At 52.0% G+C, this 121,896-nt stretch overlaps 1 protein-coding gene and 1 long non-coding RNA gene across 3 annotated transcripts; one reads left to right on the forward strand and one right to left on the reverse strand.

Annotated features, from left to right (window-relative positions):
• Positions 1-18,290: 18,290 nt before the first annotated feature.
• Positions 18,291-25,686, forward strand: LOC309640974. Its single transcript, XR_014252471.1, has 2 exons — positions 18,291-18,415; positions 19,513-25,686. It is a non-coding gene; the product is annotated as an uncharacterized lncRNA (long non-coding RNA).
• Positions 25,687-40,740: 15,054 nt separating this feature from the next.
• FBLN1 (fibulin 1) lies at positions 40,741-121,627 on the reverse strand. 2 transcript variants are annotated; one of them, XM_082421621.1, is made up of 17 exons: positions 121,398-121,626; positions 106,495-106,597; positions 99,693-99,828; positions 97,417-97,588; positions 92,617-92,676; positions 90,933-91,034; positions 90,169-90,306; positions 88,907-89,044; positions 84,193-84,336; positions 83,219-83,347; positions 82,300-82,425; positions 79,730-79,849; positions 78,970-79,101; positions 77,061-77,184; positions 62,178-62,320; positions 60,007-60,138; positions 40,741-41,448 (listed from the first exon to the last, which is right to left on the reverse strand). In XM_082421621.1, exons 1-17 carry the CDS (start codon positions 121,474-121,476, stop codon positions 41,309-41,311), a joined length of 2,118 nt encoding a protein of 705 aa, XP_082277747.1. In that variant the 5' UTR covers positions 121,477-121,626; the 3' UTR covers positions 40,741-41,308. The 2 variants fall into 2 exon arrangements, with proteins under 2 accessions (XP_082277747.1, XP_082277748.1); XM_082421622.1 differs by lacking the exons at positions 40,741-41,448; positions 60,007-60,138; positions 62,178-62,320 and adding an exon at positions 69,418-69,871 and having other exon boundaries at positions 121,398-121,627.
• Between the last annotated feature and the right edge of the window lie 269 nt (positions 121,628-121,896).

Consider the following 121,896-nt stretch of genomic DNA (forward strand, 5'->3'; position numbering starts at 1 on the left):
TGGTCAGTGCCACCTTTCTCCCTACCGTGGAGGAAGGCAGCTGAGGCCCCCATCCAAGGATAGCGAGCCAAGCCTCCTAGGACCCATTTCTTTCCTAGATGATTGATTGACCCCAGAAATCCCCCACTACCTTCTCACCTGCGGGCCTCGGTCATTCAGCCCCCTGAGCTCACCACCTCCACAGAGCATAGCTGCTCCTGGGGCAGGTGACTGTTTTGCTAACAGCGGTATCCAGAGTGCACCACCCTTGAACAGGTGGAGGTGTCTCTTTTGGGACAGGTGGGTAGTGAGCGAGGGCAGGAGCTGTCAGCACACCTTGCTTCCCGAGACCTCCACTCTCCCCCTTATCTTAGCCAGTCTGCTCTGCGTTCTCGGTCGCTGAACTCTGCATCTCCCTTTGCTGGCACTGACACAGTCTACAACTATTTAACGTAGTCATTCATTTACTTATGTATTGTCTGTCCTTCTAAAACGTGAGCTTCATGAGGGTAAGAAACTTGCCTGTCTTGTTTACCGTTATTCCCTTAGCATCTGGCACAGCGCCTAGCTCTGTGGATTAAGAGCACACATTTGAGGGAATTCCCTGGTGCTCCAGTGGTTAGGACTCAGCGCTTTCACTGCCAGGGTCCTGGGTTCCATCTGTGGTTGGGGAACTAAGATCCCGCAAGCTGGGCAGCGTGGCCAAAAAAAAAAAAAAAAAAAGCACACATTTGAAGACACAGCCTCCTTTCACCACTTAACTGAACTGCTGGTTCCTTATCTGTGAAATGAGAGTAAGGGAAGGTCACCGTGAGGATAAAGGAGATAATGCAGTAATGAAGCACTTAGCGTGGTGCATACAGGTAGAAATAGGCACGCACGGGCAGGGGAGCGCTGAGCGGCTGGCATCCCGGCCGAGCTCCTCTCTCTCCTCTCTGAACCAGAAGGCGGAGCCATCTGCTGGGGGACGATGTTGGCGGTTTGGAAGGGATGCCGAGAAGAGGAGGAGGTGGAGCCGTGCGGACTGGGCAGCTGACTCTGGGTACCATGGCTTCGCGGGCACCAAACATCCTTGGTGTGGGATTTCCTCCATCAGGGCGGAGGAGACAGGTGCTGGTGCAAATCCCTGGCTCAAGCTTGGCCGGATGAGCAGGGCGGAAGGACAAAGGGGCCAAGCAGTTGAGGGTACTGGCAAGAGAATGGCTGTGATGGTGCCCTGTGCGGTCTGGAGGTCTGGAGCCGGGGAGCCGGGAGGCGCTGGTCCACGTGGGAAAGTCCGGGGAGTGGAGATCAGGATGAGGTCAGCGGGGGGGTGTGGTGGCATGGAGGCGTGAGAGGACGGCCAGCGTCGGAAGCTGTGGTCAGGGAGTGGGCTCCCGGAGTGATGACAGGGCCCAGGGTGTGGGCGGCCAGAGGGGAGCGGAGGTGAAGGTCGCGGGGCGGGAGGGGGTGAGGCGGGCAGGGAGGCCCAGAGCCGGCGGCCCCTCCCGTCTGCCTCCTTCTCTCGCTGACCCCCCTCCTGTCTGGGGCCGGTTCCTGGGGCTCTGCCATCCTCCCGATGACTCAGGAGATGCTTCTCTGCCCCACCGCTTACCCTCAGTCCTGTCTTTTCTGCCTTGCCCTTTACCTACCACGTGTATGTGGTGTCGCCAGCACTTGCGACTAAACATTTCTCAAGCAGAACTTATTTTCTTTACCCCAAACCCTTCCCTTTCTCACCCACCCTATCATTGGCTTCCCAATCCCCCAATTTTTATGTCATTCACTTCCTCTCCTTCTTTGCTGGTTTTGCCCCCACCATCGAGCCTATTACAGATCCTTGTGAATTATTTTGTCCGTAACAATTTTAAGTTAAGCCCCTTCTTCCAATTTTCAGAGCTCAAATCCTACCCATGAGCTGGCAGCACAGCTCCACAAAGTGAGGGTTGAGAAACGGGCTGATCCATGGTGGGCGGCGGTGCAGAGGAGGAAACGGGTGGAAAGAAGCCCTCAGACGGGGTCAAAATAGCACAGCTTTGTAGTCAGACAGATGCGGGTTCTGGGCCTGGTTCTTCCAGCCTCGTGGGGGACCTCAGGCAAGTCACTTCTCTCAGCCTCAGTAAATCGAGGAGAACGGTACCTAACGGGGTGTATGGTGAATGTTAGCTGAAATTAGCTCTTAACATACCAAACACATAGTAGGCACCTGCTGTTTGCTAGTTCCCTTCCAGTAAAACAACTGCAGCTGCAGCCTTATCCACAGCGCACTGGATGGTGGATTAGACTCTGGGCCAGAGTCAAGCCCGGCTCCACCTCTGACGAGCCGCCCAACTAGCCTCCGAGTCTCAGTTTCCTCATCTGTAAGGTGGGGTCACTAATATTTGCTTCATACTCTGCACAAGGCCGTCGGGAGAACCACATACGGTTATGGATGTGAAGATACTTTGAAAGTGACAATGTTTTACTTATATTTATTTTTATTATTTTTTTGCACAAATAAAGCAATTGGTCTTTAATTGTTATAATGGTATATCTTTTTAAACAATTGTTCTGTTTAGTTTTTTAAAATTAATTTTTATTGGAGTATCGTGGACTTAAAATGTTGTGTTAGTTTCAGGTGTTCCAGCAAAGTAAATCAGTTATACATATACATATAGCCACTCTTTTTTTAAATTCTTTTCCCATATAGAGTAACAATGTTTTAGCCTCAAGTAAGTCAGCAAACTATTGTCCCCAGCTTGCTAATATGTACCTGCCTACTGCCAACATGGGCCCCTTCAGTCTGGGTCCAATGAGAAGACTCTCCCTGAAACATTGTATTCATAACATTCAGAACCTTCGTGGCTGGTCGATGTAGACTGGCTGAGAGGAGAGTTCAGGTGTCAAGCAGCCTGTGCCCAAACCCCTGCCTGTAGCACCCTCAGCTGTGTGCCCTGGGCACGTAACATAACCTCCGTGTGACTCAGTTTCCACAGCTGAAAGGTGGGGATGGCCAGTGGTGACAGGCCTGCCTCACTGGGCAACAGTGAGCATTTAATTCGAGGGCGTGGGGAGCTCTTAGAACTGTGTCTGCACATAGTAAGTGCTCTATATGATATATACATATATATATGAGCTCTTATTATCAAACCTTTTACGAGTTCACCCCACTATCTAAAAATGTCCACATGTTCTCCCCAATGCATGGAGCCCCGTCATCTGCCCCCCTAGGGTGGTCACACTACTTAATGTCCTGGCCTGGACACCTCCCAGGCCCGACACTCATCCAGAGAATGACCGCCCTCCCCTTCCTCGGTGGTTCCCAACTTTGTTTTCTGCTGCTTTTACGCCACATACAAACCCCACCAGCACATGCAGTACCGCCCAGAAGAAAATGTTAAGTCATTGATGGTTTGGCCATTTTTTAACCTAGGCTTCTGGCAGAGGAGACGTTTGTACACGATCTGGAACGGGAAGTGAGACCCAGGCTGGGAAGGGGTTTGGAGCAGCTCTCTGAACTTACAGGAATTCCCGGCTATCCCTCGGTGGCCGGAAGACGCTGTGTCCTCCGTAGAGGCACCCCTCGTTTCTGTCTCTGAGCATAGTACACGCCTTTCCCGCCCCTGGGATGCTCCCCAAGCCCTCCGCGCCCTGCCATCCCCACCAGAGCTTTCCAAGCCAACTCCTTGCCACCCCAAATTTATCCTCTATGTGGACACACATCTCCCTGCGTTCTCCACCTTTATGATTAGAACTGGTTTGGTTTTTAATGTGTTTCCTTGTCCCAGTTTTCTATTTTTAAAATGTTTCTTTTTTGACGTTTTGTCAATGAGGTCCACCCCAAATACTCCACATTCTACCATATGCTTTGCTACGTAATGTGGGTATAGAAGGGTGGAAGAGGGAATTCCTTGGCGGTCCCACGGTTAGGACTCTGTGCTCTCATTGCCAACGGCCCGGGTTCCATCCCTGGTTGGGGAACTGGGAACTAAAATCCTACAAGCTGCACAGTGCAGCCAAAAAAAAAAAAAAGAAAGGTGGGAGATGTTCAGGGCTCACAATCTAGAAGGCGAAACAGACCAAAGAGGCAGGCGTTTACAGAAGTCGCAGAAGGACAAGCAACGTGCATGGGAGGACATGGGGCTGGACACACTCATTCCTGGGGAGGTAGCTGGTGGTTGGGGGGATGCCCAGGAGGCTCTCGAGGCCAGGGTGGCCTCTCCTGCTCTTGCGGGCACTCACAGAGTCGCTTTTATGGGGACCTCCTATGCTGCTTTCACCCCAGGAGCCACACCACCGCATGGTGGGCACCCTGGTGGGACACTGCCAGCAAAAGGGGCTGCAAAGGGGGGAGGAAGATCGTCAAGGAGGCAGGGGCAGAGAGAAAAGAGGGAAGCCCATTTAGCAGAAAAGGAAAATATCTGCCATGGAGAATTTTGGAATGTTTATGCTGAAGGCAGAGAGGAGAGAAATGTAAAAGTCTGAAAAAAGCCGCTCTCTGACTGGGGCCCCAGTAAGCTGTCATTTGAGACTATAGGGTGACACCTAGTGGACACGCTGGGAAGTGCGCCCTGCGGAGGAGGCCGGTTCCAGAGAACTCAGGACGCTAAGGTGAGGGGTGGGGGCGGGAGACCCGGGGCCAGGTGCTGACCTCCGGAGCTCGCCCGGCTCTGCTCTGGGAGGACGCCTGGAAAGAGCAGTGCGTGAAGACTCTGGATTCCGGTCCTGGCTCAGACACCAGCCGGGAGACCTCAGACCAGAAACTCCGAGCGTTGGGAAGGCTCTTGTTCTGCCCCCGCGTTCTGGGATTCCCATCCTCCGCCAGCCCCCAGCCCCGCCATGCACAGCCCCTGCCTCCGCCGTCCTGCCCACCCTCCCTGTGGAACTGGAGTGAGCTTGGTGGAAGGGAAGACTCCTCAGGCCACGAGGCCCCCCTTCTGCTGCTTCTGCTGCTGCCCCAAACAGAAGACTAGCTCCGATCATGGGTGCCCAGCGATGGGCACAGCACTCTGCTGGCCGTAAGTGCTCCAAGAAAGATCTGTCGGAGGAAAGAGCCCTGCATCTTGAGTCAGGATTCTGGCCCCAGCTAAACATAAGCACTGCGGGAATGGGAGCTGAGCAGTTCTTCTAGAAGGTTCTCCCTGTTCCTTAGTCAACATTAGCCTCTGTAATTGTACCCCATTTATTCTTATTCAGCCTTCTGAAGCCATTCCAAGTCATTTGGTTTTTATGCGATGCCTGCAAACAGCTTTCATGTTCCCTGTAAACATTGTCATCTGGGGCTAGATATGCCCAACTTCCTTCATTCTTTAGAGCAGGGAGTCTCAACCACAGACGACTTTGCCCCTCAGGCAGCATTTGGCAGCGTCCTGGAGACTTCTAGGCTGGAACACCTGGAGGAGGGAGGCTGCTACTGACATCTAGTGGTCAGAGGCCGAGATGCTGTAACCTCCTGCAGGGTACAGGACCGCGCCCCCCTGACCCACCACACACACAAAGAATTATCCATCCGGAGAGGCTTTAGTGCTGCGGTTGTGGAACCCTGCTTCCGAGTGCCGAGACATCTCAACACCCCAGTCCCTTCAAGGGACACTCTTCATACCGCGATGTGGTACAGAACTCCAGACCAGCTCCAACCAGCCTGGGCATCTTGGGGTCTGGTCTGCACACTGGACGTCTCTCAGTGGAGCCTAAAGATTACATCACCCCCTTAGCAATCCTTTGCTCATGTGGTCAGTATGTCCTTAGTCAATGTTTCCAACAAAGAACTTACAAACCCAAATGTGCCTACAATTAAATAAAAGATTACCTAGAAAAAGTAGTATTCTCTTCACACACAAAAATACTGAGTAAAACGCACATTCCTATCAGATGCATTCAACTTTAAACAATTACTATTATACAAATGTGTCTTTTAAAACCATTCCTCTTAACAAAGAAATGGCAAAGCCCTACTGAAGGTCTCCAGAGCAGGCGGAACAAAGGCAGAAGATGCTTGTCAAGTAAAATATGAAAGGCGCTCGGAGCTCCCCTAATTACCTCTTGGAAGGGAAGCTTTGTCCTATTGACATTCGGGATCATTTTTCACAAGCTCAGGTTACCCCCTTGAAGTTTTTTAGGAAGTTTCATGATATGGAGACTGTTGAAAAATTGGCTGGATGACTTCTGCTAAGCAATCAGATACAGAGATCAAATCCATTTCTGCCCACTTAGACAACTTAGGGCAGTTCTGGTTATCTTGGGCAAAATGAGTTTGCAACTTTAACTTCGACTTTTAAGAAGTCAGATGGTTTACGCTGCTTTTGTGTGTGTGGTTTTTACAAAGAATCTCTGAGGTAGCTTGGCTGAAGGTGGGGATTGATCTCTGGTATCTGACACACCTGTATTCATAAATATCAGAGTATTTAGGGAACAACAAATACTGTTTTTATCTTTATAAACTGGAAGCAGAGGAAATAAAATTTCTTTCACCAGACCCTTAGATCTTTTCTTCAGTATGTAAAATTCGAAAGCAAATTGTAGGTTACTTCTGCTGGGTCCTGAATTTTAAGTGACTGCTTAAACTATCATGAAAACTTAATGAAATTAAGCTTACTCGGTGCTGTGGGATCTTGATTTATGCACATCTGTTTACATGCTCACGGAGACACTGGTGGAGTATATTTTTATGTGGAGGCAAGATAGTAAGTAGACCTCCTGTTTTTGCGCTAGGCCTTCATTCCTGGGAACATGAGTGTCTAGCAAATAGGAATATATTATAAATCACATTTTTAGTGAGAATGACAAAGCTTAGTAACCCTTGCCTTAGGGAACTGTCCAATTTGTCAGTTAAAATTCAGCCTTCTGATATAAAACGAGCCCGTTCATGTCGTGTGAGGGCTGATTCCCCACGGAAAGAATCTGTTGGGAGCGGTAGGGACACAGAGTGGAATGTAGGGACCCCTGCGGAAAGCTTTGTGCTGCTTCCTCGGTTCAGCACCCTGCCCCTCAATCGCTCACCCATGGGGCCTTTCTCAGGCCCCAAAGCAGCACTTGGATGAGCCTCTGAAAACTCAGGGCTCCCATACAGGGGAGTTTTTGCTCTGAAAAATTAGAACACAGATTGGAATCTGTAACTGATATGAACAAGACAGTGGAAATATCAAATCTAAACACAATAGCCGAAGTAAAAGTGCTTCACTGAAAGGAGAGGGTGAAGACAGACCCATTTCCACCCACAGTTGGGTCTAGACTAGACAGGTCTTTCTGGAACAGGAGGAAGGAGTGGGGTTTGATTTTGAACCCTATTATTTGATGATTCTGAAGCGTCTATAGCTCCAGGAATGCGCCATGGACAGATTCAACAAAGGGCCTAGTAGGGAGTCAATGAAAGGGGACTTTATTCTTGATAATGACTACCAAATGCTTTGTTCCCTCATGTGGTCTCCACACCCAACCCAGGGCAAGTCCAGTCCCATCAGCCCTGGGCTCCCAGGGCTTCGCAGCTCTCAGCCAACCCAGCCACCACCGGGCCCGGTACCATTCCCGGACCAAGGCCTGGAGTGCCACCTGCAGACCACCTGCTTTAGGAGCCATCCATCACTAACAGGGGTTGGCTAAAATCACACCTTATAGGGCCCCATCCTGGTCCTTCTGAGTCTGGATCTCCGTCATCTCTGAGATTTGGCCACTCACTAAATCAAAACCCACAGAGCAAGCGCTGGTGGAAGGTCCAGTCTTTCCTTCCGTGCCTTGGCTTTGCCCAGGGGTGGACATCCAACATGGCCGTGCCTCACACTGTGGGGCTCCGCCCACTGCTATGCAAAATTAGAAAAGAGATTGGAATCTGTAACCGATATGAACAGGATGATGGAAATACTGAATCTAAAATGCCACCTGTGCCAAGGTTCTACCCCACCCCCTGCCACGTTTGCAAGGAGCTTTGCACACCCACCCTGTGTGTCTGGTTAAACCCCACAGGCCGGCAGCATCATGTTACAGACGGGCCCGGAGGCTCCAGCTCGAGTCAAAGCTCATACTTATTGGAGCCAGGATTCCAGGGCCCCATCCCTCGGCCTCACCCAGTGCCCAGCACAGAGGCGCTTCAGACTTTTCTGCCTCTTGGGGAGGAGGTCTGCAGGACTGTACATGAGCTAAGCTGGGAGCAAAAGGGAGAGGAGCACAGGGCATCGGAGGAGCTTGGTTCTGGGCCCACCGGGCTGCTCCCTGGCAGTGCAGCTTCTGGAATGTCAGCTAGCCTCTCTGAAACTCAGCCGCTCCATCTACACAGCAGGCAAATGAAGCACCTCTGCCCCTTCTCAGGGGAGAAGGTGCTCTGAACGTGCAGGGCCATGGGCGGGAAGGGGGCTGCCCCCTCTCTCCTCTTCCGCCCCCATCCTTTGAGCAGGGGGAGAGGGTGGATGCTATTCTAGTATTTGGTCCCCAGCCCTTGGTTGCCCGCAAAGCTGAGCATGGCTGCCATGAAGACAAAGCACCCAGCAGACCCCCGGGCCACCTGCTGTCCGCACTCTGGGACTCCCCGGCTGCAGCCCCCTCCCTTCCTGCGTGTGCCTCAGAACCAGAGCCAGCGAACTCAGGAGGAAATTCGGGCACTACTTTCAACCAGCACCCCCGGGCCCCCTTCCTCTGGGATGCAGGGAATCTTCCCAAAGTCCCCCCTGCCCCGCTGCAGCCCCCAGGACCCACCCCACACCGAGGTGAACCGCTGGCCTGGGACAGACCCCTACGTAGCCCCAGTGTGGCCTCCTGACCAGGGGCTGCCAGGTCTGCGGGTCTGCATCACCGACTGACCCTGATGGGCGGGCACTGCTGCCCCCAGCCCCTGGGGTTTAAGGAGAGTTAGGGTGGCTTTGCCTTCAGAGACCTCAGGATCTGACAGGAAGCTTCCTTCTCGCCTGCCAAGCTCCCCCTCCCCGCTCCCCACCCCACCCCCACCCCCGAACCAAGGACAACCAGCTCCCTGCACACCACGCCTCCATGAGTTGCTCCCTGGCTTCTTGAGCCTCTGCAAGTTTTTCTTCATTCTTCAAGACCCACCTCAAAAGCCACCTCCTCCAGGAAGCTTTCCCTGTCCCCCCCCCCACCTTGTGCCCCATCAGCATGAACTGCCTGCGCCTCTGCTCCCCCCGGGGGCTTCAGCTACCTCTGGCTCACACGTGCCGGGAGCTGTGGCTTTCCTGTCTGCCTTCATAGCAGCACCTTCCTGCGCGGAGCGTGTTTATTGGATTGATAAACACTCGTGCCACTCTCCTCCTGGCCGGCGTTTCACTGTCCCCAGCTTGGCTGTGCAGGCTCGGCCCCCAGAGCCCAGGAACTGCACTGTGAGGTGTCCCTCCAACCTGCTGGGTGACATGAGACCGTTTCTCCTCCTTGGCCTAAAGTGAAGGCGTGGACGGGAGGCCCGAGGCACCTCCTCATTTAATGTTCCACGGAGGCTCTGCAGGCGCCCAGGACCTAGAGTGGGGCCAGGAGGTGGATGAGTGCCAACCGAGCTGAAATTCTGTGGGTTCCTGCTCCCCTCGTTGTTGTAACGCTGGCAATGCACACAAGCCCCCCAGGTGACGTTTTCAACCGCCCTTCGAGGTAAGTGCTCTGACCGAGCCTGGTTTACAGAGGAGGAAACCAAGGCACAGAGAGGTGAAGCAACTTGCTCAGGTCACACAGCTCCGAAGGCGCAGAGCCCCCCCCACACACACGTGCTCTTGGCCGGCACCCCAGGCTTGGCCCTGCAGTAAAGGGCTCAGCCCCAACCTCACGCTCCCTGGTGGCAGTGATCATGACGTTTCAGGCTGGGCATCTGTACTCCTGAGCGAACGAGGATGCAGTAGTGAAGGGAGGGTTTCTATGAAGGCGGTCTGGATGGATGAGGGGTGAGGAGGGCCGGAGGCAAAGCCCAGCTGGGACGGTTCACCTCTCGCTCACCTCCGCCGTGACCCCCAGGCCTGGTGGGCGCCAGGGGAGAAAATGCTGACTCACTCGACCACCGGAAATAATAGGAAGCCAGGACACTCCTTCGTGTTGTAACCTCAGCCTCACAGGGGTTCTGGCCTTGCCCGGCCGCCAGGCCCCTCATCCTTCCCGGGTCTGCATCAACGCACAGAGACCGTTCCATACCTGCAGCTGGGGCCCCTCACGGCCTCCTGCCAGCACCCCTCCCCGTGCCACGAAATCCGGCCACGAAAAAGTCACCATGAAAACGGACCTAATCGTGGGTGAAATAGTGTGACTTTGCCCCTACTCACATCTGTTTGTCAAACCAAAAGGTGCTTTGTGTTTAAGTCAAACTATCCTTAATGCATTTTTCCATTCTCTACAAAACCCAGAGCCGCCAATTAAAAAAAGAAAAAAACGACGAAGCACACTTTTCTTGACTGGTTTACCATTCTCTTTGATCCATTAAAATCCGAGAGCGAGTCCTCCTTCGACTCAAGAGTGAGGCCAAGAGGGAATAAAGATCCATGAAGTGGCCACCCGAGTGTTTGTCTTGTGATGAAAGAAAACTTTCGAGAACTTGGAATAAAGAAGGAATATGTCAGTCTCTCCAGATCCCATCAATAATAATATTAATGAATTAATGATTTACTCAAGTGTTACATGTCTATTTGCTTTGCTGTTCATAAGCCTACATCGTTTCCTTAGTAACCTTGACATCAGCCCAAACTCCATCTCTCTGAGAACTAAAGGGCACCTCTCAAGGAAAGGCATACAGCTTCTCTTGCTTTTTTCAATGTTTGCAAAGGGGGAAATGATGAATTGATATATTCTAAAGGAGCCATTTTTCTTCTTTCCTTTCCTTCCCATTACCATTGAAATCTGACATTTGAAACACCTACTGTATCAACATCTAATTCCACCACTTTCCTTCCCAACAAAGCCTTCGGTCTTAACCAAATAACGTTGCTTTCACCAATGTGTGTCATTTATTTAGATACGCGTATGTGCACGCACACATGCACACACATATACATACATATATGCCATCAACTTCTTACTGACAAACAAAAATGTTGATTTATTTTCTTTGTTGACTTTAAAAGCTTTACTAATCTCATTGCTTGTGTTCAGGACCATCAGGCCTTAATATGTGCTCACAAACACTTGGTGGATGAGGATGGAAGGTTCTGGATTTGCCAAGTAAAAAGCCCAGTTAGCCATAATAGCTCAAAAGGCAGCAAGTCAGATTTCCTTGGTGCAAATACTTGTAAAGGAATTTGGTCAGATGGACGGATACAGACGGCTAAGAACTGAATGAATATAGATTCAGATTCACACCCAACACAATAACATTTTTTTTTTTGATCTGCCACTGCTGCTGAGAATATTCTTATAAGAGGATTTTGTAATTTTCCTTTTGAGGGACAAGTTATACAAGAAATGGAAGAGATGGGAAGGGAAATCTGCTTGCTAGGGAAAAGCGAAAGGGGAAAGTCGATGTTTTCCAGCGAGCAGAAACCTAGGAGTTCAGGACAGTCTCCCTTTATATCAATGAACGGCTTTGCATTCTTACAGGTTTCTCCTTTTCTGCAGTAGCTGCCTTATCTTGGGTCTGAGAAGCACAGGTCACAGTCAAGGTGATCCTTAGCGGTGAGGGTGGCTCAAGCAGGGGGCCGCTTGTCTAGTCCTTCAACCAAATGAGGGTGTCCTAGGGGATGACCTTGGGAAGCCCTCGGTCTAGTTGGCTGGAATGGGTGCCGTGATAGACAAGGGAGCGCCAAGGGGCAGGGTTCATTTGGCCTGAAGGCGTTGGAAAAGCATTACCTGGACACAGGTTGAGTGAGGCCTTGGCAGGTGCACAGGTCAGGGGAGAAGACATTATTTAATGGCAAATTTCAGATTCCAAAACTATCACTTCCCTTCCCACGTGAGCAAAATCCACCAGGAGCAGACAACCGGCCAGTGTTAACTCCTCTGCCACACCAGCCTGTTTGCTCCTGATGTTGTAACAGCCAATGAGGTTTCACTTCTTCAATATGCATCTGTCAGCTAGTCCTAACTATTTGGAATGTAAACTTAGGGTGAGTGGCCCCAGTCCTCATGACTCACAGGTTTAATATCGTTGGAGTCACACAGCGGGAGAAAGGAAAGCTAAGTTTGAAATGACCCATTTCGCTGACAACCAAGTGTCCTGTTTTCTCTGAAACAAACGGGGCATCTGAAGTTTTAGGCTGGGAATGTTAGAACCTTCGGAGTGGAAGCCGGTTGGCCCGCGGCCCAAGCCATGAGAAACCACTAAAAATTTCCACTGTTTTTCCCAAACTTGGCCCTTGCTTCTCTACCACCTGACCCTAGTCTCGAGCGAGTGAGGCCAGCTTGCTTGAATGTTAGTAGGGGAACCTGCAACCAACTTGTTCTGTCTCCTGCCAGCTCAGGTTTTCCAGTAAAAATGAGACCGACACTTCTTATAAACTGTTCCCATGCCAGGGCCACCTTCCTGCAGTGAGGTGCCTGGCAAGTGAGCAGTGGGTGATCATTGGCTGTTATTCTACAGAAGCAGGGAAGCTGGAATACCACCACCCACTCTCACCAAACCTCACCCAGACTTCCCCATCTGACCTGCAGCCACGACGCAAAGAAGCGAGGCCTTGGGAGGCTCTGGAAGCTCCTGCAGGCAACTACTGTCTTGGCTTCTAACTGAACTTTGTGACTCTGCAGAATTTTCCTCCCACCTCTGTGTCATCTCTGAAGTGGCTGGGTTAACTTGATCATACTCCTAAGGGCTTATAAAGGAGAGTCAAAATCAGCTGCTTAAAATCCCTCAGTAAATGGAATAGTCCTTGCCCTGCTGCTGTTCATCTGATTGGGTTAAATTCACACAGAGAAGGGATCTTCAACATTTCCACCTAGCTATAGTGACACTTGCATGAGGGGTGGGGGGGTGGTCCCTGGTCTTCTTTGCAGCTTATGATTGTCTCTTGCGCTGGCCTCAGTGCCACTTGGGACCTAGCTCCAGAGTTTTCTTGAAAGCACAGTGGAAGTCTGGCTTGGAGATCTCTGCCCAGTCCCCTGCCAACCTTTGTGAGTTCCACCGTCTTCTACCGGTGGTTTTCCTTGGGGAGTCTGTCTTTTTTTCCTTAAAGACCCAATTATGCAAACTTCAACCAGACATTAAAAGAAAGAAAGAGCCAATGCAAACAAAGCAGGTGGGTTGAGAATATACTGTCCTGATTAAACCCCATCTGCAAACATATATTTTTAAAAGTTTTGAGAGGCCCTAGAGCATAGGGCAGAGTCTGGCCCTGGTCCACCCCAGACACATGCTGGCGCTGCTGCTGCTGCTGCTGTGTGACCTCAGGTCCACTACGCAACCTCTCTGTTCCTCAGTTTCCCCATCAGCTATCTGTGTTGTAGGATTTCCGCTTTCCGCCCGGCTCTCCCCAACTTCACACCAGTGACCTGGGCCAGGTTGGGCCAGGCTGGTCCTACTGTGAGCACTTCTGCAGGATAGCCTGACGCATTGGGGGTCAGGGGCCTCGCTCCTGGGAAGCAGTGACTAGCTGGCTACTTCTCGGGTCCGAGGCTTTTAATCATCCCAGTCCCTCATCGAGTCTTAGTTTCCATGACTAACATTTCCCAGGGTCGACCCTGAACTACACACGCTAAGGTGGCTTCTTGAGACAGAACAATGGAAGCACGTTCTTGCTTGGGTGGTTTGAAGTTAGGTCATAATCCCAGGCTATCAGGTAGGAAAATAAACACTGGCGACCCCGTGCACCCCACCCCTTGCCCCGCTGGAAGGGAGGGCAGGCTACGAACTTGAATACAATGTCCTTCTTTTTCCATCACCTGTTCTGGGGGATAAAGAATCACTTTCCAGGTGGGGGTTAGTCGGAGGAAAATGAGACAACTTGTCCCTTGACCCGTGCGGAAGAGGACAGGTTGGGCACTTTTCGGAGGGTTGGGGAGGTGATGCTGCAGGACTGGGTCAGGTCTGGTCTGAGGCGCCCTTGGCCGGTAGGTGGCCAAGGACCTAGTGGCAGCGTGCAGAAACCCTGCTTGCGGCGCCTTCCTCTGCTGGGAACAAACTTCTCCCCGCGCCTCCCTTCTCCTCTCCCTCTTCTGCCTCCTTTTTGCTTCATTTCTTGCTCTCTTAATTTCCGGAGACATTCTCCCGTGCTTGGACAGTCCTTTCTCAATGTTTTCTCTTCTAGTTTTACGAACGCAGCATCTTCTCCAATCTCTCTAAGGATCCTAATTAGAGGTTTTTGTGGTGCTTTCTGTTGTTGTTTTTGCTCTTGCCCATTCCCTTAATTCTCTGTTGACTTTGGTCTCCAGTGTCAGAGGCTTTCCTTGAAGTCTGTGTTCCTCATCTGAGGCAGAAAATGAGCGGATCAGAGCCCTGGACAGGGAGACAGGCCGCGCTGGTGGGTTTCAGTTTGGACTGACCAGGTGGGTAGCAGCTCGCTAAATGTCCGAATACAGGAGGTTGGTCTTTAGAGAAGGATTTTGGTGGGGGAGGATATGGCCTAACCCCCGGGGTTTTCAGGAATAGGTGGCTGACTGTTCTAGAAACCCACTTTTGAATTTATCTCGGGGAGACCTAGCGTTCCAATGTGCTGCCACCTCGGATAGCTTGGGTAAGGCGCTCTATCTTTCTAAGCCTCTTTTTTTGTCATCTGGGAGAAGGAGAGAATTCTAGTTGCTGAGATGCTGACTCCGCCCCTCTGGTCCATGGAGCCTCACAGGGTCCCACACCGCGATGTGCACCGTTCATCTGACTGCCGCAAAGTTAAGGGGAGTTACAGCAGGACTGCAGGGCACCCCAGGCCTGGTGTGTGGCTCTTACACAATGCCGAGTTCTTCCTTTCTCGCTCTTGTTCTTTGTCTGCAGCGCAAATCCCTCCCAGGCATCCCCGCCTTCCCCCCAGTACTTCCTCAAGGACAGACCTTACATGGTTCCTCCTCACGACAATTTACCTCATTTGCATGTGACTTTTTCATAATAATTCCCTGAACCTAAACCCCCGTGTTGCCAGGACAACTGAGAGACAGCTGGTTTCACTCTCTCACTCATGGGCTGTCAGGAAGACCCTGGCATTTCCCGGTCCAGCTCCAGCTGGGCTCTCGGCCCCCTGAGAAGGCACCATCTGCAGATTCCTCCTGTTTCCCCCCAGGGTCTTGGCGACCTTTACCCCTGCCCCAGGCTCCCTCGATCCCTCCTGTTGACCTTGGAGATGTGCATCCCTCCCCCCGACACAGTGAACTCTGTCCTTATTAACCTCCTCCCACCAGCTGTGCTGGCCTCTGGGTTCTGGCGATGCTAAACGAGATGATGAATAGCAAGTACTGAGCAAGCGTAATCCCCAGGACCAGGTACATCAGTCACCTGTCTTTATGCTCTGGGGGCCCTGTTCCACACCAGACCCTCAACACGCATTTGCTGAATCACGAGCCCTGTGGTCTCCACCTCCTGCGTGGGTCTCAGGCAGGTGCTTCTCAGATTGGCTCTCCATCCCGCTCTCACCAGCCTCCCGTGCTTCTCATGCCATCCCTCTTCTTCCTCTCTTTAAAACATCTTTTAAATGGGAAACTCCGGTGAATCTCATTGAGCCGTGGCTCAGTCACAGCCCTTGGCTTGTGACATGACATGCACGGTTGAATGAACCCACCACGCTCACCCGCCTGCAATCTATGCCAGAGATGTGAATTTTTCAGCTATTTCACAGCTTAATTGGGAAAACCAGTGATGAAGGGCAGGCAAGGACAAAACGCGGTTAACAAGCCCACAAATGAACCTCTGTCCCCTTTGAGCCGAGAGTGTCACACTTTTCCCTGTAGTTATTAAGTACCCCAAACGGCTTAACTTTCCCCGGAGACCCTCGGAGAAAGGGTGAGAATGTTATGAAACTAACAGAGTGTGGACAGAGGAGATCACTCTATGAGGGAGTAATTTGAGGTTAAGTGTATAAACTCAAACGCACCCTTACCTGGCCAGACTCGTTTGATGTGGCCTGCCTGGCCATAGAGTGTGGACATGTGGACGTCTCCAGAATTTCTGCATCATCCTGACCCCTGACAGAGGAGAAGTGAGGGGAGGGGAGAATGGGGAGAAAAGCCCTTACAATAATTTTTCATTTGACAATTTGAGTAGAAAAGTTCGCATTTCAAAAAGCTGAACTCGGGACTTCCCTGGCGGTCCAGTGTTTAGGACTCGGCACTTTCATTGCTGGGGGCCCAGGTTCGACCCCCGGTCGGGAAAATAAGATCCTGCAAGCTGCGTGGCCAACAAAACCGAAGAGGCTGAACTCATTGACACTTTGGGGGGGGGGGACTTAAACAACAAAAAAAGAAGGAAAAAAGAATGTCTACCTTTAATTCCAGCTCAGCTTCTTACTAGCTTTGTGACCTCAGTCAAGTCATTTGATTTCCCTATAATGTCATGTTCTCGCACCTTTCCCAGAATCTATAGGTTCTCTGTAAAATTACATTCAGACCCACATCCATAGTTCAAACAGGGAGAGTATAGACTAAAGTATAACAACAGCTGTGGTTGCACATAAAGACAGCCAGCTCACATTTAGGAAGCCCCGACTCGGTGCTAGGCTAGGTACTGTCCACAATGTAAGGCACGCTCCTACCCCGTTATTATTCCCACTTCCTCGACCAGGAAATGGACTCAGGGAGATAAAATGACTCATCCAGACCCTCAGGACCATCAAGTCAGTGGCCACTCCCCTCTGGTAGGTTACGTGCTTGGAGTCATTTTTAAATGACAGATGCTCTATCTCCCTAAAGAGAGGTTGTGAATTTTTTCTCACGTGCCTCTAATAGCTATACTAGTGTCTCCAAAAAAAAAAAAAAGAAAAGAAAGGAATCTTTTAAGGATGCACAAAGAAGTCCCCATCAGGGTGTGCTGAGTGGAGCCCAGAATGCTGTTGCTGCAGCAGTTAATGCCGCCACAAATTCTGTTTTTCTCGTTCTTTTTTTGCATAGGCTATTACTCCTGCCGTAAAGGATGATTACCGAATTGAAGCAGCCACAACATAATCGCCACAAATCTGTTTTGCTGACCTGAGTTCATTCACCTCTGCATCTTTCTCGCGTGTCTTCCGAGCGATTGTCAGGCTGGCTCTAGCGAGGAGACAAATCCTTAGTGCCCCGCCATGCAGCACACCATCATTCGGATCAGGCACTGCTTGGGTTTCTGGAAATATTTTACAGAAGCAAACATCCCTGACTGCAGTATCTTCATTGATTTGTTATATTCCATTTCATTTGAGGTTTGGGGGTTTGTCTTGTTTTACCCAGTCCCTGGAAAGGAATTCAAGGGTGAGACCCACCTGGGTAAGCAAAACCTGTATGCCCCTCCCTCCCCACGAAACCAGGGCCGGTGATGCACTTGCAGATAAGCAAGGGCCGCCGGACTGCTGGGCTGGGCAGCCCACACAGCGCAAACTCGGCTGCCAACTCATCCTACCAGCAAGCCTGGGGTTTTGCAAGGAAGAGTACAGAGTTTAAACATTTTACATTTCAATATCTTCAGTAATTGTTTTCAATGCCATTAGAGGTTTTGGGGGTTTCTTTATTTTATTTTGTTTTTTCCCTATTTATACCTCTACCCAGAGTCAAGAGGCCAGGTCAGCATTTGGAATCCTTTTCTTACTAAACGTGTGAATGCAGCAAGGCCTGGGCCTCAGTTTTCTCATTTATCAAAGAGAAATAAAGAAATCAGGACTTTGCCGTGGGGATGAGAGATCACGTACGTGATATTGGCAATGCCTGGCTCAAAGCGGCTGCCATTGCTCCTACGATCACCCTCACTGGAAACCCTCAGGGTGTGCTAAAGCCCTGCCTGCTGGGCACTTGCTGGCCCGGCACTGGGCTGGAGGTTTGTGGGGGACAAAAGAAAAGGGTAACAGAATCCTTGCTCCGAGGGAGCCGAATCCAGTTGTGACGACACGGCCTCATACAAATAAAACAGGGCCAAAGGTGGCTAAGGTATTCTAACCTGAACGGGGTTTTTGTCCCAGCTTCTTGAAAATGAAACCTATTCCTTATTTGGCGCATAAATTCCTCATCCCTAGTAACCTCAAGACTTCTTTACCTGGTGGCCACGCCCGCCCTTGTCTAAAGAGGGGTGGGCGTCCCGCAGAAAAGGCGTTCCTCACACACATGTTCCATCCTGGAGCCGGCAACCTCTGCCAACGATGACTCAGGTAAACATGCCAACAAGCCGCCCGCCGCCCTGCTGTGCTCCAGCCAGTACAGTCACGCCAGTGATCACCTCCGCTCACCTGTGCGGCTCCCAGAAAACTCGCTGGCTTGTCTCCACTAGAATCAGGACCAAGAGAAGGAGGGAAACAAGTGGGAGTAGAATGAGGAAAGTTGTGAAGAGGACGCAGGAGGAGGAGGATGGGGGCAAATACCCGCGCCTGGTGCTGGGCTGCAGGCTGGGAGGATGGCCACCAACCAAGGAGATGGGCCCCTGCCTTCGAGGAGCTTCGGGTCTAAAGGAGGCAACATCTATCAACGACAGAATTACGTAAATAACAAGACTCATACGATTACAAACTGTGGCAAGTTCTAGAAAGAAAAAACTGAAAGGAGGTGATAAAAGGTTATAAAGGGGACCTGATTTAAATCGGGGGAGGGGTTAAAACGGACAACTTTTTTTTTTTTTCTTTTTCTTTCTTTGGCCACCTGCACGGCCTGCAGGATCCTAGTTCCCCCGACCAGGGATGGAACCTGGGCCCTGGAAGTGAAAGCACTGAGTCCTAACCACTGGGCAGCCAGGGAATTCCCAAAACAGACAACTTTAAAAGGAACATTTACATGAAGACCCACAGGAGTGGGACTTAGCCAGGTGAAGGGGGCCAGGACAAGCATATTAACCAAGGGAACAGCATGCAGGACTCCAAGGTGGGAAAGAGTTTGGAGTGTTTAGGGAACTGAAAAGGCCAATGTAGCCAGAGTACTGTGAACAAGGGAGGGGGTGGCTTGATGCCATTATTTCATAAACAGAAGTGTATAACATATTCTACTCTGTTTAATAAATCTGCGATGTGAGGCACTATGCTGCAAACTGAGACCCCATCCCACTTTTAAAGCCTTATTCAGTTGTGACTAGCAAGGGTTTGAATCCTGCTTATAAGACTGGTGGGAAGTTTGCTTAATTCTTAGAACTTTGGTCTCCTGTCTATTTGGTGGAATTATTAACACTTGCTTCAGAGGATGGGCCTCTGAGTGGGCTGAGAAAATGTGTGGGGTGTGTCCATTGAGGTTTTGGGCATATGGTGGCCCTCATACAATGGGAACTACTGTCCCTGTCCTAAATACCCACCTCCGCCCTCGACTTGGGATCCTGTGTCCAAAATAAAAGGGATATTTAGCTCTGCAACGGCCACTCCTTGTTTTTCTTCTTAGCTTCCTCAGAACCTGAGTGAAGGAAGAGGGTATTATTTATAAAGGCTCTTTTGGATCCCCCCTCCAAAAAAGAACACACCCAGAGGGTGTGGGAGACTCTGTCTGCTTCCTCAGTGAGAGGAGGGAACCAGCAGAGAAGCTGGAAGGAAAGTTTTTTTTTTTTTTAAGGACAGGTATAAATATTTGAAAAACTATGTTATGTGCTTATGTTGGCAGCGCCTACACTAATTTTAGACTGACTCGTGGAAGATGGCACGGCCCCCAAGGGTGACATGCAGGTTCGTGAAGCATTTCACATTTTTGGAATCCAGGAGATGGTGGATTAACATCTTTAAATTGCTGAAAGAAAAAGAACCCCAAAACCTGCCAACCTTTTTGAAGAAAGATACTCCGCAGAGGTGCAGGCCAAACAAAAATGCCTTCAAACAACAGCTACGAGAAATATTTACCAGCAAATCGGCACTTCAAGAACCTCCACAGGAAGTTCTTCAGGCTGAAGGAAAGGGACCCCAGAATGGAGCACCGAACTTCAGGAAGGAATGAGGAACACTGGAAACGGTAAAGATACAAAAACATTAACTATTTAAAGTAATAATAAATTATTAAATGCTAAAAGACATAATATTAATGGCACTGGGGTGGGGAAGGAATAAATGCAGCCATGGAACATTTACCAAAATAGACCATATGCTGGGCCCTAGAGCAAGTCTTAACAGATTTCAAAGAGCTGAAATCACACAGAGTGTGTTCTGTGACCACAGTGCAATTAAACAAGAAATTAATAACAGAAAGGTAATTGGAGAATTCCCAAGTGTTTGGAAATTAAACAACACATTTCTGAATAACTCATGGGTCAGGAAAGAAATCACAATGGAAATTAGAAAATACTTTTAACTTTTAACTGAATGATAATGAAAACAAACACATTGAAACTTGTGGGAAGCAGCTAAAGAAATACCCAAGTGGAAATTTTTAGTTTTAAATGCATCAATTAGAAAATAAGAAGGTTGAAAAAGAATGATCTAAGCTTCTGTCTCATGAAACTAGAAAAAAAATTAGTAAGTTAAATACAAGGAAAGTGGAAGGAAGACTGAACAAGATAAGAGTAGGAATCAATTAACTAGAGAACAAAAATGCAATAGAAAAAATTAACAAAGCCAAATTAGGTGTTTGGAAAGATGTATACAATTTGACAATTCCATCAAGACAGATCAAGGAAAAAATAGGAAAAGAATAACACCCCTTTTTTTTCATCCCAATAACAGAAATTAGAAGGGGCTATCACTGCAGATCCCAATGACATGTTAAATGTAATAACAAGATATTATGAACAACTTCATGCCAATAAAAGTGACAACCTGGATGAAAAGGACACATTCTTTAAAAATCACAATTTAGCAAAACTAATACAAGAAAAAATAGAAAATCCAAAGAATCCTATACTGTTAAAAACAGTAAAGTCTATAATTTAAAACCTCTCACAAAGAAAACTTTAGACTCAGGTGGTTTCACTATTAATTTTCCAAACATTTAAGGAAGAAATAATACTAATCTTACACAAAATCTTATAGTGAACAGAAAAAGGGAACACTTCCCAACTCATTTTATGAGGCCAGCAAAACCCTGATATTAAAACTTGACAAGGATATTACAATAAAAGAAATGTACAGGCTTATATCTCTCATGAACACAGATGAAAAATCCTAAACAAAACATTAGTAAATCAAATTCAGAGATCTATTAAAAGGTTAATACTTCATGACAAGTAGAGTTTATTCCAGAAATGTAAGGTTGGTTTAACATTTGAAAATCAATCAATGTCATTTGCCATAGTAACAGAATAAGGAGAGAAAACATACGATCATGCCCATTGATGCAGAAAAATATTTGATAAAATTCAACACTTATTCATGATAAAAACTGTCCATCAATTAAGAATTTTTTAAAGCTTTCTTAGCCTAATAAAGGCTGTATATTTAAGACCCTACTGTTAATGTAAATAAAACTATTAAGCACTTTCCTCTTGTCCACTATCACCACTTCTGTTGAGTATGGTACTGGAAATCTAAGCCAGTGTAATAAAGCAAGAAAAAGGAATAAAGATGGGAAAGGACGAAAGTATAACTGTTTTTATTTTCAGATGACATAATTATGTACATAGAAAATCCAAAAGAATGTACAACTATTAGAATTAATAAATGAATTTAGCAAGATCACTGGATAAAGTGTCAGTATATGAAATTAAATTTATTTCTATATACTAACAACAAACAACTAGAAAATGAAATTTAAAACAATTTATACTAGCATAAAAACTTAAAATAATTAGGAGTAAATCTTTTGAAAGATGTGTAAGACCTACACTGAAAACTATGGAACATTTTAAAGAGAGATTAAAGAAGATCTAAATAAATAGAGCAATATACCACGTTCATGAATTGGAAAGTTCAATACTGTTATACTGTCAAGTCTCCCAAATAGATTTATAGATTCAATGTAACCTCAATCAAAATTCCAGCAGTGGTTTTGTAATGGATCATGACAATCTGATTGAAATGAAATTTCAAAGAACGTAGAAAGCCAGGAAAATTTTGAAGCGGAAAAACAAAGTTGGGAGACTCACTCTAGTAAATATTGAGACCCATTATAAAGCAAACATAATTAAGCAATGGCAATTAAACAGTGTGATATTGCTATTAGAATAGACATACCAATGGAGTAGAAAGAGACCCACACATATATGGCCACTTAATTTACAATAAAGCACTTAAGCAAGACAATAGAGGAAAAGATGCTGTCATCAATCAATGATGCTGAATTGGATATTTATTTGGAAAAAAGTGAATCTTGACCCCTACCACATAGCATGCACAAATATCAATTCAAGATGAACTATATTCCTAATGAGAAAGGTAAAACAATAAAGCTTCCAGAAGAAATCAGAAGAATATCTTCACGATTTTCAGATAAGCAAAGATTTCTTAAAAAGGACATAAAAGCCATTAACTGTAAAAGAACAGGTTGAGAAATTGGACTTTACCAATACTAAGAACTTCTGTTTACCAAAAGAAACTAATAAGTGAGTAAAAATATAAGTTCCAGACTGGGAGAAGATGTTTACATTACCTATATCCAATAAAGGACTCATCCATAATATATAAAGAAACATTACAAATCAATAAAAAAAGACAAGTAACCACATTAAAAATGAACAAAAGACTTGAAGAGGCAGCTCACAAAAGAGAATATCCAAATTACCACAAAGTATAATAAAAGGAGCTCAGCACCATGAGACATCAAAAAAAAAAAATTCAAGTTAAAACCACAATGAGATCAGCTCATTGAAGTTAAGAAAGTACTCAAAATGATATAGCCAACTAGAATGACTAAAACGAAAATGACCACAATACCAGTGTTTGTAAGGATGTAGAATAAATGAACTCTTGTACAGAACTGAGAACTGGTACAACCATTTTGGCCCACACCGTGAACCAACAATCCCCCTCCTAAATTTATTCCCAACAGAAATGAGTACATGTGTCCACCCAAAGACATGGACAGGGAAGCACGTAGCTGTTAGATGATCAAGAAATTGTAGTTTATTCATACAATGGAACACTACACAGCGATAAAAAAGACGAACTCCTGATATACCAGTAACATGGATGAATCTCACAGAAATAATATTGAATAAAAGAAGCCAGATACAGGACAGGAATAAAAATGCAGATGCAGAGAATGGACTTGAGGACACGGGGAGGGGGAGGGTAAGCTGGGACAAAGCGAGAGAGTGACATGGACATATATACACTGCCAGATGTAAAATAGATAGCTGGTGGGAAGCAGCTTCATAGCACAGGGAGATCAGCTTGGTGCTTTGTGACCACCTAGAGGGGTGGGAAAGGGAGGGTGGGAGGGAGACGCAAGAGGGAGGAGATATGGGAATGTATGTATATGTATAGCTGGTTCGCTTTGTGGTAAAGCAGAAACTAACACACCATTGTAAAGCAATTATACTCCAATAAAGATGTTAAAAAAATACTTTGTAATAACCTATATGGGAAATAGAATCTCCAAAAAGAATAGATATATGTGCGTGTATAACTAAATCACTTAGCTGTACACCTGAAACTAACACAACATTGTGAATCAACTATACTCCAATATAAAATAAAATTTTTTTGAATTTTTTTATGGCAAAATAAAATAAAATAAATGTTATTCTATAGTAAAAAAAAGTACATGTCCTATATTCATTTTTTTAAGGTAAACAAAAACTTCTGCTTTCCATTTTTATAGTGCTAATTTTTTTTATTGTAGTGTGGTTGCTTTACAGTGTTGTGTTAGTTTCTGCTGTACGATGAAGTGGATAAGCTATATGTATACATATATCCTCTCCCTCTTGGACTTCCCTTCCCCGCATCCCACCCACCTAGGTCATCGCGGAGCGCTGAGCTGAGCTCCCTGTGCTCTACAGCAGGTGCCCACTAGCTATCTATTTTGCATATGGTAGTGTATTTACGTCTAATTTTAAAATCCTTTGTCCTGCTTGACTCTCACCAATAAGATTCCAGAGCTTGGATTCCACAGTTCTATCCCCTCTATTACAACAGGTAGTAAAAATAAACCCAGAAGAATTAAAAAGTAGAAAGTGATCTGTATTATGCTACTGCTACTGTTGCAAAAAGGCAGGCGATGTTTATCATAATCATACTTATTCTGAGGAAATGGCAGATGGTGACTTTCATAAAAATATCAATCTTATTCTCCATTTTAATGTGAACATATATAATCTGCTGTTTTCTATTTTTTATAATTGTTGTTATATTGTTCTCCAGGACTTGGATTTTCATCTTATTAATGATCCCTTTCAATGACCTAAAGTCTAATGTGTTAATTATTTCTTTTCTATTGTTGTTCATATTTTTTTGTATTCCATCAAAGGAACTTATGCCCACCCCAAGTTTACCAAGATTTTCTCCTAGGTATTTTAGAGTTTCAGCCATTACATGTAGATATTTTCTCAAGATTTAGTTAATTTCTGTGCATAGCCTCTGTTAAGGATCAAGGTATTTCTCTCTATTAAAAACTATAGCTGTTTCAGAGCCATTTGTTGAAAAGACTTTTATTCCTCACTGCATGACATCAGTACCTTTGTCAAAGTCAATCTATCGTATATGCATGATTTGATTTTGAACTCTTATTATTTCATTGATTTTTGTATGTTCTTAAGGTAAGCCGTGAAGTCAGATAGTGAAATCTTACATCTTTTTCTTCTTTATCAATGTTGTTTCAACTATTACAGGTTACTTACATTTTCATAAATATTTTTGAGTCAGTTATCTATTTCTACATGTCCCTCGTGGAATTTGATCGGGAATATGTTGAATCAACAAATCAAGTGTAAAAACTTGGTATCTTAGTCATATTGAGTTTTCTGTTCTTTGAAAATTACATATCTCTATTTATCTGGATCGTCTGTAATTTCAACCTGAATGTTGTAGTTTTAGTATTCAGCTCTTAAACATATTTTGTTCAATTTATCCTTAAATTTAAACATTATCATTTTTAGAACTTCATATTCCAAGCATCTATTGCTTATTTATAGATTTAATTAATTTCGGTAAATTGGCCTTGTATCCTGTGATGATGTTAATTTAAAATATTAGTTGACGGAGTTTTCTTGAAGTCTTTTTGGATTTTTCCTTTACCCATAATTATATGACCTGTGAATTAAAACATATTCTTCTTTCCAATCTATATACGCTTTATTTGTTGCTTTTGTCTTATTGCAATGGCAAAGAATTCCACAAAATGTTGAACAGAAGTGAAGAGAGTGGAAATGCATAGCTTAATCACTATCTTAGAGGGAACATCTAAGTAACTTTTTTAAGCATGATAGAAGGAATAGGCATATTCAATAATTTTATTTATTGGGATGAGGAAGATTTTTTTTCTAACTGTAATATGCTTTTGGCATCATATCTAAGAACTTTTTGCATAATTCAAGTTTAAGAAGATTTTCTTCTACGTTTTCTTCCAAAAGTTTCATAGTTACACCTTTTCCACTTAGGTCTATAATAAATCTTAAATGAATTTTTATGTATGTATGTTTTTGTATGTATGTATACAATCATTAAATGTATTTGTTTAAAATACTAAAAAAAAAAAAAAAAAAGCCAGACACAGAAGAGTACATAAAACATAATTCCATTTATATGAAGCTCAAGAGTAAGCAAAATTATGACAGGGGGTCAAGATAGTGGTTACCTCTGGTGGGCTGAGTGAGCACTGACAGGGAAGGGTCACACGGGAGTTTTCTGGGTACTGGAAATATTCTATATCTGGGTGGTGATTACGTGGGTGTATACAAATATAAGTGTTCTTTAAGCTGTAAACTTAAGATCTATGCACTTCATTGTATATATGTTAAACCTCACTTTAAAAAAAACAACAAACTGAGAGCCAACAAACTGTAGACCCACCTTTTTAAGAAATTATTGTGGTTGAAAAAAGGTCTTCTATGAGCCCAATCAAGTATTTTATTAGTAATATTGCTTATATTCTTGTAGGGAAACAGCTATGTTCTGGCCCCTGCTTGTACCCAACAGAGGTCTCACGGGCAAGGTTTGAAACACAGCTGGTCTGAGTCTCAGTCTTGTGGTCCTCCTGGGCCATGGGATCGTGGTAGGCTTGTGAGGAGCTGCTACAAGACCATTTCTCATTCTCTTCCGTGACCGCCAAGGAGGCTGTCGTGAGACAGTTTGTGAAGCAATTGGATATTCAGTTTCCCACCACCTCCTGGGCTCTGACGAGCTCTGAGACTTTCTGTCTCTCCCCCTCAGGATATAGCTGCAAACTATCCAAGTCAAGCCCGTATAATTAGCCCTTCTGACTCTGCAGGACACCAGCCAGAGCAGTTCTGAGAAGGGGACCGTGATCACCATCCCTTAGAGGCTGTCCTCTCCACGAACGGAAGGAAGTGCAGGGACAGCCTGAGCACACAGGATGGGGGTGGTGTCTGGGGTCTTGTTACCAAAACCAACAGGACCGTATTTCTCCCCGTGTGCTGATGGGGAGGAGGATGGGGGAAGGGGACCGGGTGTCAGGGACCGCACTAGGAGCTTTCACAAGTAGCATCATGGTCGGTCCCCATATCAGCCTCAGAGAGGTTTAGCAACTTGCCCACATCACACAGCTTGTCAGTGGCAGAGCCAGGACTCACAGCCAGGCCATCCAGCTCCACAGTCTGAGCTCTTCCCCACTGCAGTTTGGCTATTGTTAAGAGTCGGTTGCCAAGGAAACTGTGTCCCTGCCGTGCCTCCTCCTGGCCTAGGTCACCTTTGGCTCAGAAGGCAGCAAGACCTGGGACTTCCCTGGCCGTCCAGTGGTTAAGACTCTGAGCTCCCACTGCAGGGGTTGCAGGTTCGTTCCCTGGTCGGGGAACTAAGATCCCACATGCCACGCAGAGTGGCCAAAAATAAAAAATAAAATAAGTAAATAAAATGCAAAAAAGAAAAAAAAGACGGCAGCAAGACCCAAGTCAGGCACAAGCACCGCCAGGCCTCCAAGGGCACCAGCCAACAAGATGGCCTGGCCTCTGTCCACCTCTAGTAGAACTGGCCTCGAGGGCTCCCGAAGATGACAGCCTTTCCCTGGGCCCCCATCTGTCACCAGCCGCCGTTGAAGCACCAGGCATACGGTCACCCCCGCCTGGCTTCCTCTTTTCCCAGAGAGAGACAGCTTCTTTTTCTTTGCTCAGTGCTCCCGTGTTATAATGGTACCTCCCTCCCCCAACTGGTTGACAAGCAAAATTGTAGATGATGATATAATAGGACTAATAACCGGGAAGCAGTGTGAATCCCCGGAGGCCAGAGATAAAATAAAACGGTGATGACAGTCGCGGCTGCTGCTGAAAGGCCACATTTACCGTGTTCCTTCCTGACGAGGCCTGTGGGCTGACCGGCGGGGGATGGGGGTTGGGGGGAGGGGGAGGCAGCGTTGCTCTGCTGCTCTAGGCATGGCCTGTGTCCCGCTGCCTAACAGAACCCCACCTGCTCTGGGGACAGGGAGTTGCATCAAATTACAGCCGGACTGTATTAGCTGCGCTGGTGGCAAGTCAGCATTTGTACCACGGATGCCTCCTTGGAGAGGCCTAGAACAAATCAACTTTGGTAGGAGGATAGATACATCTATGTGGAAGCTACTGTATTATCCTTCTCCTAAGAAAAAACTAGCAGAAATTGGCCTAGGACATTTTCTATAGGACAAAATTTTATAGTGTTCATTTTCGGGTGATTTCTTATTTTTAAGCTGGTTTTTTTTTGTGTGTGTGGTAAAATACACATAATATAAAATTTAATTTTAATCCTTTTTAAGTGTACCATTCAGTGGCATTAAGTACATTCACATTGTTGTACCACCTTCACCATTGTCCATCTCCAGAACTTGTTCATCTTGCGAAACTGAAACTCTGTCCCCATCAAACACCAACTCTGTATCTCCCCTCCCCCAGCCCCCGGCACCCACCATCCTACCTTCTGTCTCTATGAATCTGACTCCTCCACGTCCTTCAGAAAAGTGGAATCACACAGTATTTGTCTTTTTGTGACTGACTTATTTCACTCAACATAATGTCCTCAAGGTTCATTTGTGGAGTAGCACATGTCAGAATTTCCTTCTTTTTTTAAGGCTGAATAATATTCCATTGTACGCATAGACCACATTTTGTTTACCCATTTACCTACTGATGGACACTTGGGTTGTTTCCACATTTTGATTACTGTGTCAGGTGATTTCTGTTATAACACTCTCTTCATTTTTATAAAATTATTTATAATTTATGCCTCATTAAAAAAAAATGAATATGAGATGACTTCCTGTAAAAACCATGCTTTATCACAGAATAGAGGAAGAAAATGGAGATCAGAAACAAAGTGGAAGGTAAAATTAAATTTTAAATGTCAGATAGGGTATTATTCAATTGGATATCACATTTAGATTTGAGCTTCCCAGTAGCCAAAGTAAAAAGGGATATGTTGGTTCTTAGGATTCTAAAAGCATATGGTACTTTTATTAGCAAAGTTAGTTAAGTTAAATTATGACTAATTCATTGCCTCTTTCTTTGAGACTTTATTTCTCTAAATATTTTTGAAAATGAAATGAGTTTGTCTTAAACATCTTGCTGCATAGAGAGAAAACTAATAAAATAAAAGTGCTGAGATATGGGGATATATGTATATGTATAGCTGATTCACCTTGTTATAAAGCAGAAACTAATACACCACTGTAAAGCAATTATACTCCAATAAAGATGTTAAAAAAAAAAGTGCTGAAAACAAAACTTAGTCCAGCATGTTTGCAAGAGACAAAGACACCGACTTCTTCCGGACCTAAAAGACCACCCCCCCGCCCACCATTCTCCACATTCTCCGCTGGCCACTGTGTCTTGTTCAGTATATCTCTGGGCCTTGCTTCATACCTGTGATACAGAAGATGTGCAGTAAAAATTTGCTTAAAAAAAAAAAAAAAAAAGGATGAAGAGTGAAGTGCTGTTTACCAAGAGCCCATGAAAGCAAGTCCCCAGGAACAGGTATTTTCTGAGCTTCTCCTCCAGGCCAGGCTCTGCACACTGTGTTTCATATCCACAGTCTTGCTTTCTTCTACCAAAAGCACTGCCAGGTAGTAATTAGTAGGCCCATTTTTCAGATGAGAAAACTGATACAGTTGAAGAAAACCCTTAGAAGGATCTTGAAATGAGTTGGAGAAAAGCACTGGACATTGTGTTCAGTCCTACAGGGAGAAGTGAGGGAAGGACTCCTTTTCCAGTGATTTAATGCCAGACTTGCTCCCTTTGGATTCCCTGGAGCAGCCTCACCAGCTATGCTGATTCAGGGCACATGTGCCACGGAGGAGCTTGTCCTGGACCCTGTGTCCATGCCTGCTGGCTTGGTTATGACTGTGCCGTTGTTTTAATTTCAGGCGTATTTGGACACAAGGATTTGCACATAATAAACAATCGATATTCATCAAATTGAAAGGAATGTTGTTTACAAGGAGGAAAGATTGGCTCCAAAGTTTATCAAGACGGAAGGTAGGCTCTCCTTTCTATGGGAAGAGCGTCGGAGGGCCCCAGCGGAGGAAGCAGCTTGATCGAGTGCTAGTCTGGGTGAGTCCCTCAATTTCTGAGGCTCAGGTTCATCTTCTGCAAAATGGTAATCATGATAAAGACCTCCCGGTGTTGTCTGGAGGTGACATATGCCAAGCTAGTGATATTTCTCTAGAGGAAGTCATCCTGGTCCAGCTGGAGGTGTCTTTGACTTTTCTTTTCCAACCTCTATTAGAAACAGACTGAACACTAGATGGCTTCCATCTCTGAGCTCCGCCTGCCTGTCTCCCGTCACACCCAACCCGCCTCTCCCTAGACACTCTGGTAGCACTGAGGACCCAGCGTGCTCACCCACCAAGCCGGCCTTACCTCCAGCTGCATCCGTCTCCTGTCGTATAATAAACAGAAAGGTTGGCAGAAAAGCCACAGACCGACCAAATAAGCTTTCTCATGTTACCCTAGGTTAGTATGTTCTGCCAAATTTTTGTGGCACAGAAAGAAAAAAATATAGCCCTTTTTTCCCCCATGGAACCTAAGAAGTCTGGAATGTGGAAAATGCTCCTAAATCCCGATTGGATTAATTATGCTGGAATGGATTTCTTCTTGTTCACCAAAAACACGAATGTTATCAGCAGTAAGTCACCAGCAGCACAGGACAGAGGGGGTTCTCCTGTGACCTCAGTGCCACTAGCAGGCAGTCCAGGGATGCCAAAAGCTTTCTCTGTTGCGATTTGGGTTTGGGGGCAGATGTGCTCACGTTTCCAGGGCAACGCTGCTGGAAGGGTTCTGTTAGTTCCTAACAGTAAAGGCTCGGGAGAAGTGATTTTAACCAGGGAAATTTGCTAATCTAGGGAGACAATGTGGAAATAGCTCTTTTGTGCAAACCCACACTCTTCATGCTGGGGCAGGCAGGCTCTGCGGTCTAGAGCAAGAAGTAAGCGTCTGCTGTGTGCACAGCAGAATACTAGTCAGAGAGGAAAGGATGTCGGGGAGCGTGCTTTCTTGGCAATCTGAAGATGTTTCCTGGGATCTACCTGATTCTGACCACAAGAAATGCAGAATAGAAATCGATTCTGCTTTCTGTTTCTACGAATTTGCCTGTGCCAGGTATCTCATATGGAATCATACAGTATTTGGTCTTTTTTGTCTGCCTTATTTCACTTAGTCTAATGTTTAAGTTTCATCCATGTAGTAGCACGGATTAGCAGGATTAATGTTCCATTGTATGGATACACTGCATTTTGTTTGTCTATTCGTTCATCAGTGGACATTTGGGTTGTTTCTACCTTTTGGCTATTGTGAACACTGCTATGAACCTTTGGTGTACAAATATTGGAGTCTCTGCTTTTAACTTTTTCTGGCTGCATTTTGTTTTTATACTAGTGCTTAGCACAATGCTTAGTTCAATAATTACTAAATAAATGAAGGAATGATTTACTGAAAAAAAAAAAAGATATTCAGAATAGGCTTTCGCCTCTTAGGAATGATCCCGTATCACTGGCCACTCCACAGACCAACTGGAATAATTTACCCTGAAATGTGCAGGAAGTAGGGCAAGGTGCTGCAGGTGAGGGTCTCATGCAGTAATACAATGTCAAGGTCAAAGCTGTTGCCTGATGTTGCCAAGCATGGCAACTGGTTGGCTCCAGTAACTACTTAGATTTTCCACTGAGGATGTTGGAACTTGGCCACTTCCCCAAGACGTCTGCAAGCAGGGGTGTTAGATGGCCACCTCTGGTCTGTGACACTTCAATAGCTTTTGGGTCCTACCCTCCAGGTGACCCCCCCCCTTTCTCAGTTCTACAAGGGGCACCCACCTCTCTCCCTACCTTCCACCCCTGACTGGCCCTCTTCTTAATAGTCTTGCCCAAAGCTAGGGTTCCAGGTCCATGTAGGGGCCTGTGTGGAGGGAGAGGTGCTGGAAGGGGTCTTCAGGCTTCCCTGCATCTTGGGCTTCTGCACTGCATGCTATGGTTATCCCGGGCTCATGGGCAAATGGTCACAAGCTGATCATATACAGAGACCATGTGCTTGGTCCCCAGATTTTCTGCAGAGGGAGAGAGAAAGTAAGAGGGAGGGAGAATGGAGGTCTGCAGGGCAATGACGTATGTAGTTATGCCACCGGCCCCTTGACAACAACTCCAGGCCGACCTCCTTTACCCCTGCACCACCCCTGCCCCTCCAGCACCGGCAGCTGTGTCTGCCCAGGCCATGGGACAGCACAGTGGGGAGAGGCTTTTGGAAATGTGTGACTGGCAGATGAGGCAGCAGAAGCCAAGAATGGGGGGGATGGGGGCTAATTTAAAGAATCGAGTCTGTCTGGGGACCATTTCCCTGACCCCAGCGCCCAAAGCATTTGGTCCAGCGGGGCCAGGGCACACTCGCCAGGTGACAGCCCTCTGAGCGATGGTCGGGCTCCCCGAAGGCTGAGAGCCTGCAGGGTGGGGCTGCAGTGGTTCCCCAGCATCGTGACTTGGCTGGGGCTCAGGGAGCCAGTCTGGGCGTGGAGGCACCAGACCCCTGGGTGAATGCATGGCTATGTGGATCATGGTGTGGGCGTGGTGTAGGGGGAAGAAAGTGGAGGCTGGCTTTCCAGAGCCTCTCAGAAAACTCCAGGGGGCAATGGGCCAAACCCCCAGGGAAACCCCTGACTCTTTCCAGCCTCAAGGAGGGGAGACTGCTTCACCTCAACCATCCTGGCCGGGCCTCGGCTCCAGGAACAGCTTCTGACTTGACCTGACCGAGCCAACAGGCAGCGGCAGGGCTGCCGGGTTCTGGGGCCAAGCTGCTCCTTGGATCAGACGGAGCACAGCAGCCCCGTACCCGGGCAGGCACTCCCCCACCCAGGACCTGGCGCGGAGGCGAGCCTGGCCACTTTCCATGGGAGTGGGCGTCGGGCTCCCCGCTCCTAATAACCACCTTCTCTGGGTGAGTTACCTGCCTGCAATTAATTATGCAATTATCTAGGCTGGGCTGAGAAGAGCAACCATCAAGTTGTCAAGCTAGGCCGTGGGGTAAGAGTGTTTCCCTCCGCAGAGCAGAAAACATTCCTTTCTGATTTCTGAGTCCCACAAGGCCAGCTGCACTTAAAGCAACACCCAGCACTTTGGGGTTAGCCCAGCTTACGCATGTATTTATCATTTTGAAAACCTAAACTGTAGCTACGGAGGTATCGGTCATGCAAGCACTGCTATGCTGCCCCCCCCCCCCCACCAGAGTTGGCAGTATTAACACGATACGGCAGCGTGGAATTTGAAGGGAACGTGGTGGTCCTTGGGTCAGGTTGGAGTTCGGAGATCAGGAAGCGGGGCAGGTGGAGGAAGCTGAGATGGTTCCTGGTCTTTTCCAGCCCTGCCTGCTGAACAGACTTTACCTGGAGAGGACAACGGTTAAGGGCACAAGGATCCTGGGGAGGGGAGACCAGTGCTTCAGGCCTGGTTTGGGGCAGATTTGAGGTTGAGTCTTGGGCCTTTTCAATGGACTCTTTTCTGGAAAGGCTAAAAGTTCTATTTCGGGAGAGAAGAGGAGGATGAGGAGGGGTGGATTTAGATTAGATCTCAGAAAGAACTTCTCACGCCATGAGACCCTATTATACCTGAATTCTGGAGAAATGGAGAAGCCCCCTAGAACCCTTTGCCCTTCTTCAGCTCCCTTCACTGCCACCTGCTCACACAGGCTCCACACTGATATTACCGGTCATCAAATGGCTTGATGGTCCTGTGTTAGTGAGCGTCCATTCCTGTCTGTTTGCCACATTCGTCAGCTTGGGCCACCATCACAAAATACCAAAGACTGGGGGGCTTAAATAACAGACATCTATTTCTCACAGTTCTGGAGTCTGGGCAGTCCAAGATCAAGGTGCAGGAAAATTCAGGTCATGGGGAGGGCCCTCTTCCTGGCTTGTGAACAGCTACCTTCTCGCTGTGTCCTCACATGTTGGAGAGAGACAAAGCTCTGGGGTCTCTTCCTATTCCTGCAAGGACGCTGACCCTATTGGATCAGGGCCCCACCCTTATGACCTCCTTTAACCTTAATTACTTCCATAAAGGACCCGTCTCCAAATACAGTCACATTGGAGGTTAAGGTTTCAACGTATGAATCTGGGGGGAATACAATTCAGTCCAGAACACAGTGTTTTTATATTTTCCACCTAATAAACATTTCCTGAGAGCCTATTCTGTGACCTGCCCTCCAGGTGCTCCACATCTGGCAGGGGACAGACACATAAATGGACACCCCCTCCCATTTAAAGTACAGTTCAGGGACTTCCCTGGAGGTCCAGTGGTTAGGACTCCGCACTTCCACTGCAAGGGGGCACAAGTTCCATCCCTGGTCAGGGAACTAAGATCCCGCAAGCTGCGTGGTGCAGCCAAAAAATTAAAAATAAAAAAATGAATAAAGTACAGTTCAGCAAGCAAGTACCATAGAAAGATTCCGAAAGTACAGCAGAGAAGGGAAGAACTGATCATAGCTGGGAAATTAAAGGAGATGTCTCAGAGCAATTGGCTTTTCTTTTTTAGAGTTTAAAAAAAATTATGGTAAAATATTCATAGCATAATATTTATCATTTTAACCATTGGTAATTGTACAATTCAGTGACACTAAACACACTCACAGTGTGTTGTATCTATACTATCTTTACCCCAAATTTTTCATCCTTCCCAGCAAAAACCCTGTGCCCATTAAACACTGACTTGCCTCCCCCAGCCCTTGGAAACCTCTATTTTACTTTCTTTCTCTATGAATTTGCCTATTTTAGGTACTTGTTATAAGTAGAATCATATAATATTTGTCCCATGTCTGGCTTATTTCATTAAGCACACTGTTTATGAGGTCCATCCATGTTGTAGCATATATCAAAATTTCATTCTTTGTCATGGATAAATAATATTCCACTGTACGGATAGAACACATTTTGTTTACCCATTCAGCTGTTAATGGACACTTGGGTTGTTTCCACCTTTTGGCGACTATGAGAAATGCTGCTCTGAACACGTGTGTACAAGTATCTGTTTGTGTCCCTGCTTTCGATTCTTCTGGATACATACCTAGGGCAGCTGGCATCTTATGCTGGGTCGTGTAGGGTCAGGAGAAGTTCACCAGGCAGAGAAGGTGGAAGCGGTATCATTCCAGGCGGATGGATTCCTGTGTGCAAAGGCTCAGAGGCCTGCGTGTCCGAGGCTAATGAGTTCTGCGTGTCTGAACCCTGTGTAGAGTGGATGGTGGAAGTGTTGGGCAGTAAGGTTCTGGCCCAAACGTGGAGGGTCCTGTAGCCACACCATCAGGTTGGTGTGGAGGCCCTGAAGGATCTGAAACCAGGAGGAGCTCCATCCAATCTGAGTTTTGGAAAGATGACTTGGCAGCTGTGGGGAGGCTTGAATATAGAGGGGAGTAGACTCAGGTGAAATAATTCACCAGTGGGACGGGGTGAAAGGAGGTAATGGAATGAATGAATAAGTAAACTAAAGAGAGTAGATGCAAGGAATGGGACCAGATGATCCAGGGTCTTGCAAAGGAGGTGGAGGAGTTGGGGTCAAGTGCGTCTTATTCTAAAGGAGCAAATTACCAGGAAGAAGCAGGACCTGGAGGTCAGGGAAGTTGGAGTGAGAGCAGTTAGGATGGCCCGTCGACCAGCTCCAACTGGGAAGAGACCTGTATTCACTTCATGTGGCACCAAATACACCACCCAGAAGGCAGCTCATAGAATCATAGCACTGGACTCCTGAGTGTCTGCAGAAAATCAACAGGGAACAAGCCAGAGTGATATTTATCTGCAGGGAGACCAAGTCCAGGAGGTTTTAAGGATTCAAAGTAATTACTCCAGTCTGACTTGTGCCGTTGACCGCTTCCCATGCATAATTTCACGCGTAACTATATAGTACCATTGCTTAGTTACATGACACTGATTCATGCAGGAGCTGCCACAAACATTAATAAACCAGCTGTGTTAAAGACGGATCACTCATCACCGTGTGCCAAAGCCTCTGAATGCCCCATAATGTTAGTAATTGAAAGGTGACACCTCGAACTTGCAGTGGACACAATTCACAGTGAATCACAGTTGAATTGTCCAAATGGAATGCAGCTGCACTTCAGTCTTCTGTGCCACTTGCTGTCTCTTAGGATGCTTGGTTCCACCGGACCAGTCGTGTCGAGGTGGGTGATTCCCTGTGCCCTGTGTCTCCCTCCTGGCAGCAGTTCCCAGGGAAGCAGGTGGCCTGGACGGAACTGCTCTGCTCAAGACTGAGACCAAGGGGACACCTAAGGCACACGCATCCACACTCAAGCGGGCCGTATTTTTGAAAAACTTGAGAAAAGCTGTACACCTGAAACTAATACAACATTGTAAATAAACTGTACTCCAATAAATTTTTTTTTAAGTGAGAAAATAACAGCATTCATTCACTATCTATGCTCTCCAAGAAATCGATAAACCAAGAGATATATTATTGAGTGGGAATTTTAAAAATATATACATATACATATATGTATACACACACACACACACACACACACACACGATATCAGTTTCCTAGGGCTGCTGTAACAAATTATCATAGACAGTGGCTAAAAACAACAAATATCTATCGTCTCACAGCCTGGAGGCCAATAGTCAGAAATCAAGGTGTGGGCAGGGCTGGGTTCTTCTGGAGGTTCTGAGGGACACTTCTTCCCCGGCTTTGGTGGTCGTAGACAGTTTCTGGCCTGGCGACACCTCGCTCCAATCTCCGCCCCCATTTTCACATGGCCTTCCCCTGTGGGTCTCACTTTCCTTTCCTTATAACATCACCAGTTGTTGGATTTAAAGCCCTCCCCAAATCCAGGATGATCTTATCCCAAGAGCCTCAACTTGACACACCTTCGAAGACTCTATTTCCAAGTAAGTTCACATTCACAGGGACCTGGGGTTAGGACTTGGGCATATCTTTGTGGGGGACACTATTCAATTGCCTACCCATAGATAAGTGGTACCTTCTAACTTTAAATTTCATTCACCAGAGTCGGGGTGGAGGTGGGGAGTTGTCCTTCCTGCCAGCTCGCCTTCGCTCAGCCCCCTCCCTGCCCCACTCCAAGCAGCCTTGGGGCCGGTGCACAGGAGCTCTCGCTCATGCCATTCCCCTTCCCTCGTCCTGCCCGGCCTCTCATTCCCGGCTCTGACCACCTGGCCTAGGAGTGGCCCAGAGCCCTGCCTGGAACCAGCTCACCACATCCCGCAGCCCCAGGTCAGGCGGCCCTGGGATCATCTAGGGTATGCACTTGAAACACGTGTTGTGGGAGAGAGGTCTGCGCCCTGGGCGGTAGGAGTCCAGGAGAAGCCTCGACTCTGGGAGGCATGTTTGGGCTGAGACTTGAAGGATGAGGAGGGACAAGTCCATTCTGGATAAGCCATGAACACAAACTGGAGGCCGGACTTGGAAAACAGTCCCAAGGTGAACCCTTTGGTAAGGAAAAGTTCCTTTTGTTAGGGAAATAACTGCCTTCTATTTTGCCCCCCATCCCAGGGAGCAGGGACTGCTTCTTCTTTATCTTTGTATCTCTCCTGGGGTCCTTATACCCATCTTACTAAATGCTTGTTGAGCTGGATTAGAAATATAAGCCACTTATTAGAAAATACGAAGGAATCATTGTTAATATGGTTATGTGTAACGGGTGTGGTGGTTGTGTTTTAAGACATCCTTATCATTAGAAATGTATACTTAAAAAGTATTTAAGGTTTTGAAATATGAAGTGACAAGATGTCTGGGATTTGCTTTAAAATATTCCAGTACTCTGCCCTCAGGATGCTGGAGAGTAACTGCTTAAGGATGGGCTGGCACAGTGACTTCCTCCCAAAGAGTCCAGAATTGACGGGGGTGAGGTGGTGGGGCGGGGAGAGTGACCTTACCGTGGGGAAGCGCGACAAACACAGGTCAGCCAGGTGACCAAGGTCAATATCACAGTGATCAGTCATGTTGACGGCACATGCTCTGGTGTGATGGGATGAGGGCACTTCACCTCTGTGGTCTCCCTCCTCAAGCCCATAGCCCCAGGCTAATCACGAGAAAAACATCATACAAAACCTAATGGAGGGCCATCTGACAAAACACCTTCCCACTCCCCCTCAAAACTGCCAAGGTCATCAGAAACAAGGAAAGTCAGAAACCATCACAGCCCGGAGGAGCTGGGATCCTGGGTGGGGTCCTGGGACAGCAAAAGGGTGTTAGGTACAAACTAAGGAAACCAGAATAACGTATGTATTTTAGTTAATAATAATGTATCAGTATGGGTTCATTAATTGCAACAAATGTACCATACTAATGTAAAATATTAAAATGGAGAAACTGGTGGCTGGGTATACAGTAACTCTGTACTATCTTCACAATTTTTCTGTCAATCTAAAACTGCTCTAAAAAATAAAGTTTATTTAAAAAAAAATACTCCTGCAAAATAAAAGGAGTCGGCGGGGGAGACGGGCAGTGGAGATGAAAAAAGATGGGCAGAGAGTTGATAATTGTTGAGGCTGAGTAACGGGGATGAGAGGCTTTATATACTCTTTTCTATACTCTAATGCATTTTTAAAAATTATATACTGACAAGTTTTTTAAAAAGTGCAAGTCACAGATCTAGTATGTTGGGGGAAGAAAGCTTTTCATGCAGAGTTGTGGATACATGCTGTGGATACAGGAAAGAGCACAGGACAGGAGATCATACTGTAAGTTCTGCAGTGATGGGAGCAGAGGACCAGCCCAGTGGGTGAGACAGGCAGGAGGCCTCTTGGGAGAAGATGGCCCTGAGCTGGCCCAGCAGAGGGGCTGAGAGTGAAGTGTGTGTGTGTGTGTGTGTATTGGGGAACCATTACAGAGGTGTTCCTGGTCCATAATAGATCTTCAACAAAGTATAATGTGATTATTAGGAGTCACAATGACGGTCACCATGCTTCCCTAGGCCATATTATAAAAGTACTGCAATGGCTCTATTTCTCCCTGGAGACTTCAGAAGTCATCCAAGAGTCAGTTTCCATCTCATTCCACTTCCAGGATGAAGAGGATCAACCTTAACCCTGGTCACTCCAGGATGCCAGGTGACCCAGGCCCTCCCGCCACAATGCTACGGCGCTGCTCTGAACATTAGAGTGGGTTCCCTTCATTCAAAGCAGACATGGCTTTCTGGTAGAATATTACAGCACAAGACCTTCTGGAACCTAATGCAGCTGACACTGAGCTCTGACAGTAATTACTTTGCGAGAATAATGGGATATGTACTGTCCATCAGGTGCCCAACCCGGAGCGTGATGTGAAGTATGAAAAATTAGGCTCGTGTGTAATATACACGACTGTCTGTCCCGAATCTCTCACAGATGATTAAGAAAAGGAAATGCAGAATTAAAAAGATGCCTGGCTTCCGGAGGACATTCGTGTGGCTTGACAGTGGCAACCGTTATCATCGTCACCATCGTTACCTTTAACAATGAACAATGATAAGATCTCACGCAAGGACGCAGCACTTTACAGTTGCAAAGCCCTCTTGCCCTCATCACCTCCAGTGCTGCTCACTGCCATCGGGAAGCAAGGCAGCTGAGCAGGGATTCCTGGCTCCATTTTGCAGATGCAGAAACTGAGGCTTGGCGGATGGCAGTGACTCACGTGGCTAGCTCCTGCCAAGGTGAGGTTCGGACCCGGCCCCTCTGGCTCTCTGAATCAGGCAGGAATAGGACTCCGTTCCCTTTTCCTCTCTGCTTTTCTACCCCGCAGCTCCCTGACCTCACCACCTCTCCTCTGCCTTCTCCCATGCCCGGCCGCCCTTCGTCAGGAAGGTCTGATTGGCCAGCTTGGGTCATGTGCTCATCTGTGAGCCAATCAATGGCGGGAGGCTTGGCCCTGTCCACCAATGGCACCTCTCACCTTAACTCTTGTTGAGAGTGTGGGAAAGGCCATTTCCCAGGAGGAGCCAGCGCCTCTGTCTTCCCACCCCACTCCACCCAGGCCTCAGGAAGGACGAGGCTCCCAGAAACCTTCCTCTCCAAGGGCCTGCGCTCAGAACTGCCTGGCTTCTGCAGACTTGCCCCACAGGCTGCAGGTGGAAAACCAGAACCCTATGTGGCCTCCGCACTTCCTGCCCCTTTACTGAGGCTTCCACTCCTGTGATCAGACCCCAGGCACCCTCCCCTTCCCTGCCAAGACCCCAGTTCACTGGCACTGAGAGCTGCTCAGATGTCCCCTGCACTCGCCTCATCCCTGGACCTGACTCCCAGGACAGTCCAGCCCCACATTGACTCTTCCCCTCCCCACCAGCTCAAGATGTGACAGGCTGGCCCAGGTCTGGCTTTGATGGACAAGTGCCCCAAATGAGTGACCTCAGAAATGCTGGGAGTTCCCAAAGGTTCTACAGAGTTGGAGCAGGACAGGCTTGAATGACCAGAACACCGCCAGGCTGAAATCCCATGCGGGGCTGAGAGCTCAGCTAGTGCCAGGGACCAGGCTGCTGAGATGAGCTGGGCACGAATGAGATGCCTAAAAAGATGGGATAAACCCAGGGCAGGATTCGGAGAACACACGTGTGTGGAAACGAAGGGCGTGGATGCTGAATTCCTGCGGATCCCAGCGGGCCTCTGGGCGTAGGCTGCTCTTGGCTCCACCATCCATGCTGAAGGTGGTGTCAGGATACCCCATAAATCCAGTCTGTCCACGTCTCTTCTGACCCAGGGTTTTACAGAGGAATGGAGTTTGGAGTCTGATAGACTGAATTTGAATCCCTTCTTTGTCTCTAAAAAGTTGTGTGACTTTTTGGCAGTTGAGTTCCTCTCTCTGAGCCCAGTTTGTGTGTCTCTAAATCAGGCAAGATCACACCCCCTGGCTGGGTTCCCAGGAGGAATAAATGAAGCACCAGCTTCAGAATGCATGGGGCGTCAGTGCATCTGGTGGTCTCTCCTTCCCACTGAAGAGAATCCTTATTTCTCCCCAGCAACTTCTAGAGGGGATCAGAATGCCCACGAGGGACACCATCAGCAGAGCTCCGGGACGTGCCCGCTGGGCTGAGCGTGGGGCGTGGGGCGTCGGGGGTGCTTGAGCCCCGCTTCCTAGGGGGCGGGCAAGCCGTCAGAAATGATGTGAGTTGGAAGCTTTTCCAACACACGTGCTGGACCCCACCCCAGAACCCTGGGAGGCAGGAGGGTTTTGAGAAGGCCTTGGGGAATATTCGCAGGCTCTTTGCTAGTCGGGATCCCCCCTCTTGAAAGACTCCCCTGCCCAGGCCATCAGGAGGATCACAGAGCCGTTTATTTTCCCACCTGTGATGGATGCAGGGTGCAGAAAACCCAGAGATTCCTTTGGTGAACATACTGGAGCCACACACAAACCTAGCTGGCTCTGTCTTTACTGAGGGATTTTTCTGTTTCCACAGAACTGTAATTTACCTTAGAAGTGCTCCCCAAGGCATTGTGGCATGCTGCTTCTGGGCAGAATTGATCATACCTGCTATTCTTTGGCAGCTGCCTCCTTAGAATTGGACATACAAAATCTGATCGGCAAAAAAAGTACCAAATGTCAAATTTCATAAAATCAGGGCGAGAACTGGTCTTCTCTTAGCATTTGGACTAGCTGCCCCCTGAAAAATGTCTTGTTTTCCCTTGGTCCTTAGCAATGCCCAGCCCAGAGGCAGAAAAAGGGAGCAAAATTTAACTTTCGCATTAAAAAATAAGCAAGGTTTTCAACCAAACAGTTAGGTAATTGGACTCATTATTTAAACACCAAAATACAACGGATGGACTTATTCATCTGGCCCAGCTTAATACATGTCGGCCTAACACTACAAACAAATACATAAAATCAAGATATGTCTGGGTGGTACAAACAGGGACAGGGCGTTGTCATCGTCAGCAATGACTTGGCCTGGAGGCACAGGCTTGGCTGCGCTGTGAGCCGGCCCTCAGAACCAGTACTCAGAGACGAAGATATGGACGTTGACGACATTTCGGTGGGACACCACGCCCCCGACCACGTAGTTCATCTCTAGCTTCAGGACAGCGTGAAATGGACCCACAACGGGCCGCACCTGGCGCACGACACCTGGGGAGAGAGCAGAAGGTGTTCTGGGAGTTAGCAGGGACCGAAGCCACGCGGAGATCTGGGAAATGATTTCCCTCCAGGAATTTCACAGCTAGAGGAGGCCTTAGGCCTCATCAAGTCCCACCTGAACCAGATGCTTAGCATCTCCCTCCAAGTGGTCACTCCCGGGCTCTGCTGCCACCTCTAGGGACGAGTGACAGTGAGTTCGCTACAACCTCTCCATTGTGTGCGGCTCAGAGTGTGAGGGAATCTGTGCGTGTGGGCTTTGGAGTCAGATGCCTTAGGGTCAACACCAGCTCCTGTTCTCTCTGAGCCCAGGTTCCCTCCTCTACCACCATCTACGTGACGGAGGATTTAAGAGTCTAGATAAAGGGCCTGGCATGGAGTAGATGCCCAGTAGACACCTGTCCCACTCCCTTCTACCCACTGTGCCCAGTTGTGACCCTTGGGAAGAAACAAAGCAGGTATGATCCTCTTCCCTCAATCCCTCCCATTGAGGATTGCAGTGGGGTCCCAGAAACGCTTTATCTGAGCAGAGAAGTCCCGATTCCCCATGGGACATACTCCTGGATCCCTCGCTCTCCACACTTCTTTTTTGGAGGGTGACACCTAAGTTCATTGTTCCGTGTTCATGGTAACAGGTAAGCAAGAGGCGGCTCAGGTCCAGCCCGAGCAGGGCAAGCAGAAATGGGACAGGTGGCAGAGTGGAGACAGGTATCCGTTCTGGGGAAGCAGAAACCTGTGTGAAGCTGCTGGGGGTGGCGGGGAGTTGTGCCTGGACCAGATAGGGACCAGGCAAAGGTCATGATCTTAGGCCTCCCCTGCCGAGGCTCAGAGTACAGGGCAGACAAGCTCAGCTCAGTCACGGTGGAAGAAGGAACAACCCCAGGCGTTCTGCAGACTTGCAGGGGAGCGGGGTTGGGTGGTAAGAGTGGATTCCGTAACTCTCCCCAGACCTGTGCCTGGAAGTTCCACGTCTTCAGGCCGGACCCTGCTGCCACTGCCTGGCCATGCAGGGCAACCCCAAGGCTCACGGAGAGAATGCTCCTGCGCTCTGGGACCAGACAGATGGGGCTAAGGTGAGTGTTATCCACCTGGATGGACTTGGAGAGACCACCGTTCTCTCTGGGCCTCAGATTCCTCAGCGAGCATATGATGCCACCTGACCCTGTGCTTCTTCACTGTGTGATCCAGACACCCCAGCACAGCGTCTGCCAAGGTGTGAGCTCCAGGTGTGCAGGGTTACCTCCCCGCCAGACCAGCGGGCTCAGTGCTTCATTTCCACTTGAGTTCATGCATTTCCTCAACTGGTACCAGACACTGTTCTCGGTGACACCGAGAAAACGAATAGAATCCTGGTTTCAAAGCTGGTGGCAGATCTAGATGAGTGCCGTGCTCTGATAGAAGTCTGCACATTGTCCAGCAGGGGCAAGGATGGAGGTGAGGAAGGCTAGGGGATCAGGAAAGTCTTCCTGGAGGAGGTGGCCCTCCCTGCAGATCTCCAGTGCCTGGCACAGAGCAGGTGCCACCCATAGCTGTTGACATTTAGGAAAGGTCACTCCTCCATCATACCTGCTCTGATATTAGGACTTCCCCAAAGTCATGTGGTGCAGGGGTGTGCTAGAGCGGCCGACTCTCAGCTTGTGCCACGTGACAATCTCCATGGCCGATCTCAAGCTACCGACGTGACGTCACAGAAGGCAGGGTGGGAAAGAGCGCTCAGTGCCCGTACGCCACTGCAGGGATGCCCGCAAGGAACGCCCTAGAGGCTGCAGCTCCTCAACCACATGCTGAGAAACAGCCACTGATTGTTTGCTGCATCCAACCGCTGATTCCAAGCTGGTCTCTACAAACAGCCCTGCCACAGACTTGGGAAATGTGCACACGGGGCAGAGCAGTCAGGCCCCTGACACCCGTCCCGCGAGGAGCGAAGGCTCCAGGGTGACCGAAGGGTCCCAAAGGCCTTTTGCACCAGCGGTCAGTTCCCAGTCAGGACCACCAAGTTCATGCTCAGAAGGGGAATTTGGGCACGCCATCCCCCCTTTCACTCCCTGAGCTTGAGTTTCAAAAGTGAAATGCCCAGCAGCAGGGCGGAATTCCAGGCTATTCTAAGCAAACAAGGGCTTTAGCTCTGATGGAGAGATAAGCACAGGCTTCTGCGGGCTGTCAGCACCCTTTCTCTGCCCCTACTTGGCGATGACATGGCAGCTCTGTCCTGTTTGAACGCCCATGAACATCTTCAACTCCCGGCTAAAGATGCGGGCTTGTCACCACCCTCAGTATGACCGGGCCACTCCCACTTGCCCCTCCCTGGGCACCGTCTGGGCCGGGGTGCCCCGTGGGGGGCACGGCTCCAAGCTCTCCTGCCTCCTCAGTACCCCCATCAGCGTCACCCTCTCCTCTCCCCAGGCCTGAGACCACCACGGGCGCCCACCAGCCTCCGTGGCCTGGGTTACCTGCCGACGGCACCCATCCCAGGGGCGGTGCTCAGAGTGGCTCGGGGGGCTTGAAGGAGAGGGGTGAGAGGCTACGTGAGCCTGACAACTATTTTAGGACAGAGAGCAACGGAGGTGGAGGGAACGCTTCTGCAAGCTACGATCAGATACATATTTATTTCTATATATTATTATTATATTAAATATCATATAATTAATATATGATATAGAAATATATAGTTTGATTATGATAAATACAAAATATATATTATAACCATATATAAAAAATATAAGTGAGCTTATTTAAAATAGATCAAAATCTAATTTATATATAAATACTATTACAATGTATAGTATTTATTTTATATTTATATAAACTTCTGCATATATCCACATATTTTATATAGATGTTTATATAATTTATATTACTATTATATAAAATATAATTTATATATTAATATATAAATATGTATTATAAATGTATATATAAAATGTAAATATTACAAAATAATTATATCACGCACATGCACATTTAAATAAAGATTCCTGGCTGCATGTGGGAGCTTTGGCAGCATCAACAGTTCAGACCCACAGAAGTTTCTGGGCCCACCTGTGTGTGCCGGGCACCGGGCTAAGGAACTAGTGTAGAGAAAATGAGGGGCTGTCCTTGGTGGGCTCAGCCTGGGGACAGAGAGGAAAGAGAAGGTGCTGATGCAGGGGGCTGGGCTCGAGGACAGGGTCATTCTAGCTGGACCAGGAGACTGCAGTTCTTCAGGACAAAGGGTTGGAGTCCAACCGACCTCGGTCAGTAGCACGACCCCAGGTTAGTTATCCAACCTTTCTCAGTCCTCATTTCCTCTCTTGTGAAACAAGGATTAAACACAGCAACCTTCAGGGACTTCCCCGGCAGTCCAGTGGTTAGGACTCCGCACTTCCACTGCAGGGGCCGCGGGTTCGATCCCTGGTTGGGGAACTAAGAACCCCCATGCTGGGTGGTACGGCCAAAAAAAACAAAAAACAATAGCAAACTTCAGAATCAGAAACAAAACCATCCCAAGGCCATCCTGCTCCTTCTCCCTCAGAAGTGACTGCTGGATGTCACAAAGCTTCCCAACGTTCAAATGTGATCTGATTTTCAGTTAAAATAGAGCTGAATTCTTACATGATTGAACAATACAGCAAGAGTTGAATATTTTTATTGGATTGACTTAAAAATTTATGAGAAAGGAAAGCTCTGAATGTGTAGAGAATGTACCTAAGTATGTTGTGTTAGGGCACTTCACGAGGTTTAGTTTCTACGATGGCCAAAGACCAGAACTGCATGCTGTTGGCTGATTGTTCCGACTGTAAACAGCTAAAAGACAAATGAAACACTGAAGGAAGCAAAGGGCTGCTTTAATGAAAAGGGTGTTGAGAAGGGGCTGAATTTCAGATACAGGTCACATTCAGGGCCTGGATTTTCTCAGGATCTTTGCATTTAACAAAAAAAATGTTTAAGGTGGAAGAAATAGGTGTGCCGCAAGGGTTAAAGGAATCGTCGTAGAAGTGTACACAGCAGGTGCTGAGGAATGTGCCTCCCTTCCCACCCCTCCAGAGTCAGCTTCTCTCTCCCTCTCCTCTGACCTGAGGTCCACATTGAATCTCCAACTCTATCTATAACCCTAGTCAGCCCAGGGTTCCTTTCCCAGGCTACCCACGCCCACTCAGTAGACCTGACCACTTCTTCTTCAGCCTAGCCACACTTCCTGGGGGCTCTGATTTGGGTGAACATGCTCCCTTCATTCCCAGGTTACTTCAAGCGTGAGTTTCACCTCCTTGTCCTCACCTTCACTGAACCTAGACTTTCTCCTGATATCACTTCTTTCTTCACAGCTTTCCTACACATCCATCCATCCACCCATCCATCCACCCATCCAATCATCCATCCATCCATCCATCCATCATCCATCCACCCATCCATCCATCCATCCATCCATCCATCCATCCATCCATCCATCCATCCATTCAATAGAGGCCATTCTGCACAGGGGAGGCTTAAGGAAGATTCTACAGAGGAGCTGACTTCAAATCAGATTTTGAAGACTAAGTAGGAGCTAAGGAGGCAAGTATGACATGTGCAAAGGCCAAAAGTATGAAGGTTCGGGTCAGTTCTGGGAACAGTGTTAATCTTAGGGAAGATAGATGGATGAGGCTGAGAAGGTGGTAAAGGGCTTCTCCAGGGACCTCACACCTCGTCAGGCTCACAGAACCCGGAACCCAGGTCAGCAGTTTCCTGGCTTCCTCCCCAACGCTGATTCTAGACCAGTGTTCTTTCAGAACTACCAACAACATTCCCAGTGCAGGGAAACAAGAGAGGGAAGAAGAGAAACGCTTGCTGCCCATATGTGGCATCACAAACATTAGAAACTGGACCTCCACCAGGGGTCCGATTCCATCATCCACTTGATCCTACAGAGGTATAGTTGGCATCTGCTATGTGCCAGGCACTGGGAACCAGCTAGACTGCCTATGTCCTCTTTCATGAAGCCTCCCCAGCCCCACTCTGTGTCTCCCTCGGCTGTACCGCTGCATCTGCCCAGTGCAGGGAATATTCACAGTTGGCTCCCCCTTCAAGGGCAGGGTCTGCCTCATGCTCATCTCTATCCCACTGTCCCCAGCCCAAGGCCTGGGGCAGGACACAGCAGGAGCACCATTAAGATTACTGAGTGAGATGAAGGCAGAGGAAGAAAGAAGGAGAGAGAAAAGAGAAGGAGAGAGGAAAGAAGGGACACCAGTCCTTGAGGGCCCCTCAAAACTTTGTCCTGAAGGAAAGGGGGCCGCTGAAGGCTCCGAGTGAGAGCCGCTTTATGTGGAATGACCATTCCAGCAGCAAAATGCAGGACAAAGGGAGAGGTGCATTTCCATCACGCCTGCCTTGTCCATCTTACCTGCTGGAGTGTTTACCTCCCTACCTTTCAAGAGCCCCAGGAAAAAAAAAGGCCATGATGCGGAGTTCAACTGTGTTAATCTTCCAAATCCTCATCCTTGGCATTTCTGCTTCGGGTCTCAGACACTGCTGGTATTCCTCGGCGTGTCTGTGCCTCTTAAAGATATAATTAAGCCTTTTTTTCCCTTTGAAAAATGTAGGTCCCCTCAGGCACTTCATCTTCATGTCTCGTCTCTGCTTTGTAAATTGCAGCTGATGTGCCGGGGATGCAGGAGCCTGAACACGGAGCATGAGGGTCCAGTGGGAGACCTCCGTCACCTCCTGGGGACTGTGGTCTGGATTCCAGGCCCCTGAAGCCATCTCCAAGCTTCTGCTGCTGGACTGAGGTTGCAACTGATTGTCTCCCGGTTGTTTATAGGGAGGAAGACCAGCCACGGGGCCGACTGCATGAGACACTGATCTATAAAGAGACCTGGAGTCACAGCTTAGGTTCCTATGCTGGTCCCTTAGCGACCAGCCGTGTGACCTTGTACGAGTCACCGTCTTTCTGAAGTTCAGCCTCCAACTCACAAGTCCTGTGGTTCCAACCGACCAAGTGAAATGGCGGGAACAGAGCTGTCAAAGAGTATCTTAACAAAAAAGATGATCAATCTAGAGATTGCATGATATCTCATGCCAGTGGAAATTGTGCTTTTCAAAAGACAGAGATTCAAGTTAGAAAAGGAAGAGGTAAGAAAGCCACATGTCGGGCCTTCCCTGGTGGCGCAGTGGTTAAGAATCCACCTGCCAATGCAGGGGACACGGGTTCAAGCCCTGGTCCCGGAAGATCCCACATGCCACGGAGCAACTAAGCCCGTGAGCCACAACTACTGAGCCTGTGCTCTAGAGCCCATAAGCCACAACTACTGAAGCCCCCGTGCCTAGAGCCCAGCTCCGCAACAAGAGAAGCCACCGCGATGAGAAGCCCATGCACCGCCACGAAGAGTAGCCCCCGCTCGCCACAACTAGAGAAAGCCCGCGTGCAGCAACGAAGACCCAAAGCAGCCAATAAATAAATAAATTTATTTAAAAAAAAAAAGAAAGCCACATGTCCACATCATAAAAGAATAAGAAGTGATCACTACCTGACATCAGGTTACAGAGTCATTTGTCTTCTTGATTATCACAGTCTCCCCACTGCAATCTGAGGCCAGAGGCCAATGGCACTGTCTTTCCTGGTCACTCTTGTATCTCTCGTTCTTGAACATAGTGGGTCCTTGGTCCTATTACGGACCGGACACACAGGAGGCACTCAGTACATGAATTGCTAAATGAATGAATGAACTAAAGATCAAAGTGCTAAGCACAATTTATAAAGTTGAAAGTTACCACCCAGAAATGAAAGTGTCGGGAAGGAATGAACAATAGCCAAAAGTCACTGGCTTTTTAGGCGTTGACCGCATGGCAGGAGAAAGGCGACACATGAGAGCCAGGTCTCACTGTCTGGCCCTGGTGGCCACCACACAGAGCCACGAGCAGGGGGAAGGTGACGAGTGGGCCTGTGGACAAGGTGCTGGAACAGAGAACGCAGGAGCTCAGAGGAGGCCCACGTGGTCTCGCCAAACACTAACACGATGAGAGACTGGAAAGGAGCAAACCATCACCCAGATCTTGGGAAATGTGCCTTGATAGGAATAACAATCTCTGCAGGCTAGCATTAATAGCACAGACCAAAGGCAAAGAGGAAAAATCAGGAACACAAAGAAATGCGGTCCATACTTCTAAAGCAAACAATCTAGAGTACTGATGGGCTTGGAAAGAGGCCCACAGCAGGGGAGGGAAATAGAAACGGAGGGGCCCCACGTGTCCACGGCTCCATCTTGTTCTCCCCACACTGCTAGGGGGGGAAGGATCATCGCCTTCCTTCCACTGGGGATGAGAATGAGGTTCTGGGGGCTGTATGTCCCGGATCACACAGCCCTCAGGGCACGGCGTCCCTCCAGCCAGGACTGACCCCGAGCCCAGCTCTCTCCACCCCACGGCATCTGCTCTCCCCTCACGGTGTGACGTGGTAGGGAAGAAACTTTACTGCCCTTGGCTGAGTCATCGCTATAGGGCAAAAATGGCAGAAAGGAACTAGAGGGTAATCACATCACTCATTGGCAGGGAAGGAATGGAGTTCCTCACACCCTGTCTTCTCTTCTTGCCCTGAAAAACACCCAGGTAGGAGCTTAGAAGGAGGGGGACAGGTGTCTGGGCCACATATTCAAACACCAAATGGCACCCAACGTGCCTCAGCAGAACTTATCCTCCCGATTTCTTGATTATTACAAACGCGCTTTCTCCACGGGTCTCCTGTGAGCTAAACCGGACAGCGCAGACAGCTGCAAGGAGCTAAGAGTCAACCCCCAAGGTCCACCTTTCCCTCGGGCAGAAATACCAGAAGAAGTGTCAGCTCTGCACTAAGCTTTTCAGACTCCTTCCGGGACTGGACGCGGGTCCAAACGCTTCCAGGGCGCGTGGTCGCTATGGTCCCCACGCCCATCCACTATCTCCTCCCCCTCATCTCAGCCACACTCGCTGGGGCCTCGAGGTCCGAGGTTCCAGGGAAAGCAAAGGAGGTTCCGGTGGTGAAGTGAGTTCTGAACCTCAGGGTACCAGCAACAGCAAAGCGGATCCCGAACCCAGATCCCTGCCTGCTGCCCCTTTCCACCAAGCCACACGCCCTCCTCGCCAGAGGAAGAGAAGGCCTGGGCGGTTTTCCAGAAGGGATCTACCGTCTGATGCACCTGCTTTTACCAACTTGGCCAAAACTGTGACTGTGACGGAAGGATGAGAAATCCTTTCCTCTTCCTCTATGTGTCCTCCTGCCTGGACCAGCCCCCCTGCCCACGTGCCCGCTGGGGTCCCTCCCTGGCCCAGACCCAAACTCATCAGCTCACTCACATCTCTCCAGATGCCCCCAGATGGGCAACTGGAACTCCCCCCCTTCCCCCAAACCCGATGCCCTTCTCCCAGGCCCCTGGGCCGGGCACTTGGAGTCCACAGGCCTCTTGCTTCCGGCCCTCCCGCTCCAAGGCCAGAACTCTTCTCGACCCGCCGCCCAGCCCCCGGCCCACAGCAGGTGAGGTGCACCTTGATTAGGCCCCGCCTCCCTGTCCAGCCTGATTTCTCAGCACTGGCCGTACTCCGGCCACGCCAGACCCCTCGCAGACCCCCAAGATGAGCAAAAGCCACGAGAGGGCAGGATGAGCGGGAGTCTGGCCAGCTCGGGCTGACTTAGACTCAAAGACGGGAAACTGCAGCGAGACGGGTCCGCCCTCTGCTTTGCAGGCATCGAGGCTGTGCTACCTCCTTCTCCAGAGGCGATTAGGCCCCGAGGGATTAAGAGGCCCGCCTGGCTGGTGAGTGCAGCCCGGGCGCCCCGAGCCCCCCACTGCTGCTGAGCTGCGCGGGTGCTGGGGTGACAGACAGTGAGCAGCGCTGGTCTGCCTCCTCACGGAGCTCTGGGCCCCCGGGGAGGCAGACATAGATGATGGGGCGTGTAGAGGCTGGTAAAGAAAGGTCAGCAAAGGTGCTTTGGCAGCGCTAAAGGGAAGCACTCCGCCGGGACCCGGTACGGTGCCCACGCACGCATCACCAAGGACTTGACCTGGAGCTGGATTCTGAAGGACAGTGTGGCCTGGCCAGAAACAGGCCTCGGGGAGGGGCTCAGGTGGAGGATTTCTGCTCTCAGTTTCCCAAGTGGGTGAGAATTAGGGGGGAGGGGCGAGCAAGGAGGCCAGCAGGTGGGCAGCGGCTTGATGGCCCCGAGGAGCTGAGACCCTTTCCTGGAGTGATGGGGTCACTGCCAGATCTCAGAAGGAGGGGACATGCTGAGGTTTGGTGAGAACCATCACTTGTTCTCCTTTCCTTCCCAAGAGGCACTAAGAATGAGCCAATTCAGGACAGAGAGGGCTTCCTGCTGGCAGGGCGGCAGCCTGAAACCCCCAAGCCTTCAATTCCCTTTATCCCTGGCCAAGGCTCCACAGAGGCTCTTCCGGCACTGGATCCCCAGGAAGAGAATCATCTGACCAGCCAGTGACTGAACATTTGTTATGCACCGACTCTATGTACTGTGTTCACGGCTACCGGGGATGCAGAGAAATTTCAGGACTGGGGTAGACCTCAAAGAGGAGGACTCTGCCTGCTGGTTCAAGGTCACAGAGGATGGTCATGGCAGCAGGAACCCCACACCGAGTCCCAGCACGCTGTGTGCGTGCCTCAGTCACGCCCCCTGAGCCTGGAACTCCCTCCGTGCCTCAGTTTCCTCACCTGGAGAATGGGACCATCACCCACAGGCTTAAGTGACACAGTACGTGTGTACAACATGCTGGAAGAGTGCCTGGCACACAGCAGGGGCCCACGAGGGCTTGCTGTTAAGACAAAACTGTGATAATCGCGACCCAGTACTTGGGGTTCTCAAGCCGCAGGCACGGATTGGACGTTCCATCTGGAAACACCCAACTCCGAGGCCACAGGAAGCACTCGTTGACGGAGGGTGTCTGGGTCGTCTGTGTATATACGGTTGTCAGGTGAGGCCGTCGGAAGATTCCTATCATCATCAGACTCTTTTTTTCTAATTTTGCACAACATGCCTCTACTGCTGTTTGGCTAAAAACACTTCATTTTCTTAAAAAAAAGAATAATTTATGAATGTGCCAGTGATATCAAAGGCTTTTCAAAAGGTGCATAACAGCAGCAGTAAGAGGGTCACAAATCACTCTGGATGCAGCCGATCCCCAGGAGAACCTCGGGAAATGCTAAGAGGCTGCTTTGGACTCACTTTAACCCCTTGGTTCCTCTGGAAGTGAGCAGGCGAGTGTGATCCTGCAGCCTGCTGGGTGCCGGGCCCAGGTTACCTCCTAGTGGGTGTGGTGTGTGTGTGCATGTGTGCGTGTGCAAGAAAGAAAGACAAACAGGGTGACGGGGGCATGGCACAGATGATCCCCGCGTAGGCTCTTGCCTCTAGGAATTCATAATCGGTGGAAGAGAAGAGTCAAGCAGAAACTCACAATGTCATGCCCACCACACCCTTCCCGCTGGCACCAGCGTTTCTCTGCTCCCACGCACGGCAGATCTTCTAGAAGGAGTCCCCAGCACCACCTCCAGCACTCCCACTCCGGTGTGTCTCCCCTTGACCCCGCTGCACTGAGACAGCCTTGTCAAGGTCACCATCAGCTGAGGCGATACTGAATCCGATGGTGAATCCTTGGTCCTCCTCTGACCAGACTCACCATCGTTGACACGGCTCACTGCGCCTCCTCCTGGAAAGGCCTCCTCCTCCAGGCTGGCCTCCTCTCCTGATCTCCCCAGCCTCTGAGCACAGGAGGCCACAGCGCCTGGTCTCTGGCCTCCTCTCTCCTCTGTCTACACTCAATTCCTTAGCAAGCTTGTCTGGCCTTGGGGTTCCAACTACCATCCACCTGCTAATGCCTCCCAGACTCACTTATTCTACCCCGCGTGGCCACGGGTGCCCAACAAGCCCCTCAATCTTAATGTCAAAGGGAACTTCCGACCTCCCCAAAGCTGCCATGTCACAGCTTCCCTGGCTCACCTGATGACATCCCTAGTCTCCTTGTTCTTTAGGTGAAATCCATGGAGTCATCCCTGCCTCTGCACCTAATCTGTCTGCAAAACCTGGCACCACCTCCCAACACATCTGGTATCTGTCTACTGTTCACCCCTCCTGCCGGGGCCACATGGTCAAAACTACCGTCATCTCCAGCCTGGATCACTGAGCTAGCCGCAGTGTCTTCCAGAGCCCAGCCTCACCCCGGAGCCCAGAGGGAGCCTTTATAATATTAGGTCATCTCCCTCCTCGTCCTGAAGCCCTCAGGTGGCTCCCACCTCGCTCAGCAGAAAAGCCAGAGCCATTACGACAGCCTCAAGACCATGCCTCTGCTCTAGCTGCAGCCTCCTTGCCGTGATTCAAACATACCAGCCTCGCCTCTGCCTCAGGGACTTTGCATCTGCTGTTCCTGCTGCCTGGAGCTCTTCCTCCAGATCATTTCCTCAGCTCCTCGGGTCTTAGGCGAATGTCTCCACCACCAGATGTACAGTTGCTCCTCCCCACACCCTGCCCCCCTCTTCTCCTGCCCTCTGCATAACACTTGCCACCGCCTGACGGTGTGGATACTACACTTGTTTCTTGTCTGCTGCTACCCTCTGGAATAAAACATGTATGAGGTAAGGATTCATGTCTGTCTGTCTGTCTTGGTTGTTGCTACATCCCCTAGAGCAGGGTCTGCGCCCGTTGGACACACACTTTATTTGCTAGAAGAATGAGTATGACAGGAGCCCTATAAGAAGCTCATCCAGGGTGCCCTGGGAGCACAAAGGAAGGAGCTGCACACCCTGCCTGTGGGGGGCATGGAGGGCATGTGAGAGGAGGTGATGGCTGCCTTGGGCTTTGAGGGATGAATAGGAGCTTACCAAGAGGAGAAGCAGGTGAATGCTATGGCTAAAGTTCAGGAGAAGAGAGAGGCCATAAAATGTCTGGGGTCTGGGGCACGGGCTGGGGTGGCTGGAGCAGAGTGGAGGGGAGAGGAAGGGATGAGAGTGCTGGACGCTGGGGAGGAGAAAAGCAGGCTGAGGCTGAGGACGTCTCTCCAGCCAGGCAGCAGGTTTGGACGTGAAAGGTGGGGTTTAAAACCTGACAGAACCAGCAGCTACTGGCTGTGGGGGTGGGAGGAGGGAAGCAGAGGGTCCCCGGCTTCCAGCTTCAGGAACTGAGTAGCTGGAGCACCTTTCACGTGACACGGAAGTGCACTGCTAAGACAGCAGGATGCCCTGGCCAGGCTCGCGGGACCTCACAGCCAGGTGGAGACATCGGAGGCAGGTGTGAGAAGCAGCCCACGTGGCGCGTGGGTCCAGGGGCAGGAGCAGGGAGGTGTCCAGCGAGGATCCCTGTGGCCCCTGTGTGCCCCCCTCGGGGTGGGGGGTGCAAAAGCAGGGGCTGTGCCCCAGTGGACCCCTCTGAGCCCTGAGAGTCCTGCCCGAGCCAGGGGGCTGCCTGGGGGGTGGCCTCTGAGAGCTTCTGCACCTGTGACACTGGGTGTCGGGAGCCCTCCTCACAGGGCTTTGCAGGGGGAATAGCTGCATTTCTGTGAGTCAGGACGGCGCTGGGCCTGACGCCTACGAACCCATCTCTGCTCCGCGGGGTCCCAGCGCAGGAAGCACAAAAAGTGTCAAAGTTTGTCCCCCTCTCGTGCCCCATCTCACCCCTCTGAGAGACCCCCGCCTGCCCTCCCCGCACGGCCAGCCTCCAGGTGAAGTCGGGCCGAGGCCCGTTCCTGCGCGTCACCCGGGAAACAACTTGGCTGTTGGCCAGGGTGTGGCCCCCGGTGACGGGGCTGTGCCTCCCGGAGAAGAGAAAGCGCCTAATCCCTGGGATTTGCCGTGAAAGCCGGGACAGGGCGAGTCACTCATCACTGGCAGGGATGGCTGCGCTGTTGTTTTTAGGTGGAATTTCTGAATCTCATTCGTAATGTGTACTGATCCCGGGCCAAGCTTTCCGAATCAGGCTGCCGGACGGGGTCAGCAGCGCATGTTTAACCCCTTAAGAGGTAATGATTTTGCAGAGGTGATCTGGGCCCTGGTAGCTGGGACCACGGAGGGTGACTTGAAGCCAGATGGCCGGGCAAGCAAGTTCTTTGCTTTGCATGAGGCCTCGCCTGGCCAGGGGCAGAGGCACAGCTAGGTTGGTATCTTCACTCACAAGCTCTTGTACTGGGGCTGCTGTGTACAGCTGACTAGGTTGTGCACTGCACATAGAAGCAGCTGCGAATGGTGCCCCCTAGGGTTTTGCAGTGCACAACATATTCAACTGCACGTGGCAGCCCTGCCACACACCACTTGTCTCTCCCACTGACACATTAACAGGCACAGAGCCTACTGCTGAAAAACAAGCACTTTCCGCTATAGGAATTCAGATGGCAGGATGCTAGGGAAGCCAGGAGGCAGTTTCTTGAAAGCAGGACCTGTGGCTTGGGTGTAAATTTGTTCCTCAGCACCCAGCCCAGGGCTTGGCATGGAGTAGGAACTCAGGATGCTCCTGTTGAATGAGTGAGATAATTCAAGGATGACAGAACTTGGGAGGCACAGCCTCCACCATTCTGCTTCAGGGTGGGCCCGACTGGTGAGTCCAGGCCACGAGATGTGCCTATTACATAGCTCCCAGGTAGCTGGAGCCACTTTGGGGCGAACAGTCCTGGCATTGTCCCATGTGCCTCCCTCTGGCCTGCTGCCCTGTCCTCTCAGGGGGCTCCAAGCTCTCACCAGCTCTCCCGCTCCAAACGGCTACCTCACAGTGGCTCATTTATCACCCTAACAACCTACCCAGTTACGTTAAAATACACACAACTCCCTCCAGTCCTCATAACCCAGCAAGGCAAGTATTATTATGGCAATCTTGCTGAGAAGAAAACTGAGGCTCAGAGAGGTTATGAGACCTGCCTGAGGTCACACAGCTAGAAACAGAGAATCAAGCAAGAATTATGCCCAGAACATCTGACCCCAAGTTCAGTGCTCCCTCTGTGGCAGCAGAGACTCCACTGTGTTTTGCCAGAAAAGGGCCACCCCAGCCACTGATATTTTCAAACTTAACTTGAAATAGGGTAATAACCCTTATATGCTCACAGATGAAACTTAGAACGCTGTTTCAAAATGTAAAAGTTTTTGGTTCCCTTTAGGAGGGGGAGTGAGGATATTGTTACGAGGGTGGTACATACCGGGCAAACTTAGAGGCCCCACATCTTGCTTCAGTACAGACAGCATTGGAAAAGGTTTGGGTTCCATTAATATTGATTTCCAGCACACCTATTGTGTGCCAGGCGCTGCTAGGGTGTGTCACGTAATCATTTCATCTAATGACAATAATGGTGTCTGTAATTAGGGAATATCACTCCTCAACCTAATACAGGTAAGCATCTCTAAGGTGAGCCAGCCGATCTCCATTCATTCAGACTTTACTGGGAGCAGGATTGGCTGCCATGGTGCCTCGCCAGGAGCTGAGGACAGGAGGGCTTCTGTTTCTCAGGGGACCCAGCGGAGGAAGAGGAGCTCAGGGAACAACCCAGTACAGACTCAACATGCAGCACACCTGCTTGTCAACTGCAGCCCGTGGGACCCCGGGCCGGCACTTCAGTTTTTTCTTATAGAAACAGTGATGCCAGCCAAGGATCAAGAGGGCTGTTCACAAAATCAACCAGTGGGTCTAAAAAGCAGCTTCCGCTGAGCCCTGCCTAGTTCCTATTGGCTTTGGGGAGGTTTTAGCAGAAATTTTGGCCAAGCTGACCCTCAATATAGACGGACTTCTTCTTCCCCTCCTTAGAAAAACAGTTAAAAAGAAGTAGTGAGCAGGGAGGGGTTGGGGAAGGCTGAGGCTCAGACACCAGCTGCCACCCAGAGGCCTGGAGAGTCCAGGGGTGGCCCCCAGTTGCTGGCGGCTGATGCTACAGTGCCCGCGCCCACCTCGCCAGGGTCCCCCTGAGTCATCTCTCAGGAGCTATTACCTGAAAGACCCCCTCTGGAGCAGCCCCCGATTACAGCCGGTACTCTGCTGAGCGAAGAATGAAACCGGGGCTGGATAAGGAAGGCTTTGTAGTGGCCCGAGAATACCTCAGGCATTAATGGAGCATTTTCGCACAGGTCGAAAATGCATTCTTCATTTTTCATTGACAGCTGGTGAAAGAGGAATGCAATAGGGTGTCTGCTAGGGGCTTTACAGAGACAGCAGCTCAGCCCTGCTTCAGAGCCGCCTTTATCCCTGCGAAGAACTGGTTTTTAAAGGATACATTAGGGGAAAGTCTGGCCTTTTTCGGTTCTTAATCGACTTGGGGTACTTTCTTCTTCTTCTGTTATTTGGGGGAGGAATGAACTCAACGGCGGCTTGTACGCTGGGTAATTTTCTGGGAAACGAACCCTCGGTAACTTTGCCCAAGTCAACACCAGCCGTCCGCAGGCTCCAACTCTGGGCGTCTGGGTCAGACTGGGCTCTGGGCCTGCTCTGCCCCCCAGCACCAGGGGGCCTAGGACAAGCCTCCTGCCCTTTCTGGCCATCACTCTCTCATCCGTTAACAAGTCTGCAAACAACCCGGGCCCTGTGGTTTTTCCATTGCTCAGTCTCAGGCGGTCATTTACTCCGCTCCCTCCTTTGCCCAAGGGAGATAATCACATCCCCCGAGGCATCTGTAAGGACCGAGCAGGGATGAAGGGGTGAGCGTGCCCAGCGGTGGTTCCCAGGGCTGCTCAGACTGGTCTCAAGTCCATCGCAGGTGGACAGGCCTGTGTCCACGGCCAGCGTGTGCCAGGGTGGCTACCCCCAGAGCCCAGAAGCTCCTGGGGGGCACAGAAGCTATTTGGTGCATTAGAGGAGCAGGAAGGAGGTGGGGATAAGGAAGCCCAGGGAAGAGACCCCAAGCAGAGAAACAAGGCAGCGACCAGCGGGTATAGAGACCAGAGCCCAGCACAGCCTGGGTCCCACCTCAGCGAGACCCTGCCCCCTCTGGCCTTGGTGCTCCACCTGGGAGAGGGCATCGGTAAACTCCAGGGGCCCAACCGGACGGGACATCCTGCAAACGTCCTGAGAAGTTGAAGAGGCCAGGCCTACCCAGGAAGCCGGACCACAGGCAGGATGAATTCCCAAGTGCCGGCCTGGGCCCTCCCCCAGCACCAGAATCCAAAGACCGGGGCCCATGTGACGAAGCACAGTGAGGAGAGGCTGCTCTGTCTCTGCGGCCTGGGGGTCGCCTCTCACACCAGGGGTCTGTCCTGTTCCCCACCCTACCCCGAGTCACCCTGGGAAGACCGGCCAACCCCCTCGCTGCTCTGGTGTCCCCCTCTGCAAAAGAAGAAGTTGGAAGAGGTGGCCTCCAGGAGCCTCCAGGCTCTGAGATGCCAGGATTTTCTGCCCCAGCGGATGGGAAGCCAAGAAATCGAGACTCCCAGGTTGGTTCTGTTTGGAGTATAGATGCGGCTAGAAAAATGTGCTGCTGAGCACTGGCTCTGGGCCCGGCCGCTGCCCAGCCCCTGGCTTGGGTCACTGCAGGAAGGCTTTAGCTGGGAACTGAAGGCACAGACACACTGTACAGAGCCCGCCCCCAGAGAGGCCTCAGCTGGACAGGCTTGTCACGGTCTCTCCACCACCGCGTTTTGATGATCTGTTTATGCACCGCACACCCCCTTCCCACCCCAGTGGAATGCAAAGCCCCTAGGGGCAGGGGCTGCGTGGTATTGACCCATCTCTGTACCCACAAGGCCGGGCCCAGGGCCTGGTACAGGGCGGGCTTGGGAAGAATGCAGAAATGCAAAGAATGAATGAGTGCGTGGAAGGTTCTGCTCCAACTCCTGTGGTTCCAAGAGCTGTGAACTGCCCCGGGGTGGGCTGCGTTGAAGCCACACCTGCAGGCCCAGCGCCAAGCACAGGCCCAAGGTGGGCTTCTGTGGGCGTGTTCACCCTACTTCCTCCCGTCTGCCCTCATCCCCGGGCGCCCGAAGGTCCCTTAAGTGTCTCTTCACCTAACGATGGGGGAAACTGAGGCCCAGGGTGGGCAGTGACTCAAGCGCAAGCGGCAAGGTTTAAGCCTGCTGACAACCAAACTGCACGCCCTCCCCTCGGAATCCCAGTGAGAGCTAATGTACCATTAATTGTAATTAACTAATTATTCCTGCTGCCAACTAGCGGAGGAGGAGCCGGGGGTGGGGGCCCCCAGATGACTCAGTCATGTTTATAACATGCAAACCCATTTAAGAGCTTGTAAAGTCGCTATAGATGGCTCTTTGGCAACAGGGGAATAACCATTCCCTGTCTTCAGCTCGACAACGGTCGGGGCTGGGGGCCTCGGGGACCGGGGTTCTGAGATCCAACAGCGCCACCTACAGACCATGTTCGAAAATGCTCGGCTCCGGGACCAGCCGAGTGGGCGCTCAAGACCTCACAAAATCCAGGGCCTAAGAGACCACGAGGCCCACTCCTGCCCACCCCCTTCACGACGAGGAAACGGAGGCCTAGGCGAGGACAGGCCTGGCCCTCAGTTGCTCAGCTGCTTTGAAAATGCGAGTCTAAATTTAAGTCCCAAGTGGCAGATGTGATGGTTTTCATTCTCCATGAATTTGAAGTCTCTAAAGCGGGACAGTTCAGGAGAGGCACCGTGAACAGCTTCCCAGACGCACCCGCTTCTGCTTCTCCCCTTCCGGGCCTTGCTAGTGCCCGTCCCCTCCCCCTTCTCCAAGTCCTCCTCCACCCCAGCGCTCCTTCGGCGCTGAATCTCGAGGGGTGTGTGTGTGTGTGGGGCTGTACATGCGCCTTGATGCGACCTCGGCCGTCCTACCCAATGACACGCGGGAGGGGACAAGACGAGACACCCTGCAAGGCGAGCCAGGCCCTGACGCCCGTTAGCTATTCCTCTGTTGCACCGTAAGAATAAAGAGCGTGGGGCTTCCCTGGTGGCGCAGTGGTTGAGAGTCTGCCTGCCAATGCGGGGGACACGGGTTCGAGCCCTGGTCTGGGAAGATCCCACATGCTGCGGAGCAACTAAGCCCGTGAGCCACAACTACTGAGCCTGCGCGTCTGGAGCCTGTGCTCTGCAACAAGAGAGGCCGCGATGGTGAGAGGCCCGCGCACCGCGATGAAGAGTGGCCCCCGCTTGCCGCAACTAGAGGAAGTCCTCACACAGAAACGAAGACCCAACACAGCCATAAATAAATAAATAAATAAAATTAAACTTAAAAAAAAAAAAACAACTCTCCTTCCTTGATCCTCTTACGGCAGTTTTAACCTCTTTGATCATTAAATATATATTATAAAAAAAAAAAAAAAAGAATAAAGATCGTATCAGCTCCCACGATGGGGCAGCTGTGCCGAGCCCCCGGACCAGCGCTTTACCCGTGTGACCTTGTCTGAAATCCACGTTTGTGAGACGCAGAGACCTAGTTAATCCACCCTTTGTAGGTGGGGAGACTGAGCCCACAGGGGTCTCCCCGAGAGCTGGCGGCGCCACCACCCTGGATGCGCCTCACGCTGTGATTGGCTGGGGGGTACGGGGGGGTTCCAGCTGGGCCCTGAAGGACCAGGGGACTCAGATGGGAGCCGGGCTGGTTCCCAACAGGCCTTGGCTAAGCCACTGGCTGGGAAGACGAGGGGGCGTCTAGGTGGACCTGCCGTCTCCGGCCACTCACCCACGGTCATGCCGTCCATGTAGCGCTTGATGATATCGAAGGAGTCGCGGAGGTTCCCGTCTGTTATGTCGAAGATGATGTCAGCGTGGTTGGCAGGATACGCGGGCGTGATGGCTCGGAGGAAGATGATCTCTGCAGAGAGAAGCACGGCGTGGGCCCCGTGACCCCGGAAATGCCCCCCCAGGCAATGAGGACCCAACACGAGGGACCCCCTGCATGGAGAAGGTGGAGGGGCCCTGAGGGGCCCTAGATCATAGCCTGTCCCCCCTTCTCATCAACGGGGAAGCCGAGGCCTGGAGAGACTGCGAGTCTTCCCTGAAGTCATGGAGCTGATCGGCAGCAGGGCCGGTGCTAGGAAGTAACTGGTGATGATTCAGGAGTCTCCCTGAAGCTGGGAAGATGGGGAAGGGGGCTGGATGATGGGATATGGGCGAGAGGTCAGAAAGGGCAAGGGGGAAGGCTGGTCCCCTGCCCCACAGTGATGTGGGTCAGAAGCCACTTCTCAGGCTGGGCCGGGCAGTTTGGTGGCTGTATCCGTCTCCCGGGCCACCTGACACGAAGCCGGCAGCCTGCCCTGGGTGGGGAGCGCGAGGCCCCGATTTACCCCCGCCCTGTGTTATCTCGGCGGGGGGAGGATGTCCTCTTTCTGGGCCTCAGTTTCCTCACCTGTAAAGTGAATGAGGCAGCCCGCCAGTGCCCATCAAGGGTCCTCTCAACGCTAATGGTCAAGGTCTGGACTGCCTGGGCCCAAGACGCTGACAGGTATCTCTAACCACACCCAGCTCCCGCTAGAACAAAATTATGGACCAGCACTGGCCAGGAGGCCACAAAACCGGCCATTAGGGATTTGGGAAGGATTTGTGGTTTGGTGGAACCCGTCATTCTGCACAAGGCAAACAGCAGTCAGTGATTTTCTCCGACCCAAGTCCGCACACCCTGCGAAGATTCTGTGCCTCCCTTTTTCTAGAGGAACGAGTGGGCAGGTGGGGCAAGGGCCACCGGCTCCCGCAGGCAAGCACATCCCTGGGGTGCCTCTGGTGCCCTCCCACCCCCATGGCCAGGCTCTACGTTCCGGCATGTGCACCTGCATTACCCCCCAGGACCCCGTTGCCGTGTGTAAACACAGGGCAAACTGTCCGTCTTCCCTGAGACGGTCAGAGGGCTCTTTCATATCACTGTGTCCCAGAGCCTGGCCCGAGCCTGACACATCGGAGGCTCAGTCGATGTTTACTGAGTGAATCCTCACGGCGAGCTCCTGTGAAGGCCTCCACAGAGGGAGGCGGTGTCTGGAGACCACACCAGCCCTGGCACGTGGGCTGCACACCCCGAAGCAAGGCATACGGAGCAGCACCCCGTCCACAGCCCTCTGCCGGGCACCGGGAGCCCGCTGCCCTGGACCTACCCGTGTGAAAAGGGAGCTGTGATGGCAGGTCTACACTGCAGGCCAGGAGCTGCCTGGGGGCAGGGCACATTGACTGCTTTACTGCTGGGCTGCCTGGAGCTGGTCTGGCCGCACCAGCCCATCTGCCCCTCGGTCTCCAGGATGATGCTTCTGTACGCAAATAGCATCAGTCCCAACCCTCTACGGGCTCCCAAAGCCTAGGAGTTGAAGCCCCAACTCCAAGTACAGGCTCCTGCTTCCACCCTTTCAGCCCCTCTCTTGCCAAGCCGTCCACCACTCCAGTCAGAAAAACTTGGCTTTGTTCCTCAAAGGTCTACATTCCCCACTCACCTCCAGACATTTCCGGAGGTTCTGCTCTGCCCTCCTCTCTCCGTGCTCCCCACTTTCACTAAGTTGCCTCCTACTGACCCCTCAGGACCCAGAGCGGAGTCACTGCCTCCTGGAGGCCCCCACAGCCCCGCGCTTGGCACAGAATCAACACTTAATAGCTATTTGTTGAACAACTGTAACCCCTAAGAAGAGACCCCCGAACTGAGAGCTGGGAATGGGCTGGAACGGTACTGCCACGTAGTCTGGGGACACAGAGGAGATGCAGAGGCAGGGAGGGGTCTACATTCCAAACCCCAAACCCACATCCCACCAAGGAGTGGCTCCTGCAGGCCAAGCTCTCAACTCCAGCAAGGGGGCTGCCTGGCAAGGAAGCTCCTCCAGACGATGGCCGCCCCCGGGACCCCTACGCCGGTTCCAAGCCGTGGGAGCGGCCACTCACCTTCGGGGCGGGTGAACTCGCGGAAGGTGGGCAGCGACACGACAGTGTGGGAGATGGTGTGCACTGGGTCCAGCACGCAGGTGACGTCATTGGGGCGGCAGGACTTGATGCAGCGGACGGTGTCTGTCTTCTCTTGGCGGAGCCTGAGGGGAACCACAGCACAAGAAGCGATGGGAAAGGTGGAACCAGCACTCCCACAGAGACTGGGGTCCGGGGAGGAGAAGCAGGTGGCCGGGCGGGACCACCTGTCCCAGAGATGGCTCCGTCGGAGACCCGCACTGGCCTCCGCAGCCTGGCTGTTCCAAGGGGATGCTTCTCTGCCCTTGCTGCAAACTGGACCAGAACCCAAACCCCCGAGACACGCCCCGGTTTCCGTCTGTCCCAGTTGGGATAAGCAAAGCTTTGCTATTTGCCAACTATACGAACTGAGCTTCAGTTTCTACAACTGCAAATCACATTCATTCATTCACTTGCTCAACAAGTGGTTTTGAGCATCTGCTGGGTGTGAGGCACCAGGGACACCAAAGCAAACAAGGGAGACAGGGTCCAGCTCTCCTGGGGCCCCGGGTCGGGGGGTTGCAGGAGTAATAAATGAGGGAGCGTATGTAAAGCACCCAGCTTGGTGCCCAGCACAAAGCGGTCAAATCTCCAGTATCACACGATGGACGGGGAGGAAGGAAAAGGGGCCCAAGTTTGTTACAGGTCTGGCCATATTTTTAAAACCTCTTTATCATAAAATAAAACACAAATGCAAGAGCTACACAAAACAAAGGTACCGTTGAATGAGTATTATAAGGCAAACCACTTTATAATCAGCACCCAGGTCAAGAAAGAGAGCTTCACCTGCCACCTGAGGCCCCTTCGTGGGCCCCAGACCCGTCTCAACCCCCTCGTGCACCCCCAAAGTAACTCCTGTCCTGACTATCCTAGCAATCACCTACCTGGGTTCCTTTACATCTGTGTCACATAAGTGTGCATCTTGAGACGCTATCATTTAAACTTGTCCATTAAACAATTTTTGTTATATCTTTCTTTTTTTATTTATTTGGCTGCGCCGGGTCTTAGTTGCAGCACGTGGGATCTTTGTTGTGGCATGTGGGCTCTTAGCTGCAGCATGCAGGCTCTTAGTTGTGGCATGCAGGACCTAGTTCCCTGACCAGGGATCGAACCCGGGCCCCCTGCATGGGGAGCGTGGAGCCTTACCCACTGGACCACCAGGGAAGTCCCTGTTATATCTTTCTAAAGCCCTTTTGAACCTACAGGTTTCCTCTCCATTCCTTCATTTTCCATATAGTTTACCTGTTAGGGAAGCAAAGCATCTGAGCCATGGAGCTTCCATAGCTTCTGGACTTGCTGACTGCATCCCCACGGTGCAGCCCAGCGTGCTCCCCTGACCTCTGCATTCCCTGCCCACTGGCAGCTGGATCCAGACGCCTGATCAGATGCAGACCCAGGTCCTTCAGCGAAATGACAGGTGGTGGTGTGTCTTCCATCGGAGGCACGTGGTGTTTGGTCATCTCCTTTCTGTGACGTCAGCAGCTGCCAATGCTCAGGGTCCAGATCCAGTGACTCATCGGGGACGGCACAATGCTGTGGTCCGAGTCTATAATTTCTTTTTCACTTGTTAGTTTGAATACTTCTGTAAAGAGATGCTTCCCCTCATACACTATCTGGTTACCAGGAGGTATAGTTCATAGAGGAAAAGCAAGATTAAGGCTTGATTCTTCCTTTGTGTTGACCTGTTTTCAGGATCATGAACTAGCGACCATCATCCAGAGGTTATCAGTTGATTTTTTAAAAATATCAGTATGAACTCATAAATTTAAACTATTTGATAGACTTCAACCCATTGCAATTATTATCCTTTACTGGAGCTCAAGTTTTCCCATCTTTGGCCAGAGGGTAAATCGGGTTGGCTCCCAAGTCCTTTTGACCTGGCCCCAGGAATCCCTGATGGTTCTCTTGCTGTCTGGCTTGACAAGGCGGTCCAGCCTCATCTTACACTTTTACTGCCCCAGCTATTTCTCCAGGAAGTGTTGGGTTTGTTTTTTGTTTTGTTTTGTTTTTTAGTAGAAAATGGTATTTCAAGATCACAATCTGGATACTAGGAATGCTCAGTCCTACTGAGTTGGTCATTGTTTCTAGGCTTCTTCAGTGGACATTTTTAAAGATAAACTACATCATGAGTTCATACTGATATTTACAATTCAAAACAAGAACCACATAGTTTTTTACTTAATCTCTTCTGTATACCAAAGGAATCTCCTTTTCTCCATATCAAAATCCTCGTTCTTAAGAACACAGGAGATGACAGAATATTCCATACTTATTTATTTAGTATATTTCATATGTGACCCAGTAGTCTCAGAATAACAATACTAAAATTACTACCACTAACATAATTAATTAGAATAATTTTTTTGGATATGTTCTCCGTATTCTACCTACAATTTTTAAACAGATGTGCTATTTCTACATTGTCTGAGCCATTTCTTTCGTTTTTTTTTTCTTTTTTGCCACACCGCGTGGCATGCAGGATCTTAGTTCCTTGACCAAGGATCGAACCCGTGCCCCCTGCGGTGGAAGCACAGAGTCTTAACTAGACCACCAGGGAAGTCCCCATACTTCCCTTTTTTCTTTTTGCACTCATTTAGTTGTAGTTCTATGAGGAACTATGTTTAGTGCTTGCATGTTGACAATTTCGCATGTTGATAATAGTTGGTGCCCTTTGTACAGGAAAGTCTGTTTTGTTGGGTATAAAATCCTTGGCTTACATTTTCTTGAATATCCTAAGTATTCATTTCCTTCTGGCATAAGTGTTGCTGTGAAGAAGTCTGATGATAATATAATTTTTTCCCATATAAGTCACTTGCCGTTTTTGCCCAAATGCACAGGGATTTTTTTGTTTTCTCTTTGTCTTGGTGTTGGTTGCTCTGAGTCAATATCTTCAGGTTATGTTGGGTGTTCTTTCAATATGGAATTTCAAATCTTTTTCTTAAAATTTCTGTAAAGTTTCATGACTTATCATTTTTAGTATTTACTGTTCCCCTCCCTTGTTTTGGGTTAGTTCTTTGGGGATTTCTATTATCTGTATGTATGTTGGATCTTCTTTGCCTATCTCCAACATCTGTCACTTTCTCTTCAAGCTTTTTCATCTCTTTCGTTATTCATTTTTCAATTTATAAATTTTTTCTTTTCAACTTCTCCTTAAGTATTTATTTCTGAAATTGCTTTCCGCTTTAATTTTAAATTATTTCTTGAGTTCCATCACTTCATTTCTTGTTTTTTCCTAATTCTGGCTTACATTTTTCCTTCATTTTTGGTAACTGTCTTAATCCTTTTAGTTTGTTTTGATATAGACTACAGTTTTGATCTAGTCTGTGAGCATATCTTCCTGGTGTACTTTCATTACCCAGAAGGATATCATTCTGTTCTTTATTCTCTTTTTTTCCTACAATATCTTTTATGAGATTTAACCTGGATACTTTTGAGTTGATCATTTTTATGTGAAATTAGTTTTCCTGAAATTTGAGAAAGAGGCGTGGTTCACAGTGGTTTTTCAGACCTCACTGATGTCTGTGCTGGACAGCTGCACACATCACTTCATTTAACCTTCACAGCTTTTTCCTCCACGCCACACCGCCTCCTTCCTCAGCCAATAAAATGCTTTGTTTTTCACTTGGGAATTTTGGAACGGGGCTGGTATGCAGGGCTTTCTGAGAAGAGGCTAGAATAGCAAGCTGAGGAGCACTGACTCATCCCAGGAGCCCTGTCCCCTTCACAGCATGGGGCTGCACTTCTGAGAGCAGACTCCAGAGCCAGGCTGCCTGGGTTTGAACCCCGGGCCCACCTTACATCAGCATTGGGACTTTGGGCAAGTTACTTAACCTCTCTCTCCCAGATGTCCTCATTGTGAAATGAGGATCATAACAGCACTTTCCTCACAAGGCTCCGTGAGGGTTAGTTAAGCGCTTGGCACAGTGCCTGGCTCACAGAAAGCAGTGTCTAGGTGTCAGCTGTCATAGTTGTTATTATTTTCATCAGCATAATAACGATAATCATAATTATTACCCTCCACCCTTGGGAGCTTGCTTTAGTACAGTGACAGTCAGAAGGGCACACACATGGGAATTCCCTGGCGGTCCAGTGGTTAGGACTCTGCACTTTCACTGCCAAGGGTGCAGGTTCAATCCCTGGTCGGGGAACTAAGATCCCACAAGCCGCAAAGCACACTGTGCTTTTTGGCACAGCCCCCCCCCCCCAAAAAAAAGTGTACACGCAGGTCCAGGAGTCGGAAGTGATGGCAGCTCTACAAACCCTCTGAACTTTTATTCCCCATTTAAATCAAGATCCAAATGAACCCTCAAGTACCTTCCAATGAGTGGAGAAACCAACACTTATTAACTGCCTACCACATGCCAGACGCTGCCTCGTGTGTAAGTAACTTCACGTAATGTTCAAAATCATCCAGGAAGTGGGCCTTGAAGCTCTGAAAGGCAAATGACTTATCCGAGGTCACAGAACTAGTAAATGGCAAGAAGGACATTAAAACTCTTGTGTTTTTGTTTGTTTGGTTGGTTGGCTGGCTTGGTTTGTTTTTTCTGCACTGTGTGATCTCAGCAGGATGATGCAGGAATACTGCTAAGTAGCCTCAAGGAACTGCAGGGAGGTGAGCAGTCAGGTAATTCAGATATCATCCCCCACATGTGCACTCAGGTACACACGGAGAAACATCAGAGGTGTCCTAAAATGGAACAGGCCACCTTAAGAGGCAGGGAGTTCCACAAACAAGGGCGAGTGCAAACAAAGCTGGATTGTCAGTTGATGGGAATGTTGTAGAGGGGATCCTGGCTTCTAAAGCCCCCGAGAATTTTCCCCCCATCTTAACACTCCTATGGGAAAAGTGCTTCTCTGGCCTGAATAATCTGGACCATGATAAAATAATAATTGAATACATGATGAATCCTTGCTGTGTCTTGCTGATTTCACAGAAGAGGTGATATTTGAACTAAGCCTTGAAAATACTATCCACCCATCCATCATCCATCCATCCATCCATCCATCCATCCATCCATCCATCCATCCATCCATCCATATGTTTATTCGGATGTTTACTGAGTTCCTTCCACAGGCCAGACATTCTGAAAGTGTAGAGAACACAGGTACAATCCCTGCCTTCAAAAAGGCCCAGAGAAGTGGGGACGATAAAAAGTAACGATAGGGTAACTGCTCTGACGGAGTACGGCCGGCGCTAGAAGATCTCAGATTCAGGAAAGGTTTCACTGAGGAGGTGACTTCAGGGAGGATGGCAGTTTGCAGGAGGATGGCATGGCACATGCTAAAGCCAAGAGAAAGTGCATGCAGAGAAGGACCAGAGCCCTGTGTGACTGGAACACAAGCAAGGGGGTGAGCTAGAGCGGGGAGCGGGAGGGAGATGTAGCTGAAAAGACGGGCAGAGGCTGCAGCAGGCAGGGCCTTGAATGTCATTCCAAGGGAGTTGGGCTTCATCTGCTAGTGAAAGAATCATAGAAGTTTCTAAAGAGGGGAGGGACATAACCAGACTGGTCCTTCAGAGAGGTCCTCTGGCTTCAGCTTGGAAGATAGGAGACTGGAAGCCAGTCCAGACCAGAGATGCTCAGAGAGGGGTCTGGGAGACAGTGGGGGCTTGGAGATGAATGGCTAGGAGCATGCGTGTGTTCCCATGGCGAGTTAACCGCTGCCTCTGTCATAGGGCACTGGGCATAGTGTTAACTGTATACCCGTCCTCTCCACTAGACAGCAAGGTGGGCCCTTTCCCCACTTTCCTTCCATGTACTTGTAGGAAGGACCTTAGGATCCTCCAGTAACCTTTACTTGATTCCTCTTGACATTCTGCCTTCCCTTCACATTTCTGCTTGAGAACAGCGCCAGCAGCCACAGAAATGCTAGACATGTAAAGCAATGTTGGCAGGAAGTTATCCATTCCCTCAACAGACAGGGGTAGAGCACCTACTGTGTGCTAGGCCCTGCCAGGAGCTAGCGACACGGCACTGAATGAGACAGACTTGGTCCCTGCCTTCATGGAGCCTTCTGGATGGTGGGGAAGACAAAAGTAAAAGAGATAAATAGGAAGTGCAAACTGTGATGAACATCACAAAGGCAGTGTTATGAGAAAGACTGACAGAAGAATATAACCAAAGGATGTCGTCAAGGGAGGCCCAGCTGAGATAGGAACATATAGGCTGAGGTTTAACCAACATTCAGGCCAAGGGTGCAAATGCATGTGCAAAGGGCCTGGGGCAGCAAAGAGCTGGGCAGTGTGGCTCCAGGGAGGTGAGCGAGGGGAGAACAATTTGAGGTCAGGCTGGAGATGGACATTAGCACTAAATGATGCAGGGCCTTGAGAGGCACGTTGGGGACTTGGCTGGGATCATGGTGGAAGAGTCAAAGCTGTGTAGTCAGCAAACCGAGGTTCCAATACCCATGTGTGATCTTGGGCAAATCACTCGCCCCCTCTGAGTCTCTCTTGGGATGAAACACCTGCCCCACAGGATGGGAAGTAACGCGTATGAAGGACCTGACGCTGCCTTAGGGGTTCCCACGAGCGGCACATTCATCGTGCTGTCCTTTGCCTCTTCCTGGTACGAAGCTGAGAACCTTAGTGGAGGGAACCGACCTCACTTAGGTAAGGGCTGCATCCAAGACGCTGCGATTGCATTCAGTGTTTTTCCACAAGTTCGGGTTTCCCATCAAGACAAACAGAAAGGGAGGTTTGAGTCTCATGATAGAGCTTTCTTGCTTCGGTTAAAGGCTCAGCTCCTGGTGACACAATAAGGAAACGAAGCTGGGGCCAGTAGACCTGGCTCCTAGGCCTGGCTCTACCACAAATGGCCCACGTCACCTCGGCCAAGCCCCTCCCCTTCTCTGGGCCTCAGTTTCCACATCTGTGAAGTGAGAGGGGACGGAGGTCAGTCATCCCTGGGGGCGTTCGTCACCTCGTCCTCTGGGCTAATAAACACAAGCGGAGGAGAGAGAATCATGTCAGATGAAACACCCGAGCCTCGTTCTCTCCGGGCCTGGGCTATGGCGGTGTGGAATGTGACCCCCACCGACGGGGGCCCCTGGGCGCACACTCCTCACGGAAAACACTCCTTGGTCACCCTTGGGGGCGCCAGGCGGTGCTCGGCTCCCCCCTCCCCACCGGGGACAAGCAGCACAGAGACACCCGACCGCACCAAATAAAACCAAGGCACGCCAGCCATGCTGTGTGGGATCGCCCGCTGAACCTTTATTCGGATCCCGGAGGGGAGGGTGAGGAAAGCAACAAGAGGGGGGCCCCCCCACGGCCCAAAGCGCGTGCTCAGAGCTCTGCGGACACAAAGATGTAAAGCTTGGCCACAAAGGAGCTGACGGTGCCGTGGCGCGAGAGGTCCATCCTGACGGTCAGGAGCAAGTCCCTGGGCTCGGGGACGGGCTTGGTGAGGGCCACCACCCCACTGTGGTGGCTCACCTTCTGGGTGGTGAAAAAGCCCTCCTCGTTGCCGCCGGTGATGGCCAGCTGCATGCTGTCCCCGGGGACGGCACTGGAGGGGCCCATGCGGAAAACCACGGCGGGCACTTGGATGTTGGTGGGGAAAGAGAGGTGGTAGTAGGTTATTCTCAGAGGCAGCTTGGGGCACTCCTGATTCTCATGGCAAGGCAAGCGCTCGCAGCGGCTGCAAGAAAAGTGGACAGAGAGAAAGAAGAGGGTTAGGGCCCATCCAGCAAGCGGAGAAACAACAGAGCGCGGGGGCGGGGAAGCGGGGCTCGCTGGGCGGGGCCCCCGCCGCCCCTCTGGCCAATCAGCCAACGGGAAGAGCACTCCTCACTCACCTGTGCGAGGTGCCGGGGGCCTCGGGCCGCGGGCTCAGGCACTAGCCGCTTCCAGCACCCTCAGGGGGCGCTGGGTGGCTGGGGCCAAGGGTCGTGCCTGGAGCGAGGTGTGTCCCCTTCTCACTGGCAGAGCCCCACCCCGGGCTGTCCTCACCAGGCACACCCTGCCCTCTGAGTGTCGTGCAGGCTCCTGGCTCCTCGCCCGCACAGTGGTCAGGGCGACACAGGGCTCCTGAGTGGGTCTCGGAGACGATCCCCGAGTGAGTGTCTGCACGCCGGCAAGCCCGGCTGCGGCCGTGTACGGAGCGCCCGGCTACTGGTCATCACGCCTTCGCTAGTGCGATCACACCCGCGTGCGGATGGGGGCTGAGGGCCATTGTTCAGATGGGGAAACTGAGGCTGAAAGAGTCAGTGGCCTTCCTGAGGTCACAGAGTGAGGGAGGAAGCTAGATTTGTGCTCAGGCAGCGAGGTCTGTTCCCCGTCTTCCCTCGCCAAGCCCTGTGCTCTAGGCCCAGTTCCCCGTCTGTGTCCGCAGGGCCAACCAGGGCTTGAGATGGAGATGGAGGGATGTTCTAACTTCCTGTGACAGGATGGGGACAGGATCTAACTTCCTGTACAAGGATGGGGACAGGTTCTAACCTACTGTCACAGGACAGGGACAGGTTCTAACGTACTGTCACAGGATGCGGACAGGATCTAACTTCCTGAGACAGCATGGGGACAGGTTCTAACTTCCTGTACAAGGATGGGGACAGGTTCTAACCTACTGTCACAGGACGGGGACAGGTTCTAACTTCCTATGACAGGATTATCAGGATAGGTTTTAAATTCCTGTGATGGGATGGGGACAGGTTCTAACATCCTGTGACAGGACGGGGACAGGTTCTAACGTCCTGTGACAGGACGGGGACAGGTTCTAACGTCCTGTGACAGGACGGGGATAGGTTCTAACGTCCTGTGACAGGACGGGGACAGGTTCTAACGTCCTGTGACAGGATGGGGATAGGTTCTAACGTCCTGTGACAGGATGGGGACAGGTTCTAACCTACTGTCACAGGACGGGGACAGGTTCTAACGTCCTGTGACAGGACGGGGGGCAGGTTCTAACGTCCTGTGACAGCATGGGGACAGGTTCTAACTTCCTGTACAAGGATGGGGACAGGTTCTAACGTCCTATGACAGGATGGGGACAGGTTCTAACCTACTGTCACAGGATGGGGACAGGTTCTAACTTCCTATGACAGGATTATCAGGATAGGTTTTAAATTCCTGTGATGGGATGGGGACAGGTTCTAACATCCTGTGACAGGATGGGGACAGGTTCTAACGTCCTGTGACAGGACGGGGACAGGTTCTAACGTCCTGTGACAGGACGGGGACAGGTTCTAACGTCCTGTGACAGGACGGGGACAGGTTCTAACTTCCTGTGACAGGATGGGGACAGGTTCTAACGTCCTCTGACAGGATGGGGACAGGTTCTAAAGCCCCGTGACAGGACAGGGACAGGTTCTAACGTCCTGTGACAGGACGGGGACAGGTTCTAACTTCCTGTGAGATGATAAGAACAGGGCCTATCTTCTGCCTCCTGAACTCCAGGCCCATCACACTCTGAAGGCAACTGCCTTAGAAGCAGAGCCAAGGTGCAGAGCCCTACGGGACCTGACAGAGCACATCCCAGGAAGTTCTGCCACCTTGACTGTGTTTGGATTCTCCAGCCACGAGCATCTACTGTCCTAGTCTTCTATCACGCCTCCATTTCAACTTTTTTAGTTTCCATGCCTCTTGTTAGGTGACTAGGACTTATTTACACTTGGCATTTATTGTGAGCGCTGTCTCTTTTTACATCCTATGTCCAGGATGTAAAATCCTTTCTTTCAGTTGGCCATTTACCACTCTGAGTTCTTAGAAAGGGCGGCCCTGGGAATGAGCTCCAGGCTAGTGAAGGTGTGTGAGGATCAGGAACACTGAAGAGGAGGGTCCTGCGTGGGAGGGGGCTCAGAGGCAGAGGGGAGAGGCAGGAAAGAAGGCGGGCATGCGTGCTGCTGAGGGGCAGTGCCCCCCCCCAGAGACACCCAGGTCCAGGCCAGATGGGAGTGCGCCCGGTGACTGTGGAGAAACCGAGGGACGGGGCCTGGCCTCGTGCTGGGTACACTGGGGCTTCTGCTTCCCCAAGCTCACCTCACTGTCCCACCCGGTTCTCCTTATTCTACTGACGAAGCTCAGTGAGGACATGTAATTTGTCCACGACCCCATGGTCTGTACTAAATGCCAGAAGCAAAGTGGGCCTGTCTCACTTCAAAGCCTGTGTGTACACGCGCACACACACATACACACACACACACACACACACACACACACACACACACACACGCGCGCGCCCCAGCTGCTTCAGGAAGGGCCTGGTGGATCTGGCCAGCAGGTGGCGCCAGCGTCTCCTTCATGTGCGTTTAGTTTTCCCACGTCTCCCATATCCAAGGCCAGGATTTTGATTCGCCAGAGGATTAAGCCGGCATGGGTGGAAGGCAGGGAACATGAGGTGTGCATGAAGTTCTGGCATCACACACCAGAGAGCTGGATACTCCTTCCTCCTCAGTGGTCCCCACCCACCCCCAACCCCACAGAGTCACCAAGCGGAGCCCCCAAGCCCTTCCTCACTCTGGGCCTTTCTGGGCCTGGCTCCTTTCAGACTGCTTGCTTCCCAAGGGTGGGGCTGTGGCTCTCTGGCTTCATCTCCAGTACCAGCTCGACACCTACATGCTTTCTACCTGCACACGAGTAAATACGGGCCTGATTTTCCTGGTCAGTTCCAACATCAATTATCCTATCCTGCTCTCCCCCATACTTGCCGAAACATCTCAGAAAGCATAACAACTGCCTCTGGCAAACTGCCTGTCAGCCTGGGGACGGCAGCAAAGTCTTTGTTAGCCGGTGTGTCTAGACAGAGGAGGGGCCGTCGCCACCGCATCTATTATGGAGCAGAGGAGGCCGGGACCCCCGGGACCACGCACCTTGGTTTCCATCTCGACCCGCATGAGAGAACAATGTGCCCCGATTTTTCAGTTCAACGAATTTGATCAGGACACCCCAAGTTCCATGAAAATGCAATTACTGAGGGCCACCACACGCCAGAGAAAAAAGGTCCTCAAGGCCAGTCCCTTCTCTCGGGAGGCACGGCCATTCTGGCCGCCCCCCAGGCTGTCTGATGCTCGCAGCCATCCCTGCTGGCACTTCCCTGACTTTCAGGCTCCTGTCATTCTGGACACAAGCCCCAGGAACCGGCCGGGGCAGGGCTCCACCCGCTCTGCCCACCCGCATTACCGCCTGGGGCCGAACAGCTGTGCCAACCAAGGCTGCCCAGCCTCGCTCTGGCTTCCGAGACCCCGGGTGTCAGGGGCCTGCCCCGCCGAGGGGGTAAAGAGGATGTTTTCGGCCCCACCCCAGGCTCTGGGACACTGAACGTTCCTCCCGTGGGAGGAGGGAATTGTGTGCTCGGGATCTTAACAGCCCGGTCAGTCCGTGAGGCGCAGCCCTGCGGTTTGCGGCCCAGCCTGCTGGGCCATGTTCCAGTTACCACTGGCCAGAAGGAGGCTGTGTGGGAGAGGGAAGGCTGAGGCCTAGAGACAGAAAGACAAAGAGACACAGAGAGAGAGAGACTCAAATCTTGCCTGTAAAGGCTCCCTTAATGTTAACCACAGAAGTGCCAGTTACTGGGTCCTTCCTAATGCAGCTTTTTTGAATTTTACAAATTGCTTTCTGAAAGTCAGATAGTAAATTCTTCAAGAGGATTTTTGTGGAGAAGGAAAAGGGCTGTAAAGTAGAAAACTCCAGCCTGAGGGGTCTGCAGTGCTGAGAGAGGGTCGGCCCCTCCTCACCTGGAGCTCCGGCCTGCGTCCTGCCCACGTCGGTCTACATGACGTGTCAGTGACCTGTCACCGTGCTCACCCTAAGCTAGCGGTGCTCCTGTGGTCCCAGAGGAACCCCCCCAACGGGGACGAGGCAACCAGGATGAGACCCCCTATGGCCCCTCAACCTGGGATTCCAGGCCCGGCCCTCATTTCCTGCGCCTGAAGCTGGGCTCCTGGCTGGTCCATGATTCCTCAGCAGGGTTAACAAAGGAGAAATTGTAACTAGACGGATTCCCATGTGCAGCAGGCACGGCCCCAGGACCATACAGCCCTTCAGGAGCCCACGTCTCGTCTTTCCATCTAAGGGCTGAGCGACCCTAGACCCGCCAGTCACACAGTCAGCCCACAGGCACACAGGCAGCAGCAGAGCAAGGGCTGCAGAGTTGCTCTGAGGAACCTCTGGATTCTGAGGACGGGACCAGGGGGGCCAGTTTTCATCCTCCTCACCACCACTGCTGTCTGGGCACCAATGCTGGCCGTGGGCTGGGCACGTGGAGCGTTACCGCCAATCCTCATTAATCCTCCAGGCACTGACAGGCAGGGATTGTCAACACTGTGTTACAGAGGCAAAAAGGGCCCTTGGGTGACCAAGACCCAAGGTCATGGCACCGAGGAACAGGAGAGCCAGGCCCGGAAGCCAGGATGGGACCCAGGCCTGGTTCCTCCCTCCTCCAGGCAGCCTCCCAGGCCATGCCCCAACCTGGACACCAGGGCCCACCTTCCCTCCATCCATAAATACTGGCAGTAAAACACGCCTTGGGGCGCCTATCCACACCCCCCAGGGCTGAACTCAGGGCAAGCGGTATGGAGGTGGCTCAGCCCCACGATCGCAGGTCACCCTACAGGAACCCAGGAGGGCGATATCACCGCCCCCTTTACAGCAAGAAGCTCACGGGACTGGTCACGGTCAAGGTCAAGGGGCCTGGAACGGACTGACCTTAGGAGGCAAACCTAAGCGAGCTGGACACCAAAGCCAGATCGTTCATCTCAATGCCAGACAGCATCTCCATGAGGCCCGAGAACAGCCACAGGGGCTCAGTCAGGACCCTCAGGGCGGGGACCACACCTTTTCCCAGCTCCACTCGCCTCCCAGCCTCTGCTCCGGCCGCTGGGTGGCGCTGGTGAGCGGCATGCTGGTCAATGGGGCCACAGTCTCCCCTGGAGGGGCTGCCTGGAGTCTCATCCTCCCCCTCTCACCTTGACTGCGGGTAGGGGCTCACTTCCTGCCCTTTTAACACAGAGAATGACGGAGCCCCCTCTTTATCATCCCCTGGGGGGCAGGCTGAGGAACCCCTGGGATGGAGACAGACCAGGCCCTGGAGCATCAGTCCCTCGGTCAGCAGAACGTGGTTCCTCGCTGAATAGCCCATATTCACGGCCAGGACTCCTCTGTTCCCCTTTAATGCAGGTCCACAGCCCCGCTCCAATCCCACCCCTCGCTCCCTCTCCCTCTGCCTAACTCGGCTCCTCCTTCCCCCTTCACTCAAGCACTGCCAACTCCAGGCCCCCCTGCTTACCGTGCTCCCCGCCAGAGAGGGGGGCCCTCCTTGGTCTCAGTACCCCTGCACTCTGCCCACTGCCATTCTGCATGTGCTCCTCGGGGGCTCAGAGCAGGGGATGGGGGGCCTTTGTGGGCCCACTGTCTGCCCAGGTGCCTGCACAGGCTCACGGAGAACATTCCCCAAACAAGTAAATGACTTTCGCCGGCACTGCAGGGCAGCAAAGGATTCCACAACAAGCATCAGCGCGGTGGGGGGCAGGGGGCAACTTCAGCCACAACCTCAGGACACGACGCTAGCCTGCCGGCCTGCCCACCCCCAGCTTAGGAGGCGTGAAGACCCCGCACAGGGCAGCCTCCGCCCCTTTTGCTTTCGTGATCGTGTGTGAGTTATACACGGAGAGCAATCAGCCAGTCTTCCAGAATCCTCAGACCCAGACACAGACAAGGGCCTGGGAGCGAGGGAATGCAGGCACACAGCAGCGCAGCCTCAAGTTAAGGATAAGGATCTTTCTTCACAGCTCAGGGGAGCACCGACACTGCCCACTTAGCTGCTGCATAACCCACAGGCTCTTTGGAATGCTGGCAAACCCAGTTCTGGAGTGGCTTCTCCCTACCTGGCAAGCAGGCCCGCTGGGGAAACTGAGAGGACCTGCGGGGGGCAGGAGCGGCAAGGCCGGGGGATGAACACCCCCGACGCCGCCGGGAAGAACACTGGGGCCGTCTGAGCGGCTCCTGCTCTGGCATTCGGCCAGCAGGAGGCGGGGCCAGAACAGCAAGTGGACGCTGGGGCCTGGGACCCCGCCCAAGATGGCACTGACCAGGGCCAAGGCCAAGAGGCCAAGTCTCCCAGGCAGCCTGGCTGTGTGCTGGCTTTGAGCACTTCCCGGGGCTGGAGGGAAGGGGTCATGCACCCACGCTCCTGAGATCGGCTCCCACTGTGGAGCTTTTCCTGAAACAACGGCCGGGGGCACGAAAGGAGACCCGTCTGATAAATACGGGATGGGGTCGTGTGCGGCGAGACCAGAGGGTCCTCACTGCTCCCTGAGGAACAGGGCTCCTGGACACCCCAGCAGGATATATCCCGGTGGCCTGAGAGTGAGTGAGCGTACGGTGACATACGGACACACAGCTTCAAGCTGAGGACACAGAACCTTTCGTGCTGTTCCCACGCTGTCACTGGGCTGAAGAGAGTCTGGTTTTCAGGTGGGGTCATCTAACAATGACACCCCAACAAGTCACGTCGGCTCACCCAGAGTCATCGTTACCTTTATCTGAGTCAGAGCAGGTTCTGCTATCTGCATGTCACAGATGAGGAAACTGAGGCCCAGAGAGCTGTCCCTTGCCCAAGCCTTCACCCCAGGGAGCAAGAGGGCCGGGGTTTCTCCCTGGCTCCACGCACAGGCGAGTCTGGGAGCAGGCCTGCCGACCTTGAGCCCATATGAGGTCACTACCTTCACTTTCTGCAACCAGTCTCATTGGCATTTAGGCGCCTGAGAACCAGGGATCCTTGATTTTCCCAAGACCCACGTGGGAGGGCACGGCTCATTAACTACCCGCCCAGGCCGGGAGCCGGGCCCCCAGGAAGGCCAACACAGACAGACAATCGCGGGGGCCGAGGGACTTACGTGTCTGCGGAGCGGCGGTAGTTCTCGGGACACTCGAAGGCCAGGCAGCGGAAGCCGCCCTGGATGTTGAAGCAGGTCTCGTTGATGGAGCAGTTGTGGATGCCGGTCACACACTCATCAATGTCTGCAGGAGATCCCAAGGCAGCACGGTGAAGGCCAAGGCCCCCCAGCCGCCCCCATCCACAGACAGGGGTGCCCAAGCCTCCCATCAACCAGGGTCGGGGGGACCAGGCCATCCTGGCCCTCCACTGGCTGCTCTCTGGAGCAGAGCCCTGTACCAGCTTTTTTACTTATAGGAGGTTATATTTAATATACCTATTATTCACAATCCCAGGAGTAAGCATAATAATGATAATGGCAAACACTATATGAGAGCCCTTAAAGTGTTTTGCAGGAAACACCTGCTTCTCATTATAATTAAATGAGGCAAGTAGTGTTATTATCCTCATTTTAGGGAAGAGTCATAGGGGTTAAGTGACTGGCCTAAGGTCACACATTTTGTAAGTGACGGAGTTGAGCTTTGAATCCAGGCAGCCAGTGCCTCTCTGAGGCTCCCGAGTTGCGTCAGCCTTACCTCACGTGCCACTAGTAACATCCTAGGAGGGAGTGAGCAGAAGCCACTAGCCCCATATTACAGATGAGGAAACTGAGGCTTAAAGGGATTCTATGTTGGGCCCAGTGGCCAAAGTCAGTGACTATCTGGGCTGGACCGGAACCCGGCCTGGGGCATGTCACGAGGTCACCCTGGACATGGGGAGCCGTCCCCTTCCCACAGCTGACCGGAGCAGCCAAATGGTGGGCCCAGGGGATGTCACCGTGCCAGAGGCATCTGTTAAGAGATGCCAAATCCTGACCATTGGTGGCAAAAACAGCACTCCCCAATCTCAAAGGCTGAGGCTCAGGAATGTGTTTTCACTGTGTCTGGCAGGACCCCAGCCTGCGGTGAGGGCGCCTGGCCAGGTCATCTGCTTCGTCAGAAATGTGAAAACAGAGCAACTTCCATCCGGAGCTCTGGACGAGCTGAGCGGGTCCCTCCCAGGAAACGCCACAGCTCCTGCCCGCCTCTGACCAAAGTCTTCAAACCTTCTTCATGACCAGCAAGGACATCTGCAGGACCCGGGCCCTCCACAGCCTCTGGGCCACCAGCCCCATGTGGGGACTCATCAGGAGGGGCTGGACAGAGCCAACTTCTGACTCAGCTTCTGCGGCCATTCCCGGAGGTGAGGCCCACGCGCCCGTTCCAGGGTCGCTCCTTCACAAATATCTACTTAGCACCCCCCTCAGTAACCAAATGGGCGGTTACAGGACGCTGATGACCCCTGGAGTGTTCTTAGAAATGGGAGCCTAGTACAACAGGATGGACGCCGCTCGCCCCTCGTTTAGCCGACCCCCGGGCCCCCGCGGCACCCTCCAGCCATAGTGTCCCTAAATACAGAGACCTCTGGGTTGTCACACGCCCTGACCAGGCCCATCCCCTCGCCAAGTGGGGATCAGCACCCCGGGACAGAGGCCTGCGCTGTCTGCTCACTGCTTTGCCCTTAACACCCAGCAGGGCCTGGGTTTGTCGAGTGACTGAACGGAAGACTAAACGGCAGTGCTATGCTATGGGGTCTTCCGGGCACTGACGTCCTGTGTCCTCCATGGTGGGCATCTTCCTAAAGGCTGTCAGCCCCACTTCGGGCCCTCTTGGGGCTGCCCAGGGCAGGGTGGGGGGCTCAGAACCCCCGGCGGACAAGTGTGCCCGGGGATGGGAGACCAGGGTGCCCGTGGAGCCCATGACACACCCAGGATGCAGACCTGTTCCCTCTCCGAACGCACCCCGTCTGTGGTGTGGCTGCCAGGCCTCAGCCCCCCAACATCGCAGAGTCCCGAGCCGGCCTGAGACACCCCGGAGTCCCACCCCGCTCACCTTGGCAGTTGCGGCCGTTGGGAGCCAGTCTGTATCCGGTCGAGGGGCAGCTGCACTGGAAGCTTCCAGGGGTGTTGAGGCAGCGGTAGGAGCAGATGTGGCCCCCGGTGGGCAGGGCGCACTCGTCGATGTCTGTGACGGCAAAGCCCACCCTCAGCGTCTGTGCGGACCCCGGCTGGGCTACAACCCCCCGTGGTGGGCTGAGCTGCGGCCTGGAGGGCAGCCGCACGGGACAAGCCGGACATGGCGCGGGGGGCCTCAAAGTGCTGCGGCTGGAGCGGCCTCAGAGACCATCACGCCAGAAGGGGAAACTGAAGCCCAGAGAGGGTAAGAGCCTAGCCTAGGGCCACACAGCAAGTTCATGGTGTGAAGTGTGCACGTGGAAGGGGAGGAGGGAGACTGGGGAACCGGTGGCGGGGGGCGGTGCCCAGGGCTTCAGAGTGACACACGTAGAGGTGCCCTGGCTGGCTACGTCCTAATGCTGATTATTGCCCCCCTCACCCATTCCTCACCCACCACTGCCCTGCTTCAGTCCGGGCACACATGGCGATCCCCACTGTCATGTTTCATTTTACTAAAGAAAAATCTGTGAGTGGCTTTGCACCTTTACAAATTTCACTCTCAACGATGGGTAAAGTGCATCCAAATAAATCTCAGTTAGAGGGAAAAAAAAAACAAACCACCCGGCAGCCAGAAGGAGATGGGGGATGGGGATCAGGGGAGGGGTGCTTTCGCCCTCAGCCGAGCAGGGAGCCCTCACCTTCGCAGGTGACCCCGTCCACGTCACTGAGCTGGTAGCCTCGCCGGCAGTAACACTGGTAGGAACCGTAGACGTTGGCACACTCCTGGCTGCAGGGGTTGCTGCTACACTCATTCACGTCTGAAAGAGAGGGTCCCGGGGTCGCCGCTCAGTGCTGGCGGGGCCATGACCTCCCTCAAGTTAACACACACACACAGAGGCAGAGGTTACCACGTGTAGGGCCAGGGACCTGCCTGGGGTTGCCCCAAGGGAGAGAGGCCCCACTCCAGCCCCTCACGGCTGGAGGATCTGGCATCTCCCCACACCCACTGACTGCTTCAAGCCAGACTGACTCTGGGCTCTTGCTCCTCTGTTCCCTTTGCCTAGAGCAGAGATCAGTGAACTTCTGGCCCACCACTTGTGTTTGCAAATAAAGTTTTATTGGTACGTGGCCCCGCTTATTCATTTACTATGGTCCATGGCTGCTTGTGCGTTACAAGGGCAGAGTTGAATAGTCGCAAAAGAGATGTAGCTGGCAAAGCCTAAAATATTTACTATGTGGCTTTTAGAAAAAAAGTTTGCCAACCTCTGACCTAGAAGTCCCTCCTCATTTTTGTTTACTGCTAATTCTTAGCAGGGCAGGAGGGGTGAGCAGCCGAGAATGTCCGTTAGCCTCTCACCCCGAGTCTCATCCCTGCAGCCCCACACGCCTGGCCTGGCTGCCACCTGTTCACTTGCTCACCTCTGCTCAGTGTGGTTTCTTACATCCTAGAGACACTCCCTGAAGGCAGGAACCATGTTATTGCTACATACCTGGGGCGGCGGGTGCTTTATAAGTGCTTAGTGGAATAATACTGCAAGGCTGGCCAGGCCCTGGTTTTGTGTCCACAATACTGTCCACTAACATAGATATGAATACTTACTATTCAGCCGTTTAGGAGTGACCAGGGACAGCACTAGCCACGAATGATAATAACAATGATACAAGCAGTCTCCATATCACAAGCGTGTCATCTCACGCTGGGCACCATGACAAACCCTTGACAGGCTTCATCTTGATTCACCCTCACGACCCCCTACAAGGTGGGTCCTACTACCCCCCTTTTACAGATGAGGACACTGAGGCCCAGAAACGCTGAGTTGCTCCTTCAAGGCCGTAAATGTGACAGAGCGGGGATGCGAACCCAGGCCCGAGGGACCACCAGGCATGAATCTTGCCCCTTGCCATTACATGCGTGTGTTGGGTCTGGTTTTTGGGGACAAATCCCAGAATCTCAGGAGAAGCCTCGGACCCAGGAGTCCATCACACTGTCCATGCTCCAGGTTGCGAATTACACACTGGGGTGCATCCTGGCATATCTGACTTTTGTGATCATCCTTCTTAATCCAGAAATTTAAGACCTGCCATGTCTTGAGTGTGGCTCTACAGGTTGTCCCTGGGCACTGCGCTGCAAAGAAGGGAGCTCGATGGGCAACGTGAGGGATTGCCGAGGGGGGTCAGAAGCTCTCAATTTCTGCTGACCTCCTCACCTAATTCCCGTAGAAGATGTGACATCCACTGAGCACCTACTATGTGCCAGGCCCTCTCCTCATTTCAGTCCATCCCATCAGAGGGGGTCAGTGTTATCTGACAACCCCAAGACTCTTGACACTAATGACTTGGTCCAACCCGCCCCCCAACCCAGAGACCTGACCAAACTTTAGCCCAAGACCATGACCCTTGAAATGCCTGCCTGGGAAAGCTTGATGCTGCCAAAGAATTTCCTGTGTATTCCAGCCAACACCAGAATACAGGCCCTGACCTCCCTTTTTCTTAGAAGCATTTACTTTAGAAAACCTGCAGATGTAAATCCTTTCTGTCCCTTTGAGATGTATCTTCTGCAACCCAGGTCCTTTTAAGGTGGGACCTTTGAAATGCGGTCATCAAGGGGAGGCCCCACCTGCACCCCATCTCCCAGACTCTGCAGGAGGCTCAGAGCCAGTGTGAAGACACAGCTGGCCTAATCCCACTGACAGTGCCCTTAACATCCTTCAGAACTATTCCTTAGCAGGCCCCAGCATTTAAAAAACCCGCACCTTTTTATTTGGTGGAGTTGAGACCAATTTATGCTGAAGTCTCTCTCCCCTATTGCAGTAGTCTAAATAAAATCTGTCTTACCACTTTTAACAAGTGTCCAGCTTTTGTTTCTCTCTGGCATAAACAACCCCATTTCCCCTGTGAGGACAATGAGGCAGGTGAGGTCAGCCACTCCCCAGGGTCATGTGAGTAAGCAGTGGGTCAGACGCCCCCAAACCCCACACTCTCCCACACGGCTTCTGCAGCCAACTTGTCCATCCCCACATGTGCACAGGTGTTATCACCCCCTCCAGGGCCCAGGAGAAACTGGGGAGGGCAGTCATCTCTAACAAGCAAGCTTTTAGAGGCCTTTCCCCTGCTAATATGTTGTTTGATATGCTCTAGGGCACAAATGTGAGTCGGTCCCATGCGGAGCTGCAGGGAGACTGGTGGTTTCCCCAGGAGGTGGGCAGCTTGGGGGAAGGGGCGTGGATGCAGTCACAGAGCTCCTGACCCTGCCCCGCCCTGCCCTCACCTTCACAGGACCGGCCATCAGAGGAGAGCCGGAAGCCCATGGTGCAGCTGCAGTAGTAGGAGCCAGGCGTGTTCTCGCACTTGTGGCCACACAGGCGCCCGGGGTAGCGCCGGCACTCGTTAATGTCTGAAACAGAGCAGGCGGTGGCTCAGGCAGCGTCCTCCCTGGGCAGTGCTGCCCGTGGTGGCAGCTCACGACCTTTGTCCCCCCCTTCCCCTGGCCTCCTCTCCAAGAGAAAGAACAGTGACTTGCCCCAAACACACGGCAAGTCAGCGGGGGAGCTGGGACGGCCCCGGCCTGTCTGCCCTGTGCTCCTTCCACGACGGCACGCCTGGGCACGTTCCCACCCGCCAGTCCTCCACCCCAGAGCCCGAGAGAGTGCCCTCCAGGATCTGACAAAGGTGCTGTGGGGCTGGGCGGGCAGGTGCCAGGCTCCCCTGAGCACCCCGGTTTGGGGCTGGCTGGCGTCCACCAGCAGGATCTGTCCTAGCCCCTGGTGTTCGGGCCACCATGCCATCTTGGGTTCTCACTGCCCTGGGCGAGCACACAGCTCTGGGCCCTGCAGCCCTGCAGGTCAGCAGGAATCTCTGGGAAATCACTAAGACTTCGGGGCATTTGTAGAGCTGGCTGGAGCCTCATAAACACTCAGAGGTCCTAGGGCAAGCAGAGCACCTGTTCTACAGGTAAGGAACCTGGCTCACGCCCAGGAGGGCCTCCCCAGGAGCCACATGACTGGCAGCAGCAGAGCTGGAACTAGAATGGGTGGGGGGGTGGTCTCCCGATCGGGGTCTCTTCTCTGGGACTGCCTGCACTTGGGATTTTCAGAGGTGAGGAGTAGAACACGGTCACTCCAGGGTGCCCCAGGCTGGGTTCTCCTTGATGTCATCTGGCCGGGCCCCCTGCAGGGACACCCACGTACCCACACACGTTCTGCTGATGCCGTCGAAGTAGTAGCCGGCCTTGCACTCGCAGCGGAAACTTCCAGGGGAGTTCACACAGAGATGCCCCGGCCCACAGGGCTCAGAGGGAGGCGAGCATTCATCCACATCTTGCAAAAGAGAAAGACACAGTGAAAAAACCTTTAGTGTGTCGGGGGTTTTTTGCCCTAAGATGATCAGAAAGGAAGGAGCCAACTAAAACGTAATTGACAAAGCGGCATCGTTTAATTCTTAACCCGATTTCATAGAGCACCTACTATGTGTCAACTCCATGCTGGCGAGATAGCTGACCCAGATGCAGCCTCTACCCTCGGGGGACTCCTGCTCCTGTGGGCCAGCAGTGACCCTGGTTAAGGCAGGAAGTGCCCAGTGACTGGGGAGAGGCTGAGGAAGTGCTCTGGGCATTACAGGGAGGAGACTCCTCTGTGTGGCAGGGATCTGGGCAGGCTGGGCGCACAGTGCCTTTGCCTGAATCCACAGGAATGTAGGTGAAGAGGGAAGCATGTAAGAGCAAAAACCACACAGAGAGGAAAGGGCAGGGCTTGTTGCGGGAGCAGCAAGACCTATTTCACCTGGATCATAAAGTTTGTGAGGTTGGGGCCAACTCAGGAGGACTGACTTGTAAGCAGAGGGCATCTGTCCTCTGTCTGCCGCCAATGGGGAGCCATCACCGACGGGGGCTGTGAGCAGGGAGGCGCGAGAGAGCTTTCAGCTCAGGATGAACCGGACAGACTGAAGGGGCAAAGCTGGCGGCAGTAGGTGGGTTGGCATTCTACTGCAATGGTCCAGGCAATAGCCAGTAAAGACCTATGCTTGGAGATCAGCAATGGGATGGACGGACAGGTGCAAACAGCTTCCTTTGGGGATCTGCTCTCTCCGTCCAGGGAAGGGAGAGTTGTGCTGGGAGCAGACCAAAAGTCCATTTCAAATAGGTTTTCTTTTTTTTAATACCAACCAACACAGCGGGTCCCCTCCTCATTGAGATGATAGCCACGGCCACAGTTGGGCACGTTCTTCTGGCATGTGTAGGAGCCCTCCGTGTTGATGCATGTCTGCCCGACAGGGCATGGGGCACTGATACTCAAACACTCATTGATATCTACAGGGGGAAAGATGGAGACAACGGGGTTAAACCCAGAGGGCTTCCCAAAACCCAACCCCTGGATCTCCAGAGAAATCCCATTTCCCTCCTCTTTATAAAACCACAAATGCAGTCACGACGATGCCCTCGCCCTGGACCACACAGCAGCCTCTCAACTGGCTCCCAGGTTTCAGCAGCGTACCACACCGTAACGACCCCTCCCCAGTCCATCTTCCTGCCCCTAAACCCCCAACACTTCCATCTTCCACCGCACCGAATCCGAAGCTGCCTGCCTGCGAGTCCCACACGGTGAACTTGGCAATTCAGGTGCCGTCCTGTGTGCACATACTCCACACGGTTAGTGAGTGTCTCCCCTGAGCTGAGGAGCGGCGGAGGGACACTGAGGTGGCCGCCCCCTCGGTGCCGGCACTCATGCTCTGGGCTCCTCCAGTGACTGGCTGGCCCCCGTGCCCCCACTCCCCGGCCTCACTCGGGTCCGTCTCTCCTACAGTCCAGGCTCCAGCCCTAGCCTCCAGCGGCCACTCAGATCCCACCTCTGTGCCACAGGGCATACAGTTCCTCCCTGGGAAGCCAGCGCCCCTGTCTGCCTGGTGAACACGCCTTTCTTACAGCTTGAGCACGACCTTCTCCCACATCCCCACCCCCATTCCGGGCTCCACGGGGCCTGTGCGGGCTCGCGCCCCCAGGGAAGGGCTGCTCTAAGCTCTACGCACAGTGGCTCCCTCCCCGACTGGACACGCCTCTGATGGGGGACCATGGGGCGTGCATTCCCCTTTGATGAACACACGCCCGGCGAGTGTGAACCAGTAAACCAAGAAGGAGAGCTGGGTTACACATCTGTTCACTGCTCACACTCAGATTCAGTGCCAAACCGCACAGATTGAACTTCCTACCAGGAGTATTCTCCTGAAAGAACCTCAGGTTTCAAGAATCACTTATAAACAACGAGGGGGGCCAAGAGAAGGGGGTGATGGTAGAGGACCAGCTGTACTTCTCCCCTCGCAGCCAAGCCCCACCCTTCTCGGACAAACGGGCAGCCCGACTCCCTCCCCATCCTGGTGTCGGCCTGGCCTTTGCCCTGCCGGTCTTGCAGTGCAGGACTTTACAGTTTACAAAAGCTTTCACCTCCAGAACTGCCCTGCAAGTTAGGCAGGACGGGGATTATTATCTGCATCTTATAAACAGGAAACTCCCCGAGCCCCAGGCCGGGACCCACTCAGGTCTAGAATCAGCGTCTCCCGCCTCCCGGCCAGGACGAGGGCCCCTAAATCTGGCGTGGGCGAACCACAACCCGCCGGCCACATCCCACCCACTGCCTGTTTTTGTAAATTCAGTTCTACTGGAGCACAACCAGGCCCATTCCTTCATGTACTGTCCACGGCTGCTTCCATGTGGCTGTGACAGGGACCCTACGGTCGACGAGGTTGATATTTACTCTCTAGCCCTTCTCAGAAAAAGCGTGGCCCTGTGTCAAGAATTAATGCAGTGTTTAGAACCTTTACCGCTGCCTTCCCCCAAGGCTCGTTCGCTACTATCGGATCCACAGTTCCCAAACCCTGTGCCGTGGAACACTGGTACCCCTTGAGATGTCACGTGCTCCACAGAGAGGGGAGCCCCCCAGCCTGTGAGCTCCACGCGGTAAGGAGCCGGTGATCAATGAGCGAATGAATGAATGGCAGAGTGAACAAACAGAACAAATAAATAGAAAAGGTCCAAGGAGTTTGGGAACGCATTGTACAATCTCTCCTCTTTGGGGCTCACATGGGAAAAGCCTGGATGATCCCAGCTGTCAAGGGCCCCACTCACTTGGTTTAACCCAATGACCACAGAACCCAGGACCCCCGAACATCCCGAGACCAGAGGGGATCAGTGTGTGGGAAGCCCTGTGCCAGCCTCTTCTCTCATCCTCACTAAAGCAGAAAGGAAGATGGGCCAGGGGAGGGAATTAGAAGAAGAAGAAGAAGAAGTAGAAGAAGAAGAAAGAAAACCTAGAGAAGATATGATAGTCGCAAGGCCCTTGGTGACCAAACCTCAAGGTCCTAGAACATTCTATGTTTTGTAACAGGGAAAGAGGCTTCTACTTTGTAAGACCCTTTCTTGCCCTTTGCGCTCGTCCCCCGGGTGGAGCCCTGCAGCTACAGGGCCGCCTGCTGCGTGGCCGGAGGGGAAACAGACAGGCTCCCGGGGCCGCAGGGCTGGTTCCAGGAGCTCCACGAAGATGGTTCCGGCTATGCACGAGGTCAGAGCTTCCCCCCAGAGACCACACTGTCCTGTGGGAGTGAGGGTGCCGTCCATGGAGCTATACAAGCAGAGGACCCAGGGCACACACGGGGCGAGGATGGGGGCCACCGTCCTCACCCTGAAACTATCCTGACACTCTTCTATTTTGACACACTTTCTCCTTGTGAAGATTTATTTTGGACGACGCAGTCATTTTTTTTAAAAGATGACATAAAGGTACTGACATGAAATGATGTCAAAATACATTAGTAAGTTAAAAAAAAGCAAGTGGCAGAACGGTCTGGTCCCACTTTTAATTAAAAAAACAAAAAGTCTAGGGCACACAGACACTGCCAAGCAGGGTAGAAACTTTCCCTTTCTGCACTTGGCTTTTGCTTTCTTTTTTGCAAATAAAGATGGACATAACTTTTGAAATAAAAAAGATAATTTTTAAAAAGAAAGACTCCTGAACTTGGTTGTGGCGCTTGATTGTGAACTAGGCTGTGAACTTGATTGTGGGCACACAAAAAGCAGGACCGCCCCACCCTCCCAGAGTGCTGAGACGAGGGGCGCCTCTAGGACCTCTGAAGACCCAAGTTCGGGCGTGGGTGCTGGGCTGCGGCCAGTCCTGGGCCCCCGGGCTCCTGCTCTGGAGCCTCTCCCTGTAGAACTGCACCCCTGCAATCGGGGGTGGGGGGCGGGTGGGAACCGAGGCTAAGTCGAGACTTGCAAAGGTTCCTTCTTTGTGGAAATCGGGCTGATTTTGCCACGAGTCAGGGTTTCCATCCCCAGCAGATGCCATCCTCCGCGGAGCCCCCTGCAAGCGTGCCGCAAGTCTAGGCAGGCCCCTCCTCCCTCCTGGCCCTGGGAGATCTGTCAGCCTCCGGCTCACCGGCCTCCTTCTGGGAGCGAGGACAGCCGCCCCCCCCCCCCCCCCCCCCGCTGGCAGGAGGCTGGCAAGGGGCCAACGCAGCCAAGCTGAGGCCCCCCGCGGCTCAGATGCCTGCCTCCCCTTGAAAGGGGAGCTTTAGGAACAAAGACTGGGGTTGGCTTCAGACGCGGCCCCTGTCCTAAGGAGTTGATGTTCTATTTGTCTTTAGATATCCTGGGATGGTAATAAAAGCAGGAAGGACTTTCAGTCCAAACTGCCGTTTCAAATCAAAGATCAATACAGATTTATCTGCAAGAGGGTGAGGCAGAAGTAAGAAATTCTCGGCCCCTTGCTCGTGGAGGTACCAGCCTTTCCAGGGGGGTGACGGGGCAGCCCCAGGAAGAGTGGGTTCTGACTAGTGGCGCCTGCAGCGCAGAACAAGGGAGACGACTCTCTGACCTCAAAGGGAGGACCCAGAAGCTTCTGCTGAGCAGAGGGCAAGGGCAGCCCAGCAGATCTGGACTCAAACGCCAACAGCATACAGTGATCTGGCCAGATGGCTAGTCTTGGGCGACTGCAGGAGAAAGCAGGGGCCACCTCCTGTCTGCAGAACAGGTCACTCTGGCCACTACTCCCGCACTTGCCCCTGCCCCACGCTGCCTCTGCAACTTAAGCAGTCTCACCCAGACCTCCTCTTTTTACTAAATTCCATGGGATTTGCTTTCATTTCACATTGATCTTCCTCTGATATCAACACAGTATTTTGTCATTTTAACCATTTTTAAGTGTACAGGTGAGTGGCATCAAGCACATTCACAATGTTGTGCGACCATCAGCGCTGTCCAGCCACAGACCCCTTTCATCATCCCAAGCAGAATTCCACCTGTTAAGCCATAACTCCCCACCCCTGTCTCCCAGCCCCTGGCAACCACCATTCTACTCTCTTGTCTCTATGAACTTGACTCCTAACACAGAGTTATCTTCTAAAACCATTTTTTAATACACAGGGCACTTCACAACCACCTTGTTTAATCCTTGCCTCAAGCCTACAAGCCAGATATGATGATTATTCCCATTTTATAGAGGAGGAAGTTGAGGCTCCGAGGAAGTAAATGACCTTAGGTCACTCAGTTCAACACCAGGTGTCTCTGACCTCAAAACACAAGCGCTTTCATCTAAACCAGAGATTGCTAAACTATAGCCCTGGGGCCAAACCCAGCTGCCGCCTGTGTTTGTAAATAAAGTTTTATTGGGACACAGACCCACCCACTTGTTCACACAGCCATGGCTACTTTCCAGCTCCAACCGCAGAGCTAAGTAGTTGCAGCGGAGACCACACAGCCCACAATGAATAACTTATTATCCAGTCCTTTATAGAAAAACTTGCTGACCTCCGTTCTATACACTATGCAGTGCCCCATCACTGGACGGTTCCCCCGCCTGGCGGACCCGTTAGCCCTGGCGGCAGTGTCTTACCAATACAGTTGCCTAGAGCATCTTGTATAAAGCCGCTCTTGCACTGTAGCTTGGGTCTGCAGCGGAAGGATCCCAGAGTATTCTGACAGATAAAATCGGGGAGGCAGTTATGAATACCACTCTCACACTCGTCAATATCTGGTACATCATAAAAAAAGGAAATTGTTAGCAAGAGTCCTGCCAGAAGCATCTTTCAACACTTTAAAATCACAAGAATTTTTTTTTTTTTTTTAATGCTCATTACTCAGACTATAACCCAAAACATTCCAATAGAGAGGTCACATTCAAAAAGGGCCTTAGCCAAACGGTGCTCGTGTTTCTAAAGATTCAAAACTCTGACTTTTTCCCCAAGGTTCTTATGATGCAAATTTTCTGTTATATAATAAATAACCCAGGCATTTTCCTGGCAATATGTGGTTTGGTTTGGTTTGGTTTTCATTTCAGGCATGTTTAGTTTAGATTATAAAGCGATGATGATCTTAAAGTGGCAATAAACGCTGTCCCTATAAACTTATTCACTCTGCAGTCCTCGCAATATTCCAAATGTTAACAATGGTGATTGTCGTGACTGGACGTGTTGGCTGCCCTCCCCTTGAAGTTCATGGCGTCAAGTGTTCAAAAGTGTATACTCAGCTGGCTGGGCCCCTGGGTTCTCGAGGTCCACACCGCCCAGGGAGTCTGCAGGGGTGGGGAGGACTGAGCTCATCCAAAGGGCCTCATAATTCAAACGACGTTTTTACACAAGTGGTCTTGTCGTTCTGAAGGGCTGGAAACCCTCAGCAGAAAACTATGTTCTAACAGATCCTCATCAAAGGCTTATCTGCCAAATAACATCTATGGTTTGGCGGGGGAAAGCCAGCAGCCAGAAATGTCATGTTTTTTTATGCAGCGGAAGGGAATATGCTTTGAACTTCAAGGAAGCCTGGAATCAGATGGAAGGCAGCTGTGGTGCAAAAAAACAGCTTGCGGGTGGGGGGGGGACTAGAGAGCACATGTGGGCACCTGAAATTCATCTCTGGTCTTGTTTTTAAATGAGCGTGTTCTAAGCCTTTTCAGAAATCCAAACTCTCCACTGTCATTAACTCAGCATTACGGTAAAGGAGGTAAATCTTCACTAATCACAGGGTTGGCCAGTGCCCCAGGCAGCCAAAGGGGGGACACAGCACCACGGAGCCCAGACCCCAGGGAGCCCAGTGCCACTTCCCCATCGCATCATAGGTACTTCTGGGGCGTGAGGTTTTGAGACTCGGAGCTTATCCTACCTTTGCAATCATTGTCCTCTGTGAGCTCATAGCCAGTCCCACAGCTGCTGTCACGCTGGCAGCGGAAAGAGCCCACTGTATTGATGCAGGATTCTCCAAGCCGGCAGTTTTGGCCGCCCATGATACATTCATTGATATCTAGGAGAGACACAGGTGACGCAGGAGTAACCAGCAAGAACAACCGATCCGCACGCTCTGTCGGAAGGAATGTACCAGAAGCCACGGTGGGATTGATCCCCCGCATCCACCAAGTTCCCTGGGCATGTGTGTATTCGGGCCGTGCACCGGAATGGAGCCCTGGGCACTCACCATCAGAGCCAAAGCAAAAGCAACGGGTTCTCTGCCCTGCTGATCTATTTCAGATCTACTGCTCTTTCTGAGCATCTGCTAAGCAAGCACCAGGGCCTGAACTGGAGTCATGTGAGCCTAGAGAACCCCCTATTTGGGGCTATCACCTCCCTCCATCTCCCCCATCTCACAGATGAGAGGCCAAGAGAGGCTGAGGGACGTGCCCAGGGCCATTCAGCAGATCCTGGATTCAGAGCCCGGTCAGACCCCAAACCCCACCCCTTTTCACAGCACGATGTTTACATCCTCCTGGAGGACAGCCGTGGCTGGAAGCCAGGCGCTGCAAACTCCAGGAAATGCTGGAAAGCCGGTCCTGGACTGTTCTTCAACTATGAATGGGGCCCCAAGTTGTGCAAAGCGGGCCCTGCCTGGCTGTCAAGCAGAGGCAGAGGCTCCCAGGGCAGGACGACGTTTACCTTCACAGGAGACGCCGTCGGGGAGCAGCTGGTAGCCCACAAAGCAGGAGCAGACGACCTCCTCCCCCGTGTCTCGGCACTGCTGTTTGCAGGGCCCGCCGCCTGGAGTCAGAGCAAACGTGAGCGGAGGCCAGGTGCCCCCCGGTAGACCTCCTGGTTTTTTCCAGGTGTTTGGATGGGGTCAGAGAAAGCGCCCTCAGGGTAGGCTGACACAGAAGGGCAGGCTCCCCAGGCTGGAGCCCACTGCAGCCTTCACAGCGCCCTCCCTTCCCATGGGAGACCCCCCCAGGGACTGCGGCTTCAGGTCCCAGCCCTGATCTGACAGATCGGGGGGTGTGCGGGGCCCCGATACCCCATTTCCACCGCCACTGCCTCAGCTCCGGCCGCCCGCTCACCTGGCTCTCTGAGCATCCCTGGTACCACGCCTCCAACCATGCTTCCCGCAGGGCAGCCAGCGTGATGCTCAAAGAGCAAATCCCATGGGGACAAAACCTCTCCCAGGCAAGGATTCCAGGAAACAGAATTCTGACTGCTGCCCAGGGCCTGCAGGGCCCTGCCCACTTCTGCAGCCTCTTCCCTTCTCCCTGCACCCCACCCCATGGCCCACCAGTGCCCAGCTGCTGCGGGTCTACAAGTCCCCGCTCCCACTGCCACAAACCCCCTGCCAATGTCATCTCCCTGGCTAACCCATCCTCACCCATTGCAAACCAGCTATCCCCTCCCCCAGGAAGACCCTCGCACGCCCCCCAGAGAGGATTACGAGTCTTTCTGGGGTTCTCTGCCCTCCCTTCCGCCTACCCCCAGCCCTCTGTGCCGAGTGTCACTGTGCACCCACCACATCATTTTGTGATTAAACTGGCTCCCTAATGAAAGCCCAACCACAAGGCAAGCCACTGAATGTACTCGGGGAGCAGACTTGCCAGTCCAGACATGCGGGAATGTTCCATAAAGAGAAATAAAGTCTTAGCATATGGAAAACAAAGGTGCAAGGCCCTAGTGACTTTTTTTTTTTTAAGATTTTTTTTTTTTGATGTGGACCATTTTTAAAGTCTTTAAAAAAAAAAAAATATATATATATATATATATATTTATTTATTTATTTATTTATTTGGTTGTGCCGGGTCTTACTTGTGGCAGGTGGGCACCTTAGTTGCGGCATGAGAACTCTTAGTTGCGGCATGCATGTGGGATCTAGTTCCCTGACCAGGGATTGAACCCGGGCCCCCTGCCTCACTGGGAGCACGGAGTCTTAACCACTGCGCCACCAGGGAAGTCCCAAGGCCCTACTGACTAAATTTGCAAACACCTCTCTTATGAGACAAATGACTATTACACATGGTACAGCTGGAGCTCCAGCCGCAAAATGAAGTATCACTCACCCCTGTCCCCTAAGGGGCTCCCAGCCTTGGGGGTCACCGTTCACAGAGTCTGTGGGCTGTGGTGGGAGAGCTTTGCCCACCAGCTCCTCAAGTGGCCCCTTCTCTACAAGCCCACCCTCTCCCTCGCTTGCCCATCAGACCCCAGCTAGGAGGAGAGGAAGGGAAGGAGCCCGGGAGTGCGGACAACAGGGACTTACAGCTGACTCCCAGCCAAAGGGCTGCGGTCAGGCTCCCAGCGAGATTAGCACTGACTTTCCCTCGGGCTTCATTAACCACCAGCTAGCCCTGGGGAGGGCCAGTCTCACCTCGGCAACGGTCATTCAGGTAGGGGTCCTCTTGTCCCTCCTCGATCTCAGAGACCTTAGCTGAGGGGGGAGAGGCAAACACAGGTTTGTCCACACGCAGTGCCCACGTTCACGCAGAGGCGACGCCGAGCATCTTCTCTGCTTGTAAATATCAGGCAGTAATGCCTGTTGGTACATCTTATAAAAAGCTCAGTATTCATTTTATCCTTTTTAAAAACAGAGTCACACTTATAAATGTAGCTAAATCTCTAAAAGATCTATTATAACAGAAACAGCACTGGCACAAGGGTCTGTCTGTAGTCATCAACTTAATGCTGAGTGTGGTTACATTGTCCACATTACTCAAATATTTCTGCAAATGCAGTCACGGCCCTACTATAAACTAAGTCACGTCTTCCAAACTGAAAACAATGCACCTGGTAAAAGCTTATGGTTACAGGTTGAATTGTGTTCCCCCCCCCTGCCAAAACCCCAGAAGATGTTGCAGTCCTAACCCCCAGTACCTGGAAATGTGACCTTAGTTTGGAGAAGGGTCATTGCAGACAATCAAGTTAAGATGAGGTCATTAGCGTGGGCCCTAATCCGATGATGAGTGTCCTTACAAAAAGGGGAAATTGGGACTCAGTGACAGATATGCAGAGGAAAAGCAGTGTGAAGAAACAGGGAGAAGACAGCCATCTACAAGCCAAGGCATACCTGATGCTCCCAGAAGCTGGGAAAGAAGCCTGGAGCAGATGCCCCCAGAGGCCTCAGAAGCAGCCGGCCCTGCCGACACCTTGGTCTCAGACTTCTGGCCTCCAGACTGTGAGACAACACATTTCTGTGGTTTAAGCTCCCCAGTCTGTGGGGCTTTATTACAGCAGCCCCAGGAAATGAATTCACTTATTTTATACACTTTGCCTGCCAAGTTCAATGTAGTGCCGGGCATCAACAGTCACTCACACAATTCATTCAACAAAGGTATCTGAGTATCTGCTCTGAGGGTCAAGCACTCAGCACGGACAAGGCCCCTCCTCTCAATAATTAAGATTCAACAGGGCAATAGGATAGAGAGGGACCCAGTAGGAGACCTGGGCCCTCATTTTAAAAGGTTGTATTCCATTGGCAATTCTGGCATAGAAGAAATGGATTAGTCCTTTTAACCTGGGTGGGTAGACCCAAGAATTCCTAGAATACTTGAGAAACCAAGTGCTCTGCTGATGAGGACCTTCTGCAAGATGGAATGACAGTAATCACAATTCAATCACAATCCAACAGCCCTTACATTACAACGCTGGGTGGGAAAGCATAAGTCAAAGGTATCCCCAGCACAGCCACACCTACACAAGAGAAGCCAAGAGAGACAGAAAAAAGACTGGAAAGAAACGTGACCTAATGGAAACCATATTTATCTCCGTGTTGATTTCCTCTTCCTTCTACCTTCCCGTGTCTTCTAAAATGCCTACAGTGAGCGCATGATACACACACACTGGAAAAGCAGACATCAGTAGAAAGACACATATTAGTAATTCTGCTGTAAGTTTCAGCATAACATAATTTATAGACACTAACTATGCATAAGGCGTTATGTTTTAGGGGTTATTAAGATATGGTAAGGGTTCGTAAATAATTCAAAGAACTTTTCAGCTAGGGAGGAACTAAGTCAGAGACCCTTAGGGTGTGAGTCATCTCTAGGTTAGGAGGCTGGGAGCACCTTTGCTCAGAATGTTTAATGTGGGTGCAACTAGAGATGATCATACTAAGTGAAGTAAGTCAGAAAGAGAAAGACAAATACCATATGATATCACTTATATGTGAAATTTAAAATATGGCACAAATGAACCTATCTGTGAAACAGACACAGACTCTCGGACATAGAGAACAGACTTGTGGTTGCCAAGGCGGAGGGGGGTGGGGGAGGGATGGAGTGGGAGTTTGGGGTTAGCAGATGTAAGCTATTATATAGAGAATGAATAAACAACAGAGTCCTACTGTAGAGCACAGGGAACTATATTCAATATCCTGGGATAAACCATAATGGAAAAGAATATGAAAAAGAATGTGTGTGTGTGTATATAAATGTGTGTGTGTGTATATATATATATATATAAATATATATATATATTTATATATATATGTATAACTGAATCACTTTTCTATGCAGCAGAAATTAACACAACATTGTAAATCAACTATACTTCAATTTTTTAAAAAGAGAGAAAAAAAGAAAAAAAAAAGAGTGTTTAATTTGGGGACTCTTCATTCACTTGGTGCATTCCATCCCAGCAAAGCCCAAGTCCCTGCCATGTGCCAGGCACAGGCCAGGGTGTCCAGACCCCATCCTCCGAAGGACTCATGGTAACAAGGCCAGGAGGACTCATGAGAAACTATTTATCACTCAGGTGATGAGGTCATCAAGATTTCCACAGCATTTTTCAGGAGCCAGCAAGCCTGGCAAAGAATGCTAGAAAAGGAATCTTGAACCAAGCTTCCACAGCCTCAGTCTCCCAATCTGTAGAATGGACATAACCAAGATATGCCCTAGCACAGTTCGTCCCAAAGGAACAGGGTTCTTTCCCCCATCTTAGACCAATACTTTGATCATTTATAATACAGATTATTAGAAAAACTAAGATAAGAAAACAGACATGTAAGTCCCAATTTTATATTTAAACAGACATGTTACTCTATCAAATGCTTATAGAAGTTTCTAAAAGCTTACTCCCAATTTCTGTACTTATTTTGTTGCAGGCCAGCACTGGTCTGTGGGCCCCCTACGGTAGCACACAGTAGGCCCACAATAAATGTCAGTGGAAGAGAGGAAGGCAGGTCTGTGTCTGGGTGAGGAGGAAACACAGGGAAGTCCTCATAGAGACATTGAGGAAAGTCTGAGGCAAGAAACGAAGCAGATAAAAGACAAGGGAGAAATAAGACATCTGGAGCAACAGAAAAGCTCAGAGATCATTAATGAAACAAGACATAAATCAACAAAAGTCCTCCCTGGAGACACAGGAGAAATTCTCCACCAGTATGAAGAATTTGAGTTTGTTTAAAGTGAAAATGTCATCCATGATTTCAAAAGTCAAGGAAGGAGCCAGAACGTGGTTCCAATCCCCCTTTATGACTAAAATATCTGAAATCAGCCCCACGGCGGCCATGGGGCCCTGGACTTGAGAAATCAAAGCAAAGAATGAAAGACTGGTCGTTTGACCGAGGCCCCTAAAGCCACATGAATGGATGGCCTGACTTAGGCACCACTGGTCTGTGAGCTGGTCCTTCCGAGCCCCTTCCTGCCCCTTTCCCATTTTTAACAGAGGGCAGACGGAGCTCAGAGTGAGAAGGCAAAAGTCCCAGTCACGCAGCAAGATTGGGGCAGAGCAGATGCTTGAAATTTTCCAGGGCTCTTTCCATTATGGCACAGGAAACCATTGCATAAGTGGAAGAGATGATTAGACAACCAAGAAGTTTCCTGAACCATGTAACTGAATCATGAAGCCCCAAGGTTTCAGGATTTATGTGGCTTCAGACAAATGGAGGGTGGAGACTGAACTGGTGGACACACAGCTGGGAGCCCTCTTGAGGCTGCTCTTGGGGTCATTCGTCCTTTTGCTGAATAAATATCTAGTGTTTGAATGCTCACAGTCTGCTATTAATGAGTGTTGCCCCTGCTATTAACGAGTGGTGCTCCCTGCCTCAGCTCCAGATGGAGAGATGGCACTGGCCAGGCATCGGAAGGCCAGCGCTCTCCCTCCTCTGTACGTCAGCCATGTGATCGTTTTTTTTTTTAATAATTGTGATTTTTTTTTAAAGATTTTTTTTTTTTGATGTGGACCATTCTTAAAGTCTCCATCGAATTTGTTACACTATTGCTTCTGTTTTATGTTTTGGTTTTTTGGCCCCGAGGCATGTGGGATCTTAGCTCCCTGACCAGGGATCGAACCTGCACCCCCCGCATTGGAAGGTGAAGTCTTAACCATTGGACCACCAGGGAAGTCCCCTGGCCACGTGATCTTGAGTGCCAGGTCCTCATCTGTGAAACAAGAGCACGGCCAGCCACCCACGCTGCCCAAAGCGGTTGGAGAGACGGGACAAACTGTGGTGGCAAACACTTTATACCCCTTCTCCCATTTAGTCCCAGCAACCTGAGGAAGTAGGACTCTAATTATCCCCTTTTCACAGATGAGGGAACTGAGGCCTGGATACACCAGTTTGCCCCCCAAATACATGGCAGGACAGGGACATGAACACAGATTTGTCAGATCCCAGATCCCAAGCCCTCAGTTTCACTCCAGGACGGTGACAAATGTGAAACTGCTCTGACAACTAGAACCAGTCTGTGCTGAGTTAAGGCAATGGTAAATGTGCGTGCCCACACCGCCTGTGATGGTCAATTTTATGTGTCAACTTGGTTGGGCCACGGTACCCAGATATTTGGTCCGGCACTAGTCTGGATATGGCTGTGACGGTATTTTTTAGATGGGATTGACATTGAAATCAGCAGACTTTGAGTAAAGCAGATTGCCCTCCATCATGTGGGTGGGCCTCGTCCAATCAGGTGAAGGCCTTAAGAGAAAGACTGACCTCCCCCAAGTAAGAAGGAACCCTGCTAGCAGACGGCCTTTGGACTCGAGCTGCAACATCAGCTCTCCCCTGGGTCCCTGGCCTGTGGGCCCACCCTGCAGATTTCAGACCTGGCAGCCCTCACAACTGTGTGAACCAATTTCTTAAAATGTCTCTCTCTCTCCAAGTCCTATTGGTTCTGTTTCTCTGGATGACCTTAACTAATTGCACTGCCCACGAGGGAAGAAAGGGGGGAATTACCTGCTTCCTGAAGGTCCCCAACGTCCCCCGGGGCAAAGTCTGCTGTCTCCTGGCCCTTGACGCAGCATGCCCGGAAGACCAGCCCACACTGGTAGCCGACCATGAGGCTGTACTCGCAGCTCTGGCCCTGGGCCTGGGCCGCCCTTCCCAGCAGGCAGCAATGGCAGCACCTCTGCAAACACAGGAGGAGACTCCCATTGGGGAAGCCAGACACAGGACACAGCGGATCCCCAAGGACCCCTCAGCCCCCCCGTGCTAATGCTCCCTGGACGGTGATGACATGTGCCTGACTTGGGCCACATCTTCTACATGTTGGCAGGAAACAGCAAAGCAAGCCGAGCCCGAAGCCTGCTGCCCCCAAATCTCGGAGGTCCTAATTTTGAAAGGAAGCTTAAATGGCCTTATCCCAGCACGTGCTCCATGATACCCGACTGCCCAATATCCCTGCCGGCCCAGCTTCCGCCTCCAGGAAGAGGGGGTTAGGAGAGGGCCTCCTGGGGCTCACACAAGAGCTCCCTAAGGGTCCATGACTTCTGCGTGGTCTGAGATTTCTCTACCACGCCTGGAAGGATGAATATGCACCTTGCCTCCTCCCGCACCGAGTGAGGGTGGTTCAAGCAGCAGGAAGGGAACCTCAAGCCTGGTCATCAAGTGAGGAACAGAGTTGCTGCCTGTCCCCTGGACCCCAGGGAGTCCAAAAGCCACAGCTGAATCCCAGGGACAACATTCACCCTGGCACATGAAAAGCCCCGTTTCAGTCCTTATCATGCTAAAAAAAGCATAGAGCTTTCCAAAAGGTGCATAGCAGGAGCAGAGGAGGGGTGGCTTTGCCTGAGTTTCGTAGAGGTTGACGGGTCCCCAGCCTCTGCTGCCGGAAGGAGCAGGAACCTCAGTTACCTCCTCCACCTTTAGGTCATGAGCCCCCTTCCCAGAAACACAGACCACGCATCTGCCAAAGCGATCTGTTTCCACTCCCCTTAGAAAGTTCCGTGCCTTTCTCTCAAGTCGGGGGACACTGGCAGAAATGTCTGCGGGGCAGACAGCATCTGCAGAGCCCCAACCCTTCCTGGGAGGCAGTCACTGAACACATGAGGTCCTGGCTCCCAGGCCCCCTTGACCAGACCACCCCACCCTCGCCCCGCCCCCCAGCTCTCTCACACCAGAAGCCTCCTCCCAGGAAAGCCCACAGAGGCTGAGGGTGGGCAGAGGGGCTCTGGACCCCCAGCTCCTCTACGTGGAATCTCCCTCCACATTCCGACCTGCGTGGAAAGAGAATCCCCAGAAAGGAACCCACACACCCCACCTCGGGATCCAGACTTCATTCCAATGCTTGCTCCTTGAAATTACTTCATGGCCTTCCTAACTGGGAACGGGGGCATCTTTCTCCCAGGGAATTCATTTTTGTCACCTGGCACCTCCAACAGAAACCCAGATGACCAGGTTAATTAACTTTCCAAACTTGAGCTCCTTCTGGTCGGGCAGTTTTTCTCCCTCAGTAGGTGGCAAGAGAGGGACAGCCTAGTGTATTTACAGTCTTCAGATCTGGGAACGCTCTCAGTAACCTTTCCACATCCGTGCAAAGATGCAGACCTTCCACAGTGACAGAGGTCCTGAGTGACCTGGCCTGGACTTGGAGTCCCAGGCTGGATTACGTCATTCATTCATAGCCAACCTTTGGGCAGGGTTCCCTCTGGGCCAGACGGACCACATTCCCAGCCCTGCCTCACCAGATCCCTCCCTTGCTGGTCCTGAAAGGACCCCTGCTGAGAGGCCACTTTGGAGTGTGGGCCTCTCTGAACCTCAGTTTCCTCTTCTAGGGCAGTTACGGAGGTCATGTGTTATCAGAGGCGTTGGTGGGGGCCCATTCTGAGCTCTGACTAGTTCGGGAGAGGAGGGAAGCTGGAGGGCCTCCGGAGTGGGGTGGGGAATGCCTATCTGAATTGAGAAGAGGGTTCAGAAGGCCCTGAGCCCAGATAACCCCTGCTCTGACCTCTGCATTCCTGTTTGAAGCCCCGGGACTGGCAGTCTTCAGGGTAAGGCTGGGTCACTCCATCCCTGCTTCCCCGGTGTTGGACAGGGCCCGGGGTGTTGTCCAGGGTTTACTGAATAAACTGGAGGAGGTGGGGAGACTTGAGTGTCCCTCCTCCCCCCCTGAGTTGAGCACAATGCGCTGCTCATAAGGAAAGGCGTCTGAGGTCGGGGGTGCAGGGAGGAGAGTGCCCCAGGCCTCCTGCTGAAGAAGTGGCTGCTGAGCTGGGAGGGGCCCAGGTCCTCACCTTCACGAACATGGCCTCGAGGCTGGCGTTGTCACCATGCGGCACGGCGCAGCTGTCCTGCTCGTTGGCCAGGTTGATGCCCGTGGCACAGTGCAGCTCCTCTAGCTGGCTGTGGCAGCACTGCTCCTGGACCATCCTGTGGGCAGAGGGGGCAGGCTGGCCCAAGGGCTCTGTGGGGCGGGGGGCCCACCAGGCGGTGCTCAGGGCCTGGAAGCAGTAGCCCCTCGGGGATGGGAGCTCTGTCATCTTTGGGTGCCCCCCCTTCCCCATCCCCTCCACTCATCCACAGACACACACACACAATGCCTACATACGGAAGGTGCTCAACAGTGTTGAATTAGAAAGACTGGATGCAGGGTGGTGTCTGGGAGTGGAGTCGAGAGACCCAGTTGTGTGGCCAGAGCCCCAGTTCACCTCTCTGACCTCTAAGCCTCAGCCACAGAAAGTTCCCACCTATTTTAAAAAACAAAAACAGCTGACTGCTGACTCTGGGCCAGACCTTCTGATCCTTTATCAAGTTGAATTCTTCCCAACACTCATCTCCAGTTTCCGGAATCAGTGGAAACAGCTCCAGAGAGGTGGAGTAGCCTGCCCAAGGCCACGGAGTGAGGGATGGTGGCAACGGTGACACCGGGCCGTGGCATCCACGTCTCCCAGCCCCGTTGGGGGCTCCGGGAGGAAGGTCCTCGGAAACCCGAGGACACACATGCACAAAAGCTTATGTCGACAGAAGGACCATCACCTCCCAGACTTGGTCCCTCAGACACAGCTCCAGGTGGTGAGGGAGCAGGAGGTGTGTGATCACAGTTGTGGCTCCCACCAGACCCCAAATAACCCTGGTTTTGGCCAGAGTCAACAAGGGCAGGAGGAGCCGCCAGACCTGCACCGGTCTGGAGAGGGAGGGGCCCCGCTGGGCTCCGTGTGCTGCCAGTCAGGCTGCCTCGGCCCCCAGCCAGCCCTCCCCAGCCTCCACCCTATGGGGCCGGAGCTCTGCACCCGGCTTCCCATGCACTTCTAGAACTGCCCTCAGGCTCCGGGATGGATTTGTCTGCACAGATAGACCTCCGAGATACTGCAGGTTTGGCTCCAAGCAACCACAATAAAGTTAGTCACATGAATTTTTTGGTTTCTTGGTGCATATAAAAATTATGTTCACACTGTACTGTAGTCCAGTAAGTGTACAATAGCATTATGTCTAAAAAGGCAATACATACCTTCATAAAAAAAAACCTTCCTTGCTAAAAAATGCTAACCATCATCTGACAACGTGGAGTTGCCACAAACCTTCAATTTGTAAAAAAAAAAAAAAAAAAAAAAAACACAACCTTCAAAGCACAATAAAATGAGATATACCTGTACTCTGCTACCACACATCCACTCATGCTCTCAGTGGATTTGCAAATGACAGGCACATCACTGCATTATCAGGGAGAGCAAGCAGATATGCATCCATTGATCCATTCACTCAAAGATATTTATTGGCTGAACAGAAAACAAGTGGTGTGGGAAAAGCGGGACCCCTCACGCACTGTGGGGGGGAAGGTAAAATGGTGCAGTATGGCAGGTCCTCCAAACATTTTAAATAGAGTGACCATAGGATCCAGCCATCCCACTTCCGCGCATAAACCCAAAAGAACCGAAAGCAGTGACTCACACAGATACTTGCACACCCACATTCCCAGCAGCATGATTCATAATCGCCGAAAGACGGGAGCAACCCAAGTGTCCATCAAGGAATAGATGAGCTAAATGCGGTCTGTACATATGATGGACTTGGATTCGGCCTTAACGAGGAAGGAAACCTTGACACGTTACAACACGGATAAACCTTGAGGACAGTAAGCTAAGTGAAATAAGCCAGCCACAAAAGGATGAATACTGTGACTCCCCTTTTATGAGGGACCCAGCGGAGTCAAATTCATAAAGACGGAAAATAGAAGGGGTGGGCTGGGGAACGGGGGGTAACGAGGAGGTTTTGTTTCATGGGTACGAGTTTCACTAGGAAGATGAAAAAGCTCTGGAGGTGGACGATGGTGATGGTGATAGAGTGATGTGAATATACTGAACTGTACACCTAAACATGGTTACGATGGTACAATTTGTGTTATGTATATTTTACTGCAATTAAAAAAAAAATGTGGCTGTGGCCCTACTGTGTGCCAGGCCTGTACAGAGGCTTCAGGGACGGGGAGAGGGATGGCCTGGTGGGGAAGCTCAGCCTCCCACACCCAGGGGGCTTCTGGGGCAGCAGTTACTAAGCTCTGCCCTGATGGGGCTGGGCAGGTGCTGGGCATCCAGAGAGCTGCTCTCCCCTTGCTACCCTTCAACTTGGACAAGCATTCACCTGGCTGCCTTGCTCACCTCCTTCAGGTCCTGGCTCAGACGCCTGTTCTCAGCGAGGCGTCCCCAGACAGCTCTATTTAAAATTGTAAACCTGCCCTGATCAGGAGACCCTGCCTCCTGTCCCTGGGTTTTCCTTTCCCACGACACCGCGTGCCTTCTTACAAACCATAGACTTTACCATGTCGTCGTCATCTGTATCCTCCGTAGAAGAGATTTTGCCTATTTTGTTCACTGATTTATCTCCATCTTGTCCAGAATGCCCTCAATACGATTTGTGAAATAAATAAACGAAGGGGTTCAGAGAGTGACGGGTAGACTGAAAAACAGCATCTGAGGATCTGCTTTGGGTTTTGGCTCCGTGTGTATCCAAATTCCTCCGAGAGACTCGTGGGCTTAATTCAACCCAAGGTTTGAGGCAAATTTCTATTTGGGTCCTAAGGCATATTGGCCCTTGGTCGAGGCCAGAATGCAGAGCAATGCATGAGTTGAGGGAACGCCAGCTGCCGTCTCCCGATCGCCCCCAAATGTGCCATGTGTTAGAGGCTCAGGCAGAGGCCGAACGTGCCCAGCTGGAGTCCATGTGTGCAGAGAGGGGCCGGCCCCTCTGCGGTCCTTGCCAATCCCCTCGTCTGCCAGTGGCACCAACCCCGGGCTTCTTGGGCCCCACAGAACCCTCAGTGCCGTCCTTCCTCAACTCTACCCTGGAGGCTTGGCCTGGGGCTCGCCCACCTGCGTGATCCCATTCTCCTCATCCTGAGCTTAGAACAGCCCTGAGGATCAATAAAGATTTGCCGAATGAATGAGAACTTAAAACTGGAGATCCCGGCAGAATACCACTTCAAAAGAAGAAAAATGATACCCGAACTACTGAGTTACCAAGTGGCCAGTGGTCTCTGTTTCTTTTTTTTTTTTTTTAAACATTTCTTTTTTTTTTTTTTTTGAAGTATCTTGTTAATTTCTTTTATTTTTATGAGCTTATTTTATTATTTTATTTTATTTATTTATTTATTATTTATGGCTGTGTTGGGTCTTCGTTTCTGTGCGAGGGCTTTCTCTAGTTGCGGCAAGCGGGGGCCACTCTTCATCGCGGTGCGCGGGCCTCTCACTATCGCGGCCTCTCTTGTTACAGAGCACAGGCTCCAGACGCGCAGGCTCAGTAGCTGTGGCTCACGGGCCTAGTTGCTCCGCGGCATGTGGGATCTTCCCAGATCAGGGCCCGAACCCGTGTCCCCTGCATTGGCAGGCAGACTCCCAACCACTGCGCCACCAGGGAAGCCCTAAGAGGACCCTCTTAAAGCAGATTGGATTTCTGACCTGCTCTCTCCCTTCTCTGCCTTCATTAAAAACGATACCCCTGAACTTGTTAGAAAATCCCTGCTATCAGCATCGCTGCACTGCTTGTCACTCCCCACTGCACACGGCCCCGCTTATCCTAGCACCGCGGCTCTGACTTGGGGCTCAGAGTCATCAGTCGTGTGCCGTCCCCATCCTCTGGGCGAGGAGAGCATGGAGGGCTGGGGCGGGGGTGGGGGGGGCGGTTCTTGTTCTCCTGAGCACCCCCTACGGTGGCACCCAGTGCTGCCCCTGGAATTAAAACCCAGTTGTGTTCTTAGATGAGCTGCATCTGACTTTGAGCCCAAGACCCCAGGCTTGGCCTCTGACCTCTGCAGATGGTATGGGGTTCAGAGCCCGACATTAAGTGACAAAGAGGAAAAGGGTGCAGGGCAGGCTGGAGGGGCAGCAGGCAGCACCTGGGGAAACAGGACCGGGATGCGGTCAGAGCCCAGCAGCCCAGCAGCTAACTCACTAAGAGGCCTTGGACACAGACACAGCCCCTGCCCGTGAGTTCGGGGACAAGTCCACTGGCCTCCCTGGGCCTCGGGGAAACAAAAGGCCAATCGCTGGCAGTCAACGTCCTGGGAGTTGAATAACGCGTCTTGAGGACCCTGTCATATGGAAACTCGCACTATCCAGCCAGCGTTCCCTTGGGCCCCACGTGATGAAGTGAGTGGGCCCCACTGGAAACATGTCGGGGCTCAGGGGGAACCTGGACTTGCACCCATATCTGCCCCCAAGAGAGAAGACCTTCCCTCTCGGCCATTCAGGTGATATGACTTACATTTCAGGAAATCTCTGAACGCATGTTTGAAATTTACCGCTGCCCAAAATGTAGATCATGAACCGTAATCTTGATGTTCCGACTACCTGGTCTTTTGTTGCAAAAACTCCTATATATCCTGGCTCCCCCCCTTGCCTCTTTGGAACAGTTTTCTCAGCATTATCTGAGATGTTGTGTCCCAGGCTTGAAGTCCTCAGAAAGTCCACCAAATAAAACATAACTCAAAAAAAAAAAATGTAGATCACAACACAAATGCCTGCTGCATAGCCAAGAAGGTAGTTTCTCTAGAGTCTGGAGCCCACTGGGGATTCAAGATACCTCCAAAACTCAGTCAAGACATTGGTGAGTAGAAGTCAGTAACAAATCCAGTTGTGACTAAAATCCAAACTCACAAGTAGGGCCCAGAGGCCACTGAGTCGCTGACCTCAGTTCCTCCTTCTGTCCGTTGAGGGGTCAGCTGGCTGATGCCTCACTTTGTAAGCCTTTGATTTACAAACAGGGCTCCCCGTTTTGGGTTGAATTGTATCCCCGCCTCCCACAATTCTATGTTGAAGTTCTAACCCCAGGACTTCCGAATGTGACTTATTTGGAGATTGGGTCTTTAAAGAGGTAATTAAGGTTAAATGATCATTAAAGAGGTAATTAAGGTTAGGGTGGCCCTAGTGCAATCTGCCTGGCATCCTTACAGGATAAGAGATTAGGACACAGACACACAGAGAGGGGAGACCACGTGAGGACATAGGGAGAAGCTGGCATCCCCAGGCCAGGAGAGACGCCTCAGGAGGAACCAGCCCCGTTGAGACCTTGATCTCAGACTTCTGTCCGCCAGGCTGTGAGACAGTAAATGTCTGTGGTTTAAGCCGCCCGGGCAGAGGTATCTGTGCCGGCGGCCCGAGCAAACACATACAGTCCCACAGCCTGGCCTGGTGGTCCCGGCTGCTTCCCTCGCCTCGGTCATTATCACAACCCTGAAAGGAAGCTATCGCTGTCCTCCTTTTACATTTGGGGAAACTGAGGTTCCAAGTCGGCTCAAGTCACACAGCCTGAAAGCCGGCCCAGGTGGGTCCCCGGGGCCCGGCTGCCTCTCAGAGCCCAGTCTGCAAACAGAACTCTTGGCGCTCACCACCCAGCTTCGCTCCGCGACTGCCAGCCGCCCTCTGACGTTTCTAGCTCAAAGCCACGCTCGGGAGCCAAGATCCCCGCTCTCACTCATCAGACGCGCCGTAAATGCTAACGGCGTGGTCTCCCAGTCAATTCAAACAATCCGAGTGCCCTGTCTTCTCTTCCTTTGTTTGGTCTATAATGCTTTCGACTTTTCAAGAATTTCCTAAATCGAGATTTACATCCTCCGTCACTGCTGGCGGGCAGCAGTCTCTGCTCGATGCCAACACAAATGCAAAACTCCAGAGTGAGGCAGACAAGCCTCCCCTGCACATTCCTTCCACGGCAGCTCTCCACCTAGCATCCCACAGCTCCAAGCGTCCAAGCAGCTTAGACTTGGATTAGAGGCAGAGAAAATGAACGGATGTCAAGAGTAATGGAATGCGTTCATACCCTCACCTCCCCCTCAACCTCTGCTCCCCAGGCAAGCAGATCTGGGTTCAAGTCCTAATGCCATCACCTACCAGCTGTGCGTACTGGGGAAAGCTCAGTTTCCTCATCTGTAAAATGGGATCAGTAACAGGGTGAAACGAGATGAAGGGCAGCAAACGCCCAGCACAAAGTCTGCTTCATAAAGCCTTGCTATTATTTTTACAGTGATGATCAACGTTACATATCTTTATCATTTATTCTAAGCTTACATTCTCCCAAAACTTTGAGGGAGCTTGAGTCAATTTAGGAAGAGAGGAATAAAAATAGTTGATCCAGATGCTGGCTACTGTATGAAGTAGACAATGGTCTGGCAGAACTTTTGCTCTGGGACTCGCTCGTCTGCGTTTTCGGGGTCTGAAGGTGGCCCATGCTTTTATCTGCAAAGGGCTTCCAGTCACACGATCTCATCCGCCCCCCCCAACAACCATCCCCTTTCTGGATGACTTGGCCACACTGCCCAGGTGCGGCAGCGAGGGCTACAAACCCACATCCTCTTGCTTGCAGCCCGGTGAAATGACGGGATGCCCGGCAACGCCAGGGTGGCACGGGAAGGGTAAACGGAGTCCCCGTACAAGGACCGTGGGAGCACAGAGGAGGGACGCGGGGGTCACCAGCCCCCCACATCTCCTGTAGCCTGGCCTTGGGGGCCCAGCCTCTCCCGGGGGCCTGGCACCCACTGTCCCTTCGTCCCCTGCTTTTGTCTAGAAGAACACTGTTCTGGTAGAACAGTGGCACTGGCAAACATACCTGCATTCCTTGGATTCCGAGGCGTATGGCAGTGAGCAGTCCCTGTGCTGAGTGGCCATTCGATGTCCGTCTGCACAGCAAGCCTCCATGGGGACGTCTGCGCCTGCCGTGCAGGGAAGAGAACGGGGTGACTGGCGGCAGGTGACTCACCTCGGACCCTGCCCAAGGTCCCCTTAGACGGGCGGCCTCCCTCGGGTGGCCTAGAGCGCCCCCTCCCGGCCGCACCATCTGGACACCCCTTCCTTCGGTCTCCTCTACAGCATCAGGACGGGGCCGAAAGGGCCGCGGCACATCCGGTCTTTCAGTCACTCGACAAACGTGTACTGAAAACTCCGCTGAGTCGCGGGCTGGGAGCACACACTCCGCTCCTCCTAGAAAGGCCTGAAACCTTAACTACTACCTTCCAAATCCAGTTCTGACGGGACTGCAGCTCAGCACCGGGATCCCTGTCCCAGCCAGATGCCAAAACTGGGACGGGGACCTGCCCAGACGGGGTCCCTGCCTTCACAGTCCAGAGGGAAGAAAGACAGGTGTTACTGACCAAAGCACGGCCGAGTGGCTGTCCAGCCCAGTGGGTGGGTATCCAGGACGCGGCTGACCCCACTCCTATGGGGTCACAGATGGTTTGTCTCACTAAAAATGAACAGTGCAGAACTGGGGAGGCCTAGAGGTGTCCCCCAAACTGGGACAACCAAGGAGGGCTTCTCTCGAGAGTGGGGAGCGAACACCAGGGAAGAGGTACAACATGAGCAGAGCACAGGGGAGAGAACGGTCATGCGGGGCCTCAGATGCAACCAGCCGGCTCCGGGGAGAAGCAAAGAGCCAACGTTTCCGGGACCCGCTCTGTGTTCTCACTGCATCGTCGGAGCCACTTGCTAGGAGAGCATCAGTCCTCACTGTACGGGTCGGGAAACTGAGGCCGGTGACGGTCTCTGCCCTTGATTTGTCACAAGGTTGCCTCTTTGCTCACAAAAGGGAAAGATAGAAGGCTCAGGTGGGTCCAGCAGCTGGGGCACCCACGCCCTCCAGCGCCCAGCCCGGCGCTCAGCCCCACCCAGGCTGCTGCCCCGCTGGGCCCCTCGGCTCACAGGAAGGAGGGGACCCCACGGTTCCCCAAGGGAGGAGCAACCGGGTACTGAGGCGCCCCCAGCGTCAGTTCCACCCGCAGCCAGGAGGGGGCGTTAGTGGCAACAGCCTCTGCTCCCGGGCAGAAGGTCACCTCTCGGCAGGACATCTCAAAATTGGGCTCTAAGAAACGCCACGGTTTCTCACGGCTGGCCTCTCCGTGCCCCACGGGGTAAATCCCGCCGGGCTTGGCAGCGTTTCCTGGCACCAAGGGCCTTGGGTGTTCTGTTTGAGCTCATTATTCTTCCAAGGCCCGGCCCTCGGGGTGGCCCCAAAAGAGAGGGTCACTCCAGGGCTCAGCACGAGGCCGATGCGTCCAGAAACACCGGCTGCGACGGCTTGCCCGCGGCCACCTCGAGCACCTCTGCCGACAAACTGCGCCTGGAACACGGTGCCCTTGAGCTCTGGGCTCACCTCCGGGGAGACCCCGATGGGCGTGGTCCGTGCCTGGGTGAGGAGCTGAGGCTGGGCTGGGCATTTCTTGAACCAGGAGGAGGAAGGGCCTTGCCAGGTCCCCCAACGATGACAACCTCAGCCCCACCCGCAGCCGGGGGAGCTCGGAGCGGAAGATGCGCTGCCGCATCCGCGCTCTCTCGGGTCCCCCAGGCTGGCAAGGGGGTCTGGTTAAGGATGACAGTCCACCCCCGAGCAAAGTCTGCCGGCCCACTGCCAACCGGCCGCTCGGCCCATCCCGACCTCAGCTGTCCCCCTCCACACTTCCCGACGACACCATCTGGTGAACCTGGGGGGCACCGTGGGCTGGGGCTCAGATATAATTGGCATCACCGGCTTCCCAGCACCAAACAGCGAGGTCCCTCATGAGGGAGAGCCTCTTGGTTACCGGGGTGACCCCCAGGGGTCCCACTCATTCATTCATTCCTTCCTTCGTTCTTGCTCCAATTGATTCTAAGGGAAGCATTCACGAAACGCAGGACCTGACCTGTCACAGATAAAACATGGCCTGTGGTTCACCCCCAAGACGACTGTGACCCAGTCACGTGGCCTGACAGAGGCCGATGTCCCCTGTGTTGTACCCCTCCACCCCAATCCCAGCCGGGCCCGCCTAGCTCTCCCGCCCACAGTCTCACCCCTCGTGGCTCTCACAGCCCCTCCGGTGCCGGCCCAACCCCCATCCAGTCTCTCCCCCGCTCCTGCAGCCCGCCCACCCACCAGCCCGGCCTGGAGCAAACTCACAATTGACAACATCTGTCTGCCTCGCCCTCCCTCCCTCCCACCCACGCAGAGCTAGGCCTCCCTCTCCTGCTCAGCCCTCAGCCCACAGCCAGCCCTCAGCAGCTACAGGGGGGAGTAGGAGGAGTGTCCGCTTTGGAGCCGAACAGGCTTGGGCTCCAATCCCAGCTCCAGCGCCTTCTTGCTCTGTGACCCTAGGCAGGACGCTTCACCTCTCTCAGCCACAGCTTCCTGGATGGCAAAACGGGGCTCACAATACCTTCTGAAGGTGGCTGAGGAGATGGATAAAGCTTATAAAGTTCCGAGCACACAGGGAGCTCCAGTAAACAGTGGCTGGATTACACGTGGAAGGAACAAAGGGAATTTGCTTGCCGTTGCCCGTGAAGAATGGGGGAACCAAGGCCCCGTCTCGGGGTGCAGAATGGCCCAGGGATGAGTGGCGGCCCCTCGGCCTCCCTCAACTCTGAGAAAGGCAGGCACAGGTGAAGCTCAGACTCCTGGAGATGGCTCAGTGGGGCGAGAACTTTGTGCCCAAGCTGTAGAAACGTTTGGAAATGATTCCCACTGGGGAGCCTTGAGCACTTTGGACCTTATTCTCAGAAGGACAATGCAATGTGACATCCTTCGCTCAATCCAGAAACGCGGAACATCCCCGGAATGCCCCAGGCAGCCATAAAGCTGGAACTGCCAGTGGCCGGGGTCAGCACACCCTCCTTGGGCAGGATGCGCCCCCTCCCCAGCCGGGGGGTTAGTTCCTGCTCTCCCAATCCGAGGGGCCACGGGGCGCCCACGGCCAGGCTGGACGGTGACGCAGCAGAGGTCAGAGCAGACAGGACATCACCGTCCTCATTGCAACAGCTGGACACATGAGGATTCCCACAGAGACAGCCCTTCCATTCACCACCTCTCACCCCCTTAAATTCCTTTTTTATGCCACTGTGCCAGGCACAAGGCGTCACACTGTTGTATAGAAGTAGCATCGTCTCCAACCCACTCCCCCCTCTGTGGGCATCTACGTTACTTCCGATATTTCACTATGGGAACAAACAGCTCTGGGCTGAGCACCTTCATCTGTCAACCTTGTCTTCAGATTCTAACGATCCCAACTTGGCTATTCTATTGGAACCATGTTGAGTATGACGGTCTGGTTCTATGGGCCATTATTTATCTTTCCTTATGTCCTGTAGAACAATGGTTATATATGCAGCCTCGGGTTAAAATTACTTTGGGGAACTAACTTCCTTCTGGAGGGAAGGCTTTCTGATTGTTGTTTTTGGAAGCTGAATATCCAACATTGAAAGGAATCCTTCTTTTAATTTTGTTTTATTGTTGATGACATTATACTAAGTGAAACCAGTCACAAAAGGGCAAACAAAAGGACTGTATGATGCCACTTATATGAGGTCCTGAGAACAGTCAAATCCATGGAGACAGAAAGTAGAATGGTGGGCGCCAGGGGCTGGGGGAGTGGGAGGGGGAGTTACTGTTTAATGCGGACGGAGTTTCCATTTGGGGAGATGAAAAGTTCTGGAGATGGATGGTGGTGATAGCTGCACAACAATGTGAATGTACTTAATGCCACTGAGCTGAACACTTAAAAAGAGCTGAAATGGTCAACTGTATGTTATGCGTATTTTTAAATTTTTTAATTGAAGTATAATTGATTTACAATGTTGTGTTAATTTCTGCTGTACAGCAAAGTGATTCAGTTATACATATATATATACACTCTTTTTTAATATATTCTTTTCCATTATGGTTTATCATAGGATATTGAATATAGTTCTCTGTGCTATACAGTAGGACCTTGTTGTGTATCCATTCTATATATAATAGCTCACATTGTTATGTATATTTTTTAAATGCAGTTTAAAAATTGAGCTTTTGTGTACCATTTTGTAGCACCCTTCATTAGGAAAGGAATTGTACGTTCTGCCGATTAAGTCACTTGCCATTTTCAATCGATGTTGTTTTCATGGACTAATCTGAACACCGACAAAGAGGATTAATTTGGGAAACTGTATTTTACAACATCCTTGTATAGCAGTTTGGTAGAGAATGCAATGTTTTCCAAGGCAAGCTATGAGACCTCAAATGGGAATGGTGAAAATGTTAATTAGAAAGTAAATTGTGGGACTTTCCTGGTGGCGTAGCGGTTAAGAATCCGCCTGGGCTTCCCTGATAGCACAGTGGTTAAGAATCTGCCTGCCAGTGCAGGGGACACGGGTTCGAGCCCTGGCCCAGGAAGATCCCACATGCCGCGGAGCAACTAAGCCTGTGCGCCACAATTACTGAGCCTGAGCTCTAGAGCCCACGAGCCACAACTATTGAGGCCACATGCCACAACTACTAAAGCTTGCGCGCCTAGAGCCCGTGCTCTACAGCAAGAGAAACCACAACAATGAGAAGCTCACGCACTGCAACGAAGAGTAGCCCCTGCTCCCGCAACTAGAGAAAGCCCACGCGCAGCAACGAAGACCCAACGCAGCCAATAAATAAATAAATATATTTTTTAAAAAAGTAAATTGTAACTTTGCAACCAAAATAAAGATGATTTAAAAGTTTAAAAAGAAAACAAAAATCCCCAGGGATTGTCTCTCCCCCATGCATCTGGGGCAGTGGCCAGCCGAGGGTGGGACAGGTAGAGGAGAGGCAGAAAGACCTAAAGTGCAGACTTGCTCTGGCTTTGACCTCCTGCATCACTGCGGACACCGCGGCTTGTTCATTGTACCTGGCGGGTCAGGTCGCCTCTCAGTTCTGCCCCATCACCAAACCGGGGCTGACCTGAAGCCCAAAGAGGCGTCTCTCTCCTGTCCCCACTTGTGGACATGTCCGTCAACGCCCACCCTCAGCCTGTGCATCCTGTCACACCCCAATGTGGCACCTTCTCAGTGCTGGTCAGCCACTCCCAGAGTAGGCGGGAGCGGCTGGGTCAAGTGATTGTCACCTGGGAGTGTGACAAGTCCTTTGGCAGATGGGGCCACGGAGCAGAGGCCGCTCACTGCCCGAGCCCAGGGGAGATGGGAGGGAAGGCTTTCTGGAGGTGAAGGGGAGGCCCCTCTTCCAGCATCACTTCCCCCAACCGCTCACAGCAGGAACTCTGCAACATCAATGGAAGGGGAAAGAGGGACGGGGGTTCCAGGCTGTGGCCCCAGTCTCTGGCACAAGGCACATGGCGGGGCTGCGCGGGGGGCAAGAAGAGAACCAAGGTGTCACCCCACCTGATGCCACACCTCACTGGTACCAAGGGTTTCACAGCAGCTGACAGCATCAGACCAACCAGGCCCACCAGCAGACGCCCTGGCAGCACCTCCCAAAGGGCGTAAACTTGAGGAAACCTCAGGCACAGACACCGCCATGTCTGAGTGGCCCTCCTAAATCATGTCACGAAAGCAACCTGGAGCGACAAGGCCATTACTGTTTCTTCTGTCCCCAACCCCAGGGAGCGCTGTCACCTACCCCCACCCACCGCGCGCTTACTGGTCACTCAATGCCCGTCCTTAACAGCCCGTAGGTGCTCTTAAGAGAGAAGTGGGGCTTCGGGCGAGTCTGGAATCTTCTCCCTCAGATCCTTTCCCTCTCTGAGAAGACACTTCAGCAGGGTACAGTTTTCATCTCTGGTCCCTGTTAATCTGACTAGATGAGATCCACAAAGACAAAATTTCTTGTCCTTCCAAAATCTGGGGCATTAAAATGCCCTCCATGTATGTGAAATGCTGAGATACGAGATGGTGGTTGGTTAGCTCTCTATTTGGTTTTAATATCCTCATTTGGAAAAATAAAGAGTTGACGCCAGGCTCATGCCCCATCTGCTCCACGGCACTGCCTAAAGCTGCAGCAGAAAGTTGGAGGGGGTCCCCGCGGTGTCCAGGACCCGCAAGACTGGGAAGCCTGAGGTGCAATGAGATGCCAGCAGGGAATTCCAGCCCAACAGAACCACGCGAGACTCAGCCCACACCCCCAGCCCCTGCGGGGCCCCCCACCTCACGAGCCTGGGGAGCCAGCAGATGCCCCTCTTAGGACCCTTCCATGCGCCAGGCTCTGAGCTTGGGGCGAGGAATCCAGAGTCAGGACCCCGTTCTCAGGGAGATGACAACCCAGGGAGATGACAAGCAACTGTCACCTGGTGTGTCCCAGTACGTCTGCACCATTCTGTATGACTGGGATGAGGACAGACCCATTTCCCCTCCTCAAGGCCCCATGACCCCCCCAGGAGGAAGCAGGGCGTGCTGAGTCTGCTCTTATGGCTCCAGGCCCTGTCCTCAGCACGAGAACGGCTGGTGCCCTCACACCCCCTGACACCAGCACCCGGCACAGAGAGACAGGGTCTCGGATAGAGCACCAGCTAAAAGGAGGCAGCAGGAGACAAGGACCAGAAGACACATCTCTGGGAAGGCGAGAAGAAGCAGCCTCTACACTGCTCCCTCCAGGCAGCTCACAGTGACCTCCTGGATGAAGCCCAGTGGACATGTGGGCCGTCCTCCCCCTGCCCGCAACTCTACAGCATCCCCCCCTGCAGGACCCAACTCCCCTGGTTCTCCTCTCACCTCTCAGACCATGTATGCACACCTGTCAAGTGTCCCCTGCACCGGGCTTTTGGAAACTGAAGCTCTGCCAGGCTGGGTGGTCAAGGGTCCCTCCTCTCCTCCGGCTAGCTCGTTCACACCCACACCAGTACAAAGGTCCTTTCCTCCGGGAAGTCCTCCCTAACTGCACCCCCCAACACACACACGTGCACACACGCGAACACGGGGCAGACATGTTTCCTTTCTTTCGTGGTTTCTTTGTTCCCTGAACTTCCCAGCAATTAGCACAAATAATTAACCGAGTGTGTACTTGTGCCACGAGGGCTGGACAGGCGTCTCATTCTGCACCCTGCCCCACGGCCGGTCCAGAGCCAGCACACAATAAATGTCCGTGAAGGAATGAACGGACGAATGATCTCATGTGATCCTAGCAACTCTATGACACAGGGGACGGGAAGAGATGAAGGAAGTTGCCCGAGGCCATGGGACAAACACAGAGGCGGCACAAGAATCTGGCTGTGACTCTAAAGCTCACACCCACCCACCGTAAAACCGAAGGAGACAGTGGTTTCCCCCTGAAGCTGGACTTAAAAAACCGGAGACTTTTCAGTTAGAATAGTGAGGCGGTTAGTTCAGCGTCCTGCTTAAGATTACGTTATGAGAGCCAAGCTGCCTGTGTTCGAATCCTGGTGCTGCCACTTAGCAGCTGTGTGTCCGCAGGCGTGCTGCCTGGCCTCTCTGTGCCTGGGTGGGGTGGGTCTCACACCAATAATGGAAAATGGGCATAATGACAGGCGTGGCGCGATGGGTTTCAGAGAGCGGTCTCATGTCAAAACGAGTGGCGCACGTAGGTAACGAAACTTCCATTACATTTCACTCTAGCAGGCAACACAATCCAAAAGGAAAAATAGGTTCAAGAAAAATACTGGCTCAAAAAAAAAAAAAAGAAAGAAAGAAAGAAAAATACTAGCTCAGCCCGTTAGCATAAAAACACTGATAGCTAGCATCTAAAAACCAGTCCTGGCCGTGTCCCAGCTACCACCCATGGCTCTGGGGACTCCCCTGAGGGGGTGCCACTTTGCTGCTCCTCCCCCTCAAACTGCCCGGGGGGCTCAGTGCCGTGGCCCCTCGTCCGCTCCCCCCACTGCCCCCACCTCCCTGGGTGGCCTCATCCAGCCTCCCCTATCGGCCGAGACTCCCACACTTCTGTCTGCAGCCTGGTCTCGCCCATGAGCCCAGGCTCCCCCGGGACGTCTAATAGGAAACTTAAGGTTTCCGAACAGGACTCTGATCCCCACCCCTGTCCGGCTTCTCCGCCTCAGTAATTAGCAGTCATCATGCATCCAGAGGCTGGAGCCAAAATAACTGGGCCAGGCTGAATTATTCCATCTCCCTCCCCCTCCACATCCAAGCCCTCAGCGAGTCCTGTCCACTCTACCTCCCAAACACCCTAGATCTGCCCACTTCCCTCCGGCCTGCAGATCCCTCCCCCCCCCGCCCCCCCCACCAGGGCATCTTTGGCCCTGGACCCTGCAGGAGCCTCCGCCCAGCTTATTCCACCTCCATTCTGGTCTCCCCATAATCCATTCACCATGCAGCACAGAGGGACTTCGAGAAGTGTGAGTCAAGGAATGTCACTCCCCTGCTGAAGATCCTCCAGCGCCTTCCCCGAGCATCTAGGAGAAAATCCACAGTCCACGCCCTGATTTTTGAGGCCCTGCACGACTGCCTTGCCCCTCCCGCCTTGGCCACCCTCTCGGGCACCACCCCCACTCCCCTCCCTTCACACCACCTCTCCGGTCCCTCTGGTACACCTGGTCCCACCTGGGGGCCTTTGTGCCAGCTGTCCCCTTTGCCCAAACGCTCTGCCCCAGGTCTTTTCACAGATGGCTCCTCGCCACTCACGTCTGAGCTCAAGTATCACTTGCTCTCACTCGCTCCCCCCTCCCCCGACACCCACTTGAGAGCCACTCGTGTCCCACTGTCACAGTGTGTTACAGTCACTATGGCACGGATGCCCACGAAACTTTTTCTTAGTGCATCTGTTTCTGTGTTTACTCTCAGTGTGTGTCGTGGGTTCAACGGTGGCCCCTAGAAAGATGTGTGCATGTCCTGACCCCTGGAACCTGTGCACGTGACCTTATTTGGAATAAGAATCTTTGTAAATGGAATGAAGTATCTCAAGATGAGATCATCCTGGATTATCCAGGTGAGCCCTAAGTCCCATGAAAGTGTTCTTAGAGATGCACAGAGGAGATGCAGGAGGGGGCCACGTGAAGATGGAGGCAGAGACTGAAGGGATGCAGCCTCAAGCCAAGGAGGGGTGCCCCAGAGCCGTGGAGGAAGGGAAGCCCTCGGACACCTTGATATCTGACTGCTGGCCTCCAGGACAGTGAGAGGGTTAAACTTCTGCTGTTTTAAGCCACTAGGTTGCAGCAATTCAGCCCAGAGCCACAGGAAGCTCACGCAGTACACAAGCTCCAGGATGCAAGGGCCTTATCTGGCCTGTGTCCCTGGGGCCTCTTCCACGACCTGACTCCTCAATGAGCGTCTGCGGAATAAATGGATACACAAGCTGACACACGACAGCTGCGTGACAAGCAGCTCCTTGGGGGCCACACCAGGCTCAAAGGAGAGACTTGGGAAGTGTCTGCTGAGTAAAACTGAAAACCAGCCTACAAATGACACCACTTTGCAGCTAAGTGACCTCAGACAAGCCCCTTCCCCCTTCTGGGCCTCAGTTTCCTCACCTATGTAAAGGGAGTGCGTCGTCGGCTGATCTTCGATTTCCGTATCCCGATAGACAAACCAGTCCTCCCCAAATTCTGCTCGAGTGCCCATCACAAAACCCGCCCTGGGCCCCATCGGACCCACGGCTGGTTCTTTGGTTCTTACACCTTTGACACAAACCACGAAGAGTAAGATCCCAGTGGATCCAGACCCCTGTCTCTTCTGGTATTCCCTCTGAGTGGCCTGAAGCTGGCCATGCACGTAACAGCACACATCACGAACCCTTCACTGGGGGAAAAGAAGGCTCTGGGCCCCTGGCCTCGGGAAGGAATAACCGGGCGCCCTTGCCCATTGGATTCCCCCAGGAAGTCGGGGACAGAGCTGGGCGGGAACCTAGTTTCCAGACTCCTGGCCCCGGCCGTGTCGGCCCAGCGCTCTGACAAGTTTCCTTGGCAAGGCCGGCGGCGGTGTCCCCATGGATTAAGCAGGAACATGACTTAAACAACTTCCAGGGCTGTTCTCTTCAGAGGCCGGGCCTGCCCTGCCGTGTCCAGGACCCAGGATCAGCCAAGAGTACTCTCCTTTACAGAGGTGCCAGGAAAGGGGCGACTCTCTGTCCTGAGGACGGTTCTGCACCGCTCCCAGCATCCTGAGGCCACAGCCAGCCCACCCCCGCAGGGGGACGAGCACTACGGGCTCTGGTTCTTTGGCGGGCTCCTTGGCGCCACTCCAGATGGCAGGGAGGAGGCCCTGACGCAGGCCATACCTGAGGGAGAGCTGCGACCAAGCCAGACCCCGGGCTGGACGGCCCAGCCAGCACAGGGCAGGCTCGTCCACAGATCTGAACCGAGACGGGTGCTGTCGTCTGGGGGGGCCGCCTCCCGTCAAGCCAGCTGCGAGCCCCTCCAGGGCCCAGGCTGTCGCTCCCACTTCTGTGATCTCCCCCCCATCACTCCCCATGGAAAATGCCTGTCCTTTCAAAGGAGCCCCTCGTACACACAGCACTCGTTTCTGGCGCTGAAGGGCCCGTCCAGCCGACTGGTTAGGAGCACGGGGTCCCGAGTCCTCTATTTACTACCACATCGTCCTGAGCGAGGACTGGTTGCCAGCACTGGATTTTAAACGCCCAAGATCACAGTGTTTTTACGCTAATGGGCTGAGCCAGTATTTTTCTTGAACCTATTCTTCCTTTTGGAGCCTGTCGCCCGCTAGAGTATATGCTCTGGGCCTTAGTTTACATGCCTGTAAGGTGGAAATAACAGTAGTACCTACTTCATGGGGCTGTCGAGAAGGACTAAGTTAGTGACTAAATGTAAAAGACTTCAATTATCATAATTTCCTAGGGCAGAGAGTTTTCATTCTGTTTTTAAGGAAACAGAGCAGAGAGCATGTGGGAGTCGGTCAAGCTCTCTCGAATCACTTTCAGGGCTGGGACCAGTCTCCTAACCCTGGTCAAGTGCTGACCCCCAGCAATGGGTGGGTGGGTGTAGGACCCTCCGGTCCCAGCCTCTCGTTATGACCAGCCTGGGGCTTAAAGGCAGTGACCAGTGGGAAGAGTGCTGGCCGCAAAGCACAGCCTCCGGTCCAGCCATGCCTGCTACGAGCTGGGTGACTTGGGACAGATGCCTTGGCCTCAGCGCCACACCCTCTGAGCTCTGAGCTCCCCTCCAGGCTGAAGGGTCTCTGATCCCAGGAAAGTTGACATAATGGGTGCCCCCCCCCGCCCGTTTCGTTATCTGGCCACATTTGAGACCATTACAGGGAAACTGGAACCATATGAAGCCTGCAAAAGCATTATTAATGAAATTGTTATAATTTGATGTTTTGCAAAAGAAAAACCTCTTATTATGTAAAACATACTGGCAAAATACTCCCTATTAGAACTGTTTTCCTGCAAAGCTGCTCCACCCGCAGTGTCCACTGCTCAGAGCTCCACCTTCAGAGGAATGGGGGGGAGGTGTGTGCAGGGTGTTGGGGAAGGGGCTGCTGGGGAAGGGGCTGCTGGAAAAGGTGCTAGGCACGGAGGTCTTCCCCAAGCATGAGGAGGAGGCAGAACTCCTAGAAGTCCCACGTTCTCTCTCACCTTCCGGACCTTTGTCCATGCTGTTCTCTCTGCCTGGGACACCCTCCCCACCCTCCTCCCAGCCCTCCTTCTGTTCCTTCACATCCCAGTTTGCATGCTGCTTCGTCCGGGAAGTCTTCCCTGACTCACTCCCAGTTGGAGTTGGTTTGTAATTGTTCACTTTTCTGGATCTCCCAGGAGATGTGCCCCATGGGCAGAAGGGCCAGGTCTCTCTTCCTCCTTGCCGTATCCCCAAGACCTAGAACAGTGTCTGGCACAGAGCTGGCCCTCAGCAGATATTTCGCGTACAGATGATTGAACGCCTAAGGAGGCCAGCTGAGGCCACTTTGCATGACCTTTACCAACACGGCTTTGGCACTCGACAGCTGCCGCAGGTTCTGTGGCCCTGTTGGGCCTCCTTCCCAGCTCCTGGCTGGGGAAATGCAGTTTTAGTAGTGCAATCTTGGGGAAAAGGATACTGTCCTATCCTACTCTAGGAAGGGAACATCACAAATAACAGATAATAATAATACAGCTACCACGACAGGCATCGTCCTATGTTCTCTCCTTCAATTCTCCAGCCAAACTAAAAAGTTGGTCTCTGTTATCTCCATTTTACAAATGAGAAAACCACCAGATCGGCCCGTGGTTCTTTCCTGAGGGATGACAGGCAAAGATGTTTGCAGTCCCACAAACGCTCCTGGCAGCCTGCTGGGTCCCAACGGTGAGTCACGCTCCCCCGCCACCATCAGAGGCGGCAAATGAGCCCAAGTTGGGAGTGGCCTTGGGCAGTGCCAGGAGGGGTCGTGACCCAGAGCTGTGGCTCCGCAGGAGAGGCCCTGGCACTGCACCCCCAGGGCACACTGTCACGCTCCAGCAGTCCCATCAGCCTGCCCAGCCCCTGCCACCCAAATGGGAAACTTCTAGGAGCGGCAGCGGTGCCGCCACGTGTTTCCAAGCCAAGTCCTCTCTCCCCTTTGTTCTCCTCCCAGCGATGTTCTCTGTAATCAGTCAGGAAGGCTGCCCGGCTGGAGCCAGAGGCCAAGAAGTCTTGGAGAAAACACAACCGTCTTTCTCAACACCGTCCTTCTCTCTACTCCCGCCCACCCTGGCTCTCAGGAAAACCCAACTGGACAGATGGATACAGGACAGACCGGTGGTTCCAACTCTGCCCCCTAGCACAAAAGTCCAGCCCTCTTCTGCGTTTCCGTGGCCAGGTCACCAAATGGGTTTCAGCAGATTAGCCAAAAGGCTCACCATCGAGGCCTTTTCCATGATCACTTTTAAACTGCATGTTTCCTCTTGGACCCCGCAGCTGTACAGAGGGTAGGGACAGTGTCACCCTCGCCTTACAAGGCTTCAGGGAACCTTACAGCTTCTGAGTTTCCAGGCACAGAAAAGAACCAGGCAATTTTCTAACTCTCTCTCCCCAAACCATACTAAACTTGTTGAAACTCAAAAGAGGGACCTCCCAAAAGAGACAAAGGACCACAGCACTCTCATCAGTGTGCAGTTAAGGTTTCCTTTATACACTTCAAGTTAGGACCTTCTCTATGAAGAAGATGGCTGTAAACCATCAGTCAGGCTTCAGCCTAGCAAGTCTCGGTGCTCCTTCAAAGCTGGACACTGCCAGGCTGCAGGGGACCCTTCTCAAACAGTAGGCAGAAAAGAACAGCGATGGAGTATCTGGGGACTCAGGCTCAGGAAAGTTCAACTAAGCTTTCTCTCTGCGCCTCAGTTTCCTTGGGTGTAAAATACAGGAGGTTCCGGGACCCCTTCCATTTCCAACAGGAGTCTTGTGTGGCCGGTCTAAGACCCCCCTGGGCTTTCACTCCAGCCAGGGGTCACCAGAATTCCCTTCTTTCCCTGCCTGCCTGACCAGCTCCTGCCCAAACGCCATCTCCTCCAGGAAGCTTCCCGTAAGCCCCAGGGCCTGGGCTGGCTCCTGCTGCCAATGCTGAGCCCTGCACCTCCCCGCCCCAACCATGAGATGTCCCCCCCAGACATGCCCAGGATGGAGCCGATGCCTGGAGCAGCCAGAGCTCCGTGAAGGTCTGCTGCAGGGAGCCACTGAGCCAAGAAACCTCTGCCCAGCTCTCCCTCCCCACCCCCCGTCAGCCTCTCCGGGAATCCCTGAATCCTGGCAAAGCATTAGCTGCGACCAGTGACCTTTGACAGAGGAGGAGGGTGGTCCCCAGAGAGTTTAAAAGAAACTCAACTAAGCCAGAGATAAAGAATCTGGGATGCCAAGGGTGGTCGGGGCTCTTATCTGGGCCTGGCCCCAGGAAGGCTGGCCTGGCTAATGACTGATGAGCCACGGGTCAGCAGAGAGGTCAGAGGTCATGGCTGTGAGCGGCAGGGCCTTGTGGTCACCCCCAAGGAGCTAGGCCTTGAGGATTAAGGAAGAAAGGAGGAGCCGGGTGCTTGCCATCCCAGCGCTGTCAGTCCCAGGGCTGGGCGCTCTGGGCCACGGGTCTGCTGGTGGAGACCCCCCTGGCAACCTTCTGCCACCAGGTGGCTGGGTTTGGAGGTGGCCTGTCCCCAGCCACAGCTGAGTCTGGAGCCTGGCAGAACCCCGTGTCTTGGGGTCCTCGGTGTCTCAGGTGGGCAGGCAGGGGTCTCCGCACACACAGCCATGGCCCTGAGCACCTTCAGCCCACTCCCTTCCTCTCTGCTTTCTTCGTGTCCGCCTCCTACCCCGTGACTGCTTTTGTCTCTCGGGCAAATTACCGTCCCCACTGCCCAGCAAGCTGGGTACCACAGCGCCTGCGCAGGGCTGGAAGTGGGGGCAGTGGGAACAGGTACGCCAGGGGCACTCCAGGTGCAAGGAGCAGGCACGGGGTGGCGCAAGGTGGGGGGGGGTCCTTGGCAACCACCAGCCAGCCTTCCTCTCCCCCAGCCCGCACCCTGGCCCCAGGGGGTGGGTGGGCGCTAGGGTGGGCAGGGTGGATGCGAGAGGGCCGGCAGGAGGATGTGTTTGGAGGGATCTGTCTTTAAAACAAATTCCCACGTCAGCGAGGTGATCAGGACCGAAGCCAGGAGACGGGTGGGGGGTTGGCGGGAGCGTCGCCGGGGCCTGGCGGCAGCGCAGCACAAACACCGCGAGGACCGCGGAGGGGCGCAGCGCCGGTCGACGCTTCCGGGCGCCGGCAGCTCCAAAAGTCGCACGGGGCGCGGGTCCGGGCGGTCGGGGTGTCGGGGAGTCACTAACGCGGGGGCCGTGGGTTCGGGGCGCTCCCTCCCCCCGCGGCGCGCCCCCGCGCCCCTACCTTGGGCCGCCAGCAGCGAGAGGCCGCCGAGCAGCAGCAGCGGCAGCGGGACCCGGCGCGACGGGGCGGCGCGCTCCATGGGCGGCGGGCGGCGGGCGGCGAGCGGCGGGCGGACAAAGGCGCGGGGCGCGGGGCGCGGCTCTCGGCTCCGGGCGCGGCACGCGGGCAGCGCGGGCTCCGAGCTCCAGCCGAGCCTCCGCAGCCAACGCAGGGCCCCGGCCGCGCGGTTCAATTATCCCGCCCCGGAGGAGGGCGCGGCGGAGGCGGGGCCGCGGGGCGCCCGCTCCCCTCCCCCCTCGACCGCTCCCCGCCCGGGACCTCCGGGGCCCTCCCTCCTGGCACCCCAGGCCCGAGGGGCGCGCAGGCCCACGGCCGGGCTGGGAGCAGGGACCCCAGACTTCCCCCCTGGTGGGGGCCGGGGAAGGGGGGCGCAGTCGGGCGGGAGGCACCCCCCCCTCACCCCTCACCCCCCCTGCGCCAGTGAAACCCGATCCCCTCC

The sequence above is a fragment of the Balaenoptera physalus genome, assembly GCF_965194825.1.
Source record: "Balaenoptera physalus genome assembly, chromosome: 13".
In the NCBI taxonomy this organism is placed as follows: domain Eukaryota; kingdom Metazoa; phylum Chordata; class Mammalia; order Artiodactyla; family Balaenopteridae; genus Balaenoptera; species Balaenoptera physalus.

Bases quoted from the DNA above. Each gene is read 5' to 3' on its own strand.
- FBLN1 (XM_082421621.1), bottom strand. From the start codon at position 121,476: ATGGAGCGCGCCGCCCCGTCGCGCCGGGTCCCGCTGCCGCTGCTGCTG. The intron at 79,102-79,729 runs GTGAGGGCTCCC...TTGCCGTCACAG, and splicing joins GGACGGGGTCACCTGCGAAG to ACATCGACGAGTGCGCCCTG. The intron at 60,139-62,177 runs GTGAGTGGCCGC...TTCTCTCTGCAG, and splicing joins CGAGTTCACCCGCCCCGAAG to AGATCATCTTCCTCCGAGCC.